Source organism: Emys orbicularis, chromosome 2 (assembly GCF_028017835.1).
Source record: "Emys orbicularis isolate rEmyOrb1 chromosome 2, rEmyOrb1.hap1, whole genome shotgun sequence".
NCBI classification, from domain to species: domain Eukaryota; kingdom Metazoa; phylum Chordata; order Testudines; family Emydidae; genus Emys; species Emys orbicularis.
In genome coordinates, this window is record NC_088684.1 from 221,199,058 (window position 1) to 221,343,236 (window position 144,179).

The window sequence follows — 144,179 nt, forward strand, 5'->3', positions numbered from 1 at the left end:
TAGCCTGGCATGCATTTAAGGATAAAGGCCCAGTTGGTGATTGAACTAGTGGGTCCTGTGGCTCTCTTAATGAAAGCCCCTAAACCAGAAAATTGCCCAGCACAAAATGGGCCCAATCAGCGTTTGCCCACCCATAAACCTACCATGATTTTAGCAGAGCTGAGAATGTTGGAATGGAGATAGTATCATTTTTTTAACTTTTTGTCAACAGGAGATATGAACAGGAGATGTTAAAGTGTAAACATTTCTTTAGCAGCTTTAGACGCACGATAAAATTTTAATCAAAAAGTTAGAAAAATATATTTATCTTAAAGGGGTGTGTTTTATATGCAGGGTAGCTATTCATTAAGAATTGATGTAACAAAGCATTGTATTTATCATGGTTCCTTATGATATTCCTACAGATTTTAAAACCGCTAGCTCTCGTGTGATCAGTGTGTAATTCTTTTTTGGCGTTAAACTTAAGCTGCTGTATAAGTTAAAATTTGTCTGTGATTTTAGCATATGAACATTGTTAAAAAATAATAAGTGAAATACCAAAATTAAATTCTAAACTTTATAGTTATTCAGAATTGCATTATATTTAGACAAATAATTTTGTGAGTGGTCTAGTTTAATTTTTAAATTAAGGTCTAGATAAGCCTATCTATAAAATGATTCTTTCAATCATAAAAACAGAAATCATAAATGTATCTTTCGGTGGGAGTTCTAGCAGTAAATTTAAGGAAATGGCCACATTTTTCACTTCTAACTTGTGACACTAACTTACTTTGATGTTTTATTCTTTGTTCCATAATCTGTCTTTGAGGAAGCACTGACCAATATGAACTTTTTTGTTGTAATGTATCTGTATTGTTGAAAGCTGTCTTTAAATGCAGTGCTGGATGTTTTCATTTCATGTATTGTGGTAGTATCCAGTATTGTAGAACATTCCCGTTTTCAGTCTCCAAGATACCACTGTGGAAAGTTCGCCAGTATCAGTCACACTATCAGAGCAGTAGATGGGAACAAGAGCTTGATAGACCTCTGCAGAGTATACTGGGAATGGATACTTTTGAGCCATGGTACACCATTAATATTATTGGGGAGTTCTTGATAAAAGTCATTGGCATAACATAACCCTTTGGTTTTGCCCTGTAATACTTACTGGTTCACATCATCAAACACTACCTATGATTAAGGCTCCATGTTTGTCACGGAGGTCACGTGACCTCCGTGACTTCTGCAGCAGCTGGTGTGCCTGGCCCGGGGGCTGCCCGAGATGCTCAGGCTGCCCCCGGGCCAGGCGCACTGACGGCTGCTGGGGCAGTCTTGGGCCTCCCCGCCCTCCAGCAGCAGGAGTTTGGCTGCTTACCTGGAGGGGGGAGGGCTGCCCTCCCTCAGCTCCTAGCTCCAGGTGTGCTGCCTCTGCCTGCAGGCACCACCCCCACAGCCCTCATTGGCCATGGTTCCCAGCCAATGGGAGCTGCAGAACCAGGTCTTGGGGCTGAGCGGAGGCAGCAGCATGTGGAGCTCAGGAGCTGGGTAGGGAGCCTGTCCCAGCCCTGCCAATCCTCCCCCATGGCGCCCCCCCCCCCTCGGGCCGCTACTCTCCTCCCCGAGCACCCAAGGCACCCCGCCTGGCTGCACCGCATCCTGAGCACCTTGGGGCTCCCCCTCCCCCAGGCCGTGCCTCCCGCATCACCCCTCGAGCTGCTCCCCCCCCCCCCAAGTTTTAGCCAGGGGTATATAGTAAAAGTCACGGACAGATCACGGGCTGTGAATTTTTGTTTACTGCCTGTGACCTGTCCATGACTTTTACTAAAAATACCCGTGACTAAAACGTAGCCTTACCTTTGACTTCTGGGTATACCAGCCATCATAACATAATTTAAAACCCTGATCCAGCAAAGGACTCAAGTACCTGCTTAAAGTTAAGCACTTGGCAGGTCAGGGCCCAATTGCTGTTCTAGACAGCCACCCTTTCTTGACTGGTGTGCAAAGAACCTAAAGAGCACTGAGTTATCAGAATTGCTTTGCTATTGCTTCTGTAGAGTAACCATTCTCTTTTTTGGCTTAGAAAGAAAAGTGTCAGCATTTTCTGATTCCGGCCCAGATTCTCAGCTGGTAAAAGCCAGCCTAGCTCCATTCACTTGAATAAAGCTGCCCCAGCTTACACCAGCTGACGATTTGGTCCTCTGTGTTTACTACTAGTGAAAAGTGTCACCATGCTATTACATTCATCTTAACAAATTACTGCTTTCCTTTATTTCTAGTGATTGAGACAGTCACAGTACACTTCTGGTTGTCTGTCTGAAATCCCATAGTTCTAATTCTATCATAGTAGTAGCTGTATTTTTAAACAAAAGCCAAACTGAACTTTTTTTGAATGTTTGCACAAAATATTTCTTGGATTTACACTTGCACTGTATTTGCTTTCTTGAAAGGTGAAGGTTAACCTTACAGTATGATGAAATTAACTTTTTGAGCTCTGTATTTTCTCTGTTGCTGTTGGCTCCCTGTAACACCTAAGGGATGTAAGAAGCGGGTCCTGCCTCAGGATTGTAACAGCATTTTCCTATAGTAGCTTATTTAGACGTAATAAATGCAAAATGTCTATTTTTTAGTCAATGATTTGAATAAAAAGTAAAGGAAATGACACTCTTCTAAAGGGAGGCTGTGCTTGTCATTTGTAAATCGAAAAACCAGGAATATAAATGTTGCCTTTAAAGAAGGGCAAAGGGTGAGTGCTCCAGATGGCAGAAGCAGCCTGGGTTTGAGAATGTCAGGTGCGCTCTACCCCTGCTGCAGGCAATGGGTTATTAATATGCGGCGACAAAAGAATACTGCCCAGATTATTTTTGAAAAACACCTGGGATAAGGAAGTATTACAGTTTTACTCCTCTTCTCAGTTAAACTGTCAAATGCAGAAGTTAAACTGTCTTTGCAGCAAGTGGGAGTGTTAATTTTCTGAAATATCCTGGTTGAAAATAAATGGATCACTCAACTCCTCCTCTTCTGGTCAGGGAATTACCATCATTCAGAGCACTGAGCCAGATTCTTCCAATGCACAGATAGAACTCAAGGCAGAATTTGACTCACTGTCTTTGGTTTCCTTTCTAATAATTACTGGTGTCTCAGTAACCAAACGGTTTTAGATGTGTGTCTTTATGATTCACATACGTGGATTTGGTATTATGGTGTTATCTGTCATAAAGGAAGTTCTTAGATTGAGAGTACAATGAGCCAAATTGTACCCTCCCCTATGTGTATGCAGAACATAAGAATGGCCGTACCAGGTCAGACCAAAGGTCCATCTAGCCCAGTATCCTGTCTACCGACAGTGGCCAATGCCAGGTGCCCCAGAGGGAGTGGACCAACAGGCAATGATCAAGTGATCTCTCTCCTGCCATCCCTCTCCATCCTCTGACAAACAGAGGCTAGGGACACCATTCCTTACCCATCCTGGCTAATAGCCATTAATGGACTTAACCACCATGAATTTATCCAGTTCTCTTTTAAACGCTGTTATAGTCCTAGCCTTCACAACCTCCTCAGGTAAGGAGTTCCACAAGTTGACTGTGCGCTGTGTGAAGAAGAACTTCCTTGTATTTGTTTTAAACCTGCTGCCTATTAATTTCATTTGGTGACCCCTAGTTCTTGTGTTATGGGAATAAGTAAATAACTTTTCCTTATCCACTTTCTCCACATCACTCATGATTTTATATACTTCTATCATATCCCCCCTTAGTCTCCTCTTTTCCAAGCTGAAGAGTCCTAGCCTCCTTAATCTCTCCTCATATGTGACCCATTCCAAACCCCTAATCATTTTAGTTGCCCTTTTCTGAACCTTTTCTAGTGCCAGTATATCTTTTTTGAGATGAGGAGACCACATCTGTACGCAGTATTCGAGATGTGGGCGTACCATCGATTTATATAAGGGCAATAATATATTCTCCGTCTTATTCTCTATCCCCTTTTTAATGATCCCTAACATCCTGTTTGCTTTTTTGACCGCCTCTGCACACTGTGCGGACATCTTCAGAGAACTATCCATGATTACTCCAAGATCTTTTTCCTGACTTGTTGTAGCTAAATTAGCCCCCATCATATTGTATGTATAGTTGGGGTTATTTTTTCCAGTGTGCATTACTTTACATTTATCCACATTAAATTTCATTTGCCATTTTGTTGCCCAATCACTTAGTTTTGTGAGATCTTTTTGAAGTTCATCACAGTCTGCTTTGGTCTTAACTATCTTGAGCAGTTTAGTATCATCTGCAAACTTTGCCACCTCACTGTTTACCCCTTTCTCCAGATCATTTATAAATAAGTTGAATAGGATTGGTCCGAGGACTGGCCCTTGGGGAACACCACTAGTTACCCCTCTCCATTCTGAGAATTTACCATTAATTCCTACCCTTTGTTCCCGGTCTTTTAACCAGTTCTCAATCCATGAAAGGACCTTTCCTTTTATCCCATGACAACTTACTTTACTTAAGAGCCTTTGGTGAGGGACCTTGTCAAAGGCTTTCTGGAAATCTAAGTACACGATGTCCACTGGATTCCCCTTGTCCACATGTTTGTTGACCCCTTCAAAGAACTCTAATAGATTAGTAAGACACGATTTCCCCTTACAGAAACCATGTTGACTATTGCTCAACAGTTCGTTTTTCTATGTGTCTGACAATTTTATTCTTAACTATTGTTTCGACTAATTTGCCCGGTACCGACGTTAGACTTACCGGTCTGTAATTGCCGGGCTCACCTCTAGAGCCCTTTTTAAATATTGGCGTTACATTAGCTAACTTCCAGTCATTGGGTACAGAAGCCGATTTAAAGGACAGGTTACAAACCGTAGTTAATAATTCCGCAACTTCACATTAGAGTTCTTTCAGAACTCTTGGGTGAATGCCATCTGGTCCCGGTGACTTGTTAATGTGAAGTTTATCAATTAATTCCAAAATCTCCTCTAGTAACACTTCAATCTGTAACAGTTCCTCAGATTTGTCACCTACAAAAGCCGGCTCAGGTTTGGGAATCTCCCTAACATCCTCAGCCGTGAAGACTGAAGCAAAGAATCCATTTAGTTTCTCCGCAATGACTTTATCGTCTTTAAGCGCTCCTTTTGTATCTCGATCATCAAGGGGCCCCACTGGTTGTTTAGCAGGCTTCCTGCTTCTGATATACTTAAAAAACATTTTGTTATTACCTTTGGAGTTTTTGGCTAGCCGTTTTTCAAACTCCTCTTTGGCTTTTCTTATTACATTCTTGCACTTAATTTGGCAGCGTTTATGCTCCTTTCTATTTGCCTCACTAGGATTTGACTTCCACTTTTTAAAGGAAGTCTTTTTATCTCTCACTGCTTCTTTTACATGGTTGTTAAGCCACGGTGGCTCTTTTTTAGTTCTTTTCTGAGTTTCTTAATTTGGGGTATACATTGAAGTTGGGCCTCTATTATGGTGTCTTTAAAAAGCGCCCATGCAGCTTGCAGGGATTTCACTTCATATTGCAGTAACGTGGAGCATAATTATTTCTTGGGAATTTTGCCTTTCTCTCCATCTGCAGTTTCACACACATCATGCAGTTACAGTGCATGCAGGAGAAATAATCTTGGACTATAGAGATCCTGCTAGTAAGAATTCCTCTATAGGATTGGCGTAGTGTCTGATCCTGCAAGATTTGTATGCATGAAACTCCTGTTTACTTCAGGATAAACGTTGTGTTTGGAGGGCTTGGTGGACTGGGCACTGAATGTCGTAGCCCAAATTTTGGATTTTTATACTACGAAGAAGTTTCTTTGATTTGTCAGTGCTGTAGTACGTGTCTGGATAGAATTTTACAAGCAAAGGATGCATATCCCCCATAAAGCAAAGAAGATTAACTCCGTCTAACCCTAAGAAATGTTATCATACCCTTTCTCATACTGGGTAGCACCATAGTCTACCCTTCCTTCAGTGGGTCTGCTCATGGTGTAATGAGAGTCAGTGGGAATCAGAATCTGGCCCCTAACGTTGCTGGTATATTTAAATGTGCATCTTGCAAATACACAGAAGCTAAACAATCTCCTTGGTCACAGGGTTAAATAATGATTCTTAAAGTATTCATTTAGAAATTTTTGTACTCTGTAAAATTGTTTAATCGCTTTAAGTCTAGCCTGGGTCTTGGTCCTGTCCTGGGGAGGTGATGGAGGTGAGAAAATGCAGATAATAAAGCTCCTTTGTGCTTCAGGAGAATGGATGTCTACTAAGTAGTGTACAGTGTCTAGACATGCCACCCCTTATTTCTGGGTTATTTTAGAAGGGGTTACCTTGGTGAGGACAGAATCTGTCGTGTTCTAGGAAATGGCCATTTTAGAGGCAAGGACTGCTTCTGCTCCTAAAGAAATCACCTGGGAGTGGTTTTGCATGCTATCAAAAACTCTCTTTGGCCTATCTAGGGTGTTTGCTGTGCCCTGTCTCAGTCACTAGCTGTGTACCAGTCAGACTAACTAGGTTTATCTGCCCTGAGTCTTCCTTAAACTTCTCTTTTGAAGGGATTGAGGTTTATCCTTATTGGCGTCACACACAACTGAAGTCTTCTCACTTATAGCCCTAAATGCTGCATGAACATGCTCTCCAAATAGCCTATGACCCTTAAAGGGCAGGGCTATCAGTCTCATTTTACTAATTCAGTAGATCCCCTGCTTCCAAGACGTAAGCCAGAGGGCTTGTCTGTCCAGAACATTAAATGGGATGCCCTGACAAAGAATGGTAAGCAGCTGTAGCCACAACATAAAAATAATCTGCAGCCTAAAGAGTTAGTTTTTCTTTATTTGTTTTTAATGCCGGAGTTTCTAGCCAAGTCTGTCTTGCGCCATGCTAACCTGAATCAAAACTGCTCCAGACAACAGAGGAGTGATGCCAAAATTAAATATTCTATTGTCCCATCTGCCATCATTGGAAATGGAACCTGGGTATCCATATTAGTGGGACTAGTGGAAAAAAATGGATTTGAGGCTCAGTTTGGGTTGCATTGTCACCATGTAGGACTATGTTTGCTGTATAGTACTGATGTTTTCTCAGCTCAGTCAGGAAGTCCCGAATCTACAGCTTCTTCTTTAATATACCCTACCTCCTCCTCCTGCTTCCTGGACTGAGAGGTGTGGTGGCTGGACCTGACAGCATCAGCCTGAGGAGAAGAGATATTGCATGGTGGAGTGGGATTTACTGCAGACAGAAATCTTCCCCTAGTTTCTAGCTTATATGTATTCTAATGATTCCTCCATCCATTTATACCATGTTCGTCCCTCTAATTTCTGAGAGCCTCCTTCCTACAGCCCCAAACCGGATATAGCCCTTTCTCCCCATTCCCTACCCCCATCGACTCAACAAGACACTGGGGTATGATCATTTTGTGAGATGCACAGTCACCTGGCTCCTGGAAATTAGCCTACCTCCAGATATCCTCCACCTGTGAACAGCCCAGTTTCCTATAGGTGAGTTGGTTGATGTTGGTAAAGCACTTTGAAAATATCAGCAATGTATGCAGTAAGGTAAATGCTAAATATTATTATTACAAGCTGAAATAATGCAATTGCACATATTCATTATGTCACAATTGCCCATGCTAATTGCAGGTTGGATGCAATCAAAACAGCTCTGTTGGGTAAATGCACTGTGCATGAGAGATCGTGGTGCAGGGTTTTGTTTTGTTTTTCTTTAAATTGAATCTAACCCTACACAATTATATGTTTTTGCTTCGGATATACAATTAGATGTTGTTACGCTAATTCTGTAACTACACAATAATCAACCAGAAATTACACTGAAAAGCAAAACAAAACAAGGACATTTTGCACAGCAAGAGGTACAATAAAAAGAATGTGAAAGGTTTTGTGACAAACCCGTGAATGGAAATAGTTTCAGGGTGACGGGTAAACCTTCATTTGATGTAATTTTCATTAATGAATTGTTGTGTGTTATGTGACTGTTCTAAAGCACCATTTGAACAATGGAGTTGTGAACTGATAAGTACGCAGCCAATCAAACTGTAAATATTTATGCACCTTGACAAAAAATATAATAGTCTGTTTACTCTGGATGAGCCCTTTGAAAGGAATAATTTTCCTTTGTATTATGGCAATGTTTTACACATATCTCAACATAAAGCTTGTTTTAAAGCATTCAAAGAAAACATGATCTTGGTAACTGGGACCTGATCATAAAATATTATTGAAAATGTGGTCTTGGAAAAAGTCTAATGCCAATAAAGATGTTAAAGCCTTTAATGGAAACCCTGTCACTTGAGTTGGTTGAAATTTTTCAAATATTTTTTCCATCAAAAATTGGCTTTTTTTTTTTTAAAATTGGAAACTCCCCTTTTTTTAACAGTGGTTTTCCCTATGCTTTGATCCTACAAGGATCTCTGTGAAAGGACTCCTGTATCCATAGAGATCCCGCAGTTGGTGAAAATGCAAATATTCCAGAACAGGATTGGATGATTGCTGAGGAGCAGCCAGCAGCAAAGGGAGGTAATTTCCTCTTTACCGCCATCAGAACTGATTCAGTAGTTTAGTTTGTTACATTAGCCATTATGATTACAGCGATTTAGCTTCCTTCAACGAGAGTTGTTTCCCAGGTGCTTCCCCCAGGCACTGGTCAGGTGGCCAGATGCCACTTGAGGGGGGTAACAGCTGCTCTCTTGGGAATTGTAGTCAAATAAATTCTCTTTGCATCCCCAAATTAATCTCTAGATATTCCAACAGGTTTATAACTGGACTAATACAGTATATTTACTACTGTATATTTAGTGCAGCTACAGTCAGGCCCACACCCAAGGGTAAAGGTTTGCAAACATTAGGCCCTAATTTTCTGTAGTACCATAAGTGAGAGTGGCAAAGGGTGAGAGATGTTGCCTGGAAGGTCCAGGGTCTCCTAGCAGTAAGCTCCAATGAGCACTCAGGTCTAGTACACAGCTCAATAGTTCTGTTAAAGTTACACTCTGTGTTTTGGTGAAGTAATTAATTGCCTCAGAGTGGCTTGAGAAGAAATAATTTCTTAGGAATTTGAAAGAAGAGCAGGTGATGACTTCCCAAACAGGGAGTGGGTATGAATTAGCGGTGGTACACAAAACAAAGGGCTTGGCTACACTAAAGAGCGCATTAAAGCAGCCCCAGGTGCCCTAACTCATGACCCGTCCACACTGGCAAGGCACTTAGAGTGCCTGGACTCTGCAGCTGGAGTGCTCCTGGTAATCCACCTCCACGAGAAGCATAACGCTTGCTGCACCTCGGCTGAAACGCCCCAGCGTCAGTGTGAACGAGGGGTTGCATTACTGCGCTGCGATCGGCCTCCAGAAACGTCCCATAATCCCCTTAAGTCAAGTGGCCACTCTTGCCATTGTTTTGGAATCGGCTGCAGCCATGCCGATATGCCCTTTTAAAGCTCCGTTTCTGACAGCTGCCTGCTTATCTGCTCTGGGACAAAGCAACCATTAGTGTGGAATGTTGCTGCTGTGAGTGAAAGAGAGAGAGGCAGGGGGGAGGAGGCACAGAGGTGGGACTTGGAGAATGAAAGGAAAAGGAGCTCAAGGCTGGCACAAAGATGGAGCAATTTTTTGCAGTTTTGCCACCTTGGTCTCTGTGATGTCATCTGTTAGCCTACTAGATTTATGACATATGTTCTGGCAGAGGTTTTAATATAGATAAATAACCAATTTTTAGGCAGAACCATGTAGCCACAAGTGCAGTACTGGAGTAAAGAGCACTGTTATTTACGGTGTCCTTATATTTAATATATTCCATATACAGTAGTTGGAACTGAAATCTTTGTATGAAATATTGTGTGTGTTTATAGGAGGTTTTTGCTTTTTATTTGTTTTATTGGGGGAAGGGTGGTTGACAATTTTTGCTAGTTCCTGATGGGTATAAGAGCTGTGCTAATCTGCACTTCTGTATTATTTTATATTAGTTGTTCTTATGAGAGAAATTAATCATATTGGCCGCAGGAAAAGTGGGCAATTAATTTTACAGCTGAGTGCTTGTGAAGAAAGTGGGTCAGGTGGCTGTGCCCATCTTTGTTTCCTTTCCTTTATGTGCTCCCTAATAGTGGCTTATCACATTCATAATTGGAATGGATTAATTTTATAATGGGCATGACTCCTCTAGCAATCCTAATTACCTTTCCTGATGGAGCCACAAACCTTGGTGAACAACCTGCAAACATTTGGGATTCTGTTTGTATATACTTTATAGTATGAATTGTCAGCCGGTGGCAATCACGATGAAATGACATCGCTTGGGGGTTGCGTGCAGTGCTGTGATCGAGCTGGCAATTTTTGGGGATTTTGTTTGCTCGTTTAACTTTTTGTACTCAGCTATATAGTGAACTGTCCTAACCTATATTAATTACCAGTTCTGGGGGTATTATCCACTACATCTTTAAATATCAGCATCTTCCAGTGACAAACAGATGCATCAAAATAAATACCGGTGGCACTTCTCGTCAGGGAAAGCTCTAGATAACAAAAGGCTGGATTCATACCGGCTTTAACCCCATTGACTTCAGGGGTGATATAGCAGGGATGAATTTGACCGAATACGTGGCACTCAAATAACAATATATGTCTGCTGCCATCTCAGAGCAGCGCTACTGCTTTCAGTCTAAACCCTTAATCCTGCAAGTTCAAGCAGAGCTGTGCAGGCAGAGTGCAGTCGCTGCTCTCCAGATACGCCTCCTCTTAGCGAGGGTTGGGTCCAGCAACACCCCTGGCCAGCCTTACGAGTGAGAGTTACTACCAGCGGCTTCCTCATTATGCAAACTTACTTACTGCAAGCAGCACCATAACGCAGCAAAGAAAGTTCAGGCAGGGTGCATACTAGACTAGTTTAACGTTGAATTTTCTTTATAAAACGAGATTACAGCTGAACAAATAATTTGTGACAGAATTAGTGGTAGCAACACAACCAGTTCTGCAGACAGTTGTACTTAGTTACATGTTGCCTGTTTATCTACTTGTGAACTGAGTAAGCTTTTCTCAAATGTCTTTGTGATACAGGAGGGTGGCGTGTGCTTTCTGGGCATGAGCCTGTGATGGGCCACACACAGCCTCGTCTCAGTCACTTATGCTGAACTTGACATGCGTGAGCAGTTCTGTTGAGCGCTATGGGGAAACTTCAGTTCTCACAGTTGAGCGGGGCCTTAAGCACTTCGTCCTCCCCACCCCCTTAGCTGTCCGTCATGCTAATGAAACTCGCTCACATAAACAAAGGGGCCAGAAAAGGGTCATGAACAAGGCCAAGTGCATTTAGGACCAATGTAGAATGTTTAGTACAGTACTTGTTGTGCTGTAATGCCACCTGCCAGGGAAGCATCCTTAATTATTCTTAAATATGCAGTGTTTTATCAAAACTGAAAGGTCAAAAAGAGGCATGGGGCCAGGACCTCCTTTGCCTGGTCAGTCCTGATGCTGGAACAAACCGCTGGGTCCAGGAGCAGGCTGCTCAGAGTTGTGTTAGGAGCCAGCTTTCTCCCAGGTCTTAGCCACCTTCCCAGCCTACCTCCTGAGCTGCATGAGTACAGCTCAGCTACTCCGTCAGGGGCTGGGCCAGGCATTATTATTTACTACTTGTTGTTTTCTACTAGCCAGAGGAGCCCTAAAAGAGGCTTAAGACCCCCACTGTGCTAGGCACTGTACAAACCAGTAACACAGATGACTGTGTTCAGCAATTGTTTACAACTCTGTATTCCTCAACAGCAAACCAAAGGAACGTGCTTTGGCCTCTAGAGGTGAATTCTGCATGCTTTGTATTTTGGCCTTAAACTGTGATTGCCTGGCTAATTAAGGTTACTAGCAGAAGGGTATTGATGCCAATTTTTAGGATAACACAAGTGTGTGGGAGTTAATTGGCACATATGAAAAGCATAGTGCTTTAGAGCTGAATGTTCCTTGGGGTTTTCCCTGCAAAGGTACTGGATGTGCTTTTTCACACTGGCTTCTGCCACAGGCTTTTTGACTTTAAGCCATTGTAACCAGATGTTACTGGCTGGGCAGCTCTGACACTACAACGCTGATTGGGAGGGGTTTCTAACTGTGACAGGAAGTAGTAATTGTAGGGTTAGAGCAGCCTCCCCGCAGCAGCCTATGACCACCTCTACAGCCCCAGCCACTCCGACAAGTTCCGGACGTCAAACCACTGAGGTGCCACAGCGGGGCTGGAACCGATCTCCTCCCCCCCAGGTACTTTTAATAACTCCTGCCGATCACAGAAAAACTGTGGCACTCGGTGCCATTTTTTCCAGGCTCAGGCCTGTCTTCTACACAAGGGCCATCATTCCTAACTGGGACCAGCAGGTGCTGCTCAAAGGCCTGACCAGTAGCTGCAATGGCATAGCCCAACCTCTAACCTGGTGCTCAGACTCACATCTTTCTAGGTTACTGCACTATCAGACCAAAACTTGACTGTTCTAATTAAGGCCTTGTTTGGACATGGGCTTCAGCCGTCAGTTTGAAACTGGGTTGATCCCACCCACACTGGCAGCAGTTGTGGCTGCGCTATTGGTGTGTGGAGAGGTTAGCAGCTGTGGGGCAGGTTTAAAATTTCCATAGGCTTCCCTCCACCCCCACAAGAGGCCACGACTGGGGCCTGGATTTGTTGGGAGTAGCCATGAGGCCAGCAAAGCAGCTGTGCTCTGAGCTTCACTCTCAGGCACCTGGAGAGAAGGGCTGACTATGAATGATGGCAGCAGAGTTTGTAGGATTGCTTTCTCTGAGGAAACACCTTTCCCCAGCAAGGTTACTTACTCATTCTGGAAAATTTGTCCGGATAAGAAAATCCCAATGAAAAAAAGTCTCTAGTAGTTTTATTTGCTCTAATAAACATTTGATTTATACAAAACAAACACTGTTTAAAATGAAAATAAGTGCATGAAACATTTGATAAAGAAGAGTATATATCCACATTCCTATTTCATACATGATGGACAGGTGAAATACTCCTTAGAAGAATAAAAAATTCCCTTTACATGTAGTAGTAAAAATGTCAGTAGTGTCAGGGACTACTGGCTGTTATTCCTTGGCCTCTACCCTGGAGTGAGGAAAAATACGCCATGATACAATCTTATGCTACTCTCCGGTTTGTGACAATGGCTTGCTTTTCCTCTCCAGGCAGTTACTGGAATGCATTCTCCAAACCCACCACTAGAGGTCAATGGGCCATAGCTCTGCATCGATGATACATCAACACACCAGACAGCATTTATAGTAACAATGTTATTGATGTTTGCAGCACAAAGTAGCTAAGCTGTATTCCTTTTTCCCGTAGCGCCACCATTCAAGCTAAAATAGTCCCCCTATAAAATCCGGCAAAGTATTTTCTGAATCCAGTTTTAGTTGTTGACTTTCTGCACCACTCTTTAAATATCTCTATGTAGTTTATTATAAAAGCAGATACAAAAACATTTTAAATAAAATATTTTCACCATAAATCTTAACTTCTATGTGAATAAACATGTTTCCTATTGATTTATAAAGCAGTCTCCTAGAAAAATATCAATGTCTGTCTGACAAAGGCTTTTATAATTGCACTGGACACACTTCTCTCTCTAGATATTTATTAATGGAGAATTGTTTTAATTTCAATGGCACATTTTATTCCTCTGTGAGAAGAGCACAGATCACAGAAGACACCTGAAGACAAAACTGGTAGGAAATACTGACCGCTGATAGCTTTACTTTAAAGTCCAATATGAGGCAACTTCAAATCTAAACCTCTTGGAGGGCTAAAAGAATGTAAGCAATGTCTGATGGGTGAATTTTGGAATGCACATTTTTTGCTAGTTATACTGAATAGCTGGGAGCAGCTCTAACTGTATATGTGCAGTATGTGACAATCTTATGTTAGAGTGTTCCCACTGCACCCAGATCTGCATAGGAATTCAGAAATGGAGGACACCGACGTTCTTTCCTAGCTTTTGCAAATAAGGCATGAAAGAGTCTGAACTAAGGAAAACTGAAAAAAGAACTGGATAAGTTCATGGAGGATAGGTCCATCAATGGCTATTAGCCAGGATGGGCAGGGATGGTGTCTCTAGCGTCTGTTTGCCAGAAGCTGGGAATGGGCGAGGGGATGGATCACTTGATGATTACCTGTTCTGTTCATTCCCTCTGGGGCACCTGGCATTGGCCACTGCTGGAAGACAGGATACTGGACTAGATGGACCTTTGGTCTGACCTCCCTATAGCTTTTCTTGTGTGTCAAGAAATTAGACATGCTATGTATAAAAAGAGTGTTTTTATATCAATACATGAAGAGTAAAAAAAAAAAAGTACTGCCTTTCATCAGAATGTACAGCAAATGCAAAACATCTGGATTATCATCGGTCTTGCCTGATTTCCTAGGGTCGGGGGAAGGAAACGTGTTCCTCTGATATTTTGCAGCCTGCTAGCATGAAGTGTAAATTCAAAGCAAACATATAAGGGAGAATGACTTTGTATGGAGACACATGTTAAGAGTCGAAAACACAACCCCTCTTTTTTGGAATATTTTGAGGAACATAGTTAAGCCTCTGAGTGCATTGGTGACCCACTGAACATTACATACTAAACCTTTTGAAACTAGCTGCAGAAATGATTGCATAGTTACTGCAGAACTGAAACAGACTCTGAGGCCAAAATCTGTCTATCTGCTGTGAATAAGCTCTCTAAAATACAGAGCAGCAAGGCAACAGCAGCATATGTACAGATATAAGATTTGAAAGCCACCTTTCTATTGCCTATTGTTCCTATGCATTTGGTGAGGTGCCTAGCACGTTGTTGCTGGTATCATGAGAGACTTCTCCCTTTGTTTCCTAAGGAGAACTCTGCCCATTTAGGTACTGGTAGTTTCCTGGAAGCACATTTTACTCTTTCCAGAGTATGGCTGTATATATAAGAATAGCTAATCTGTAGTTATATACAGGCATTAATAAAGTGCAAATATTATTGGCTATTGTCAAATCTTGTTTCCTGAGGAAGTGCTAACACAGCTTAGCCATGACAAGGTCTAAGGCAGCCACGGTATGACACCAACTCCCTATTTTTGGTTCACACAAATTCTTGTCCCTCTGTGGAGACACCACTTAAAAGGAGTGGCAAGATCCTCAGTACTTCAGGAAGCAAGTCCAGGCATTGATCAGGACCTCTTCTTTTTCCAAGCTGCATGAGTTCAGGAGCAACCTCCCTCCTTTATGCAAGCCTAAGCTGGTTGCTACTTGGTGGTGGTCACAGAGCCGTCTTCTGGGATTTTCTCCTCTGAACAACTTCTTCCCGAGAGTCTGTCCTGGTGCTCAAGCTCATTGAAACGCTCAGCCACGCACTGCGCAGTGAGCCGGGCTTCGGGGTCATGATCCCAACACTCAATAAGAGTCTCACACACCATCTGGATACCCTGCAATGGGCACAGAAACACAGCAATGAATTCCTCTACAGGATAGTTAGGTCTCGGGCAATGCAAATACTTGTGTGTGAGTAACTTTGTGCGACTTCTTGGGTGAGCAAAGTTATTGGCGGACGTAAGTGTTTACAGAATTGGTCTCAATCATCTGATGTGAACTATAGTGAGAACTCTATATAAAAATACTGCACTATTTACAGTAGATCACAGCAGAGTTACTACAGGTTTTGGACCATTACTGTAGAGTACAGTAGTATAAAATACAGTGGACCATTACTGCAGAATCCAGCAGTATGTTTTAGAAGTGTGATATGGTACATGAAACCCTCACTATTACTGGTCAGCTGATCATGAAGAGGGTAGTGGGAAATCCAAGTGAAATCTGGAGAAAAACTTAGGCTAGGTCTACACTACCCGCCTGAATCGGCGGGTAGAAATCGACCTCTCGGGGATCGATTTATGGGACGCGACAATCGATCCCCGAATCGATGGTCTTACTCCACCAGCGAAGGTGGGAGTAAGCGCCGTCGACAGGAAGCCGCAGAGGTCGATTTTGCCACCGTCCCTACAGCGGGGTAAGTCGGCTGCGATACGTCGAATTCAGCTACGCTATTCGCATAGCTGAATTTGCGTATCTTAAATCGACCCCCCCCCGTAGTGAAGACGTAGCCTAAGTATCAGGCCCCAGTTCAGGTCCTTGTAGTTTCTTGGATCTACGTAGAAACATTAGCCCTGATCTTGCAGGCACACATTACTCACAGGTATTTGGCTGTAATTGCAATGCTGCTGCACATGTTTATTGGAAATAAAAACAGCTGTGTCTTAGCAATATCTTTATAAACAAGAGATATTTGCCAGGAAATTGTGTGTTTTGCTTTCTGACACTAAAGGCCATTAAGCAGGATTTATATTAAACTTTTTATTGAAAAAATAACACTTCACAATACCACATTAATTATATAATTTCCCTAATTGGTGATGTTGACTGATGTCAATGTTAATAGCAGAACGTTACTGTCTGTATACAAATAACATTCATTTTCTGCTGGCATTGAAATTACAAGCAGTAAATTAAATAAAATATTAAACATTAACTTGGAATCAATAGTGCAACAAGTCTCATTAAGGGGGAAAACATTGCAATATGTAAATCTATTCCAGAATGTTATCACTATGAATAATGGGTTCATTACCAAAACACAACTGCAGAGGAAGAAAATGAATATGGAGGAGCCATTATAGTAAGAGCAACTTAGTACTAATTTTGAAATCAGTAGAACAAATTCTGGGGTAGATTCCCCACCTGGGATAAACTGTGATCACTCCATTGAAGTCAATGCCCTGTTGAATTTTAGGTGGCGCTGCATGAAAAGTTGAGGATTTATAGGGTGGGAACCAAATCTCCTTTTATTAAAGCTCCTTATCAGTGAGATCAAATCCAGTACTGTCAATTTCCCTAAATTATCCTTTTGATTAAACCTCACTTATGGCCAGATTGTGCACAGCCCCTGGAAGTACAGAGACTGTGCTCTTCCCAGTTTGCCATTCTAGGGGGCCTGTTGGGTAAGCACCATAATCTCTCCATAATGGTGTAGTTAGGGAGCAGCAACTATCCTGCCACCTGATTCCACAGGGCAGCAGCTAGTGAGAAGCACTCACCTGTTGCCAGACAAGGGGCAAAGTGTCCTAGGGTTCTCTAGCAATTGCTCTAAGGCTTACGGGGCACCTGTAGCTCATCTAGTAGCGCTGGCAGCAGAACTGGAGTGTTTCCCTGATCCTGTTTCTCTGAGACAATCAGGCTGGTTCCTGCCCTCATTTATTTGGCCCTACTTCGGTAGTGACTGGCGAGTGTGTTCTTCTGTGAGCAGCTGTCAATTTATTTCATTGATGTGATCGACAGGCTCCGGACTGGGTTGTCTGCTTTTGTGGTACCAGCCAGAGCAGGCATTGAGAAATACACAGCCTTGCCTGGTTTTCAGACAGTTTCACTCAGGACTTGTCTGCACAGTGCCACAGTCCCGTCTCCGGGGGGATGAACTGTACAGCGCTCTAACGTGTTGCACTCTCACTGCACTGTGTAGATTCCACTGGCTTAAACGACAAGGTACCTAGTTTGCATTGACATAGTCCAGTTTCAAACGGGACCACGTTAACACACGCTTGGCACCTCTGAGTCTGAGCCAGCAGGGTCTATACAAGGCGGTTGGAGCGCTGCACAATTCACACCCCTGTAGTTCAGACTGTGACAAGCCCCTAGTGAGGTTTTGACTGAGATTAGAGGGCTGTGACTAACCACATGTGAGACGAACCCATGTTCTTCAGGACCGGTTAAGGCCAATAGAGAGGTTCAGAGCCCACAACTGAAGAGGATTGTTAATGCTTCCCTTGCAAAGACCTTAACGAGCTGAAACTGCCCCTCCTCTGTTGCCTTAACCCATCAGATCAGCTGGCATGCTCTTGCTGATGGTCCCTAGGGAAAAATTCTGAGTCTGACAGCAGTTATTTCTCAGCTGAAGGGAGCCTCATATGGAATTTTCTCCCCTTTGACCCTTCAGAGCCTGAACTGGGAGTGCTTTAGGGGGCAATATATTTCACTGAGATTTGGCTGATTGATTTGGGTTTGGTTTCTAGTTAATGTGGATCATTTAGGGTAGAGATTGTGTCTTCTGAGGCCATGGGTGCAGTAGAACTTCATTGCCCTGCACTAATGGGGTGGGGTTGGAAGAGGAAACCCAGTGCAGAATGATGAGGTGTGTGATTTCCTAAGGATGTGAATGGGCAGGAGCACCAGCACCGCAAGCCAATTAAGAAACTCTAGCCCTTTTCTTAACAGATGGTGCAGTCTGTTCAGCCCTCTGCACCCCAGGGCACTGGATGAGGGACTGTGTCTGGACTGTATCACCCCTACTCAGGGCAGTGGCTGATGCTACAGTCTCTTGCACGGCATGTTCTTACCTGATGGTTGAGCCAGGAGCTAGGGATCTCTGGACGCCCTCTATCTCGCAAGACATTGTCCTTCATGCTTTCAACACAAGGGTGCTCTCGTACTTTAGAACCAAATGGGGGCTCGTAGTCTTTCACTTCTGCCAAGGGAATAAGTAAACACAGAGACTCAGATGGGTTTGCCTGTTATAGTGGTGCCAAGAGCCCTTTACAGAAGTAGGATCAGCTGCTTAACTGCCACAGCCCATGGTGTACCAGCTGACCAGCTTCAAATAAAGCCACTCCTGTGGCTTTTTCTAAAATGTAAGTATTTTTTTCCCCCTTTTCCTGGTGGGCTCATTCTATCCTCATTTGCATTATGTCCCAATACTTACTCACATTAACAGCAATCACCGCATCATAGTGACTCTCAACAATTTGGGAGTCTGATCCAGGAGCCCTCATTCAGGCAAGAGCTTTGCCTGAGCAGAAACTGCAGGACTGGCCCCTTTGGGCTGACCTAGTTTGCAAATCCAGGGAAAACACTTTGAGGGTGGACATCCAACTGAAATCTGTTCAGGGTTTACCTATGAATGTGACTGGTCTCTAAAGGAGAACAGTATCAGAGGGGTAGCCGTGTTAGTCTGAATCTGTCAAAAGCAACAGGACCCGCTGTTGCTTTTTAAAGGAGAACAGTTGCTTGAGAAATTCAAAGGTGCAGCTTATTAAGGCAAGAAGCAGTGCTAAAAGCGGGTGTATAGGCCTCCCAGGTCACTACAGAGAAATGATCACTGGAGACAAGAGTGTACTTCCCCCCCGCCCCCAAAAAATATTAATTTAAAAAGGCTGGGGGGGGGGGGGAGGGAAGATAGATTCTGACCTATTGGCACTATGTAGTGGGCCTGGATTCATGACAGGAGTCCTTCCACTCTAATTTTTGTTTGTGTTCTCCATATTTTTGTATGGGTGCACATGAGTGTGTGTGAGAAAAACTAAGCCATCTGGGACCTTTGGAGAAAACTCAAGAAATCTCTGGGAGCGGCAATATTACAGTAAATGCTGACACAATGTAGAAAATGCTGTGGTTTCTTTGGAAACAGATGGAGAAGTTACTCCCAGGGAAAGGCCTAATGACTTACTGGTACTGGATAAAGATTTATGAGGTTGGCCTGTTCTACTGCCTATTGTTTCATTCCAGGAATTAATTGAGGGCCCTTTGAAAATGTGACATATATAAGAAAAACTGAAATGTAATCGACAAGATATTCTAGTGACTGCATTTACATACCTAGAAGATGCACAAGAAGGAATGAGATGAAGGGCAATATTATAACGCTATAGGATAAATCAATGGTACAGCCTCAGCTGGAATACCGTGCAGCACATCTTGCAGGCTATTTCATAATTAAAAATTATTCAGAGAAAGATGACAAGAATGATCCAGGGCCTGGGGAAATTCTTGTATGAAGAGAGATTGAACACATTGGGAATGTTTACTTTAGAAAGGAGACGAATAAGAGGGGACATGATAAAAAGTGCTTCATATAATGAATGGTACAATAGAGAAGGTAGAACAGGAACTTGTGTTATAAGACAGGGAGAACAGAAGAATAGGGGACATTCAATTAAACTGAAGGGTGGCAAATTCACCGGATAAAGGAAATACTTTTTTATACAATGCATAATTAGTCTGTGGAACTCATTGTCACAGGCTGTTGCTGAGACCAGGAATTTAGCAAGATTCAAAGAGGAATTTGATATTTATATGGATACCAAAAATATCCAGAGTTACAACACTTACTGATCATGACAATTTATGAAAGGAATATTAAAGCTCATGCTTCTGAGCTTAAGCCAATCTCTAAATACTGGAGATCAAGATGAGATTGAATGTGGGGGCAGGTTATCCCACATATGCTTATGGTGCAGTGGGGTTCTTACACCTTCCTCTGAAGCGTCTGGTACTGTCCATTGTCTGAATACTAGATCAATTGGACCATAAGTCTGATCCAGTATAGCATCCCTAAATTCTTAGGACTACGTCACTGTCTTTAAGTCTTGAATATAATTAAACAAGCACTCAATTAAGGGCCAGAGTCTTCCAGTCTTGCTCCTGCTGATTAGTACCTTGATCCACAGGTAGTTCCACCAGCAGAGTAAGACTGCTCAACAGGAGTATGGCTAGCAGAATCTAGCCCTTAAAACCAAATGGAAACTGCCATCTTGACAGTCTGATGCCCATGAGTACAATGCAATGCCTGCACAATGAAAAAGCAGATACATCCAGTTTCAAAGTTGTTGCAAGCTTTAACCATTAATAAGCAAATCTAATTAAAATCAATATCAGAACCATGCAATACCTTGGAAAGTGTTCTGTTTTGTCATGAATTCTAACAGGATCGGCGTTCCCTGACTCCTGAGCTATTTGTTACTACTATTGATCATTTGACAATGGCAGTGCCTATGCACCCTGGTCAAAGGATCACGGCCCTATTGCAGTATATACAAACAACAGAGAAGACAGTCCCTTTCCCAAGGAGCTTACAGTCCTAGTCAGTCAGGACATGATAGGAGGATAGAACAGACAAAGGCCGGGGGGAGGGAGGGAAGAGTAGGAGGATGAAACCATTTCCTGCTGGAAAGTATCAATAAAAAGGCAGCCACATTAAGAGACACCAGCACCATCCACTGTTATGGGGGATATAGTGACACAGTTATTTGCAGTGTTGCTGTAGTCATGTTGGTCCCAAGATAGGAGAGAAACAAGGTGGGTGAGGTAATATCTTTTATTGGACCAACTTCTGTTGGCGGAAGGGACAAGCTTTTGAGCTACACAGACGTGGATACTCATGGTTCAGTGCTGGATACTCTTAATTTTTATTATGTTAGAAAATGGCAAATGATGCATTTCTCAGCAGGTGATCAAGAATTTTTTACTTATGATTCAAGTCAAGCTCTATGTGAATGGAAATTCAAATTCAATTAAATATACAAAAACATTTTAACTGTGTTAAAATAAAACTCCCTTAAATGTGCTGGATACACAAGAAAAAAAGTTTCTCACAGACTATCAAAACATGTTTTGCATTTAAAACTAACTTATTTATTAAGCAAAGGAACTATAATAAAGAATTAAAGGAGAGTAATGCAAATCAACCTGGGTTTATGGAAAATACATACTGTCAAACTAACTTGATATCCTTTTTGATGAGATTACAAGTTTGGTTAATGTAATATACCTAGACTTCTGTAAAGTGTTTGACTTATTTCCGCATGACATTTTGATTAAAAACTAGAGCAATATAAAATTAACATGGCAGACATTAAATGGATTACAAAATGTCCAACTGATAGGTCTCAAAATGGGGAATTGTCATCAAGTGGGTGTGTTCCAGTGGGGTCCTGCAGGGATTGGTTCTTGGCCCTATGCTATTTAACATTTTTATCAGTGATTTGGAAGAAAACATGATATTGTCTCTGATAAAGTTTGCTGGTGACACAAATTGGGGGAGTGGTAAATAATGAAGGGGACAGGTCACAAAGAATGTAGGCCATACGTACAGAATGGGGGACTCTATCCTGGAAAACAGTGAGTCTTAAAAAGATTTGGGGGGCATGGTGGATCATCAGCTGACCATGAGCTCCCCATGTAAGTCTGTGATCAAAAGAGCTAATATGATCTTAGGATGCATAAACAGGAGAATCTCAAGTAGGAGCAGAGAGGTTATTTTACTTATATGTTTGGCACTGGTGTGACTGATGCTGCAATACTGTGTCCAGTTCTGGTGCCCACAATTCTAGAAGGATGTTGATAAATTGGAGAAAGTTCAGAGAAGAGCCACGAGAATGATTAAAGAATTAGAAAACATGCCGTATAGTGACAGAGTCTATCTATTGAGCTTAACAAAGAGGTTAAGGGGTGACTTGATTTCAGTCTATAAGTACCGACATGGGGGTACAAAAATTTAATAATGGGTGCTTCAATCCAGGAGAGAAAGATATAATGCAATCGAATGGCTGGAAGTTGAAGCTAGACAAATTCAGACTGTAAATAAGATGTAAATCTATAATAACCATTGGAACAATTTACCAGTGGTCGTGGTGGATTCTCCATGTTTAAATCAAGACTGGATGTTTTTCTAAAAGATCTGCCCTAGGCATTATTTTGGGGAAGTTCTATGGCCTGTGTTATACAGGTCGCCAGACTAAATGATCACAATGCTCCCTTCTGGCCTTCCACGCTATGAATCTGTAAAAGCTTGTCCCTTCCACCAACAGAAGTTGGTCCAATAAAAGATACTGCCTCACCCACCTTGTCTCACTAATAGTGAAACAGTGTCAGGTATTCCTAAAAGCTTGTTTGAATATGTACGTGTCCATCACCCTGCTCATTGTCTGTGCAGATCTCAGAGGAGTCTGGGGCAGGGAAGATGATGCAGTGGAGGTGGTTGATTCCCTCCCTCTTAGCCTGATCAAAAAGTCCATTGGAGTTAATGAAAAGACTCCCATTGGTCTCAATGGGTTTGGGATGAGGACGACTGGGAGTACAGGGTGAGATTGGGTGTGGGGAACCTCCCTGCTGCACAGTGGGATAAATGGGCCCTGTTTGTTTAACTGTCATTCCAGTGTTCTGTTATTAATCACTGCAGTTTTTCTTTAACACTTAAATAAATAAAGCACAGCTCTTACAAAACACTCTTCATCAGTAGATCTCAAAGCACTTTAGAAAGGAGGTCAGCATCATTACCCCCATTTTTCAGCTGTGGAAACCGAGGCACAGGTAGAGCTGGGAATAGAACCCAGATCTTCTGAGTCCAATATCAGTGCTCTATCCACTAGACAACACTGCCTTCTCACAGAGGCTGGCTAGGCTGGTGAGGGAAAAAGCTGATCTACATTCTTCTAATATTTCCCCTGACTGAAATTACTTCTCTAGTATACCCAAATCAAAAGGTTGAATAGACTTTTTTTTAAAGGGGGAAATTTAGGTAAGATGCCTGTTCTCATAACCAACGTTATAAGAACACACTTCTCTTTGTTAAGCTAAACAGCTTGAGCTCCTTGAGTCTATCACTATAAGGCAAGTTTTCTAAAATTCTTATGACTCTTCTCTGAGCCCTCTCCAATTTATCAACACCCATCTTGAATTGTAGACACCAGAACTGGACACAGTATTCCAGCAGTAATCACACCAGTGCCAAACATAGAGGATTGCATTAGCACTTTTGGCCACAGCATCATACTGGGAGCTCATGATAATCTACCCCGACCTGCAAATCTTTTTCAGAATCACTGCTTCTCAGAATAGAGTCCCCCCTCCTGTAAGTATGGCCTGCATGCTTTGTTCCCAGATGTATACATTGATATTTAGCCATACTACTACACATGTTGTTTGCTTGTGCCCAGCTTTCTAAGTGATCCAGATTGTTCTGCATCAGTTACCACGCAGCAGCCTTCTTAGCGCCACGCGGGCACTCAGGTAACCCGCCCGGGGACCTGCTGTGGCCGGGGGAGGGATGCCCCTCCCCCAGCCCCAACCTAGCCCGACCCCCAACCTGTTGCGGCCGGTGCAGCCGGCCAATGGGAGCTGGGGGTGGTGGTGCCTGCGGGCGAGAGCAACAGGACCCGAACCTGCTGGCTGCTTCTGGGGTGCAGCACGGTGCCAGGCAGGGAGGGAACCTGCCTTAGCCCTGCTGCATTGCTGACCAAGAGCCACTCAAGGTAAGCCCACACCCCAACCCCCTACCCCAGTCCTGAGCCACACTCCAAACCCGGAGCCCCCTCCTGCACTCCAAACCCCTCATCGCCAGCCTCACCCCAGAGCCCTCACCCCCTCCTGCATCCCAACCCCCTGCCTCAACCCACAGCCCCCTCCTGCACGCCGAATCCCTCAGCCCAATCCTCCCAGCCAGGACCCACCTCCTATACCCCAAACCCATCATCCCTGGCCCCAGCCCCGAGCCTGCACCCCCTCCTACACCCCAACCCACAGCCCTCTCCCACATTCCAAATCCCTCGGTCCCACCCCATGGCCTGGAGCCCCCTCCTGCACCACATGAATTTTGTTATGTGCACCAATCTGGTCAGATTGGTGCACATAATAAAATTCATTCCACATGGGTGGGAAAAATTAGAGGGAACACAGGTGACCTGTCCTCCTCATTATTTACCCCCTCTCCTCCAATTTTTGCATCATCTGCAATCTTTATCAGTGATGATTTTATATTTTCTTCCAGGTCATTAATAAAAATGTTAAATAGTGTGGTTACTGTAATACAAATAATAAGGATAATTAATATTAACTGAGCATTTCCATTGCTCCATTTTCACCTCATCATTCTGTGGGACATAGTTATGTCTCATGTGGAAGGCCAGTCCCTTTACTGGAACATTGCCTATTGTGTCGCATAGATATGTGAAAAAAGTTTGCCTGAAGATGACAGGCAAAAAAGTGGAGGGTGATGAATTTTCAGATTAACCAAAATAATGTTTGCACACATCTGTGATGATCATCCAGCGTACTAAAATATAATCTCTCTCTGATAGCACAGCTCATCAGAGGCTCTCAAGACACTTTACAAACATTGATGTGTAAACTGAAAGAGTACAAATGTTCAAAACTGGGTATTTCAGGCACCTAAGCTGCAGCTCCTGAGGTGGGGAGGGGAAGAAAGAGAAATCTTACTGAGCTCTAGCTGCTGAGCCATGAGCAACAGAGGCCTACTTGGCTCGACACCTTAGAGTCCTGGGGGTCGGGTTAGCCCCAAAGTGCATGTTAGACTTGTGGGCCCCCTTCCGAAGCCCAGGAAGTGGGGTTAAGATCCATCAAGAAAGAGCAGGGATGTTGGGCCAGGCAGATTCGATACAATGGAGGCTGCATTTCATTGTGTTAAAGCACACATTAGTATTAGTAACCAAAACCTATGGTTGTTTGACTCTTTCCAAAAGCAGCATAGGGTAAATCAGTGCCCTTGTTCACGTAACGTACACTCACCACACATAGTTATATTAAAACCAGGCCTCTGTTTCAACCGAAATTGTGATGCTGCTCCGTAGCCAACCTCCTCCCCAGGCAATGTAATATTTCTTGAGTACCCCAAGCAATGTCAGCCACGCGTTGGGGTCTCTCTCTCCTCCCCACTTCCCCATATTGTATTTGAGAAGAGTTGCACCTGAGCGCGCTCCCCCCCCCCCCCGACCGATGGCAGCTCCATTCCTAAACACAGATGCTTTCAATTTCTTTCAAGAAGGCTGGAAGAGAAACTGCACTTGCCGTTCTCGCGCCAAAGGCAAGTCTTTGGGAGGAAAATTATATTTTTTGCAACATGCAGCATCTGGTGCCCAGCTGTTGTGCTGATTGAAATACCAAGTTAACGGTGGAGTGGGGTACTTGGTTCTTCCAAAAGCAGTGTTGCTGGGTTTCTAAATATGCCCTCTAAGTTATACGCCAGTGAAAAAATCAGACAAACTTTATCTGCGTCTCTGCCTTCCCCCTCTCCCTCTTGTGCTTCTCCATATTTAGCACAACAAAAACAACAACACTGAATAGCATGGCCTTTGCATAAAGCTGAGACCCACCTGCACCACTCTTTACAGTGAGATGCTGCTGCAGCTTCCCAGTACGGACGAAACTGCTGGGTTTAAAAACAAACAAACAAACAAAAAAACAGAGGCTGCCTAGAAAGGATTCACATACTGCAGAGACTGCGTTTGACAAAACTTCTGCAGCGAAAGGCCCTGCCATACAGCACCTCCCACACTAAACAATCCTCCACACCCACAAACACATTCTCCAGAGAAATAGAGAGCTCCCTTTGATAAAGAAACTGCCATTCAACTGTGTCAAGGTACAATACCTATTAGGCCCACCTGCTTCCCCTGCAAGTTGTTAGTATTACTGTTGGGACCTTACACTGATTCCTCCTACTTTTGAAACTCCCACACTTTCCATAGGGATGGGATTACTGACATTGTAATCATGTCTTTGCTGGAGAGAGAGAGAAAGCACTATTTTGGATCTCTAAATTCCACAGGCTCCCCTGGACTTCCCAACTATATTCACCGGCATCAGTCACATCAACCTACCAAGGTCCAAGTGAGGGATACTTCCTCTCTTGTTGGATTGTATATCCCATATATGAGAAAGCGTGTATTCCTCATGCACCAGAGAAGTCATGCTGGTAAGAAAGGAACTAGTTGTGATGGTGGCAGAAGGTATCAGCGAGAGAGATGGGGGGATGATAATCATGAATGCTATCAGGTAATCTGCCAGTCGGGTGCCAGGGTGTCAGATCGCATGAGGCAAGAGATGATCTTTTAGAGACACATGAGAAAACCCAGTCACTATGCTACTGCTCTCTGTGAAGGGGGGCCAGGGAGGGCAGTGGGATAGGAAGGGGAGCGAGGGGAGCTACTGCAACTCAGCGAGTGTAGGGGAAGCCAGCTCCAGGCTGGGAAGGGGTATCCACCTAGGTCCTACTGCCAGTCCTAGGGCAGTTCCTCAGTGGCTGCTGTCCAGTGCCCCATGTTCCAGTCCCCTTGGCAGCTGGTGCAGTGTGTGCTGACAACCCCCTGCCCAGCTGCAGGTGACCTGTCCAGTCCCCCTCACTCCATCTCAGCGGCTGGCATATGTGCTTCTGCCCCTCCCTGGGACCAGATGTCTTTGCTGGGACCCATGGTGGCTGGTCATTAGTGTCATTAGGCCAGAGAGGAAAAGCAAGAATGACTCCACAGTTCAGTGGTTAGGGCCTGGGCGGTAGGAGATCCTGGGTCCAGGCCCCCTGCTCCAATGAGTCTTTCATTATTTATCCACAGTGGAACAGCTTCAATAGGAGAGACTGAGGGGGTCCTCTGCAGGCTATGCCATAGCCTAGTGGTTAGAGCATTCTCCTGAGAGGCAGGAGACCCTGCCCTGTTCCAATGCTTTCTCCTCTTTAGGCGGAGCAGGGAATTGAACCTGGGTCTCCCACATCCTAGGCAAATACTCTGTCCATTTACTAGAAGTAATAAGGTTGGCACCACCAGCAGCTGCTGCTGCCACCTTTGGCATTTTGTGTGGAGTGAGGCAGGCTCCTAACTCCTTGTCACAGGAGACAATTTAGGTGCCTAAGCCATCTGACTCCAAGAGAGGGGTTCCCCATCTCTTCAGCATCTCCTATTGGCTACTTTAGACGGCTCCCCACCTAGCGTGCACTGGTTGTTGTGGATCCCATTCTTAGGCACCTCTCTCCCCCCATGTGTTGGATAGGGACCCTAGGCCCCTAACTCAGGCTTTGTGGATCTCAGAGTGGTGCCAGTTTTCTAGTTGCCTGAAAGGGCTTGCAACAGTCAGTGTCCCAATGTTTAAGTCCCTTTGTGGCTCTGGGCCCAAGTTCTGGGAGTTATATTTCAATTATTAGGACAAAAGCTTAAGGCTTGGCTCTGTCCCTTGTGACTAAAAGGTCACCCCAGATCGGGAACAGTAAAATCTTTATGTCGTGCCATCATGTTGTGGAATTACACTTCCTGGGAAAATGACTGAAATCAGGAAATAAACAAGTTCAAGAAGTTTTTTTTTTTTTTTTTTTTTTTTTTTTTGGAGACAAGCAGTGATTGAGGGGTAGGATGAAAAAAGAAAACCAGGAAGTGGGGTTAAGATCCATCAAGAAAGAGCAGGGATGTTGGGCCAGATAAGCTTTTCCTTTTCCTAACATTTCTTATGTGCTTATTCTAAAGGTTATAATGGGTCACTCTCTTCTAGCTGACAAGCTGATGATTTTTCTTCCTTATGAAACTACACTCATATCCTCTTTTAAGCAGCTGCCTTGTGATCAGAGCTTCAATGAGGCTTGCTTTCACCACAAGCACCATTCCACTGTACTCAGCAAATATCAACAGGAAAGGACCTCAGGCATCAGCAAAAGGATGAAAGATTCCTGAACAAACAGCTCCCACATATATATATATATATATATATATATATATATATATATATATATATATATATATATATATATATATATATCTCAACAGTGAGCTGCTGAAACAAAGTGTTCAAGAGACAGAGCAACGATCCTGTATTTCCACTTTTAAATTTCATCATCGTTGTTTACTAAACACAAATTAAAAAGAGCAAGTGGCATCAATAAATGGCCTGTATTTATAAATGCACAGCACCATACGAGTTAAACTAGGATGGGCTTGTCTTTAAAGATGCAAGCTTGAGGTTAAATTATGGAACCACAAAATGTTTGTCAAGCTCTACTTCCTTGAAATATTTGAATAGTTTTGGGATTTTTTTTTTTTTAATGCTTGTAAATAGCTAGACCCATTGCATATTTGCTTTGCAGGTTTCCTCACACAGTTGTTCCAGGGGTGAATCCATTACCCAGAGCCCGGCCTGCATTGCAGAACTGACTGCTCAGCAGATATATGGAGAGGCTAGAGTGGAGGAATGCTCCTCCAACCACCTCCAACCATGCAGAGACCATTCCAGCTCAATAGTAGAGAAGTCTTCATGGACAAGAGGACCCATGAAGCAGCAGATCTGCAGCCTGATCATGTCTCCCTCCCATTCATTCATCTGCGCATTGCTGTGTAGGAATCCTCACATTGTGAAACTCTGCACCTTGCTAGGTTGCCCCCTCTCTGTGCAGCCCCTTGAAATACTACTGCTCTGGTTCTGCTGGGCAAGGAGACCCCATAGTTTTGGAAGAAGTGACAAAATTTGCTTCCTAATGCACATTTGCCATGATATCTGTCAAAGTTATCTGCAACACCTCTGTTACTCAGTCCTGCTGTGCAAACTGGGCGGTAGCTTTAGGATGGACACAAATGTCCCATAATGCTCTGCACTATGACGACACCAGCAAATTTTACTTGTACCTTGACCAGGAACTAAATTCAGAGGGGAGACAAAACCAAGGCCCTGTGTACGTCATAGCACATTGCATATAAATTCTGTGGCCAGTCTCCTGGTTTCTATACCATACATAGCTTCATACTGGAAATTTTGGGGCAGCTTTAGGCATAATCTCAGAAATGGAGATTTAGTTTTAATGAACTACATCTGAAAATGAGTAACACAGTATTCCTTGTGATATTTATTTTGATGTTACATTCAATTTATTTTACTCTGTCCCTACATCTTCAATATCCCACTGTTTGTTATACTTACAATGTGTTACTGGATTATAGAAGTTGTCAGGGGTGCAGTTGAGCTTTTGGCCCCCCTCTAAGGTATGGGAGAAAGATTAGGACTTAGGGATTTACCCCGGGATGTTTGTGCTAAAATGACCAGTCATAAATAGGTTTCAGAGTTAACACTGCAGGGAGGTAAACGGGGGGGGGGGCAGTTTACAGACCTATTGCTTCAGACTGTATTGTATATAGAATCAGCTCAGAAGAAAAACTATTAAAGAGGCATACAATGCCCAGGGGCTGCTGGATAATTCCTACAACAATTAAAGAGAAAAATTGTAACAGTCATTCAAGCATATTGAGCCAAAACATTCCTTTAATAATAAAACCCCATCGCACGTACCTCCAACACCATTACAACGAGACGTCATTTCCCACAGGACCAAAGCCATAGAATACACATCTGTTTGCTTGAAGGATTCAATGTTGTCCAAATTCATCCTGGATTCCAGGACTTCAGGGGCCATGTATCTCGCTGTGCCAACCTGTAGCCGGGTATAAAAGGAACAGCTCAAGCATGGAAATTGTAGTTCACGTTTTCCATTCTATTGCAGTTTTGCTTCCATTTCAACCACAGCTACGTTATTTGATTTTTAGTAAGGAATATGGACCAAGTTCTTTGTTGCTCAGAGAATTTGGCACTATATAGACCACCAATCTTCTTGCATCCCTGTGAATGAGTGATCTAAGGTTCTAAAAAAATCCCATAGTGGCTTTTCATTGTGAGATTTCACCAATGTCTTTTCCTTTTTGCTCTTTGAATGTTTACAGAGGTAAGCCCGACTACTCAAGAGTTAAAATTTTTTCCATACATCCAGTGCCTTTCTGTGGGTTTCAAATGAATATGAAATATATTACGTTCATTCTCACTGGATGTTATGACGCTAGCTGTTCCCTTTGCTGATGATGGCACAGTTTAAAAAGCAAAGTGTAAAAGTTATGCAAATATTTAATGTAGAATCAGGTATGTGAATCAAAAACAGAACCTGAGACTTTGTTTGAAAACCCCATATCATAAAGTTTATATATGTCTAACAATTTTCTGATTTCTTCAGCTTTGGTATAGCTTGGATTGTGGCCATGGTATGCAGATGGCAAAATATTGATTATAGCTTTTATCAGAGGGGAGGACTTTGGAGGTAATTCTTAGATATCTCAAGAGTTACTTGCAAATTACAAATTCTCCATTGACTAGATACTGTATCTAAAATCTACCCTGAAAAGCCCCGAACACATTAAGACCCTGATCTTGTAAAGACAATCTCCAGTGGGACTACTCACATGCTTAAGCATGCAGGTAAGTATGCAGGATTGGGACCTAAATTAGCTATCTGCAGACTGACATACAGCTATAACTGTACCGTTCAGAGGTGGTGACAGTTTTACATGATACAACCAATCATGAAAACTGTGAAGTGGGGCTGCTCACCATTATTTCAAACACTGATTTAATATAAAACTAGAGTGGACAGAGCATGAGACTGTAATATTGGAGGGCATTACCCCGCACACTGCAGACTTAATTCTCTGTTGCCCTTCAACGTGTGTAGCCATTTATACCACTGCTCTGTGCCATTCTGATCTGGCAGCACTTCACACCCACTTGTCACCGGTGCAAATGACTACACAAGGTTGCATGGCAGTGGAGAATCAGGCCCTATAAACTTAACTGTACCACCTAACATGTAGATGAAATAAAAAATCTTAACTGACATAAAACCAACCACATTTCCTTACTGTTTAACATTTATCCTCCACTCCCTTACCCCACTGTTTACTGTCCTTTGTCTAAATTTCAGTTCTAAGCAATTTGAGTCAGGGACTGTCTTTTTATGTCTGTGGAGCACCTAGTGCACCGTGAGAGCTACTGGAATACAAATAGTAACAAACTCAATCTATTTCCAACCTCTTTATGTAATCCTATATGCCAGTAATGTTTGTTAAAGAACACAAGGAAGGCATGTTGGCAGAGAAAGCAGAAGTGAAGGCAATGGTCGTTAACCAATCACTAAAACTCTCCCTCCTTTGAGGTTGCCTGCCTCCATGACATTCTCTGCCTCAGCCCCAGGAGCTGTGGGACTCTGAAGCTAGCAGCTAGTGGGGCCCTGGCAGGGTTCCAGCGACAGGGGCCCCTGCAAGGTTCCAGCGACAGGTGCCAAACTCCTGAGGGGACCCTCCTCGGGGTTCCAGCGACACACTGGCAGGGGGACGCCTCTGGCGAGCGGCTGGGGGTATCCCGTTTCCAATTTGGGAAATATGCTCACCCTGCAGCTTTCAGCTGCCATGGGCAGAGGGGGAACCCCACAGCTCCAAGCCACCACGGTGGCAGGAGAAACCATGGAGCTGCAGCGGCAAAAGTCATAGACAGGTCACGGCTTCTGGGAATTTTTGCTTACTGCCCGTGACCTGTCCGTGACTTTAACTAAAAATATCCCATGACAAAATCGTAGCCTTACATATAATGAATACACCTTTCTTTTGTGAAAACTGCTTTTCTTTTCAATTCTTTCCTATACCGAACTTCTAAGATGGTGCTGACATTAACACCAGAGGAAGGCTCAGAATCAAAAGAGGTTTACTGACCACACTTGTCTCCAAATATTGCCTACAGATAATAGGTGGACTGAAAACTGAACATAAAGACTACAAATGAGAAAGATGGTTTCTAAGGTCATTTGTATTATAAATATTCAATAATAGTTAAATGCATGCTATACAGCTGGTGGCTGGTTAGATGAGAATTAAATCTGCCGTAGGTTCACCACTCTTACAATGACTTTGCAAAGTACACTTCGCCTCAAACATTACATCCTAGAACTGGTCAGAAAATGGGAAATATTTTCCACAAGAAGTTTAGAAAGAAACAAAAAACTTTCCCTGAATGGAAAATTTTGGCCAACTCTATCACAAACCTTTAAAAATTGGACTTCCTGGTAGGAAAGGTCTGAGTCTATGGATTAAATTCAGAGGCGATATGTCCAGTGGTGTAGTGTCCTTACATTCACATTACCTTACTTTCACTGAGATTCCATTACACTTCCCATACATTGACATATAATGAATACACCTTTCTTTTGTGAAAACTGCTTTGCTTTTCAATTCTTTCCTATGCAGAACTTCTAAGGTGGTGCTGACATTAACACCAGAGGAAGGCTCAGAATCAAGTGTTGTCAGTAAACCACTTTAATATCCACTTTATTGCGGTATAAGGGAGTCTATGTCAAGGAGCAGGAAGAAGTAGGGTGGATCTACTCTATAGTATCTTATACCTTCTCCTCTCATCTCTTCTCAGTGTGTGAATGACACCAACTCAGAGTCCTTTACACATAGGCAGAGTGGAGGTAAGTAGGTCTAAGGGACACAAAGTGTAAGGGGCTCTGAGTCACACCACATTATACATCGCTTCCAAATCTGGCCCTATTGGGTAAATTCTGCTGTCAATTATGCCAGTGTAAAGAGGATATACCACCACTGAAATTCAGTAGACTTACTCTGGATTTACTCTAGTGTAAAAAGGAGTGGAATTTGATTGTGTGTGTAGATTTTTTTGTTTTGAGATCACTCCTCCTAGCTTTGAATAATAATCCCAGTCCTACTGATGAAAATGCTTAAATGACCATTGATATAAATAGGATCAGGACTGTTATACATTGACTTTAAGGGCCAGATCCTCAGCTGGTGTAAAGAAGCCAAACTCCCTTGACTTCTATGGAGCTATGCTGATTGACTCTGAATACTCTCTAGCCAAGAAAGAAAATGGTCCCATACAAAGTAAATTATAGTGTGAATGAGTACACTTGTCCTTTGCCCAAGCATACAACCTGTGGAGCATAAACTGTTGAAAGATACAATTATATGTAGGACCTACATTAGGACCTAATCTATTTGATACACAGAGTCCATTTACAATGAAGGAAAATTCACGATAACAACGGATATTTACAGAAGCACTTGTATAACCTCACCTTCAAAACACTCTACAAACATTAAGTAATCCTCCACCAACCCATGTGAAGTAAATAAGTATTATCCATGTTACACAGTCATAAATAACCATGGAATTATAGCACTTGGGCAATTTCATATTTGCCTGCATTTGGAAAAAGTATCATAATCCTAAAAAGGTTTCTCAACAGTGTTTTAAAGTTATAGCTATCGATTGATCTTTGGGACAGGTTCTGATCTTATTTACACTGGTGTAAATCATAAGTAACTTCACTGAAGTTTCACCACATAAAACTATTTTAAGATCAGAATCAGGAATTGTTGCACAAGATTTCAAGAATTTAAAACACACCTTCCTAATATTTTTTGCAGCAGCCCAAACAGTAGCCAAGTAACCCATATGCACTTCAGTGCAAGTTCACATAGGATGATTGTACTGTATATGCATAAGGTACTTGATCATAACAAAACTGCCATATAGCATTACTCACACTGCTTCCTTTATGTCCAGATTTGAGCCGAGCCTCTTTATTTATAGGTGCTGTCATTTATTTCTAATATTATTTAATAGCTATCATAGCAGTCGTTTTTCCTCCAGTCCCAGGAAGTGACTCAGACTGACACACCAACACACACAATATAAGCTTTTCTTTAACGTTTTAACTCACCTGCCCACTGTTAGCCAGATCATCCACAGACAGAGTAGGATCAAGCCTCAGGGATAACCCAAAGTCACAGAGGCAGCAGGTTAGATCATTTTTCACTAGGATATTGGAGCTCTTTAGGTCTCTGTGCACAATGGGTGTTTTGGGTCGACCACAAGGCGTGTGGTCACTATGCAGGTGGGCAATCCCTCGAGCCAAAGACCCACCTAGCTTCCATAGGTCCTCCCAGCTGATGATGTGCCGTGTGAGATATTCCTGCAAGTTCCCTCTAGCATGGAAGGCGGTGATCAACCAGTATTGTTTCCCTAGCTCTGTCTTACGCTCCTCTGCTGTCAGGAACTGGAGGATGTTCTCGTGCTTGAGGTTTATATCTGAAAAAATGTCTTTCTCCGTCTTCCAGGAGGCATACTCTTCATAGGGGAAGATCTTGACAGCCACGGTTTCAAACTGCTCAGATGTGTTTTGCTTCAGCTTGGCCTTGTACACTTCGGCAAATCGGCCTTTGCCCACGAGGGTGTCTAGCTCGATGGGCAGCAGTTCGGTGTTGTGGTTGATGTTGTTGGCACAGGTGGAGCTGATGTCTGAGCGGTCGTCGTCTATCATAATAGCACAAGCATCACTGCAGTCCTTATGTTTCCTGGGCTTTACATTCTTGTCCCATGCCATGTTGAGCTTCCTTCTCCTATGAATACGGTAGCCATAAAAGATAATGTTCACAGCAATGGTGATCACGAGTAATGGGATGAGACTTTTAAGCATCACTGTAACAGTGTCATCTGTGTCTGGGGGATCTGCTGGAAGAAAAAGAAAATCCTGGTTCAGATTTACATACTAGGAAATAATAGATATGGCACCCGGTAAAGTGCAATTTAAACATACTAAAATGAGAATTTTGTTTTGTTTTGTTTTTAAAAGAGGATAGGTGTGAGGAATTTCCCATTTTTAAATTTAAAATTTCCAAATTCAAAGTTTAGTTGAAATTCCACACTTCAAGAACCACACTTTCAACCAGCTCTAGTTAAAATAAACAATCATTATGGTTTCTGGTGCAAGTTTATGAGGGACCTACCATTTTATTTGTCTACAGAGTACAATGCATAACCTCCTGCACTGTGTAAATAAATAGCAAATTTACTATGTTGCTACACCACAATATTTTTTTTGTAAACAGGGCTCATTTATGAGGGTTCTTTTGTTTTATGAACCACTGTATTTTGGACTGGCACAAAGAAAATATAGTCATTAACAGATCTGTTTTTTAAGAGGTCATTTTTCTTATGCATTTTGGGTGAATCCTGGCCCTGTTGAAGTAAATGGTAAAATTCCCATTGAGGTCAATGAGGCAGAATCTCACCCTTTACCTTTTGGCACCATCTGGCACATTGGAAGCTTATTCTTAATACATCTATCCATTTAGCAAGTAATGACTTTAAAATATTTCTTGTCTTTTTTTAAAAGTGGACAGGCTCGGTCAATGACTGATTTCAGCACCTGTCACTGAAAGGTTGCAGTTCAAATCCAATGGCTATTGGTAGGGCCCTACCAAATTCACGGTCCATTTTGGTAAATTTCAGTCATGGGATTTAAAAAAACTGTAAATATCATGATTGCAACTATTTAAATCTGAAATTTCACGGTGTTGTAATTGTAGGGGTCCTGACCCAAAAAAGAGCTGTGTGTGTGTGTGGGGGGGGGGTGTCACAAGATTATTTGGGAGGGGGTGCGGTACTGCTACCCTTACTTCTACGCTGCTACTGGCAGCAGCACTGCCTTCGGAACTGGGCTACTGGAGAACGGTGGCTGTTGGCCGAGAGCCCAGATCTGAAAGCAGTGTCCCGCCAGCAGCAGCACAGAAGTGAAGGTGGCAATACCATACTATGCCACCCTTACTTTTGCACTGCTGCCTTCAAAGCTGGGCAGCCAGACAGTGATGGTACCATACCATGCCATCTGTGCTGCTGGTGGTGGCGGCTCTGCCTTCAGAGCTGGGCTCCTGGCCAGCAGCTGCTGCTCTCCAGCTGCCCAGCTCTGAAGGCAGTGCCGCTGCCAGCAGCAGCACAGATGACATGGTATGGTATTGCCACCCTTACTTCTGCGCTGCTGCCTGCAGAGCTGGGCCCTCATCAGCAGCCGTCACTGTCTGGCCGCCCAGCTCTGAAGGCAGCAGCGCAGAAGTAAGGGTGGCATGCTAAGCTCCCTGTAAGCTGTGCAGCCATGTGGCCACACAGCAAGCTATCAAGGGCTGCGCAGGTGGGGAGAGGTGCCCCTCCCCCAGCCTAGCCCAGGCCCGCCGGAGCTGCTGGGGAGAGGTACCCCTCCCCCGGGTTGGTCAAGCCCAGCCCTGCTGGAGCTGCCGCGGCTGGGGAGAAGCGCCTCCCACCCAGCCCCAAGCTGCTGCGGCGAGAGTGGGCTGGGGGGAATTCTCTCTCCCCCTGCTACAGCCCCAGGGCAGCCTGCACCCCAGACCCCTCATTCCAGGCCCCACCCCAGAACCCGAACCCCCGCTGCACTCCAACCCTCTGCTCCAGCCTTAAGACCCCTCCCACACCCCTAACCCCTCATCCCCAGCTCCACCCCAGAGCCTTCGCCCCTGGCTGGAGCCCTCACCTCCTGCACCTAACCCTCTGCCCTAGCCCTGAACTCCATCCCATACCCCAAACCACTCATCCCCAGCCCCACCCCAGAGCCCGCATCCCCAGCCAGAGCCATCATCCCCCACACCCCAACCCTCTGCCCTAGCCCTGAGCCTCCTCCCACAGTCCAAACCCTCAGCCCCACCCCACCACACATCACCTCCATATTGATGCACATAACAAAATTAATTGAACGTAAAAAATTAGAGGGAACACTGGATGGTATGGTATTGCCACCGTGACTGAAATTTACCAAAATGGACCGTGAATTTGGTAGGGCCCTACCAATAGCCATTGGATTTGAACTGCAACCTTTCAGTGACAGGTGCTGAAATCAGTCATTGACCGAGCCTACTTCTGTGCTGCTGCTGGGCACCTGGCCAACTCTCTCCAACCGCCCAGCTCTTAAATCATCACAGAAGTAAAGGTGGCAATACCGCAACCCCCCTAAAATAACCTTGGGGGCCCCCTGCTTGCAACTCCCTTTTGGGTCAGGACACCCAATTTGAAACGCTGGTCTCCCCCGTGAAATCTGTACAGTATAGGGTAAAAGTGCACAAAAGACCAGATTTCATGGTCCATGACACATTTTTCATGGCCAGGAATTTGGTAGGGCCCTAGCTATTGGTAGTGACTACATGGGATGGGTTTTTCAGCCAGGCTTCCTCTTGCATAGGCACAAAATTACACATGCATGAACACCCACTTGCGGATGCACATTCAGGTATTTGTTGCTGCATAGTGAGAGTTTATGAATTTCTGGGCACACACATGGAGGTTGGGATTGAAAATGTATTTCTAAATGTCATTACCATCTGCTGGTTGTACAGCAGCCTATATGGAATGAGTGGTGGGGGACTCAGTCCAAATTCCTCAGCTGGTCTAGCCCACATCACAATAACTACCACCACACAACTGGTGCTAATTGATTAGCTTTTTAGCAGTCTCAGCAGATGTGACGAGACTGAGCTGAGCTACCCAAACAGTTGATTTTTTAAATTTAAATTGGATTTCTATTTTATTTAAATTATAATATGTTCTTCTTTTTAAAATTAAACCTGTTTACAATGCAATCTGAATTTAATACAAAATATGTTCAGGCCTAAACATCTTATAATTTAGTTTGTAAATGTGAAACATGTTCTGATTAGAGAAGTTTATGTTTCCAAAACATTTAAGGTTTTGTTTATTAAAAATAAATTGTATATATTGTTTTGTATGTGTGTTTAAATTCCAGTTACCATTCTCATGCAGCTTGACAAAAATCGAGAGGAAAAAAGTTAATTATCTAGTAAATAAGCAATATATTATTCACTATTTTCTAACATACTAAAATGTACAATAAGAATCAAAATATTAAGCTATATAATTGTTTAAATAAATGTATATAGTTATAGTGTACCCTCTTAGGCAGCAAAAAGATATTCCAAATCTAGTATAAAGGCTCCATTTAGTTGTAAATCAACATGTTTTAATGGTTATATCAACCAGTGAGACTGCATTTTTCTTTAGAAAATAAATTAAGTACAAATGGAAAACTTGGGCTTTCCACTAGGTGATTTAAATAGTCTTGATTTAAATCAATCCACCTTGTCCTCTGCCCCCTAGAACTGAGCAGTCTGGTAAGAAAGGAAGCTTGCACAATCAAGCCGCCTGTTATGAATATACGAAAACCACGTCAGTCTCACACCTTTCACAAGCACGCAAAGCACTGTTGAAAAGACTTTAGGGAAGCAAGGCAGCCTTCGTTTTGTTGCATGCCATTGGATTTCTATGCCTGGTTTGGTGCATAGAAATATCTTCTCTTATCTCATTTCTTTCTTTGATAGAGCTCATATGACCGATGTTATCTCACTCACTGATTACAAGAGGCCCTGGGAATCCAATACAAGTGGATGAAGAGAACCCATGAGTGGCTTGCATTGGCAGTGCAACTACCTCAGGTTTTGTATACCACGGTAAATAAATCAGTATGAAAACAGAAACCAGCATAGGCTCTGAGAAAAAGATGTCACTAACTACACAAGATCTAGCTACCTTTTCTCCACTTTCTCCATACAGTGTGATTGATAGAAAAACCTCTCAAAATGACATCCAGCAAAGTGCAAAAAAAGGAGCTGTGTACAGTTAGAATGAGCAGCACATGCAACCCCAAAATCTGACCAAAATTCCCTCCTATATCATGGATATGTATTTAGTAATAAAGCAGACAGGAATCCTCAGCAGTTCACAAGGCAGCGTGTGACAGAAATAAGAGAAGACTTTTAAGAAGAAGAGTAAATTCTCCTGTATTTGGAAGACCTGAATATTAGGCATGGCTCTGTTTGAAAAGTTTATCAATCACGTGTAAACTGAGTAAATCAATCCTGGATTGTCTGACAGGGTTTCAAGTCAGAGGAAGCTTATTTCTGTCTAATATTGACATTCTCAGCTATCAAAAGTCACTAGTGCATTATTACAACATGTACATTTATTAAAAGATAAGAATCTCCTTTTGTATTTGCAATGGGTTCTTCTATCCCATGAGCAGGTCCAAGAAAAAATAAAGAAAAACTAACATAGGGACAACAGAATCAATTACTATGAAATTCATTCCCTCAACAAAAAATATTGTCAGTATGTCTCTATACTGAGAACGCATTGCACATTGCGTTCTTCTGCTTCTCAACATACTGCAGAGAAAACTGGAATTTGTTATGGAATTTATTGAAGAAGTACATGTAGACACTGCCATCCCACTGTCAGTAAACAGAATTTCCACATTGCCCATTCCCTTGTGTGTTCTGTGCTCTTAGAAAACCTACCATGTAAAGATTTAGGGTTTTGCTACACCCAGCCGCTAGTTCGGCGGCTGGCAATCGAAGTTCTGGGTTCGACTTATCGCGTCTTGTCTGGACGCGATAAGTCGAACCAGGAAGTGCTCGCCGTCGACTGCGGTACTCCAGCTAGACGAGAGGAGTACCGCGGAGTCGACGGGGGAGCCTGCCTGCCGCGTGTGGACCGAGGTAAGATCGAACTAAGGTACTTCGAACTTCAGCTACGTTATTAACGTAGCTGAAGTTGCGTACCTTAGTTCGATTTGGGGGGTGAGTGTAGACCAAGCCTTAGGGAAATCACTCAGTAGGGATAACTGAACTATTCATTGGAATGATTTACTTCTTGGATTTGGCCACAAACAGACCATGATTCTACAAATACTTTGTTATTTGTAATTATCAAATAGTTTTAATGAACAGATTTGGGCTTACATTTTTTTTTCCTGACTGTTGATAGTGAGTATTCACTATTTGGACTTTGCTATTTGAGCTGTGAGATGAGCCACTTAAGTAATATGCTATGGTTTCCATAGAGCCAGAAATATGCAGGCGGAGGACATTTTAGGAGACTAAACCTTTCCTGTCCACTTTTGAACAGGAAAAAGGATTACGCTGGGCTATAGCTGTAGTCCCTCGATGTTAAAATATGGGTTCCACCTTGGCTGAGGGAGTCAAGTCAGATTTATTGGCTGTCTATATTGCCAAATTTCTCACCATATCCATGAAAGTAACTGAGTACCCACACAGTTCTAGTTGTGAAGGCTGTGGCTTGATTTCTTCCCTGGCTCATCTAACTTCCTGAGTGTCAAAGGCTACCTATCTAAAGGGCTTGTATTGCTATCCATCACCATATCTCAATATTGCCATCTACATAAGTTAGACTGGCAATGGAGAAGTCTCTAGTAGATGTCACGGAGACCTTGGCTTTTCTCCATTTGGGGGTTGTAGAAAGTCCTATCCTGCAGTGGTTTATGGGTACATACATATATGGTGGCTAGCAATCATTTCCAGCATGCATACAGGTATTTGAAAAGCCCATTTGCTTGTGAATAATTATCTGTGAATCAAAACCCATATATAAACCCCACAAATAAAAGCCCCTTCTTCCCTATGAGTATGAATAAAACCCAGTCACACAAATGTTTGTGGAAGAGTGCAAGGATGGTTAGATAAAACAGCCATTCAGATTTCACTAACATGTTCTCAAATAATTTCCCCCAGTTGAACAATTTCACTCAGCACTATGACTCAGTGAGATCAGTATTTCTCAAGCATCAAAAGAGCCTATTCACATAACAGTAGAAAATGCTAGCTAAAAGGAAGCTTCCTGTATGTGGCTTAAGATAAGCATAAGCCATCACCACAGCTCTTGATACTACCTTAAACTTCAGGCTATTGCAAATGTCATTCTGGTGCCAGGGAAAATGGAAAAATTGCAGCAGCCTGTGTTAACAGTCAAGAATCTTCAAAAACCCTAATTTGTTTGACAGGGGCAAATTTTGTGTCTTTTACAGTGCACCACCAGCACTTAACTACTAAGGGACAAAGTAATACCATAACATTAGGATCTCTGCTTTAATGTACACAAGAGAAGAGATTCGCGGTAGTGGGGAAAGAACTGGCTCAACGCTGATATCTGTTCCCGATATTTATAAAGCTGCTCACATATTTTCTGATGGTGATGCCAATCCATGCAATAGGACAAGGGAATACTCTGGATTGTCACACCTCAAAGAATAATCAATCTAAAGCCCACTATTGCTGGAAAATGGAACTTGCCCATTTCTCAAAGGCATGTCTTCCAAAAAGAGGCCATTTGCAAAATACAGACCAGGTCCTTGGCCCTGCTCTAGCTGTCTTGCACTGCTCCAGCAACACAAAGCAGCATTAACCCATTTTAACTGGTCCCTCGAGGATTCCATATGCACAGGGGAATCCTCAGATGGTCTGGAGCTATTGTAGTGGCGCCTATAACATTTCCCTCACCACCTATTGGCATGGGGCACAAAGTCAGAGATATTTAAGGCCAGAGGGACCATTATGCTCATGTAGTCCAACCTCCACTATGAAGAAGTCCATAGGATTTAACTCAGTAATTCCGGCAATTGAGAGAATTATTCTTCCCTACTACTTAAGTGAAAGTGGTTGAGACCAATAATCTACAGTTGAACTACAGCATCTCTTTTTGTCTAGGGAAAGGTGGTGTTCCCAGGGCATCCCTATGCCTGGTAATCCCAGATACTGAAATGGCCCTTTGGGGGCTCTGGCAGCCAGCATAAGTTAGTGTGACTAACTGGTAGTCAGATGGCCCCAGGACTGGAAGGAGGGGCAAAATGATTACTTAAATCCACCTTTGCAACCTACCCCATAAACTGCCAAGCATTGCACCTTAAAATCTGGGCCCATATTAGGCTTGTCCAAGTGTGAGGAAACTCGCTCTCAACCTTTTGTTTATTTACCTGCCTAAATGCTTGTCTGTCCAAAATTTCATTATATAACTGATAAATTGTAGAATCATAGAATCAGAGGACTGGCAGGGACTAAGTATTATCTAGAACATCCCTGACAGGTGTTTGTCAAACCTGCTCTTAGAAATCTCCACTGATGGAGATTCCACAACCTCCCTAGGCAATTGATTCCAGTGCTTAACTACCCTGACAGTTAAGACTTTTCCTAATGTTCAACCTAAACCTCACTTGCTACAATTTAAGCCCATTGCTTCTTGTCCCATCTTCAAAGGTTAAGGAGAACAATTTTTCTCCATCCTCCTTGTAACAACCTTTTATGTACTTGAAAACTGTTATGTCCCCTCTCAGTCTTCTCTTCTCCAGACTCAACAAACCCAATTTTTTCAATCTTCCCTCATAGGTCATGTTTTCTAGACCTTTAATCATTTTTGTTGCTCTTCTCAGGACTTTCTCCAATTTGTCCACATATTTCCTGAAATGTAGCACCCAGAACTGGACACAATACTCCAGCTGAGGCCTAATCAGCATGGAGTAGAGGAGAAGAATTACTTTGTGTCCTGCTTATAACACTAATACATCCTAGAATGATGTTTGCTTTTTTTGCAACAGTGTTACACTATTGACTCATATTTAGTTTATGATCCAATATGACCCTCAGAATTCTGCTAGGGGGAAGTCAGGGGCGCAGGTGCAGAGACATGCCTGGGAAAGGCACCAGCAGTTAGCGATCCCGCTGATCCATACGAACTGGCACCTAGAGTGGGGAAGTGAGACTAGGCTGTCAGCCCAGCTCTCTGCCAGAGGGGATGTGGGGAAGCAGTTCTGTCCCGCAGCCACAATTACCTGCTCAGGTACACATCTGGGCTAGCCTGCCTGAGTGCCACTGCCTGGGGTGAGCAAAGGGAGCTTGGGGAGTCGGAGCAATGGGAACAGAGGAAGGGGGTCCCGAGGGTACTGGGGATGGGATGAGGGACTAAGGAAGGCAGCAGGGGCCAGGGGTGGGCAGCAGGGGCCAGAAGCCATGGGGATAGGTGGAGGGGCCAGGGGGCTTATGTGGGGAGCTGAGGGAGGCAGCAGGAGACATGGGGGGGATTATGTGGGGGGCCAGGGGAGGGTGTCTGGGGAAGGCAGCAGGGGCCAGGAGCCATGGGGATGGGTGGGGGGCTGAGGGAATCAATGGGAGCCGGCAAGGGGCAGAAGGGTGGGCCTCTCAGGAGGCAGCAGGGCCAGGGGGACATCTGGGGGAGGCAGTAGGAACATGGGTGGAAGGGTGGGGGACTGGGGGAGGCAGTGGAAGCCAGGGGAGATGGGAGGTAGGTGGGGAGCCACTGGGGCAATGGGGGACCAGAGGGATATGTTAGGGGCTGGGGAAGGCAGTGGGTGTCAGGAGTGGACATCTTGGGGAGGCAGTGGGGCCATGGGGTGGATGGGTGGGGTCCTAGGGAGGCAGCAGTGAGCCATAGGGGCAATGGGGGATGGGAGGAGGCAACGGGGGCCAGGGGCAATGGGGGATGGGCGGGGAGGCAGGGGGACCCGTCCCCTTAATAATTGTTCTCACGTGACTAACTTTTATAGTCAGCGTGGCATTTGCGAATGTGTTCATTAGGCCTAGGAATTTTATTATACTTTTTTCCTAGTTTTCCTGAAAAGTGGTTTGAGGACAATCTATATTTAAACTGATTTAATTTAATAATGTTCCCAGTATTAGCTTTGCAAAATGGCGAAAAGACAATTAAGTTTGGAATTTTTTTACGTGAAGAAAGCTAAAATCACCCCCCCCCCCCAAGTATATCAGGAACTGAACCTGACTCTTCTGGAGTTCAGAATTATGTTTACAGCAGTAACGAGTGTTACAATGAGACTCTGGATTCCAATTCAAATACTCAGAGACTAGTGCACCTTTCCATAAAAGAGACCCTTGCTTTGGAATGGATGCAGCTTTAGAATATATTGAAGAAGGCCCATATCAGCCTGTAATTGATTTTCCAGCCAGTGCCCGTGGGAACAAAACCAGAAAATTCAGAAAAGTGTGGTATAATGAATATAAACGGCTTGAATACAGTGTCCGTGATGACAAAGCTTTCTGCTTTTATTGTTGAACATTTGGCAATGGGCCAGAGTGTGAACCAGCTTTTCGAATTACTCGTTTTAAAACATGGGGGAAAAAAACAAATGAAAAATTTTGCAGACATTTAAAGTGTGAATCCCAGCTAGAAGCTGTTGCTAAATGGAAGGGTAGGCTGCAGTCCTGTAAAACAGGGTGTGTTGCATCCCAGCTTGACAATCAAAAAAACAGAAGTAGTGGAGGACAACTGAGCATATTTAGAAACTGTAATAGGGAGTACTTTATTTTGTGCTTGTCAGGGTATACCTTTGAGGGGTCAGGATGAGGGAATGGATTCCACAAATCAAGGCAATTTGTGAGAACTGATGAATCTGTGTAGTACAGACAATGAACTGATTCAATGATTTATGGTTAACTAACAGAAATACTTCACCTATCTACAAGACTTGCGACAGAATGAAATAATGGAGATTATGGCTTCACAAGTGCTAGATTCAATCGTAACTGAAGTCAAAGAAGTTGGAGTGTTTTCCATCATTGCAGATGAAACAATGGATCTGTCAAACATGAACAAGTTGTGCTCATAGTGTGTTACGTCAACCAGACATTTGAAATACAAGAGCAGTTTATTGGCTTCTACAAGACGCTGCAGACGGATGGTGCTTCACTTGCCACGCTGATCAAGAGTACCTTATCAGCTATGGGACTTGATATTTCAGCTCTAAGAGACCATGCTATGATGGAACTGCCAGCATGAGAGGATCCTATAAAGGTGTGGCCACCTTAGTAAGATACTTAGTAAGCTAGAGGATTTTCGCTATGTTCACTGCTATGCTCATATATTAAATCTGTGTGTAGTGGACATGGTTTCCTGCATTCCAGTTGTCCGAAATGCTTTCAGAATTCTCCAGGCTCTACGAACTTTCATTGAAGTAAGTGCAAAAATGATTTCAGAAAATATTTTTTAGAGTGGGGCCAACAACTCTTAAAATCACTCAGTGACACTCATTAGAACTGTCGAGTTGAGGCTATCAGAGCTGTTTTGGAAAATTTCGATTAAATAGTTCAAGCTCTGAACGAAATCGCACATGGGGGTTCAAAAGCTGAACTTGAAACTTATACATTTCTCAGAAATGTTCAAGACTTCAATTTTCTGTACTGCATGTTTTTTATGCAGACAGTTTGCTAATGCAAACAAACCACCTATCCAAACTTCTTCATTCAAAAGACTTTACATATACAGCTATAGTGATAGCTAAATCCACAGTGTCTGTACTCAGGGAAATGATAGGTGATGACTCTGCATCTCGAACCTTTAATCACATTAATGAACTGTGCCAGAAAAAAATGTTATCCTGGCCCCTATGTGCCTCACAAAGGGGTTATTCCCACAAAACTGGGAGGTGGTGAAAAGTTCTCTTTTGGGAAACCCCAGGACTATTCTAGGAGTGAAATATTGTACCAAACTCTGGATATCCTTATTAAGGAGGCAGAAGACTGCTTTTCTGAGAATGACTTGTTCATTTAAGTTCCTTGCAGACATTCTCTCTTCCGAGAGCCCCTCAGATGAAAGTGTAGGTGCTATTTCCACCACTTACAGTATTGATCAAGATGATCTGAACTCTGAAATCAATTTTTTTTCCCGGCTGCTCAAAGATGGCAATACTGACAAGAGTAATGAGGAAGAAGAGCCTACCCAGCTCAAAAAAGAGACTACGATTCTTTCGTGAAATGGCACTGTGTGACACCCTCCCAAATCTGTTGAAACTCTACGTTCCTTACTTAACTATCCCAGTGACTACAGCATCGGCTGAGAGAAGCTTTTCTTCCTTGCAGGAACTGAAAACTTACCTGAGGACTACAATGGTAGATGCTTGTGTTTTTAACTTGGCAATATTACAGATCAAAAGAGGACAAGTTATTAACGTGAATGACGGTACTACGAGGTTCGCAAGCAGAAAGGACCCACACCTACAATTCTTTTGACAAGATAAGGTCATTACTTTTTAAAGCATTTATATTTGTTATTGCTTAATGGTTAGTTGTCACAAAAGTCTGATCATGCATGGATATGCATGTATGATTCATACACGCATTAAAAAACTTAAGAAAGTTGTCCTAATATATGGTTAAGTATTAAGGCCTGGTGTGAAAAATAGCTGGATTTCGGTCCTGTTCGCTAACAATAATAATTAAAAAAAAACATTGTTTATGGTTTAAATTTCAGTCCTTTTTTGAGTACACCACTCACAAAAATAAAGATATAATAGGATTAGGGCACATTTTTGTTAAAGCATTCCATATTGGAAGTTGCAAGGTGGCATATATTTATTATGAATGTAAAGTTAGCACCTGACAACCCTGAAACAGGAAGTTGCTCTGTTTTCTTTTAGATTAAGAACACCAGTTAGTCGTCTCAACAATACTGTAGTGCAGTCATCGTAGTGTGTTATTTTTTGTAAAAGCTCGCTATGTTGTTAAACTACAATATTAATAATAAAACTGTTTCAACAATGTCTAAATTACACTTGCCAGCAATATGCGGTAACAACTGCATTTTTATATTTTATCTGAAGTCATTTATCTAATAATTTATACCCGAGAGATTCAGGTACTTAAAACCCAACGGGTACCTGTGCCAACCTCTACACAAAACATGTTGTATTTTTTTTTTGTTTAGTATGGGAAATAAATGCAATTCTGCAAACAGTTACTTCGCTCCAAACAATGTTTTTATTAAAATAAAGATGGATTATTTTTCGATCAAAACCTCACTTGGTTTGGTTGTAATAATAAAGCTGTATGCAGTTGTGTTGGGAATGATATTTATTCACTTTATTCAAAGGTAGCAGGTGGCACTTTATTCTAAGGTAGCAGTGAGCACACCAAAGAAGGAAATGACAGAATGCATAAGAATTTTTCTGAGTGCTCTTTTTAAAAAAAAAAAAAAAAAAAAGACTCTCAGTTTGCGTATGAATTGGCCTTAATACTTAACCATATATTAGGACAACTTTCTTAAGATTTTTAATGCGTGTATGAATCATACAAAAATCGTTTTCTTCATGTGTAATTCTGTTTTAGAACTGCTCCATCTGCTATTACACATCATAAAACATGACATCAAAAGTAGCTCTAGAAACCAAAACTCCTTTGTCTCTTGAGTACCTGCCTTGAACCCTGCTGCAAACCATAACCTTTAAATTGTGCCCCCCATTATCAGCAGTTACCAGTTGCCTGTTTGTCCTTATTGAACTTCATCCTATTTACTTCAGATCATTTCTCCAGTTTGTCCAGATCATTTTGAATTTTAATCCTATCCTCCAAAGCACTTGCCACCTCTCCCGGCTTGGTATCGTCTGCAAACTTTATGAGTGTACTCTCTATGCCATTATCTAAATCACTGATGAAGATACTGAACAAAACCGGACCCAGAACTGATCCCTATGGGATCCCACTCAATAGGCCCTTCCAGATTGACTGTGAACCACTGGTAACTACTCTCTGGGAACAGTTTTCCAACCAGTTATTCACTCACCTTATAGGAGTTCCATCTAGGCTGTATTTCCAAGTTTGTTTATGAGAAAGTCATGCAAGACAGTATCAAAAGCCTTACTAAAGTCAAAATATATCACATCTACTGCTTCCCCCCCATCTATAAGGCTTGTTACCCTGTCAAAGAAAGCTACTAGGTTGGTCTGACACGATTTGTTCTTGACAAATGCATGCTGAAATTGATTGCTTAATTATTTGCTCCGAGTATTGAAGTATTAGCTATTGTAAGCAGAATTTCCATTTTTAAATTGAGTGCCAAGTATTCTATTATCGCTCAGGAGGTTTAAGAAACTCAACGTCAAAGAACACATTTGCTTTTTCTTATTATTCCTGGCAGAAAAGTGTCATTCCTATATACTCTGACATAGCAAACAATCTTTTAGAAAAATCTTACCTCCGATCTTCCTTCCTATTTATCCCCTCCTTTTCCAACTCTTGCTCTGATTATGTGTGCGTGCACACATTTCCCTCTGACATCAATGTTCACAGCAGAGCCTTCTTACACTGTTATGAAAAATAATACTCTCCCACTTACGTGGCTTATCCTGGAGTCTATTATGAATGCTTCAGTTACACAACTCAGTGTCTGTTGCTGTTTGATATGTTCAATAAAATCACTAGCAATCTCTGTCACTTCAATATGTTCCAGCAGATGCCACACATAAAACACTTTTTTTATTTTAAGCCCTAGTTTCACACTGCCAAACTATCAAAATATTGGTATTGCTAGTGTTAGTTAGTGTATTTCTGTCTGTAATTATTAAAATCTCTTCCATGACAACCTGATAAAAGGTTGGCCACATTCCTACACTATTCAGCTTTTAAGTGATGCAAATGGTAACAAATATGCCAACCAGGACCATCATACCTGCCTATTTTGACTTTACAAAAATCAGTAACTGAGCTCTGCATAGTTATTTTTCTAAAGAGCAAATAATGGTTTTAATGAAACAGAACTCCTCTTTACTTCTGTTGCTTCTACCCATTCCAGTTTCCTTCCTATCCCTTTAAGTGATTCAGACATTCAGTGTTATGGAGGCTTTTCTTTGATTACATACAGCTGCAGTCCCTGGTTAGGTCACTGTTGCTGCAAATGCCTAAGAGAAAACATTGAGAACAATGCCAATACATGAGTGGTGAGAGGTTCTATGCAATGTTATGCACTGCAACTGACCTCTTTTATGGTAGAGCTTGAACACAATTACTTTCTGAATGAGTTAGTTGAATAGGAAAATAGATTCATGTTCGCTAAATTCCTCTGGGGGGATGCAATTCAACTGTAATTATGTCCCTTTTGTTGTTCTTTGTACATAACCAGTCATATAAATGTTTGTGGAGTGGCTGCTATTTGTTCGAACACAGGTATTCATGTATTGCATAAGCATATTTGCATGATCACTTTGTACACAAAAAATATGTTATTGTGACTAATTCTAAATCTGAGGCCTACCTACGAAGCCAGATATAATCACTGGGGCATTGAATCTACCAAGGAGAGGGGGAATTGGAAAGGGAAGAGGGCAGCACTTTAGAGATCAGAGAGAGATACCAGGCTTAGAAAACATTAGAACTTTTTCAATCCTTTCCTGTGCTCTCTGCATAAGACAGAACAGCTTCTGTTTATATAGGTTAGGTCATCCAAACAGGAAACAAACAATACCATGTCACCTAGGTGACCAACTGTACACAATGAGTAATCATAGCACTTAATACTCAGATAATCCATAGGTTGTAATTTGCTTAAACAATACAAACAGCTATGATTAATGAACAAATATGGAGAAATTATCAATTTGTATATAGTTTGCAAAAGAAAAAGAATGCTACATTAACCTAAAAAATTGTTTCTTTACAAATAGTTTCCCAGCTCTGATACTGAAGTTTTGAACTCCATTTCAAAGCAACAGTTCTGATGAGTCAGTCTAAAATGTAAAAAAGCTAAGTATACTTATGGTTGGTACTAAAGGTTTCTTCCACGTTATGATGACATACATATGGAATGTCCAAAACAATGATCTAATCTTGCAGCATACAATGGAAAAATTTCCAGTTGTTCACAGTAAAGGTACAATACTCAATACACCCACTGAAGCCTGAACACTGTAAGATGGTGAACTTCACAAATGTTCAGACAGGGTAGGTGATGTTTTCAGGATGGTGAAGTAAGAGAAATGATCCAAACATAAAACCAAAATTAAATACACAGAAGAAACTGAGCTAGTGATGTGGTACAAATTAGTGATCTGTTACCAAGCCTCTGCATTTTTACTCTAGCTCAGATTTGAGGCCCATGATTATACCTGCATTTATTAAGATAGTAACATGCAACAAGATGCCACTTAAAGGCTCAAATTTTTCAGATGCAGTCTCTAATATTCTGAGTACCATTACAGGCATTCAAACCAACGAGGCTGCAGGTCAGGAAAGGGGAGATTGTCCTCCCCATGGACTGCATGCCGATCTCCCACTTCCTTTGCAGAAGTGAGAGAAACCAGTCACCTCTGCATCACCTGCACAGGGAGGACAGGTTAGGCCTGAGGCTGGAGGGAGGAGTGCACATTATGCTCCCATAGTGGGCAACCAATGAGGAATCTGTGCAAAAGGTAAGGTTCAGGGATCTTTTAAGATTGAACTTCAGCCAGCCACTCTAGCTTAGGGCTCTGGCATAGCATCTTCTTCAACGAGGTAGAACGCTCCCACTCGTAAATTGCTTGACAGGGTTATGGAGACTGGGAGGTGGCATAGCGAAGGGAGAGTAGGGAAAACGTAGAAAAGAAATTGGCAAAATAATGAAAGAAACCTGGATTTGTCCAAATTCTTAGCAGTAGTTTGGTTTCTTCAGAATAGTTTAAGTTGTGGGAGGGGAAGTGCAACATTTTAATGAATAATTCTGGAATGAACTATTGTGATGTGTGGGGCCATTATATCTCACCAGGGCAAAACCCTCAGCACCCAATCTTGCTCCCATTGAACTCAACTGTAAAACATCCAATCTCTTTCATGACAACAACACTGAACATCTGGCAAACCTTTTTCCGAGCCGACTGTTTTGGGGCAAGTCTTTTCCAATGTTTTTGCTCCTGAGGATTGCTTCTGGTAACATTGAAATTAGACATTTAAATAAATAATAATTAAAATAGCCTGGCATGGAGTTTTGCTTTCAGGAGCAATTTTCCACCACAAACCTCTGGTTCAAAATTCCAATTGGTGTGTGGTGTTTGCCAGTCAGCCACAATTTTGTTTGGCAAAAAAGAATGTGAGCAGAATAAACCGAAGAGTTTCATAGTGGTTAACTTGTTCCTTTGATCTTTTTTCCCCACCGAGCTATGCGATATTGTTTTATATGATCATGCGCATAAAAATGTTATTCTTCAGACTGATTCCTCAAATATTAATTGAAATGGCAATAGCCAAAAGCAAAACACAGCAGCAAAATTACATCTGTGTAGTTAGACGCATATCTGGTTTCAGTGTGTTTGTTTATTCTACAACTTGGCAATTTAAAATTAAAATCCACAAAAGAAACAGACATTTGATTTGGTTTTACCCATTTCAAATACTTGCAAAGCCATGACTGAGTGAGTCACAATACCTACCACTATCCACAATTTTTTGATTTTCGTGTCTTAATATGGTGCATTACTCAGAGGTTGGGGCTGGGAGGCTAGCCATTCACCACAAGAGACTGATAAAGGACAACAATTCCATAAACTGATTTGACTACAACATAGAGCTGCTTAGCTGTGATTTGTTGGAGCCTAGTAACCAACCTCTTTATGGAAATTAGAGCCTGCTGCTACATCCAGTTTTCTGTCTCCTACCTCAGGCACATATTTTTAGTAGACAAGTAACTGTATCTGGTTTGCCTTTTAAATCTTGCATGTATACCAAGCAGGAAGAAGAGGTTGGGAGCTGATCACTTTCAGCAGTAGGTACACAGCACAGATATTGATTATCAGCTGTAAGATTATGATTTTTTTTATTATCTAAATTTTATGGCTGCTACTAATGAAGAGAGTGCTCTGGAGACCTGAGCCAAAGTTCACTGAAGTCAATTCAATCAGCTTTTAGATCAGGCCATAGAAGGAGACCCTGCCTCATTCTCTCTCTCTCTCTCTCTCTCTCTCTCAAAAAAAAAGAGATATGCAAAGGAATAGCAAAATACATATACTACTGTACAAGTAAAAGTAGTATTCAAAAGACAGGAGCAATGTACAGAATGGAGCTGGATGACAGTCATTCCAAAGGCAAAATTATTATAGGCTATTATCTAGTTGTCTGGAGGAGCAGTGGACCAGCTGGCTGTGATGTTCTGCTCAAAGTTAAACACAGACAGGAAACCGCATGTCTGATACTGTAAAAATCGTTTGTCTTCCTTCCATGGCTAACCAGGCAAGCAATCCAGCTGGGCTGTTTTCATTTAAAAGAAACACTAACCCACAAGAATAAAAAAGGAATGACAAAGCCTCATTTTTTTCCCCTTGGAGTTGTTTGTGTTTGTGAAAGGACTGGAAATGTTACAAACTGAAATTTTGTATTATTTTATTTTTCATCTGAACTACTCACAGACTACGGGCAATTGCTGCATATAGCTTTCACAATTATATACTTACAATGGGACCCTACCCACAGGGAAAGTTCTGAATCTACTTACTTCTAAGAATGAAAGAAATTAGAGTAATAAGTTCAGATTCTCATGTGCACTAAGGCCCTTTTACACTACTCTTGCAACATAATGGGGCTGTAGTGTAAATGAGAATAAGGTATTCAACGCTGGATTTATGGAATGGTTAGCATTATAACCATTAACAGAGAAGACATGTTTGATACCCAAATTGCATTTAATTATATAACCCCAGGAGAAACAGTTTTAACATGACTAATTTATAACAAGTTAGCCAAAATCCATAGGGGTGTATCGAAATCCTAGTCAACTAACAGATGGTAAGACGGTTGTTACCTTTTCACTGGGAACACATTCACTTCTCATCTAAATAAAATCAAGACACCGATTAGTATTGGGGTCTGATTCTGCATTCTCTGTTCACATGAGTGGTATCATTTACTTCAATTACTATATTACTTGTGTGAGTAAGAATTACTCACATAATAAAGCATAGAAGGAGTGGATCCTTATTGGGTAAATGTAGACATTTCAGAAAAACCAAGGACCTTCTTTAATGCATATATTTGAGCAACACATGTACGTGCACAGCAGGGCCGGCTCCAGGGTTTTGGCCGCCCCAAGCAGCCAAAACAAAACAAAAACAAAAACAAAAAAAAAGCCGCGATCGCGATCACGATCTGCGGCGGCAATTCGCTCCCAGGCGGAGTGAGGGACCGTCCGCCGAATTGCCGCCGAATACCTGGACGTGCTGCCCCTCTCCTGAGCGGCCGCCCCAAGCACCTGCTTGACAAGCTGGTGCCTGGAGCCGGCCCTGGTGCACAGCATGCAGTATTCACATGGAAAATGTATGCACAAAGCAAGTCTCAAGTGCACCTGTAAGACTCCAGATTGTGTTTGAGGCTTGACAGTAAGTGAAATAATCATGGGACCTGATCATTTTCTGTGGGAGAAATTAAATAGAGGTGTGTGTGTGTGTGTGTGTGTGTGTGTGTGTGTGTGTGTGTGTGTGTGTGTGTGTGTGTGTGTGTGTGTGTGTGTGTGTGTGTGTGTGTGTGTATGTTTATGTTTATGTTTCCAGGAACTGGTACAGTACCTGTAGAATCAACTGCTGCCATCCATGATGAAAACTTTGTTGCCATGCAGTCTGAGACCTTGTCTACCCACAAACTTGCACCAATTTAATTAAACTGGTTTAGTTCAACTGGTACAAAACCTGTGTGGACACTCCTATTTTCGTTTAAGAGTGCTTGCTTTTGGTTCAGTTTAAATTGGTTCCTACTTGACTTCAGCTAAACCAAAATATGCATAAACAGGGGAACGATGAGTAGGAGTAGGGTGGTTATATTCTGTATTTAGCTCTGGTGCAGCCACTGCTGGAATACTATGTCCACTTCAGGTGTCCACAATTCAAGAAAGATGCTGATAAATTGGACAGGGTTCAGAGAAGAGCCACGAGAATGATTAAAAGACTGGAAAATCTGTCTTATAGTAAGAGTCTCAAGGAGCTCAATCTACTTAGCTTAGTAATGAGAAAGTTAAGGGGGTGACTTGATCACAGTCTATAAAGGGCCAGATTTTTTAAAGGTATTTAGGTGCCTAGTGGGCTTTTCAAAAGCATCTAGGAGCCTAACACCCACTGAAATCAATGAGTTTAAGGTGCCTATTTGCTTTTGAAAATGCCTCAAGGTGCCTAAAGAGCTTTAAAAATCTGGGTCTATATACGTACCTAGACAAATTCAGACTGGAAATATTATGTAAATTTTTAACAGTGAGGGTAATTGACCATTACAACAATTTACCAAGGGTTGTGGTAGATTCTCCGCTATTGGCTATTTAAAAATCAAGATGGGATGCTTTTCTAAATGATATGCTCTCTAATTCAAACAGGAATTATTTTGGAGAAGTTCTATGGCCTGTGTTACACAGGAGATCAGACTAGGTGTTCACAGTGGGGCTCTTAAAATTGACTTCTGTACTCCTCCCCAGCAAGGGGAGTAGCGCTAAAAATCGACCTTGCTGGGTCGAATTTGGGGTAGTGTGGATGCAAATCGACGGTATTGGCCTCTGGGAGCTATCCCAGAGTGCTCCATTGTGACCACTCTGGACAGCACTTTGAACTCTGATGCACTAGCCAGGTACACAGGAAAAGCCCAGGGAACTTTTGAATTTAATTTCCTGTTTGGTCAGCGTGGCGAACTCAGCAGCACAGGTGACCATGCAGTCCCCCCTGAATCTTAGAGCATAGAATGTTTCTACGCTCCCCCTATCATCTCCGTCCCTGAGGTTATCACAAATTAAAAGGTGAAATAAAACACACTCGCGATGACATGTTTTCTGAGCTCATGCAATCCTCCTGAACTGAGAGGGCACAGCTTAATGCATGGAGGGATTCAGTGGCAGAGGCCAGGAAAGAATTAAGTGAGCACGAAGAGCGGAGGCAGGACGCAATGCTGAGGCTAATGGGGGAAGCAAACGGACATGATGAAGCATCTGTTGGAGCTGCAGGAAAGCCAACAAGAGCAGACCCCCACTGCATCCAGTGTATAACCGCCTACCCTCTGTGACGTTGTGCAGTCTATATGGTTTTATAAAAACTTGATAATAAGTCAATATAATGTAACTGGGATAGTTTTATAAAAAATTAATAATAAGTGACTATAATGCAAATGGGATATGCTTCGTGCAAAAGGTCTCTTGTAAGGTATCATTACAAAGCTTATAATCTACCGAGTGTGATCATCCTATTTGTAGAAATGTACCACTCTTGTATCTAAAACTAGAAATATAAAACATAACTCTGAGGGCCTATTGTAATTATGTAAAGTGTGGACCATTAATGATGGTCTGGAATCTTGATGACTCCCATTAACAGGACCATTATCCGCAGATGACTGTGTTTACCTGTGAGTCTTCCTGTATATGTGTGTGCTGGCAAGTGAGTAATAAAGTCTTGCAGTGACATGTGATCATGTCACCTGAACTGGAATCCATCTTTAACCTGGTGCTTTTCCAGTGGGGGGGTGGAAACCCAGAGGGACAAAGGGTTCCCGCCTTATGCAAAAGATATATAAAGGGGTGGAAGAGAACAGAGAGGGAGAGGAGCCATCATGGAGAATCCCCTAGCTAACACCTAAGCTGGAACAAAAGCTGTACCAGGGGAAAGAATTGTGCCCAGGCCCGGAAGGTGTCCAGTCTGAGAAAAACTTACTGAAGCATCTCTGAGGGTGAGATTATCTGTATTTAGTTTGATTAGGCATAGATTTGCGCATTTTATTTTATTTTGCTTGTGACTTACTTTGTTCTGTCTGTTACTACTTTGAACCACTTAAATCCTACTGTCTGTATTTAATAAAATCACTTTTTATTTAGTAATTTACTCAGAGTATGTATTAATACCTGGGGGAGCAAACAACTGTGCATATCTCTCTATCAGTGTTATAGAGGGCGAACAATTTATGAGTTTGCCCTGCATAAGCTTTATGCAGGGTAAAACGGATTTATCTGGGTTTAGACCCCATTGGGAGTTGGGCATCTGAGTGCTAAAGACAAGCACACTCCTGTGAGCTGGTTTCAGGTAAACTTGCAGCTTTGGGACAAGTGATTCAGACCCTGAGTCTTTGTTAGAGCAGACTGGAGTGTCTGGCTCAGCAAAACAGGGTGCTGGAGTCCTGAGCTGGCAGGGAAAACAGAAGCAGGGGTAGTCTTTGCACATTAGGTGGCAGCTCCCAAGGGGGTTTCTGGATCCAACCCGTCACACCCTCCTCCCCATGTTCCATAGCCTCCTCACCCAACTGCCCAAGAACGCAGGGGGGGTGAGAGGCTCTGGGCACCCAGCCGCTCCACTCCAGAGGACGGCCCAAACAGAAGGCTGTCATTCAAACAGTTTGATTTTTAGTGTGGCTACAATAAGCAACGTGGCCTTATCCTTCCCTCCTCCCCCACCCCACCCGGGCTACCTTATCCGTTATCTCTCTTTTTTTTTTAAATTAATAAAGAAAGAATGCATGGTTTCAAAACAATAGTTACTTTATTTCAAAGCGGGGAGGGTGGTTGGCTTACAGGGAATTAAAATCAACAAAGGGGGTGGGTTTGCGTCATGGAGCAACACACACAACTATCACACCGAAGCTTGGCCAGTCATGAAACTGGTTTTCAAAGCCTCTCTGATGTGCAGCATGCCTTGCTGTGCTCTTCTAATCGCCCTCGTGTCTGGCTGCTCAAAATCGGATGCCAAGCGATTTGCCACAACCTCCCACCCCGCCATAAACATCTCCCCCTTACTCTCACAGATATTATGGAGCACACAGCAAGCAGCAATAACAATGGGAATGTTGGCTGCGCTGAGGTCTGACCAACAGTGCCAGCGAGCTTTTAAACGTCCAAAGGCACATTCTACCACCATTCTGCACTTGCTCATGCTTGCCGTGGTATGGCGTCTGCACGGGTAACCCAGGAAAAAAGCCGCGAAACGACTGTCTGCCGTTGCTTTCAGAGGGAGGGGCGACTGACGACATGTACCCAAAACCACCCGCGACAATGTTTTTGCCCCATCAGGCACTGGGAGCTTAACCCAAAATTCCAATGGGCGGCGGAGACTGCGGGAACTATGGGATAGCTACCCACAGTGCACCGCTCTGGAAGTCGATGCTTGCCACGGTAGTGAGGACGCACTCCGCCGACTTAATGCGCTTAGTGTGGACATACACAATCGACTGTATAAAATCGATTTCTAAAAATCGACTTCTATAAAATCAACCTAATTTCGTAGTGTAGACATACCCTTAGACTGGTACCATTACTCCTTTTCCTGTATACGAATAGCTATACTGGTATAAAGCACCTATATACTGATATAACTGTGTCTACACTTAACAGCTGACTAATCACTCTACTCAACAACAAAGGAAAACGATCTAAACACCACTAATGCTCTTGCTTAGCAAGACCAGGTGCTGCAACCAACCTTCACGGTCAGTAAGAAGGAACTGAGAGGGTGTAGGGCTGGTGGCGCCTGATATACCGCCGCATGAACGAGGTGCTCCAGAGGGCACCACAGCCAGCCCTACAGGAACTGTTAATGCAAAAACCCCCAACAACTGTACATGTGAGCACGCACACACCTAAAATGGAATCGACATGAGCAAGCACTCAAAGAAGAACTGTGTCTACAGTAGGAGAGCTTTAGTACCCTGGGGAACTTGGGGAGGGATAGTGCCTTTAAGATGGTGGAGCCTGGACTCTGTGGTGTGGCTAATCTGCACTGCAAGGGGTTTGATGCAATGGAGCCATGGCCCCCTTCCTCCTTTGGAAATATCCCCCCCTTGGGCGTGTACATAGGGAGAAACCCTCGTGTTCCCTGAATGCAGGAACTTTAATTACTCATGGTTGTAGAGTTTGTCCCTAGGATGGAACATGCATGCAAGAATGACTCCTTGTGAGCTCTCCCCTCAGACCCTGCCTAAGAACTAGGTGGTATACAGCCAACTTTCTCCATCTCCAACTCTGTCTCTGCCTGCAAAACTAAAGCAGAACTCATCCAAGCCCAAGGATCTGGCTCCAGATTTCTCACTATATGGCATGGCATACAACTGAAATTTGGGATTTTAAATACCAAGTATGCAAAATTCTCCTCTCCACAAAAAAAATTTGGAACAACTTTGAATAGCAAATAAATGAGAGGAAAATTACAAGCTCTTCAGACATTGCACAAATAGACAAAAAGGTAAAATTAGCTGAAAATATTATTGGTTATGGATTGATTATCTCCATGCATGAAATGGAATGTAAACTTAACAGAGAGTGACTTTTAGAAGAAAACCAACCATATAATTAAGGAATGAAGTTACGGAATTAAGGAATCCACAATGTAAGATTTCCCACTGGATGCGGTAGGGTTGAACCTGAAAGCACTCTGGCTCAGGCATTGGGTGCAACCGTCAGGGAGCCACAAATTCAGTGTAATGAAATTTATGGAACTGCATTGCTCCTTTGGATTCTCCTCAGTGGCTGAGGAGGCAGGATTTGCCCCACCAGGAGGTTCTAGACCACAGGAAAGTCCTAGAAAACAACCCATGTTGCCTGGCAGCAGGAGGGACGGGAGAAGAGAAATTAAACTGACCTTTTGAAAAGATGATCTCATCATTGCATTCTTCCTCTTTGCAAGAGCACATGAACAGCAGTCCACCAACTTCTTTCTTCTCTTTCATCACACATTGTTTTGAGCCAGGCTCCTCCAATTTCTGTCCAGAGACTGGCAGAGCAGGATCATGACATATTGTTTCTAAAGTTGTGTTTGCATCATTCTGTCTCCTAAAAATGAAAAGGAGAATTAAAAACCAAAACCAAAAGGAGACAATCCTATCAAGGGAATTATTAGGACTCTTTCTGGGTTAAATTCACCCTGTTGTGAAAGTTAAGTTTATATAGTCTTACTGTAGCTTCTTTGCACAGGGATGAATTTTACCTTCTGTGGGCTTGTCTACATTGGGGATTTGTGCACTGCAGCAGCTACCTCAGTATATAACCAGTGGACTTTGATGGGAGCAGAGTTAGGCCAGCGCTGAATGCTTTTCAAAAACAACACCCTTGCAATTCAAACTAAAGTTAAACTGAACTGCTTTGAAACTCAGAACAGACTTGGTTCAAATTTGAGGCAAAGGTAAATCATCCTTTCATCTGAACTGGTTCAGTGCTGTATCTTGTTTTTGTCTAGTTCCTGTTCCTTGAACTTCCACTGTCATCAAGTAAAACGTGCTAAGCATTGGATCCTCTCTGCAGTCTCAAGATGAAGAGATCCCTTTAAAAAAAATTCACCCACCCCTCAACATTTTGTTTCTGTGGTTATCAGCAAAGATAGCAAAAATCTTTGGAAAATTTTAATTAAAAAAATTAATGATCTCTGCAAAATCTGTGGAATTTCAGGGTGTTTTTTCCCCTAAGATAGTTTCGGCAGTGAGTGAGTATGTGCGAGTATGTATTTTAAAAATATAGGGCTATTACAAACCAAGATAGCTCCACTGACTTCAACGAAAGTGACACCAATTTACACCAGCTGAGAATCTGGCCCATACTTTTGATGATTTTTTGGTCCACCTCTAACATTTCATTATACAACATAAGAGATGGGACTAGGACAGCTCAAATGTATGTATTGACTCATTAAACTGGCTTGCCTTTGCTGTTTCTAAACACAGTTGCATTAACAATCCAGAGAATCTCAAACTGCATTGCAGCCACTTTGTACCACACAGAACATTTATTTTACTCTTCAGACACAGAAAAAATATTTAATAGAACATTGCACTATTTCTACATTTGACGTGTCTATGTTCATTCATGCTGGACACCTTTTCAAGTGAATGGATGTAACAAAGCCATGAGCCTCATGGGATATTTCTGATGATTAATCAGGTTTTCACCTAGATGTTCCTAATTAGGCTTCAGCATTAACATTCAATGACATATACGGAAGGTTTGCAAGTTGTCTGTGCTGTTGCTTCTGCCTGGTTGTGAACTGAAAAAAGACAAGAATGTTTTGGTTTTCATTGTCAAGGCTGGTTTCATGACTAGAAGGGCAAGAACCATTTAATTCTAAACATCAACAGAAAGTTTAGATTCATCAAACACTCAGGAAAGCTTCACACGTCATTGAATTTTACATGCCCACGGTTTCTTTTGTTTCAGGTATAGTTAAATAATCTCCAAGAGTCACTATATTTAAACAGGAGATAGAAAAAAGGATTCCTTTATGTATGCACTATTATACAGGTAAAGCACTTCTGCCCATACACTGTATATAAAGCTCCTGTGATAGGCACATATAATCTAAATGATAGCGTCAGTTTGTTGTTTAATGGTTTGACTTGAAATGTTGCTTTCCTCCATTCACATCAGATAACACAACCATGATCTGCTCTTAAGAGTCACAAATCTGTTTCTACTTTCAGCGTGCTGTGGGTGGATGCAGTTTAATGGGCTGAGGAAAAACATGACTCTTTTTCAACAGCAGCAGAAGTTGGAACAGAACTGTTTTTTAAAAAAAAACCAACCCCTACACATTTCATATCCGAATTTCTGTTAACCTCAAGCAATTCTAGCACAGAGAAGAGTCAGAGCCAAGAGAATACAGTCTGTCATGGTGGCAGCACTTAGAGCGAATGTTCCAGAAGAAAGTTTTGAATGTCTTGACAGTAAGAGCAACTTCTAAATGAAGTTTAGACCTTCTCCTAACCCATAAAAAAGAATGAACTTACCATACTGCTACACAGACTTCATTCTTACTCTCACAGATGGAAGTGCGGTTGCAGTTGCTTTTGCAGTGACCTTGGTGTGTGCAGGTTGTCACCTCCACATCACAGAATTTACACAGCGCATGCTGTTTGTATTCATTTTCCTTCATTTGTTCTATAGGCGAGAGACCATCAGCTGGAGGAGAGAGAGAAATAAAACACTGTAGTAACATCAGCATATCAGACTGCATTACAGTTAATCACAATAGACAGTAGCAAACAGCCCCCCACCCCCACCCCATAAGTCAGGGATCTCTCAAATTTGCCCAACTGGAAGATCACTCCAGCAATTGGTGTTCTCTCAAATCCTGGTTTCCCTCAATTCCTGTTTACTTCAATGGAACTGAAGGCGCTCTGTGCCAGGAAGGACTGAGCCCAGTTTGAGTTTCATTTGCACAAAAGAAGAAAGTTGCATCTACTCTTATTTTTAATACAGGGGTGAGCCAACATGCAATATGTTGCAACTTTGTTCTGAGCAGCCTGGCAACGGAGGATGACATAAGCATGGTTGGGAAAGGAGTGTACTTGGGAGACACCATCATAACTCTAACCCAGGGTGGACAATGTGGGCTTGTCTTCATTGCACTGTTAGCTTGAGGTATAACTTGAGTGTTGTCCCTACCCTGATTCCTGTCCACACACAAAAATCCCTAGCTCGAGTTAAGTGGTGCTTTCAACTTGAACCAGCTAGCTCTTTGGGGGCATAGGTTGAAGCATGAGTACTGATGATATTGGTGCTAGTAATGCAGGGAGGACCCATCTACTTTGTGCTGCTAATCCAATCATCTTGAGCCAACTTGAGCGAACTCTGCAGTGAAAACACTCTGTAAAACTCTAAATTCCAATTGATGCATGGGCTGAACTTTTGGCTACTGCTCCTTTACACAGTCACTGTTGGGATGGGTAGCAGTAAAGGAAGATGAGACAATTCATCCCATTGAGGCCCCAAGTATGATTTTCAGGAAGCATATTTTTAGTTCAAATACTATTTTGAGATCCCAACACGACTGCAAGGAACAGAAAATGCCTATGTAGAGGCATATTTACTTAAAATAATATGCAACTATCTGAGATGGCGAAGACTTTGACTATAATAGTTTCCATACAATTCACCCATAAAAGTATGTAGAGCCAATTCAAGCAGATATCAGGCTTTATTGATTACAATGCTTTCATTGTAGCCACCTGTAGATGAAAACTATATTAATTTGATGCTATATGTCCAAATGGTGTTAGTCAACATACAATAGGAGATTGGAGGTTCATAAAATTCCCCTCTCCTCCACAAGCACTACAATCAATATTGCCCCCTAGAATTTGAAAATATTTACCATGTTTAGAAACACTTTTCAATAAGAATTAAATATACGTGGCTGGATGCCAGAAGAAAAAAGCAAGGATGCTAAAATTTTCAGGGGATCTTTCCACCATTGTAAGAGGGTCAGAGAAAGGGGTCCCTCACTCTTCCCTCCCTCAGCCAAGCAATGCCTGCTTCCTAAACACGCTGTGGATTTGACCCTATGGCTCTGGTCCTACTGTCATTAAGACCAATGGCAAAACTCCCACTGATTTTTAATGGTGCAAGAGAAAGCCCTATGTGCAAGGGGGAGGATGGCATAAGCGGACTGGGAGTTTTCACTGGGGGGAGCATGCTGGCAATAGGTTACAAACTGGCTAGAGTTTAGGCCTTAGATAAACATTCATCTTATTAATTACTTGTGTTGCAATAACTCCTAAAGCTTGCAATTAGGATCAAAGCCCCATTGGGCTGGGTGCTATACAAACACAAAGGAACAGTTTTCAGCAGGGCCAGCTCCAGGCACCAGCAAAGAAAGCAGGTGCTTGTGGCGGCCAATGGAAAGGGGCAGCACGTCTGGGTCTTCGGCGGCAGGTCCCTCACTCCCTCTCGGAGGGAAGGAGCCGCCGCTGAATTATGAAGCGGCGCGTTACAGCTGCCGCCGAAGTGCCGCCGATCGCGGCTTTACTTCCCCCCCCCCCCCCCCCCCCGCTTCGCCGCTTGGGGCGGCAAAAAAGCTGGAGCCGGCCCTGGTCTTCAGGAGCTCATAATCTAATGTAGTATAATACATCAAATCTATTAAAATTAGTCATTACAAATTTTTTATTAATCTCTGTGTGTGACAGTGCATCTCACTTAAAAATGCAAGGTACCTTATTGGCACTATTTATTAGCTGGATTAGAGTAGCTCCTAGATATCCCAACTAAGATCAGAGCTCCCTTTTCTACTAGGGGCTGTACATACACTAAAAGATACTCCATGACTCTAAAAGCCTATGATTTAAATAGGCAAGACCAAAAGGGTGGGAGAAAGGAGGTATCACTATCTCCATTTTACAGATAAGGAACTCAAGCACAGAGAGCTTAGGCTCACATTTTTAAAGGTATTTCAATGGGAGTTAGGTGCCTAAATACCTTTAAAAATCTGGCCCTAAGATGACTTGCCTAAAATCTTACAGGAAGTCTGTGGCAGAAACAGGAACTGGACGCTCTGTCAAGTCCAAGCCTTCACTGCAAGGCCATCCTTCCTCACACACAATACAAAAATGCAACTCCAGAGCTCACATTTTAGGGCTTGTCTCACATTCACATGGCAAATGTGAAAAATCAGGACAGGGGATTTGGGTGTAATTGGTGCCTATATAAGAAAAAGCCCCAAATATCAGGACTGTCCCTATAAAATTGGGACATCTGGTCACCCTAGTCTCATTGTACTGTTGTTTTGAGGTATAACTTCAGCATTGCCCCTAAACTGACTTCTGTTCACACGCAAAAGCTCTAGCTTGAGTTAAGTGGTGCATTAAAGTTGAGCCAGCTGGCCCATCAGGGAGCGTGGGTTAAAATCTTGAGTGTTGCTGATGCTGGAGCTAGGAATGCAGTGCTGACGCAGCTACCCTGTACTGCTATTACACACACTCTGTGCTGCATGAGTGTTGTTCTCTCACTTCAGCTGGGCTAACTTGGATTGTAGATAGAGCTAACACTGCAGTGAAGACAAGCCTTTAGATAAGCTGTTTGAAATACAGTGTTTGGTGACAGACAGGGCCAGATTCAGCCAAGCTTCTGCCAAGACTCACCCACTGTAACAAACCAGTGACAATGTCTCTGGATTCACCCCAAGAAGGGAATCTCCATTCCAAGCCACTTGATTTAAAAAAAAATTCAGTTTGGGGAAGCAGCCCATTTTAAAGTACAGTACATAGCAAGGGCACAAATCTAAAACAAGAGAGTCCTAGGCTATGATTCAATTGTTAGCGAGGAGTCAAAGAAAGAATTCTGGATAGTCACGGTCAGCTTAATTTTTAACAGGATTCAATTCAGGAGCAAAAAAAAAAGGGGGGGGGGGGGAGGGGGGGAGTTAGGACCTCCAGTCTGACTTCACTTTGAATTTTCCTTGAAAAGGATGGCCGTAGAGCCTAGGTGTTCAGTACCTAAGTCACTACTCCCCATACCATTCCACTCAGATGCAATGGGAACAGATGGGGCAAGGGGCAGACATATTCCTATTCAAGTAGAGGCTGGTTTGAAGAGTTGGCCCTTAAAGATGAACTATGTTTTTCTTGATATTGTTATACAGCTCTAGCAGGTGTCTATGTGCCATCCATTCCTTTAGCTCTGCTTTGGCTACCCTGAAGGCTCAGATGACTGTTTCATTCAAAGTTAGTTAAAATGAAGTTTGACTTTCCCCCAATCGAGCATTTATTGATATGTTGAAATCAAATCGGTGACTTTTAAACTGTGCAAAGGGACATGAACCAAAAATCTACATCCAGATGCAAACTTGGCCTCTAGCACGCCTCCCTCTCTCCTGTTAACAGGCCATACCAAACCCCTGGATATGAATACACCCAAAACTCCAGAAAAATTCAGATCTGCTTCCAAGCTATGTAGCTCAGGGCTGTCTCCAACAAGTTTACACACAGGTTGTAGGATGAAACATTGGTAGGGGTCTCCTCGATGGGAATGCATTGATCCCTCTCTCCCTGCTGTACATCACTAGACTTACTTGACTGCACCATTCCCAGGTTCTTGCTGTTACAGTCAACACCCTAGGGCTTTCTTGTATAAAGTTGAGCAAACAAGATCATTTGGCCTTTTTAAAGCAGAAACGGCCTCAAATTTTGCATGAATATAACTCCCCATGTAACTAACATTTGCACATGTAAACTAGTATTTCCGCACACAAAATTAGAGACTATGCTGAAGCCATTCTAAAACTTGTTTTCAAGGCAAGTATAATCTCATATGGTCCTGTAATGTTTCTCTTATTTAGACTCACAGATTTATAGGGCCAGATTTTAGCTCTCCCTTGTATTTTTGCCCTCCAAATAGGTCCAAAACAAGGGATAGTGTTTACTTGGCCTCCTGTATTCTGGTTGTCCATGGGTCTTTCAACAGATCCAATACAGCACCGATCACTCATGCCAGAAGCACATGGCTATAGGTAGAGACGGAAATTCAGATTAAAATACATGGACCATACCTATTGATCCCTAGGTCTGACCTGGGACAATCCCTTCACAGCTCAAGGCCTTAGAAATATCAGTGCTGTGTGTTTTGGGGAGCAAGAATCGTGGAACAACAATTTTATCCCATGGCTCACTTCCCAGCTGTGGCTTTCCAGGCACACATACACAGTACACCTCGCCCAAAGTCTATTCGCTGTTTGCTTTGTGTCTCTCCTGTGTGTCTAACTTTCACTGAGACCTCAAGCTATAGTTTATGTTCCTCTTATTTGCTGAGTATTGTGAGCTAATAGTAGGACTGTGAAAAGCCCACAAAATGTAAACAAAACTAAAACTAACATGCTTTCTTTTTTTGGGATATCTACATTGAAAACTTCACCCAGGCCTCAGGGAAGACTTTTAAAGCATTGGCAAACTCATCCTGCTCATAACTCGTGAAGTATAATTGCTGCCATTTCTCTTCTCTCATTCTTTATTACTTAGGATTTATGCACAAAATAGTAGCTGTGAGCTGGACTTCCTCGCTTTAGAAAAGCCTGCTGGGAGAGTGAAGGGGAAGCCAGCAAAACTCTGTGAGGTTTAATGCTTGTGGAACTATCCTGCCTGCTAGAAGAAGCATGAATTTGGGACCACAGCCTCTCCCAGCCCCACAGACCTTGGGAATTTGCAGGAAGGAAGACACCTTTATCAAAGAGACAGGAGATATTATGTAGAGAGAGGTGCATGTCTCTCTCCTTCCTGGCAGCACAGTTCCAGCAGGGACTGGGTCCCTTTGCAGCTGCACACCAGCTGCTATAGAGGAGATCCAAGCTCTTTTGCCTCATGCCTGGATGTGGGCATGGAAATCTCCAGGCTTTGCCGGGGACCGTGCTGCAGAGAGCATCTTCCCTGCTCTGCCCTCTCCTCTCCACCACCCTACCCTTCCTCACAGCAGAGCTCCATTTGGGCTGAGTGCTACAGCATCCACATTGTGCAAGTGAAGGGATCATGGTGCCAGGGAGGTAATACTCTTTCCTTTCTAGGCAGGCCTTCCAAGCACTGAGGAGCCCTGGGTGGGGGAAGGGATGATTCCAGCATTTATGCTGAATAGTGAAAACATCATAAGCTATTTCAAAAAAAAAAGTTGGGTTCTTTTTATTTGCTTTCTGGTTCGGGGTCTTTAAGGTGTACTTGAATCACTTTTTCAAGCTTTTCTCTCTACATTCCTTAGTTAGAAACTTAGCGTTTTTAATAAATGAAAACAGAGTCCCATGCAATCACAGGACTCCAGGAGCTGGGGCTTTAAGAAAAACACCAAATATTGTAAGACTTCTGATAAAATCATGGGAGTTGGCAACACTGCACCAATGCTTGATGCTAGAGCTAGCACTGAGTCACAATGTGATGTCACTGTGAGCCAGGACATGGGAGCCCAATGGGCTGTAAATCACCATTTAAACAAAATATTTATATCTTAAATAGTAAACATTTGAATTGTACTCTTGTTCATTAGGAATCGGTTATATTCTTCTCCATTTAGCTCCTATACTGTGTGCTACAAATTTGTGTCACATTTGACACTAAACTTCATTCACCAGTAGGCTCAGAAGTGCCAATTGGGATTAAAAATGTCTTTTAAAAATAATTCGGAGTTTACTCTTCATGAGAAGTGCTCCTTAGATTGTGAGATTTCAAAATGCGGGAGTGAGCAAAATGGTGCAGCTATCCTCAGTGTTAGCTCCCTATGTGTGACATCACAATTAGCTGCTTTTGAGATCATAATGAGAGCATGATGACTTCAGGTGGGAAATAGGCAGCAGGAGCAGATCAGCTCTGAATTAGATTCTCTTTTCATGCAACTATTTCTAGTTGTGCAATAAAAAGGGAAGTAACACCTCCCTTCCCCCCAGAATCTATGACATAAGCAGAGCTGTTACAACGAAACAGTCTTCAACATTTCCCATGAGGCATCATTGGCTTTTTAAAAGGTTTCAGCAGTAATATTTAGATATGCATGTACTCAAGAACTGTGGATCTGTGGTTTGATATATGCAAGCGGCTTGATCAAGCAAAGTGCAGGTGTAGAATGTTGTGCATATAGGCACAGACCGTTTGATTCTGCACCAATGAAGTTAATGGGACTTCTAAGTGATGAGCAGGAGAGGGAGGGCAGGAGAACCTGCACTGAACTCAGTGTTTAAATGTTTTGCGGGATCATGGCCAGAAGGCTCAAGACCTTGCAAGAGCAACGTCTTAATTAGAGCACTGCTGTGCTGCCAAGCTACTCTTGCTAATAGTAGAAGAAAGGTCAAGGAAGGGAGCATGTAGTTAAGTGCCTCGTTTGTAACCTGAGCATAGTGCCTCACACTATGTCTCCTCAGACACAACCATTCCTTTTCTTCCACTGCTTTTGAGAGTGCGGGAGCACAACACACAATGGACTTCCACTCAATGAGGAAGACTGTGCTTAGCCTCACAGTTACAGGGCTAACAACACTTCCTGGTCTCCCCAAGCACATCCTGTCAGGTCAAGGACCAGGGCCGGCCCACAACATTTTGGCACCTGAGGCAGGGAGCTCAAATGATGCCCCCATGCCCCCTCGCTTGGGCCAAAACTTTGAAAGGTCTCAATTCTGCCTTCTTCCTGTTCTTCTACTCTCAGGGTACTGCTCTGCTACCTACCCAATAAAGGAGAACTAACAACTTAAAATGTCTTGTTCAAAAATTTTAAGTAACACTTAACTTTCAAACGCCTGAACAGCAAATGTAACTTTTCTTGTCTGTATAGTAAACACTGGCATTTTTATCTGTTTGAATAATCAAAGTGGTGCTTTCCATGCCTTCTTGGTTGCAAAGATTTGAACTGCTTCCTGAAGGTCCACAGTCTGGGCCAGATCATGCTCTATTGAGATGGTTGCAAAGTCGACCAGCCTGTGTCATTGTGGAGCGTAAATGTGTTTTTATCAACTTCAGCTTGGAGAAGCTGCGTTCTCCACTGGCAACTGTTACAGGAAGTGTTAGATGTATGCGCAGAGCAACAAAAGCATTTGGAAAGAGGGTGGTCATCTTATTTGTGCACATACACCGCTACCTCGATATAACGCCACCCGATATGACACAAATTTGGATATACCGCGGTAAAGCAGTGCTCCAGGGGCAGGGCTGCACTGCGCACTCCGGTGGATCAAAGCAAGTTCAATATAACACAGTTTCACCTATAACGCTGTAAGATTTTTTGGCTCCCAAGGACAGCATTATATCGAGGTAGAGGTATATATTCCAGAACAGCCTTTGGAGTTGATCCTGCTGAAATGTACCTTGAAAGGGCTTTCAGTTCATCACCTAAATCACTCGCATCAATATCGCACATGTCATCATGTGTCAACACTGTCTCTAGTGCCCTGCATTGCTGGTGTTGGTCTTCTTCAGGTATAGTGAGGAGTTTTGGAATATCATACAACATCCCAAATATACTGCTGTGTTCCTTGAGCTGCATGAAACGTTCCTCAACTGACTGTATTGCACAATCTAGCACCTGGTTAAAGAATTCAACTTTGAATTGTTGTTTGGGATCTCTTATGGGATTATCCCGTGCCTCATAATCAAAATGTCTTCTTCTTTGGTGACTCTTGTATTCTTGAATGGGTGGGAAAATAGCTTCAGTGTGAAGTTCCTCTGCCAACTTCTGTGCACTCTTCAGAATGTTTTGAAATCCCTCATCTGACCAGTAAGACTGTAGATATGACTTTGCTTTGTCCAGTTGTTCCATTGCTCCAGATATATCAAGGTCAACACCTTGGAGTCTCTTGCTTACAACATTTATTTCAAACAGTATGTCATGCCACAACACTAAGCCACACAGAAATTTGAAATTATGTATGTTTCTGGTTTCAGTATCAGAGAGGATGTTCAGGCTCCTGGGGGTGCTAGAGAGGTACGTAAGAGGCTCCTCCTCCTCCTCCTCTCTCCCTGCAGCTCCTGCTGCTTTCTGTTATTCCCTCTCACCTTTTCTCCTGCCTGCCTGTTATGTCTCTTGTGCCCTCCTTCCTCCAGCACAGCACTCCACCATCTCTGTGCATCTAGAGCAGAGAGAATACATAGGCACCAGCAGCAGACACAATTTTCTACACTCTGGGTCCTAGTGGTGCCCCCCATCCCCACCCCACAGTCTGGCACCTGAGGCAGCCGCCTCAGTTTCCCTCATGGTAAGGCCAGCCCTGTCAAGGACTCTTAGCCATCTCCGGTCTCTTAAGGTGGAATAACACATTCTCAGACCAGGCCCCGGGTTGCAGTCTCCCATGTGTCAATCATGGTTTACTTTAGCAGGTCTGACCTAGGCAAGTATTGTTCCCTTCAGGAGCCATGAGAGTGGTTAATGCAGTGACCAAATAGCCTCCTTAAAGCAAAGTATCATTTAGGGTATGTCTACACTGCCGCGCTAGTTCGGCGGCTGGGGATCGAAGTTCCGGGTTCGATTTATCGCGCCTGGTGTGGACGCGATAAATCGAACCAGGAAGTGCTCGCCGTCGACTGCGGTACTCCAGCTAGACGAGAGGAGTACCGCGGAGTCGACGGGGGAGCCTGCCTGCCGCGTATGGACCGCGTCTGAACCGCGGTAAGTTCGAAGTAAGGTATGTCGAATTCAGCTACGTTATTCACGTAGCTGAATTTGCGTACCTTACTTCGACTTGGGGGGTAAGTGTAGACCAAGCCTTAGTGTTAGAACATAAGCATTTAAGAGAAAACTTCTTAAAAACAATAAAATTGACTATGTATGTCTAGCTTACCAGAGGTTTAGCCATCTTCCCTGCAAGGACCCTGGAGTGACCAACTCCTTATAGAGCTCTTCCGCAGAGCCTCTCTCTGTGTCAGTTTGTCTCTCTGTCAGAGCTGACAACTCCCTAGACAGCCCTTGCAACCGCATCCTCTTCTTTTCCTCAGAAGGCTTTTTAACTGTTCAGGGTTCTTTTGATCTCCAGGCTCCCAGCCTCACAAAACAGCTGTCTCCCTTCAGCCGAAAGCCTGGAAGCATGCCACTGTCTTGTAATTGCCCCTGACGTTGGCAGAGAGGTTGCTTATTCAGGACCACTGCCTTTCTTTTTATTCTTCCCACCGCCCCTCTTAAGCTAGACAAATACATTCATACAGGAGAGTCTTATAACCTCAATGTACAATAACTTCACTTCAACAACCAGGTCACATACCATGTTCATAAAATGGTTTCCTCTCAGAGCTCATAACATTTGTGCTGCAAATCAGCTGTGTGTCTGTCACACTTAGTGCTTATCCTCCATAGATAATTTTTAAAACTTGCACCTATGTGTAACCTCTCATTCTCCTGCTGGAGCACAACATTGCATGCCCTGAACCACACTGCACAAGGAACAAGGCTACAAGCAGAATGATATCTTCAAAATGGGAAGGCACTCAGCAGCATTGAGACAGACTGACAATATCCTGGGCCAACCTTATGGAATTAAGATAAACTTTACTGAATTAAGTTAAACCTTATTGAATTAGGTTTAAAATCTTTGGGGTCCATTGCATTAAAAATGCAATTGTGTATGTGTTATTGTGTGTAACTCTTCTAGTAGGAGGGGGATGCTAATGTACTTCCTCCATTAGCAGCCCCTTGAAGCTACCCCTGGAGAGGTGTGCAGATACTAGTTCAGACTAGATTCTCCAGGGACCAACAGACAAAGAGAGGGTTTTTGGATAATAGCCTGGTTTCAAACTGGCTCAGGACCTCCTTCATCATCCAGCAAACAGACAAGACTCCTGGTCCATGGAGGGCCCCAGTCCTTAGGAAAGATTGGTAGGATTGACTGGGCTGATGGAGGCCCCATAAAACTATGCACTTGTTTGGAGCTAAAGCTGTGATGAACTCAAAACCACAAGGAAACCCGTTGGGTGTTGAAGAGCTGCTCCTGCAAGAGCCCACATTAGGGTTGGGGTGACCTCTGGGAAGCTTAGTAACGTGTGGGTAGATTCTTTTATTGTTTTCTCTGTAGTGGTTTTACCTTAAGAATAAAATAGGGTTGCATAGGGAGTGCTGCGTGGTACCATATAACTGTGGGCAGTCACACCGTTAATGGTGACGGAAGGTAAACGAAGCCAGCGTGCATGGGCAGCCTGTCTATTTAACCTGGAGATACCCGGTCAGAAGGGAGAGAGAGATGTGTTTCCACCTAAGAGAGCTGATGGCCAGGGGAGTTGGACACCTGAGAGTGGGTGCCCTTGCTGCACCAGAAGGAGGGGAAATACAGGTGGACATGCCATGAACAGTGACAAGCATATTAAATAGTCAGCACTGTAATGTGTGGAAAGCTGCTGTTTCCAAAGGCGTGGAACAATAATACATGCAGAAGGAAAACAGAAAAGAGTATGGAACAAGGAGTCAGAAATCTCAGTTAACTATTGCATGCAATGGAAGAATCTCTCTATTTTAACAGCATATAGAAGTGCTGAAATTTTAGTTAGGGCTTACTACAAGCACAGATACTTAGAAGCAGAACCAAGTATGACAGGAGTGAGTGGGAGGGAAAGAACTGGGCTATAATGGTTCCCAAGGGAAAGTGTGCAGACTAAGGGTACATCTACACTGCAATAAACAACCCACATAACCGAGTCTCAGAGCCTGGGTCAATTCACTTGGGCGCACAGAGCTTGGCGTGTAGGGCTAAAAATAACCATGTAGACGTTTGAGCTCAGTCTGGAACCCGGGTTCTGAGACCCACCCCTTGCGGGGTTTCATCCCAAACCCAAATATCTACACTTCTATTTTTAGCCCTGCAAGCCTGAGTCAGCTAATCTGGACCAACTGCAGCTGTGCCGCAGGTCTTTTACTGCAGTGTACATGTACCTTAAGAGCACTAAATACATATTTAGCTGGATAAACAATATGCCTTTCACAAATGCTTGACAGAGTATTTTACAAATGGTTAATCTAGCCCAGATTATATCTACACAGGATTAAATACTGCTTATTTAAGAGACTAAAAGAGACCACCTCTGGTCTCACAAACAAACAATATGCATTTTATGACCTTTCTTAAAAGTTAAGCATAGGAAATTAAGCACAAACTCCTATATTCTACATTAAGGCTGTGATAAAGCACAACAAAAGACAGGAAATTCAAAGCTACGGCTGACACCCCATCCTCAATAGGGCTGGGTTGCTTTGTGAATGAAAGGGAAAGCATCAGTCTTATCTTTGAATTTCCTGGGTTTTTTTTTTGTTTTGAGTCATATACCCATAATGTTATTGAAGCAAAGTTTCTCTGCAGCCTTTGGCAGAAATATGCCCATGCAGATCTCACTGGTGTATGTTACACGTCAAGCTACATGATACACAGTGGTTTCAGTCTGAAGCCTGTCCTGCAGTTGTACTCATTCTATGGGTACAGTACAGTTTTTGAAGACTGGTACTCGGTACAATTTTCCATGCACTGCGAGCACTCGTACCTTTGTGGCTCCCACTACAGAAACTCTCTCTCTCTCTCTCTCTCACACACACACACACACACACACACACACACACACACACTTACTGATAGTGAATTATAAAAAAAAAAAAATATTCCTGTTTGATTGTAGGAAATTGCATATTGTGAGAAAAATTAAACATTTCCCCGGTGTCCCTCTTAGGAAGCGCTCATTGGCTCATTTCTCAGATATTCCAGAAAGAGCTCACTCAGCATAGAGGAGAGGAAGGATGTTCTTGTGGTTAAGGCACAGGACTGGGAGTCTGGTGTTTGAGGTTCTGTTCTCATCTCTACCACGGACTTCCTGTGGGACCTGGAGCAAATCACTTTAGCCAACATTTTTAAGAGACTTCACTAATTTTGGATGCAACAATTTTTGGATAACTATCTTGAGAATCTGGACCTAAGTGCCTCAAGAGATACCTAAACTCCCTAAATACTTTTGAGGATCAGGGCCTTAGGGCTTGATTTTCAGAGACGGTAAAGAGCTGCAGGTCTTATTTACTTCCATGGCAGCTGCAATTGCTAAGCACTCTGGAAAAAATCAGACCCAAAGTGTCTCAAGTTGGTCAACCAAAATTACTGGATGCATTTGAAAATTTTGACCTGAATGTCTCTGTGTCACAGTTTCCTCGACTGTAAGTGGGAATAATAGATTTCCCTACCTCGCAGGGATTTGGAGAGAGGCTAGTGCATCAATGTTGGTAAAATGTACTGTATTTTCTTGATGAGAAGGTATAATCTAAGAGAAAAGTACTGTGTTATTAAGCGGATCTATTTCTCCCTTCCAAGTGTTTTGGCTAGGGCTGCCAACCCTCCAGAATTGGCCTGGAATCTCCCAGAATTGCCACTGATCTCACAATGACTATTGAAAGCAATGGAATAGCTTCAGCCAGAGTTGGCAACCCTAGTTTTGGTTTGGGTGAGATGCACCCCATGAGTTTGGGGTGCACATGTGATGTCAACACAAAAGAGACAAGGTGGGTGAGTTACCCCTCTAATATCCTGGGATCAACAAAGCTACAACAACACTGCAAACAACATATAAACACGAAGTAATTTTCAACCAAACCACCAGTTCTGCCTTGCTTTAGGGGAAAAACCTTGTGAAACTTGGTGGGGCATTGGGTGAAAACTGCAGAGCCATAAGGGTTTGCTTGAAACTTGCCTGGCCAAACAGTCGGTGAACTTTGGTAAACCTTGCCTGAGTTTCGGTTTTTGTTATGAATATTTTTCACAGTTCTAGTTCCAGTTTGGTGAAATTAAAGGGCCTGATTCTGATTTCACTTACACCCTAATACTTTGGGAGTAAGTTCACTGATTTAAATGAGAGCATTATCAGGCCCAAAAGACTGGATGTTAGATTTTTTAAAAAGAAATCAAAAGAACTCCTAAAATATAACCCTGAGTGGGCTGCATCTGTTCCCATAAAACTTAAAGTGTCACATTCCTGCACTGATAATACTTCATAATTATGAAGCACCAGATGCATAAATGGCATAAGTAAGACCTAAAAAGATTTTGGCTCAGATTATGTGGTTTAGAGTAAGAAAATTATAGTGCTGCTGTTTAACTTTTTTTTTTTTTTTACTCTGTTAGAAGAGTGCATACTAATGTTCCTAGATTTTTTTCAAACCATGATTCCCCACTGAGCGCCTTCAAAAATGCACCCCAGTCTCTGTGGTGCCAGTTTTTGCAGCACTTCAAAGGAGGTACAAGAGTCAGTACCTAGATTTATGGGGTGCTTCATGAATCTGAGGACTAGTTTATTCTTTCAGTCTGATGTAATCAATCTAGCCATCTATGATTGGAAGTGACCGAGCAAATTTACTTCAGCAAAAGGAATGGGGGGGGGGGGGGTGATGTGATTCACATGTTGAGAATCTCCACTATTCCCATACGAGACAGATGTATACGCACATGCATATCATTGACTAACCAGCCTGAAACTTTTATAAAATTTTCCATAAATATCCAGCATATCCATGGAACTCGTATTTATCAGTTACACAAATCACTGTGTTGTAAAGACCCACAGGTGCCCATGAAAAATGAGTATTTTAATGCATTAACCAGGCAATTGTGCTTCTAACCTGGCAGTAGTTATGCACACGTGCATATGCACTGATTTATACACATGTGCAGATACTTACTTTCCATATGCAATGAGTGCATTTGTATTTTTGTGGGTGCACTGTTACCATATTTAAAAATCTGATCCTCCCATACTTAAAAAAAAAGTGGGCTCCCACTACAAAATTTGGATTCAGAGTTCAAGCACTAAAATTCAGGGGTGCTTATTTCAGGGGGGTTGTTTCAGCTAGCTATAAACATAGGGACATTTGCAAAATTTGGTCCTTTCCTTAGATTTTGAACTTCTCCAAATTTCAGCAGTAGTGGGGGGAGGTGAGATCTAGAATTATATTTTGAACACATCGCTAAAAACATTCTTATAAGGTACTACAGCACTGGTCTGCAATAAAATGAATTATTTTAATATTATAGAATTCTATACAATTTATTTTCTAAAGGCTGTATTGTACCTCTTTTCCTGATCCATCCTAGTTAATCTAACTTGGAAAATTAATTGTAGTGGAATAAAAAGACTTATTTTACCAAAAAGGAAATTCTCTGTCAATCGCTGATGGGTCAACAAGCTTTTGTGGCAGCTCTGTTCAGATCTTGTTGACTGTAAGGCGAAATTTCCCTGTGAAAAGACTCTCTGCAAACAGCTTTGTTGATGCACAGTAATGTTTGAATGACAGATCCGACAGGAATAGCATGAGAAAGAAATTACTCACGTTCATAATCCATCAGCTCAGTTAAAATAGTAAATCGCTCTCCTCAAAGTAAAGTTAGACAGAAACTTAATTCTTTGGGAGCAAAATCACTTTGAATGGATTTGTGGGGGGAAAATACACAACCTTCTCAAATTCAGCAGCATGGATGGCTATATTTGTCTCTGTTAGGTCACATGTGAGAAAGAGAGTAGCAGAATGTTATAACCTTGGGGGTAGGTTCTCTTGATGGATGCATCTAATTCCCACCAACATGAATGGAAATTATATACAATGCATTGAGAAGAGGACATAGCTCATAAAAACAAGCCAATCTTAGAAATGTTTTCATTCTGAGACTTCAACTTAGGAGTCCTAATGTCCCTTATGTTATGCCTTAGGTCTAAAGGGAAAAGTTGATTCAAGCTACGCAATTTGAGTTACATGAATAGATCTGCTTACCGCGAGGTCCACACTACGCGACGTCGATGGGAGATGCTCTCCCATCTACTCCTCTTACTCTTCTCAATCAGGTGGAGTACAGGCATCAATGGGAGAGCCATCGGCAGTCGATTTAGCAGGTCTTCACTAAACCCGCTAAAATCGACCACTGATGCATCGATTGCCGCAGCGTCGATCCTCCAGTAAGTGTAGACAAGCCCATAGTGCCACGGTATACCAGATTTTTTGAGAGAGGTGTATGGGGACAGCCCCTTATCTACCCCAGATTGGTTGGTTAGCATGCCTCACTGCCTTATCTACCCCAGATTGGTTGGTTGGCATGCCTCACTGCCTTATCTACCCCAGATTGGTTGGTTGGCATGCCTCACTGATCATCTATTCCTTTTAATATGTTTACAAATGGATTCCTTGAGTAACCTCACTGTAGCCGAATCAGCAGCTTGTAGTCCATTCTTAAAAAAGAAAAAGAAAAAGTATGTGGGGAAAGGGGGCAAATGAGGCTGTTCACAAATTTCTCTTCACTGTAGGGAGTGTTACCAGGTTTAAAGTAAAAATTCATGGGTGAAATCCAGACCCTACTGAAGAAAATGGGTATTTTACCATAACTTCAGTGGGACCTGGATTTCACTCCATAACCAAACCAAAGGTCCCTGTCACTACCATTGTCTCTAGAACACGAATGCAAGGAAGTTACATTTGTACACTGTGTTGTAAATCAGCTTTCTTCTAGGGTACATTCTCACATAGATGCCTGTGGAATCCAGCATACATGACACTCACGTTTAAAGGCTAGCATCACTCTGACACTAACAAATATGCATATGTGCATACAAGAAAAAACACTTCTTACTGCCTGCAGTGGATTCTTTTAGTCACTGCACAATGTGCTTCAGTTGTCTGCACCAAAAGGCCTGGCATTACAGCACGAGGCAAGGATATTCTCAAAGAAAGAGACAGCTCAGTGTGAAGGAACTTGCCAGGCTAAAATGTTTAGTCTACCTGTCTGAAGGTGTGAGAGAGAAAGCAGGCTGTTCTAGCTTGGTTATGAAGTACAATACTGGATGTTTAGGCAGAATAACTTTGTAATTAAGCTCATACAGTTAACTGTATGGATAGAGTTGATTTTTAAAAAAAAACATATCTACCTGCGTGGAAATACTTAATGAAAAAGCAGTCTTTTATGATGGTCACTGTTTCCATAACCCACTGTCTCCAGCATGCCCCAAGCTTAAGATAATGGCCATCTCCTAGATACTCTTAAGACTACTTGAACAGTTCTTTCTCAATAGCCCAACAGTTCTTAAAGTCAGCAGGTGCGTTTTTCAGATGTCTTTTTTAAAAGAAAAATTCCAATCAGAAGTGCAAGGGAAAACCAACCAAAAGTCTGCAAAACAATTACTTCTGTAAAAGGAGGTGCTGTGAGGAGAAAGGAGGATGGGTGTAAGACTGAGAAACACACACTTGCTCAGGTGTATCAGGAAAACCTTTCTTGGAAGAACTCAGAATCAGACACGCCTTCCTCTGACTCATAATTTTTGTTCAAATCTCTTTTCCTTATAACAATTAAAAAATTTTAAAAGTAAAATGTGATTACATTTCATGAGTTTTTACATGGTATAGTTCAGCTAGAGACATGATATAGTACGGTACCAGCATATGGAAGGTACCTACTTTCTGTGGTCTCTTAGAAAAGATTAATAGGACTAGATCTTCAGCTGGTGTGAATCAGTGTAGCTCTACTGACTCCCATGGTGCTACGCCAAGTTACACTAGTTCAGGATCTGGACCAATACATCTATTTGAGGGTAACTGGATGGTTCCAGAGACTGGTCATTGCACATCTTAATCCTTCATTTGTAGGTCACTGATTCAAATCCAGCTGTGGTAAAGTAGCAATTGGTGGTGGAGTAACATTATATATTAATGATAAGGTAGACTGTAAAGAAATTAGAAGTGATAGAATGGATAAAACAGAGTCTGTTTGGGCCAAAATCACTTTGGGGGAGAAAACTACTAGAAGTTCCCCTGGGATAGTGCTTCCCCCAGGATCAATTTGGATATGGATAGAGACCTCTTTAACATTTTTAATTAAATAAATACTACTGGGAATTGTGTGATTATTGGAGACTATATTCTTAGATACAGATTGGAGGATAAGTGCTACTAATAATAGTAGGGCCCAGATTTTCCTGGAGATCATAGCTGACAGATTTCTTCAAACAGTTGCCAAACCAACAAGAGGTGATGCCATTTTAGATTTGGTATTGGTGAATAGTAAGGACTTCATGTAAGAATTAGTTGTAGGGGACAAGCTTGGTTTGAGTGACCATGAGCTAATTCAGTTTAAACTAAATGAAAGGATTAAAAAAAATAGATCTGCAACTAGGGTCCTTAATTTCAAAAGGGCAAACTATTAAAAAAAAAAAAAAAGGGAATTAGTTAGGGAAGTGGACTGGATTGAAGAACTCAATGTAATTCCAAGCCTCCTCCACATTCAGATCCTTAAGTCAAAGTTGCAGAAACTATCTGAAGCCTGAATCCCAAGCAAGAGGAAAAATATTGTGGGGAAGGGTTGCAGATCAAGCTGGGTGAGCAACCATCTCAAACAGATGATTAAGCAGAAAGCCTACAAGGAATGGAAGATGGGATAGATTAATAAAGAAAGCTACCTCTTGTAGGTCAGAAAGTGCAGGAGGAAAGTGAGAACTGCCAAAAGCCAAGCAGTGTTGGACCTTGCAAAGGAAATTAAAACCAACAGTAAAAGGTTCTATAGCCATATAAATAAAAAGAAAACAAGGAAAGAAGAAGTGGGACCACTAAACACTGAAGATGGAGTGGAGATTAAAGATAATCTGGGCATTGCCCAACACCTAAACAAATACTTTGCCTCAGGTTTTAATAAGGCTAATGAAGAGCTTAGGGGTAATGGCAGAGTGGCTAATGAGAATGAGGATATGGGAGTAGTAATTACCACATCCAAGGTAGAAGTCAAACTCAAACAGCTTCATGGGATTAATTCCGGGGGCCTGGTTAATCCCCATCCAAGAATATTAAAGGAACTGGCACATGAAATTGAAAGTCTAATAGCAAGGATTTTTAATGAACCTGTAAACTCGGGGGGGGGTCATACTCTATGACTGGAGAATTGCTAATATAGTTCCTATTTTTAAGAAAGGGAAAAAAGTGATCTGGGAATGCATTTAGGGACTAACAACAAGAACTGACAATGTGATGCAGCCATGAAAAAGACCAATGAAGTCCTAGGATGCATCAGTAGAGATAGAGAGAAGTGTTAGCACCATTATACAAGGCACTGGTGAGACATCTGGAATACTGTGTGCAATTCTGGTCTCCCATGTTTAAGAGAGATTAATTCAAACTGGAACAGTGCAGAGAATGGCTACTAGTATGATCCGAGGAATGGAAAACCTACCTTATGAGAGGAAACTCAAAGAGCTTGGCTTGTTTAGCCTAACCAAAAAAAGAAGGCTGATGGAAGATACGATTGCTCTCTACAAATACATCAGAGGTATAAATACTAGGGAGAGAGAAGAGTTATTTAAGTTAAGTGCCAATGTGGACAAAAGAATAAATGGATATAAACTGGCCCTCATTAAGTTTAGGCTTGAAATTAGATGAAGGTTTCTAACCATAAGAGGGGTGAAGCTCTGGAACAGCCTTCCAAGGGGAGCTGTGAGGAAAAAAACCTAACTGGCTTCAAGTCTGAGCTTGACAAGTTTATGGAGGTGATGGTATGACAGACTGCCTACAATGGCATGTAGCCAATCTGCAACTGCTAGCAGCAAATATCTCCAATGGCCAGCGATGAGACACTAGATGGGGAGGGCTTGCAGTTACTACAGAGAATTATTTCCCAGGTGTCTGGCTGGTGGGTCTTGCCAACATGATCAAGGTCTAACTGATCGCCATATGCGGAGTCAGGAAGGAATTTCCCCCTGGGTCAGATTAGCAAAGACCCGGGGAGGAGCGGGGGGTTCACCTTCATCTGCAACATGGGGCATGGGTCACTTGCTGGTTTAAACTAGTGTAAATGGTGGCTTCTCTGTAACTTGAAGTCTTTAAATCATGATTTGAGGACTTCAGTAACTCAGCCAGAGGTTATAGTTCTATTACAGGAGAGGCTGGGGGAGGTTCTGTGGCCTACAATGTGCAAGAAGTCAGACTAGATGATCATGATGGTCCTTTCTGGACTTAAAGTCTATGAGTCTATGAGAAACCGAGAACTTTTTCTAAGCTGTTTGGTGGCCTACGTGAAATTACTTGACTGTCTCCATAAAGTTCATAGTGGACTAATGATACGATCACAGAAACACCATCTCAACTGATAGCCATAGGGGAGGGAGGCATTAAATGGACACGAAAGCTGAAAAACCTGTTTAATGTCAGGGCAAATCACAATGTGGGGAAACATGCTCTGATATTACTGCCTATACTGTATGTGTACAGTAACAATAGGAGTTGACTCTCTGGAGCTGTCAATCTGGCACTTTTCACAAACACTACATTCACTTAGAACATCCATTTAACAGAATGTTTTTAAAAACAACGAATGTCTAAGCTTTCCAAATTCAACAACATGATAATTTAAACAAAAAGAAACTTTCCATGGGAAAGGATACATTTTTAAAATTCCATGGATGCAAAATTGTATAGCCCATACATGTATGAAATGTCCTTTCAAGGGGTTAGTCAGCAGAGTGACTTAACTCTTTGTTGCTTCTGGAGACACGAATCCAAATTCTGATTTAGGACACAAGTAAAACCAGTTTTTGGTGCTAAACAAATACCTGATGATTCACAGGATGTAAGGCCCGAAAGGATCATTGATCTAGTCTGACCTCCGGTATAACTCAGGATAGGAGTTCACCCAGCAGTTTCTGCATCAAGGCCAAAACTTCTGTTTGAGCCATTGTTTATGTTTTAAGAAGATAACCAGTCTTGATTTAAAGATTTCAAATGATGGAAAATCTATCAAGTCTCTAGATAGGTTGTTCTAACGGTTAATTACCTTCACTGTTTAAAAAAAAAAAAAAAAAAATTTGCATATTTCTATTCTGAATTCATCTAGCTACAGCTTCCAATCATTGGAACGGCTGCTTGTCCACTTCAGTGATTCTCTACACAATCCATATTGAGTGTCAGTCTAATGCTACTCTGCTACTGGCCCTGTGCCCAGTGCCCACCCCCAGCCTTTGCCCCCTCACCCCTGTCCGGGCCCAGCCCCCCCTCCAAGAGACACGGCACTGCTCCCAGACCCAGCTGGGGGGAGGGGCGTGGACAGCGGTAAGGGGGCTGGCTTTCAGCACCTCCACTATTTAAAGGGTTCCAGCGCCACTGGGGGTATGCACTGTTCCTTCCTAGTCCAAGTTATCTGTTCCTCCACTTAATGAGCACAAAATGCACAATTTTTTAAAATAAAGTTCACATTTTATGGGAAGGAAGACAGTTATCTTGGGGGGTACGGTCCATGCCAGACTACAGCTGTGGGGGGATGGGGAGGGAAATGTAAATGCCAGTTTCTTCTACCTTGATGCATGTGGTGAGTGGTAATAGTAGAGATGTATCAACATTAGCTTTGAAGGTTAAGATACTTTATAATGATTGCAAATGAACAATCGTCTGCTTATAGCATTCACCCCCAACCTTCACCAACCAGGACAGAGACCAGGGTTTCCAATTTGACACCACTGGTAAGCACATGTGACAAAACACACTGCACTTCACACGTACAAAAATAGCAAACTTAGAGGAAGTACAACTCAGCTTGCACAATACAATATCCATCAAAACAGCCATGATAGAAAAGAGCTAGACCATAAAACAGTCAAGTAACACAAGACGGGGCCACCTTGCACCATCACTGCTCCCTGATGGCTCATAACACATGGAAGCTCTTAACTGGGGAAACAGATTTGTCCTGTGTCTTGTTTAACTTGGCACACTATAGGAGAGGAGAAACAATGCAAGACTGACTGGGCTTGCTGATGGCCTTGAGGCTCTCATCCAGAAATTCTGTTGAAGAATTACTTTGCTCAAGACCCTCTTTGAACCCAAACTGACACACATGGAGGGGCCATCCAGCCACATACATCACCCCATTTCCTTGGGGAAGTAGGAGAATGTCACTGCCATGGCACCATCCTTCCCTCCCTTGGCCAACAGGGACGCCTCCCATCAGAGATCCACACTGATGGAGTTCCTTAGGGTTGAAGGGGTGGAGGAGGAAGGAGTTGCTGCAGGGCAGGCGCTGTGCTCCATAGCACTGTCCCCTGCAGAGCTTTGGATTTCCTTGTGGAAATATGAAGAGGAGGGAATTTCTGTTGGCTTGGGCTGTGAACCAACCAATGGGAGGTAAACAAGACAGTGGAGTAGCAGCCACCTCTGCATGACAGCTCTTCTCCATCCTCATGTATTACGGTATTCCTGATCAATGCGGTTGATGAAGCTGTGGCCTCCAAAATCCACAGTCCACCGTATCCCTCCCATAGAGGGGATGGTTCAAGAAAAATCCACAAGGTAAATCTCAAAGATTTCCTTCTCTGATCATGGACCCATCCTATGGGGTTTTCAGCAGGCAGCGGGGTGTCTGGCATCAAGACACCTACAGCCATGCTGCAAGATAGTTTATCTTTAAGATTTCCGTGGAGCCAAGTTGGGAATAAGGGCTTTTATAATATGTTCCCAGAGAAAAAGGGGGCCAATTTCAATGTAATCACTGAAAACAAAGAAGAAACATGTTCTTGAATTTTGTATATTTTTATAATGCTGCACATTTTGGGCCAATTAAAAAAGAAGTCGCCCTGTAGTTGTGTAATGCCTTACTCAAAACAACAGAGAAGTGCTACTCTGGGCTAATTACTAACTCCAGAATGAATGGAAGCAAAATTACCGTACTTTGAACCTGTCAACATCAGCCTTAAAATTGCAAACTTGGAGCAATTTCTGTCCACCCAAGGAATATTATAAGAGACTGGGCAATTTGAGAAAAAACAAAGTGAAAAAGTACTAACTATACCATATCATATTTCCCTCTCCATACATCTATTTTTTTAAAACGCAAATAAAATACATAGACATACCAACAAGCATTTCAAGATCTAAGGGGGGGAAAGTGCTAAGCATTATTATTATGATGGCTTCAGATGTACTCCAAACCCAAAACTCACAAACAAATACTGTGGAAGTTGGTGGATAGAGATTTCTCTTTCACAGGCATAAAAAAAAATATAAGGGCCAGTCTTGCTAGGCATTAAGTGATTTCAGCTCCTGCTGAAGTCCATGAGTATGACTACATGGCAGCTGGGAAAGAGCCTCCAACCCCTGGTAGATATATTTCAGTTGTGAGGTTTGCGCTAGTGCACTAAAAATAGCAGCCTGACCACTGCCACATCAGGTGAGGCTCAAGCTAGTCACCTGAGTTCAAGTTCACCCTACTCCGGGGTTCTGAGCTCAGGTGGCTTGCCTGAGCCTCTCCCAGTGCGGCAACATCTGTACAGCTAATATTTAGCACGCTAGCGCAAGCCCCACTAGCACAAGTCTATCTACCTGGGCTGGGCAGCTCACTCCCAGCTGCAGTATAGACAGGCCCTAAGAGGAATGAAAGGCATTATATTAATGTAAAATACTATTAAAGTATTTTGCTTCGCACAGCTCCCTTTCTGCCTATTCCCCTTTCTCCCCTTGGTTCTGCCCAAGTTAAAAGCCTTAATCATACCTTTGATCATGTCCCAGCATTCTGGAATTCTGGAAATTCCCTCTTCCCATAGCCTCCTGAAATCATTACTCTCTAGGCTCCAGGGAGTCCCAAACGCTGCAGCCAAATTACTTTCTTGTTCTGGGAAAGAGGACCATATCATTTTGGCTCTTGTAAGATATGATATCACAAAGGTCTGCTCAAGGGAATTAGAGCCTCATAACTCACAGTTGCCAGTTATTAATTCTGTGGGGCAGATCCTCAGTTGATATAAATCAGTGTAGCTTCATTGCCTTCAATAGAGTTATGCTGATTTATGCCAGATGAGGACCTGGCCCTAGATGTACTTTGCTTGCACAAAGGCTAGTTTTCCAAGGTATCTATTAATGTGCCCTATGCACGTAAGAGCCATACTGTGTCTTTACTTGGCAAGTTGCTTTGAAAAATGACACCTTCCTACTTAACAGACCTGGTCTCTGGGTGTATTCTGTCAAATTCACTCGCTTTTCTAACAAAAATAAATATATCTTCCTTTTTACTCCTTGGAAGAGGCAATACAGTCATGGGAGAGTGAGATGGATTTTATTTTGGCACCTGCATCAACAGAATTTTTAATTCAGTTCAATTGCAGAGCCAAATTATGCCTTCAGTTACAACAGAACAATGCCTCAGTGGGGTTGTACAGGTGTAATAGGGCAGAAATTATCTTTCAGAACCTCTATCTCTGGTGACAATGCATAAGCTAGAAAGAGCACAGCTTGACTTACAAATTACAGGTTGAACTTGTGGCAGTGGCTGTTATATATATATATATATATATAAAATAAATAAGCATATCTATACACACACACACACACACACACACACACACAGAGCACAAATTTGATCTGGAATTTGCTGAGAGTCAATAAAACAGTTATACTACAATGTCATGTTTACAGTTACTTTTCAAATTAGGATCACACTTTAACTTCTCAATGTCTCAGTTTCCCCCTCTTTAAAAAAAATCAGGATATTGGTGCTTAACTACTTTTATAAAAACATTTTGAAATGTACAGAGGAAAAGCATTCTAGAAGTGCAAAGCATATATTAATAGAACATAGTGCTCTGGTGCTTTAAAATATTTCTCTTCACTACAGCAATACAAATAATAAATTATACTAGTATATTAGGGTCACACAATGCAAAGGCTCTGAAAGGACTGATACGTTGTATTATTTGATGTCAGTGTACACTTAGAATATCTGTTTGGGGGCAGGGACCATCCCTTACTATGTGGTTGTACAATGCCTAGAATAATGGGGCGCCACTCTCAGTTGGGGTCTCAAGCTGTTGCTGTAACACAGAGTAATAATAAAAAAATAATAATCTTGGAGCCATTATGATCACACACAATATCCATGTTAAAAATCAATTGAACGCCAGATATTATCATGTAAGTCCTAACAAAAAATGTGTGCAGATACCCCCCACCCCATCCCAGCTAATATAAGTATTTACATGACTTTACAAACATGATGGGCCTGATTCACCACCAGCTGGTACCTTATGTAGTCATTTGCACCTGTGAAAAGTGAGCATTCTACTCTCAATCATGCTCATAATGTAACACACAGTGCAGTAAAGGTAGATGAGAGCTGCTGGGTGTGTTGTCTCAAGGATGTGGTGCTTCTGGGAAGGGCAAAAGAGAGAGTCCTTTGATAAAAGCGGAATGTCTGCGGGGGAGATAGCGTTCTAATACCTATAGTTTCAAGTTAGCTTGTGAGTTAAATGCAAAATATTAACCCTTGGTGTGGAAGGTTTAAAATAAAAAATGCTTTAAATACCAGGAGTCAGATGCTCCTGTGAGTTACAGAGGTGCATCTACCCTTGCACTCAACCCATCCGGCTGCAGCTGTGGAGGACTGAGCCCAATTCTCCTCTCACACACACCAGTATCACATTAGAATGACTCCATTATTTCAATGGAGTTGCTCTTGACCTACTCTCAGTCAAGTGTGTGAAGAACTGGACTCATGAACACTGGGGACTAGTTCTAAATAACTATGGTTTATTATATACAATATAACAGTTTATTTTTATTATGATATGAAACAGACTAGAAACTCCATTCATTCTTAATGATGCCACTCATCCAAAAAAGAGAAGAGGAACGAATGAAAGAAGACCATTCTAATCAAAGTAACTTAGCCTTTCCTGCTGGCATCCATCCCTAACTGCCAGCTGTTTGGGCAAAAGAATTTTCCTCAACAATCATTCCAGGGGCGAAATTGGCTCTAATATCAATATAAAGGGAGGAGCTGGGATGTTACAGAAAACTCAGATAAAATTATAACAACAAACTGCAATTACAAGGAGACAAAGATGAAGGAACGGGGATCGTTAAAAAACACACAGACAGAAGTAAAAAAAAAATAAAAAAATCCCTAGCAATTAGTCTTTTTCCTTCAAATGCCACCGTTGCTTGCAATTTAGGACTGTAGCTAAACTTTGTTGTACTGTAACCAAAGTAATATTAGGCCTGACTCAGGAAAGCATCTGAACTGAGACTTCACTTTAAACCCATGCTTAACTTTAAGGATTGCTAAATCCTACCGAAGTTAATAGGATTTAAGCACAATTAAAAACTATCACAAATAGAGATGGAATTAAGCGCACACACAATGGCCCCTAATTAGAAAAAAATGTTTCATTGTTCTACTATGTTTGAAATAGTCTGTTTTTCTGTATCTAGCTTTTTGTCAGACCTAAATTTCATGTATTACTTACAGTTGCACAATTTCAGACAGTGGGTGATAAGAGGGTGCTACATTTAACTGATATCAGTTCTGTTGTCCTGTCTATGTACCGGAAAATACACCCAAGAAAAATACTCATTGAAAATTTTGTTTTCGCCACTTAGAGCCCACTCATGCAAACATTTAGTATGGAGTGTCTCATTCACTACAACAAATAGTCCCTTTGCACTCTGACATAGCTGCAACACCCATCTCACCTAAGCAGGAACTTCAACCAGACTATTCACATAACAAACAAAATGCTCAGAAGTAAATTGTTTGCAGGATTGGGCCCTTAATTTCTTAAAGTAACTCTTAATCCCATTGACCTGGTAATGAAGCTGAAAGTCAAAAGGGACTAGCTGAATAACCTATAGATAAAAACATTATTTCTAATTTATTTTGGACTATTTTCATCCTCTAGGATTAGGCTTGTTCAAGTAAACACCATCCACTTTTAATTTTTATTCTTGCTTACAAGAACTTGTCAATTCTCCTTCTGCTGTCTAGTAGAATTTACACTATACCCCTGACCAGATTTGAGGCCTAAAACTTATTAAGCAACCTAGATGAAAGCCAAGGGCACTGACTCTTCCAAGGCAGGGCTTAAACAGATTTTCTATTTCACCACAGAGGGACTGATTCTCCACTGCTTTGCATTAAAAATGCCATGTTGTCATTTACAGCTGTACAAATCAAGCCAGATACGCAGCTGCATCCCACCTGATCTGCACTGCTATAGAGGCGCAAAGCTGCTGACACCATGGGATCTGCTCAGTTGAGGATTCCCCTAGTGTGGAGGAACCCCTGGGTGGTGAGAGCTAACACAGAGCTGGCTATGCTGCCTTTATGGTCCTGGCCCTCTCTGTAGGAGTTGTTCCTGGGAAAAGGTAATATTCTCAACATGCGTCTCCATTCCAGTGATCTGCAGTTGCCAGAATGGCCCCCAAAATGGGGATAACTGAAGTGTAACCTAAAGAATACCCTAAATTATGCTAGATGCCAAGAAGAGCTCCAGATGGGCCCAAGAGTTGCAAAGCTTTTGACCAGGGCCAGCTCCAGGCACCAGCTTAGCAAGCAGGTGCTTGGGGCGGCCACTCCGGAGAGGGGTGGCACGTCCAGGTATTCGGCGGCAATTCGGCCGGGGGTCCCTCACTCCCGCTCGAAGTGAAGGACCTCCTGCCGAAGTGCCGCAGATCGCGATCGCGGCTTTTGGGGGGGGGGGGCTGCTTGGGGCGGCAAAAACCCTGGAGCCGGCCCTGCTTTTGACTCCACAGACTCCGCTGAGTTGAGAGTGCCTTGGCTACAGATCAGAATCAAGCCCATTTTACACCCACTTTGCATAGGTGCAAATGGCTACACTAGGTGCAAGGCAGTGAAGAATCAGGCAGGAGTTAGTTCTGCTCATTTACACCAGTGTCAGTTGATCATAACACCACAGTCGTCAATGGAATTGGAGTGGTGTAAAACAATTAGAATAGGCTAGTAGAATTTGACTAGAAGCTCAAGAAAAATTTTGCTACTGGCTTTAATAGGAGCAGGATTGTTTTTATAATATTTGAGTGTACTATACACAGGTTTCCCTACAATACAAAAAAAAAATAGGTTTCATTAATATGTTCTAGAGCCTAATCCTCTAGACACTTACAGATGTAACTTTACACATGTGAGTAGTCCTGGTGAGATCTCACGGGGATAAGTGTTTGTGGGATTAGATCCCCAGTTTGCAAGTTTTTCAGACCAGGGAACCTTGTTTTCACATAAGTTTGCAAGGCACTTTGCTCTCTCTTTGCACAATATACATAGATATATTAATAGTAGTAATATGAGCCATGGCTTTAAAAATAACCAGGGATGTACAGTGCAATTAAGAATTCCCAACACAGGGATGTGAAGTGTAATGAAAAACCAAACAAGCCAGGAATTAACTTTTAGGAATGCTTTGACTACTGAAAGAATGCCTGAAGTTTCAGAGAGTTTAAGGCCAAAAAGGTCCATCAGTTCATCTGGTCTGATCTCTTGTACATCACAGACCATTAAATTTCACTCAGATACCCCTATATTAAGACCAAAGCACTTCAGTCCTCAGAAGACTAAACTGTGTGTGCACATGCAGAGTACAGGAGAGACCAAGGTGCCACCAATGCCCAAGGCCCCTGCAATGGCAGGAAATTAATTAAATGAGAGTTCTCGGTGCGACTGCTCGCAACCAGTGCTTAATTCTCAGTTAAATGCAGTGACTGTACAAAAAAAAAAAAAAAAACCAATAACTTTTAAGACACTGCTGCAAGATCAGTTTACATAGAGCTAGACCCATGGCAAGGCCCAGGTGTGGGACAGGGAGCAAATCAGGGATACACACACAGAGACAAATAATACTCTGGGGACCTTAATAGGATCTAAGATTAAGTCATTTAGTTTGAGTGCCACTTTCTGAATCCCCTTTACCTGCATCCCAAGTGTCAGGTTCCTAGAACAACAATGCCGCCTCGGGCTCAGAGGAGCGCTTTTCATCCCCAGAGGGCAGCACACAGGTGAGCGGGTTAATCCTAATTAAAACTAACAACTGCCACACACAGTCCGAGAAGCAAGATGGGGGGGGGGGGCGCTTTGCTCCTGCGAAGAGGGCCCCCAGCCCCCTTTGCTGAGGCAGAGCGGAGGGGCACCAGCACCCGGATCTCACCATGGGGCCAGGTGCGGAGGCTGCTGCAGCTGCACGCCGGGGCAGCTGCGCCCTGCCCGCTAACCCCAGGACAGGCAGTAGCCAACTTCCGAACTACGCTTTCCACGGGGCCCGGGCTAGGCTCGCCTCAGAGCAACCCCCCGCGCGCTTCCTGCCAGCTCCTCGGTTGAGCCCCGACCCGCCCAGCCTCTCCAGCGAGCCCCTTTCCAGCGGGCACCCGAACTTCGCAGCCCCAGCCGGCGCCCGTGGGCTCGCAGCGCCGCTCCCCTGCTGCCTGCAGCTGTCAAGCGAACGACATCGCCCCTTGCACAGCCGCCTGGAGGGGGGGGGACCCCTCTGCCGCCGCCCCGACAAAGAAGGGGAAGGGGGGACGAGACCGCGACTTACCTGAGCCCCGCGCCTGAGGGGGGATGGTGCTGCCTACGAGCGCCCAACACGAGCAAGCGTGCAGCAGCCACAGGCTCCGGAGGCGATCCCGGCTCATGGTCTAGCCCGCTCCGCATAGGAAGCCGAAGCAAGAAGTCGGGCTCCTCTGCTGACCGGGGGGGTGAGGGCTGCACCCCGGGCCGGCCGGGGAGAGAGGCGAGGCCGCGGCGGCAGCTGTGCCTGGGCTGGCTGCTCCGGGACTCCGCGCGGCCGGGCTGACTCACTCCGCTTCGCTTCAGCGCCGCGAGGGAAACAGGAAATCTTAAAACTTCGCAAACAGCTGGGCAGGACTTGCTCGCTCCGACACGAGTTCCTTCGCCCCCTCGCTCCCCGCCCTGCCCCCTTTCTTAGCCGCCTGTCACTCAGCTGCCCTGGGCCAGCCCCTCGCAGGTCTCTGAGCCACCGCAAACACCCACCAGCCAGCCGCAGTGCCTCGCCTGCATGGCTGTGTGCAGAACAGTCGTTGCCCTGCCTAGGAAGCAAAGCGGGGAGAGTCTGGGTCGGCCCAGAACAGTTTGGCACATGAGGCGGGGAGCTCAAATGATGCCCCCCCCCGCTTGGGCCAAAACTTTGAAAGTTCTCAATTCTGCCTTCTTCCTGGTCTACTCCTCTCATGGTACTGCTCTGCTACCTACCCCAATAAAGGAGAACTAACAACTTAAAATGGCTTCTTCAAAAATTTTAAGTAACACTTAACTTTCAAACTCCTGAACAGCAAATGTAACTTTTCTTGTCTGCATAGTAAACACTGGCATTTTTATCTGTTTGAATAATCAAAGTGGTGCTTTCCGTGCCTTCTTGGTTGCAAAGATTTGAACTGCTTCCTGAAGGACCACAGTCTGGGCCAGCTCATGTTCTATTAGGGTGACCAGACGTCCCAATTTTATCGGGACTGTCCCGATATTTGCTTGTTTGTCCCGCGTCCTGACCAATGTTAGGTCGGGACACTGGACAAACAAGCAAAGGCTCCGGAGCCCGGAAGGGCTCCCTCCCCCATTGGCTCCCTCCCCAAATCCCCGCCTCTTCCCCAAGCACGCCATTCCTCCTCCCTCCACAAGCGCTGGAGGGAGGCCCTGGAGAGGCAGGGGGAGCGCGAGGCCGGGGTGAGTGAGAGTCCGGCCTGGCCCCGAGCGCAGGCAGGACTCAGTCGGGCGGTACCTGGAGGGAGAGTAGGGGGGCGGCCCGTGGGGCAGGCGGCGGCTGTTCTCCCCACCTGGGCAGCGGGACTCGGGAGCAGCCGCTGCTGCAGCTCCCACTGCCGCGGGGGGGAGGAAACGACCATGGCGCTCGGTGGCTACGGCTCTTGCACCCGGGCCCGAACCCCCCGAGCCCGGGCCTGTTGCGGGGACCCAGCAGCGCGCACGCTGCGCCCAGCCCCTGGCCAGTCGCGTCTGGGCTGGCTACCCAGCTGGTGCAATCCCGCGGCGGCCCCGGGGCGGAGGCATCGCCAGCCCGGCCCCGGGGCGGAGGCATCGCCAGCCCAGCCCCGTTCGTTCCCCTGCGGGACCCGAGCGGGACGGGGGGGCTGGGGCCTGCTGCCCCCACTCCGGGGCCGCCCGCGGGATTGCACCAGCTGGGCAGCAGCCCAGACACGACTGGCCAGGGGCTGGGTGCAGCGTGCGCGCTGCTGGGTCCCCGCAGCAGGCCCAGGCTCGGGGGGTTCGCGGGCGCCAGAGCCGCAGCTGCCGAGCTTGGCCAGCGGCTGCTTCCTCCCCCCGCGGCAGTGGGAGCTGCAGCAGCGGCTGCTCCCGAGTCCCGCTGCCCAGGTGGGGAGAACAGCCGCCGCCTGCCCCGCGGGCCGCCCCCCTACTCTTCCTCCAGGTACCGCCCGACTGAGTCCTGCCTGCGCTCGGGGCCAGGCCGGACTCTCGCTCACCCCGGCCCCGCGCTCCCCCTGTCTCTCCAGGGCCTCCCTCCAGCGCTTGCGGAGGGAGGAGGAAGGGGGGGGTTGTTTTTTTTGCTCTGCCGCCTTTTTTTTTTTTTTTTGCTCCGCCCCCCCCCCCCCCCCGCATCCCGATATTTGACCTGAGTGATCTGGTCACCCTATGTTCTATTGAGATGGTTGCAAGGTTGGAGAAGCTGCGTTTTCTACTGGCAACTGTTACAGGAAGTGTTAGAAGTATGCGCAGAGCAACAAAAGCATTTGGAAAGAGGGTGGTCATCTTATTTGTGCACATATATTCCAGAACTGCCTTTGGAGTTGATCCTGCTGAAATGTACCTTGAAAGGGCTTTCAGTTCATCACCTAAATCACTCGCATCAATATCGCGCATGTCATCATGTGTCAACGCTGTCTCTAGTGCCCTGCATTGCTGGTGTAGGTCTTCTTCAGGTGTAGTGAGGAGTTTTGGAATATCATACAACATCCCAAATATACTGCTGTGTTCCTTGAGCTTCATGAAATGTTCTTCAACTGACTGTATTGCACAATCTAGCACCTGGTTAAAGAATTCAACTTTAAATTGTTGTTTGGGGTCTCTTATGGGATTATCCCATGCCTCGTAATCAAAATGTCGTCTTCTTTGGTGATTCTTGTATTCTTGAATGGGTGGGAAAATAGCTTCAGAGTTGAAGTTCCTCTGCCAACTTCTGTGCACTCTTCAGAACGTTTTGAAATCCCTCATCTGACCGGTAAGACTGTAGCTATGACTTTATTTTGTCCAGTTGTTCCATTGCTCCAGATATATCAAGGTCAACACCTTGGAGTCTCTTGCTTACAACATTTATTTCAAACAGTATGTCATGCCACAACACTAAGCCCCACAGAAATTATGTATGTTTCTGGTGATTCCATTTCCCTCTGCCACTGTTCTCCCATGAACAGTTCCTGTCATAGCATTATCCTCCATAATGGCAACTATGGCATCATCTATCTTCCCAGTTTGGTGTTTGATAGGCTTTATCGCCTCCACTTGACTTTCCCATCATGTGGCACTCAGTGGTTTCACTGTCAGAGAGGATGTTTCCAGAGGTTGCTTCAAAATTTGCCATCAATGAGTTGATGCAGAGAAAAATACATAGATGCTTTCAATTACATTAAAAAAATTCAGCAGCCTCACTAGAAGCTGATGCTGCATCACTGACCACCAAGTTCAATGAATGAGAACTGCATGGGACAAAAAAAGCTTAAGGGTTTAACTCTCGGATCCGTGTCTGCACTCCTCTGTTCTTTCCTCTCACGTTGGCTGTTGGCACCATTATCGTAGCCCTGACCTCTCATGTCAGCTATCGCAATTCCCGTTTCTTCCAGCTTTTTAAGAAGCACATTTGTCATACCAGCTCCTGTAGTATCATCAATGTCAATAAATTCTAGAAAATGCTGACAGTCACCATTTTCACTAGGTTCTGTTGTTACAAAATGCACCATTAAAGTCATTTGTTCCATATGGCTGATGTCAGGTGTGCAGTCCAGAATAACAGAGTAACATCTTGCTGACCTCAGATCTGCCACAATCTTCTGTTTGACTTTTGTTGACAGTATCTGTATGATCTCATTTTGAAATGTTTTTCCAAGGTAGTGGTGTGTGTACATTTCTTGGAAGGTGACTCTTCTTAGATGCTCTTGGAGTACAGAATCAAATTCAGCCATCAGCTCCACAATTTTAAGGAAGTTTCCATTGGCACATACAGCTGATCTGAAGTGCCACGCAGTGCTAGGTTTTGGGTAGCAAGCATTCTCACAATGGCAATGAGCCTTTTCAGAACATTTTGCCAGTGAAGAGACTCTGATGTAATTTTCTCTTGATGCTGATCATCTATGGTGGCCTTTAACCTTAGTCTAATCTCAAGCTCTTTCCACCTGTGGAATGCTCTCTGCTGATTTGCTGCGTTCTCATGGCATGCCAGATTTCTAGCCAGATTTTTCCAGTCCTTTGTTCCTGTAGAACCCAATGTGGCCGGAACATTAGACTGGCAACAGAAACAGTATGCAGCATTCTGGGTTTTTGAGTACATAAGCCATGGCCTCTCCACTGTGTCACCATTGGGGATTTAACGCCAGTAATGTGTTGGATGGAAACTTCTATTTTCATTGTCTTTGGGGAACATGAAATTTTTCACTTGCTGTGGCCCATGCAGTATAAGGAAGTCCCTCAGGCTACTGCTCAAGTGGGTCCACTGTCCTGGATCATCTAGACTTAAGGAACTAAACTCAGCAGCAGCTGTTTCTTGCACCTCTACCACACTCTTCTCTGATCTACACTTTTCTTCAGGAATGTGCATGGTTACATACATTTGAGATGGAGATATGGATGCTAATGAAGCTGCCAGGTCACCTGCACTCTGACTAACTGGGAGATCAGGCATCTCCTCACCACTCACATCCTCACTGGGGCTGGAAGGCTCACCGTGAACATTTGTGTCTATGTATCTCAGGAGAGCTCCTCCCTGCTTAGATAGAAAAGCTTCCTTTGCTTGCTTTCTTTTTCTGAATGCTGCCCCAGAGGGGCGTTTTCTTCTTTCACTCATGACTGCTGTTCTGTGCCAGCTGTAGTGGCTCTCAACGCTCATTTGAAGGGGACAAATAAGCAGGCTGGTAGTAGGGCCTGAGTGAGGGAACATATCAGTGTCTTAAGGGCCTAACTGGCTCCTACTACTTCAGTTGACTGCCTGCAGGGCCGGCTCCAGGGTTTTGGCTGCCCCAAGCAGCCAAAAAAAAAAAAAAAGCCGCAATCGTGATCTGCGGCGGCAATTCGGCGGGAGGTCCTTCGCTCCGAGCGGGAGTGAGGGACCGTCCGCCGAACTGCCGCCGAATACCTGGACGTGCCGCCCCTTTCCGGAGCGGCCGCCCCAAGCACCTGCTTGCCAGGCTGGTGCCTGGAGCTGGCCCTGACTGCCTGTTCTCCTCAAGTGGATTCAGGGAAGCAGCAGGAAAAAGGAAGCTCCCTGAGAAGCTGGTGTTAATCAGTCTAGGCTCCTGGGGGTGCTAGAGAGGTACATAAGAGGCTCCTCCTCCTCTCTCTCCTTGCAGCTCCTGCTTTCTGTTATTCCCTCTCACCTTTTCTCCTGCCTGCCTGTTATGTCTCTTGTGCCCTCCTTCCTCCAGCACAACACTCCACCATCTCTGTGCATCTAAAGCAGAGAGCATACATATGCACCAGCAGCAGACACAATTTTCTACACTCTGGGTCCTAGTGGTGCCCCTCCCCCCGACCCCCAGTCTGGCACCTGAGGCGGCCGCCTCAGTTCATAGATTCATAGACTCTAGGACTGGAAGGGACCTCGAGAGGTCATCGAGTCCAGTCCCCTGCCCTCATGGCAGGACCAAATACTGTCTAGACCATCCCTGATAGACATTTATCTAACCTACTCTTAAATATCTCCAGAGATGGAGATTCCACAACCTCCCTAGGCAATTTATTCCAGTGTTTAACCACCCTGACAGTTAGGAACTTTTTCCTAATGTCCAACCTAAACCTCCCTTGCTGCAGTTTAAGCCCATTACTTCTTGTTCTATCCTTAGAGGCTAAGATGAACAAGTTTTCTCCCACCTCCTTATGACACCCTTTTAGATACCTGAAGACTGCTATCATGTCCCCTCTCAGTCTTCTCTTTTCCAAACTAAACAAACCCAATTCTTTCAGCCTTCCTTCATAGGTCATGTTCTCTAGACCTTTAATCATTCTTGTTGCTCTTCTCTGGACCCTCTCCAATTTCTCCACATCTTTCTTGAAATGCAGTGCCCAGAACTGGACACAATACTCCAGTTGAGGCCTAACCAGCGCAGAGTAAGAATAACTTCTCGTGTCTTGCTCACAACACACCTGTTAATGCATCCCAGAATCACGTTTGCTTTTTTTGCAACAGCATCACACTGTTGACTCATATTTAGCTTGTGGTCCACTATAACCTCTAGATCCCTTTCTGCCATACTCTTTCCTAGACAGTCTCTTCCCATTCTGTATGTATGAAACTGATTGTTCCTTCCTAAGTGAAGTACTTTGCATTTGTCTTTATTAAACTTCATCCTGTTTACCTCAGACCATTTCTCCAATTTGTCCAGATCATTTTGAATTTTGACCCTATCCTCCTATCGCCTCATGGTAAGGCCAGCCCTGGGGAGAGTTTCCCCCCAGCCATATGATCAAGGCTTGCAATAGAAGCCTATTATTGGGAGCGCCTATAGGCAGCTGCTAGTTTGGGGTCCCTTATGCTGGGCGCTGTACAAACAGTAAATGGGCCCAGCCCTGACGAGCTTAAAAGCTAGGATCCAGATCCTGCAATGTGTTCCAGGTGGGCAGACTGCTCCCCTGCACATAGGCCTGCTTGTTGATTCCACTAGGTCTCCCCTGGTGGCATTTCACCTGTGTCATGTATTTCACATTGCTGAGTCAGGGCCTGAAAGAGAAGACATAGCAGGCAGGTGACATAAACAAGGGGACAGGAAAGTTGAAGTGACATAACAGGAAATGTTAGTACAGACTAGCTTGTGCTCAATTTTTAAAAGTAAGACAGTGGGTAGCAGCAATCACAGTCATAACAGTTTGTCACCTGCCTCTCATGCATTTTGTTCCAGAATTGAAAATAGGCTGCATGTTTTGCAGAAAAAATTGTCAAAAGGAAATGAATGGAAATTTGCCTGCACAAGAGGTCACATTGCTAGTGAAATTAAAGCATTTTTTTAAAAAGCAAAGCTGGGGTTTGCAATGAAAACAAGGAGAAATTCACATTGTTGTATCTTTTCGATGCAAAAATCTACATGCACAGGTGCAAAATCACCTGAAAGAAAATTGTGAACATTTTCACAAATATGTTCATGAAAATTTTTTCAAAATGTGGCACTACCCTAAAACATACACACACTAAAATATGATTGATGAAGCAGTGACTACCAGCTGCAATGTATGTGTTGGGTGGGTAGCTTTAAGATGTGTTGATGTGCTTATATGTGTGCACTCGCACACATACTGTTCTTTAACAGTCTCAGGAACCAACTACATCAGTAAGGGGACATGACTTTGAGATGTTTTACATCCATTGTGGATATAGAAGGTGGGTAAAACTCATCAGCTTCCTTCCTTCACCAAGCCCAAGTAACCAGGCTTTTTTGCAGGAACCAGTGTGAGCAGAACATAACATTCTAGGGATGGAATCGATGCAATGGAATGATTCTGCACTGCCTATATAGCAACTGCAAACCATGAGGTCTACTGGAAGTTTGCACTGAATAGGCACTGCAGGTCACTAAAAATGCTGCCATGGGATATGGAGTAACTTTTTTTAGTATATTCAGTTTTAGTACATGGGCTGTTGACATTACAGTAGATCCTCAGAGTTACAAATACCTCGGGAATGGAGGTATTCGTAACTCTGAACGAAACATTATGGTTGTTCTTTCAAAAGTTTACGACTGAACATTGACTTAATACAGCTTTGAAACTTTACTATGCAGAAAAAAATATTTTTTTAGTAGCTTACGTTTAACGCAGTACTGTACTGGCTTTTATTTAATTTATTAGTTTATTTATTTTGGTTTCTGCTGCTGCCTGATTGTGTACTTCCAGTTCCAAATGAGGTGTGTGGTTCCCTGGTGAGTTTGTAACTCTGGTGTTCATAACTCTGAGGTCCTACTGTACTCTCCTCTCACATATACAGCTGTGTGGACTGGAAAATAAACAGCTGCACATAGAGATAATTTGAGAGTCTTTGTTGTGATTTTGGTGATTCAGCTGAGTCTTGATTACAGCATTTGATATGGATGCAGAGCCAGGTATTTCAAAGATGGGGACTGAGCCCTCAGGGAGCGTGTGTGTGTGTGTGTGTGTGTGTGTGTGTGTGTGTGTGTGTGTGTGTGTGTGTGTGTGTGTGTGCAAAATACACCATGTCAACCATTTATGAATTTTGAAGGGTTTACACAATGTATTTAATTGGTGAATAACTTAGGCTTCAAAAATCTCATGTTTTTATGTAACTTTTGTTTTAAAAATATATTTGCACAGTGCACTCACAGTTTATGTTGTGAATTCTCAGACTTCTCTAAGAGGTTTTTCATTTCTTCTTTTTGCTTTGTTCACTCAAGATTCCCTCAGACACAACTGCCCTCTTGAAGTTGGGGGAAAATTTGCCTCAGTAACACTTGAGTATAGATGTGGGGTATTTTTATCAATTAGTAGCATAACATCACTGCTGCAAACTGGACATATTTTAGTCACTTAGCTACATATTATGTTTAACACCTTTTATTATATATTATAGCAATGCAGTTCTCTAACTGTGGATCACAGAGCTCTTGCTGGTGGACTGGAAAGTTGGTTAGTCACATGGCATAGGCTCTTGTCTATTTCCCTGTGCTAACTTGCATTATTACAAGAAACTATAAATTCATTAAATACATTCCTAATGTTACTTTTCCATGTAAGCAATTGCTATAGTTGCCAAAGGAATGTTGTATGGTTATGAATAGGGGACGGGAAGAATGGTTGTAGTTCAGGTGGCCCATGAGACTTTTTTTGTTTTGTTTTTAAAGATGGGGGCAACTCTTTGATAAAGCTTGTGGATCCCTGTCATAACATAATGAAGTCTTGTTTGGATCTCTCTAAAGGAAAAGTAACTAACTGGACTAAAACTGATACAGCTTTCATAGGAGGTGAAGCAAAAAACAAGTGCAATTCACAGTTGTACTTTCACAAAGATGTACCTGAGTTGTGGTATACTTACACACAAAGGTCCTGTTCCTGTATTTCTTGAGCACCCAAAGCTCCCATGCTTGGGCCCAAATTCAGTTTAGTCAGGATTTCCTGGACAACTGAAAAGAAATAAAACAGTGCTAAAGCTGGTTACTTCGTTCCAGTTCCTTCTTAACAGTTTCCATTTCCTTATTCACAGACTAAAGTTGCCTATTTATTTTTAAACCAAAACTGTGAATAATTAATTTCAGCCGGATATAGGTGAGGGAGACCAAATAATACAAACCTCAGATGAAGTTAGAAGAGAAGCGCAAGACGTTTTCATAATTATCTCTGTTCAATGGTCACAGCTGTTGTTTTCTGCAACCATTGTATATACAGTGCTATATGGCACAGGAAAAATGCCATTACTCAATATTTTTTTTAATGTTGTACTTTATAAATTGTTAATGTATCTGTATGTTGTTTTGGGGGAAGTAGGTTATAATATGTAATGAAGTCTGAGATCCTCTTAAAGGAAAACTGCAGTGACTCTTTGATACCTTAGATAGCAACATCAATATGTACTAATTAAGAATAAGTACAGTATATTATGAAATCTGTACAGTTTGCTGTGACAGGATCTGTCACTACAAGTGGAAATATGGCTTGTGGGCTGATGGGTTGTTAAAACATTATAAAAACAACGAGGAGTCCTTGTGGCACCTTAGAGACTAACAAAATTATTTGGGCATAAGCTTTCATGGGCTAAAACCCACTTCATCAGATGCATGGAGTGAAAAATACAGTAAGCAGTATATATATACAGCACATGAAAAGATGGGCGTTGCCTTACCAAGTGGGGGGGGGGGGGGGTCAGTGCTAACGAGGTCAATTCAATTAAGGTGGAAGTGGCCTATTCTCAACAGTTGACAAGAACGGTGAATATCAAGAGAGGGAAAATTACTTTTGTCGTGCTAACGAGGCCAATGCATCAAGGTGGATGTCGGCCATTTCCAACAGTTGACCAGAAGGTGTGAGTATCAGCAGAGGGAAAATTACTTTTTGTAGTGACCCAGCCACTCCCAGTCTTTATTCAGGCCTATTTTGATGGTGCCATCTTAGCCAGTATGGATGTAGAAGCTCTCTACACCAACATTCCACACAAAGATGGATTACAAGCTGTCAGGAACAGTATCCCCAATAATGTCATGGCAAACCTGGTAGCTGAACTTTGTGACTTTGTCCTCACCCACAACTGTTTCAGATTTGGGGACAATTTATACCTTCAAGTCAGTGGCACGGCTATGGGTACCCACATGGCCCCACAGTATGCCAACATTTTTATGGCTGACTTAGAACAACACTTCCAGAGTTCTCATCCCCTAATGCCCCTACTCTACTTGCGCTACATTGATGACATCATCCTCTGGGCCCATGGGAAGGAGGAATTCCACCAGGAATTCAACAATTTCCATCCCACTATCAACCTCAGTCTGGACCAGTCCACACAAGAGATCCACTTCCTGGACACTACAGTGCAAATAAGCGATGGTCACATAAACACCACCCTATACCGGAAACCTACTGACCGCTATACTTACTTACATGCCTCCAGCTTTCATCCAGACCACAGCACATGATCCATTGTCTACAGCCAAGCCCTAAGATACAACCGCATTTGTACCAATACCTCAGACAGAGACAAACACCTACAGTATCTCTATCAAGCGTTCTTAAAACTACAATACCCACCGGGTGAAGAAACAGATTGACAGAGCCAGAAGGGTACCCAGAGGTCACCTACTACAGGACAGGCCCAACAAAGAAAGTAACAGAACGCCAAAGGCCGTCACCTTCAGCCCCTAATTAAAACGTCTCCAGCGCATCATCAAGGATCTACAACCTATCCTGAAGGACGATTCCTCACTCTCACAGACCTTGGGAGACAGGCCAGTCCTCGCTTACAGACAGTCCCCCAACCTGAAGCAAATAACACTGGCCTACAATTTTTGAGAAGTCGTCTGCTTCAGAGATAAAATGTGCTATTTATTATGTATTTTGATGTGCTGAATTCAAATATGACAATTAAAACAACTGATTGGCTACTGTTTCTAAGATATTTAAGTTTTTACATTTTATGTCTATGTATATTGTGTAGATAGTAGAGTTTTAATCATAAATTGTAAACCTAGGTCTTTTCATGTGTTTATGGTTGCTTTACATGATAATATTTCACCTGTCCTGTTTATGTAACACTTTAAAAATCAGCAAAAGGGTTATATAAATAAAATTTATTATGAAACAAAAGGCAAAAAACTATTATGTACATAGTTTAGTCCTATTCAGTGTCTACTCGGCGCTTCTTGGCTTGTCTCTTGTATTCATTAAATGGAGCATCTCTTGTCACTGTCCAGCAATAGTCTGCAAGCATTGATGGGCTCCATTTGCTCTGATAGCGTTTCTCCATTGTTGCAATGTCCTGGTGAAATCGCTCACCGTGCTCGTCGCTCACTGCTCCGCAGTTCGGTGGAAAAAAATCTAGATGAGAGTGCAAAAAATGTATCTTTAGTGACATGTTGCAACCAAGGCTTTTGTATGCCTTGAGGAGGTTTTCCACCAACAACCTGTAGTTGTCTGCCTTGTTGTTTCCGAGAAAATTTATTGCCACTAACTGGAAGGCTTTCCATGCCGTCTTTTCCTTGCCACGCAGTGCATGGTCAAATGCATCATCTCGAAGAAGTTCACGAATCTGAGGACCAACAAAGACACCTTCCTTTATCTTAGCTTCACTTAAGCTTGGAAATTTTCCACGGAGGTATTTGAAAGCTGCTTGTGTTTTGTCAATGGCCTTGACAAAGTTCTTCATCAGACCCAGCTTGATGTGTAAGGGTGGTAACAAAATCTTCCTTGATTCAACAAGTGGTGGATGCTGAACACTTTTCCTCCCAGGCTCCAATGACTGTCGGAGTGGCCAATCTTTCTTGATGTAGTGGGAATCTCTTGCACGACTATCCCATTCGCAGAGAAAACAGCAGTACTTTGTGTATCCAGTCTGCAGACCAAGCAAGAGAGCAACAACCTTCAAATCGCCACAAAGCTGCCACTGATGTTGGTCATAGTTTATGCACCTCAAAAGTTGTTTCATGTTGTCATAGGTTTCCTTCATATGGACTGCATAACCAACGGGAATTGATGGCAAAACATTGCCATTATGCAGTAAAACAGCTTTAAGACTCGTCTTCGATGAATCAGTGAACAGTCTCCACTCATCTGGATCGTGAACGATGTTGAGGGCTGCCATCACACTATCGATGTTGTTGCAGGCTACAAGATCACCTTCCATGAAGAAGAATGGGACAAGATCCTTTTGACGGTCACGGAACATGGAAACCCTAACATCACCTGCCAGGAGATTCCACTGCTGTAGTCTGGAGCCCAACAGCTCTGCCTTACTCTTGGGTAGTTCCAAATCCCTGACAAGGTCATTCAGTTCACCTTGTGTTATGAGGTGTGGTTCAGAGGAGGAGGATGGGAGAAAATGTGGATCCTGTGACACTGATGGTTCAGGACCAGAAGTTTCATCCTCTTCCTCTTCCTCGTCTGACTCAAGTGAGAATGATTCTGGTGCATCAGGAACCGGCAGTCCTTCTCCGTGGGGTACTGGGCGTATAGCTGATGGAATGTTTGGATAATGCACAGTCCACTTTTTCTTCTTTGACACACCTTTCCCAACTGGAGGCACCATGCAGAAGTAACAATTGCTGGTATGATCTGTTGGCTCTCTCCAAATCATTGGCACTGCAAAAGGCATAGATTTCCTTTTCCTGTTCAACCACTGGCGAAGATTTGTTGCACAAGTGTTGCAGCATATGTGTGGGGCCCACCTCTTGTCCTGATCTCCAATTTTGCAGCCAAAATAAAGGTGATAGGCTTTCTTAACCATAGTGGTTATACTGCGCTTTTGTGATGCAAAAGTGACTTCACCACAAACATAGCAGAAGTTATCTGCAGAAGTTCTGCTCACTTTGGCTAAACAGAAATGTGTCCCTTTGCAAAATCAAACACTGACAAATAAGAGAGCATGACACTGTATGATTTCTAGAGCTGATATAGGGCAATTTGTTCAGCAGAGTGATGTAAGCTTCGTTATGATTGCATCATCCATGACTTCTAGGAATAACATGATGCAATTCATATCATGTATGACGCAATACCAGCTTCAGATTGCATCATTCATTGTTTTGCCTAAAAAGCAAGTACTGTCCAAACCCAGTCATAGATTTATTCATAGATCCAGTCAAAGATGTATTTTAGTCATTTCTGGTTTAAATTGAGATCCCTTCCCTTTATAACTCACTTATCCTCCGCCATTCCCAAGTCAAGGGTCATATCTACTGACCCAATAGCATATCTTGAAAACTAGAGCCAATCAACAATTTTAAGCATCATTTTCATTCTCAGTGACCCAGAATTAGTAAAGTTTGACTACATTTATTTCAGAAGCATTTTGGCTGTAGAGCAGTGTAATCACCAGCAACTACACACCACACAACAAAAACACTAACCCAGGAACCAATCCCTGCAACAAACCCCATGGCCAACTCTGTCCGCATATCTATTCAAGGGACACCATCAGAGGACCTAACCACATCAGCCACACCATCAGGAGCGCGTTGACCTGCACATCTACCAATGTGATATGTGCCAGCAATGCCCCTCTGCCATGTACATTGGCCAAACTGGACAGTCTCTACGCAAAATAATAAATGGACACAAATCAGACATCAAGAATTGTAACATTCAAAAATCAGTAGGAGAGCATTTCAATCTCCCTTCTTCAATTCTTCAACAAAAAAAACTTCAAAAACAGACTTCAACGAGAAACTGCAGAACTGGAATTAATTTGCAAACTGGACACTGTCAAATTAGGCCTGGGAGTGGCTGGGTCACTACAAAAAGTAATTTTCCCTCTGCTGATACTCACACCTTCTTGTCAACTGTTGGAAATGGCCAACATCCACCTTGATGCATTGGCCTCGTTAGCACTACAAAACTAATTTTGTCTCTCTTGATATTCACCCCTTCTTGTCAACTGTTGAGAATAGGCCTCTTCCACTTTAATTTAATTGTCATCATTAGCACTGACCCCCCATTTGGTAAGGCAACTCCCATCTTTGCATGTGCTGTGTATATATACTGCTTACTGTATTTTTCACTCCATGCATCTGATGAAGTGGGTTTTAGCCCACAAAAGCTTATGCCCAAATAAATTTGTTAGTCTCTAAGGTGCCACAAAGACTCCTCATTGTTTTTGCTGATACAGACTAACACAGCTACACATTATAGTCTCTTTTTTACTCTCTAGTAGTGTCAGGACCACACAAGATCAGGGGTGACCACGTGAGGTCACTGCCTAGCACGCTGACCAATATTGTCTCATTGTTTCCTTTTATTCCCCTGTCAGTTTGTTGTTTTCTCATTTGTTGTCTTTTCTTATATGTAAATTGTAAACTCTTTGGGGGTAGGGACTGTCTTTTTGTTCTGTGTTTGTACGGAGCCTAGCACCATGGGGTCCTGGTTTAAGACTAGGCAGAATGGTAATTCAAATGAGTAAATAATAATAATAATAATTAATAAACATTGAACCCAGATATTTGAGACCAATTTTTTCCTTAGCCTTAATCCAAATAGACACCCAAAATACAAATAAACTTAATGCCTCACATCACTCGGGCCCTTCTATTAAAACAAAACAAAACATAAACAATTACTAGTACTCCAGGAAAATCTCTTACTGCAATGTAGGCTGAAACTTTATATAATTTTAAGAGTCCAAGTAAAAACCACATAGGACAAAGGGTTTTTCTCCTCTAGCCCAACCCTCTTATACCATTTTATTCTTATCACATGCCAACGAAACTGCTACACAAATCTCACTCAAAGAAAGTTTTTCTAGCATCCCCATTCCTCACGTTTTAACAAGAAACCACATCAATGTTACAACTGTATAGTGCTGTGAGACTTTTAGCCCAAACTCATCCCATCCACACCGATGAGCTGCTAAATTACCCAGCTAACCCACTATTTTTATTAGCTTTTTGGTAGGAATAGCTCCGCTGAGGTCCAGAATCCTGTTACAATAAGTTAACCAGATCCACTGATGCAAAAATGATGTCTGTACAACTGCACCTACACAAGACACTGTTTGTGCTGAGGTAGTGTTGGCAAAAGCGTCAAAGATGAAACTTCCTAAAATCTGTGTGTGTTGTACAATCTAAGATCTATGACATTTTCTTGACTGATAGATCTCAAAAAGATCAATAGCACAAACATGATCTTAGTTTGGTGTGACACAGGGGCTCAGGCATAGAACTGGTTGGAGAAAGTTCAACAGAACTATATTCCATCTCAATATGTGGTTCAGTCAAAATAGGTTGATTTTTGCCAGAATTTCATTTCAGAAGAAAACTGGGTAAAAAATCCTGACAATGTCAAAAGGTCCTGTTTTGACATTGTCAGAATGAAACATTTTGATATTTTCATTTTGAACCAACTTCTTTTGTTGAAAATTTTTAATTTAGTACTACAAATTAAATTACAACATTTAAAAAGGTCTTTAATGATATTTTTTTCCAGAATTCTCCTTCATAGATCATTTTGAAATTTTCAGTTTTCATACCAATTTGAAACAAAGTCAAATTTTGAAATCTCAAAATCCTTTGTGAAATGGAACGTCCATCCTCCACACAGCTCTAATCAGGAATCCAGGCTGATACCAGCCTGCTAACTTTCAGACTCTAAAGCCTGAGCATGTAACAATGGCCACTCAGCACACTTAAAGATCTCTTTCTTACAACTCTGCCTGTCTGCTCCATCACTTGCTACTAGTGAAACACACATGGGCCATATGTGGCACTAAAACTTATTATGGATGCCTGTCATTGTAACACTAAGCACCCCTGTATTCACATCCTATCCACCATTGTAATCATGTCTGTGCAAAACATGCCTTTTGAGGTATCACTTGAACACTAATAACTTGATCACCTTAATCGATCGGTCCATCAGCCCTCAGAGAGAGAGCACTGATCACAACATGTCATTTGTATTGTTCTATCCATTTCTTCAGCCACCCGCTGGTCAGTGGTTCCAGACACCCAATTGGCATAGCGCACTGTAGCCCAGAACCCATGAGCGATCCCCCAGCCTCAGGCTAGGTCTACACTGGGGGACGGGGGTCGACCTAAGATGCGCAACTTCAGCTACGCGAATAGCGTAGCTGAAGTCGGCGTATCTTAGGTCGATTTACCTGGTCATGAGGATGGCGGCGAGTCAACTGCTGCCGCTCCCCCGTTGACTCCGCTTCTGCCTCTCACCGCGGTGGAGTTCCGGAGTCGACGGCAGAGTGATCGGGGATCGATTTGATCGCGTCTACACTAGACACAATAAATCGATCCCCGATAGATAGATCACTACCCGCCGATCCAGCGGGTAGTGTAGACATACCCTCAGTCTCTGAAGTAGCTGGGATTACAGGCATGCACCATCGCATCTGATACTAATAACTTACTGATCATTAATATTCTTATGTGATGTATGTACGTGGTGGGTATTAAGAGTTATGGGTATATGCTAGAATTATAACTAAAGTGTGTTTAAACTAGGTATGTCAGAGGGAGTTGGTAAACAGGTCTGCCCCCAGACTAAGGAGTATGTTTTCCCCACTTGGGAGTTACGTCCAAACTACTTTGAAAGACAATGAGAATGTATTTTCATATTGTGTAAACAGACCCATCAAGCTAACAAAGACTGGAGGCAAAACTCATACTAACAAGTGGGGGAGAAGACAGCATGGCATCTACATCCAGCAGGAGAGGGAAGTTTGGTCTTGTATTTTTCATCCTGCCTCTTGAAACAAAGTTATTGAACTCTGGAACATATAAACAAAGACAGAAGCCATCTTGGGCATCCATCACTGGACAGACATAAGAGGCCAGAGCTCTTGCAAACTGAGAAAGATGGTGATATGGGGTGGGGGTTTGTGTTTAGAGGAACAAATGAACCACATTATTTCTCTGAATAATAGGAGAAGGCCAGACATTGCAAAGCACACAGTTTGGGGAAAATTTGGGACTGGGAGTGTGTTGGGATGACCCTGTAAGTATCAGCATAGGCTGTGGATGCCACAATGGGGCTGTAGACATGCTGCTGGGGTCAGAGCTGCTGAAATAGGGCCATTTAGCACACAGACACTCAGGGGGTGATCAGCATGCGAGTAGACTGTTTGTGATTGTCCCAGGTTGGGAGCTTCAGCAGCAAAGCATTGTGAAGCACCCAAGGTTACAGAGCAGGCAGTGACACAATCCCTCTCTGGTCTGGATTGTATCCCACATCGTCACAATCATGCTACCTTTCTTGAAGTTATCAGGGGGTGCAGAGTTTTAGGCCCTATTAAAATGCAAGCTTTTTTCCTTTGCATAATCATCTCTGCTAGTGTGGACTTGTTTCTAATAATTCATACATCACTGCAAAAACATGCATCCTCGAGCAATGGCATTTACAAAAGGTTACACTAATTGCAAAGTTTTATGAAGGACTAATTCAAAGTGTTTGTACTTCTCATAGCATTATGCTTATCTCCCAGATATAATCACATTAAAACATCTGCTGTGTGTAATCATCCATCACAAGGAGGTGATCAGTGTGTTATCAATCCCTGAATAAATCAGAGGAAACAACAATTACATTATCTTCAAGATTTATCTTACTGATACTATCTGTACACAGACAAAACTCCTGAAAGTCACTTTGCTAAATAAAGTTTTGAAATGTTATTAAAATTAACATTACACTTTTAAGCACTGATGCTTCTATAATCCCTATGTAACTTTCATCCAAACTCAAGCCAAACCTAATTGAGGTTCATTGAGTTTCTTTCTCTTTTTTAAAATATTTCCATATTAGGATCCCTAATAGTGAAAACAGAAGTGTTGAAATACCAGAAGATTACTTTTGCAGTATTTCTGGCAGGACCAGAAGCAGGAAGTACCAATAATTTTACAATAAAGCCTATTCGATGAAGAATCCAATCCAGAGGCGGATTTACAATAAAACACAGGGTGCCCTGGCACGGGGCCCCCAGGACCGGGCAGCTGCGGGGGCAGAAGCTTGTTCCTGCTGGCTCCTGCAGCTCCCGCTGCAGGCTCCGCCCACCCCCACTGGCAGCCAAGGTTTCCCCTCCCCCACCTCCTTCTCTCTCAAGCATGCCGCATCCCCGCCCCACTCCCTCCCTCCCAGCGCTTCCCCCAGCACCAAACAGGTGCTTGCCGGTGCTCTGGGCACTCCAGGAGGGAGAGTGGGAGGGAAGGGGTGGAGCAGGGCCACAGCCCACTCGGGGGAGGAGGCGGGGAAGAGGTGGCGCAGGGGCAGGGACTTGCAATTGCAGGGGATGCAATTTTAGATTTGGTGCTGGTTAGTAGTGAGGACCTCGTTGAGGAAATGGTTGTAGGGGACAACCTTGGCTCGAGTGACCATGAGCTAATTCGGTTTAAACTAAATGGAAGGATTAACAGAAATAAAACTGTGACTAAGGTTTACGATTTCAAAAAGGCCAACTTTAATAAATTAAGGCAACTACTTAGGGAAGTGCATTGGGCTAACATACTTAGGGATCTAAAGGCAGATGACGCCTGGGATTATTTCAAGTTGAAGATGCACGAGCTGTCCGAGGCCTGTATCCCAAGAAAGGGAAAACGGTTAGTAGGCAGGAGATTTAGACCTAGCTGGATGAGCGGGCGTCTCAAAGGGGCGATTAAGAAAAAACAGAAAGCGTACAAAGAATGGAAGAGGGGAGGGATCAGCAAGGAAACCTACCTTATTGAGGTCAGAGCATGTAGGGATGCAGTGAGAAAGGCCAAAAGCCGTGTAGAGTTGGACCTTGCGAGGGGAATTAAATCCAATAGTAAGAGGTTTTATAGCCATATAAATAGGAAGAAAACAAAGAAAGAGGAAGTGGGACCGCTGAAGAATGTAGATGGAGTGGAGATTAAGGATAATCTAGGCATGGCACAATATCTAAATGAATATTTTGCGTCGGTCTTTAATAAGGCTAATGAAGGGCTTAGAAATAGAGTGAGCAGGACAGAGGGAAATAAAGGAGGGGGGATTGACATTACAGCATCAGAGGTGGAAGCCAAACTTGACCAGCTAAACGGGACTAAATCGGGTGGACCGGATGATCTTCATCCTAGAATATTGAAAGAACTGGCACGAGAAATTGCAAGCCCCTTAACGATAATTTTTAATGAATCTGTAAACTCGGGGGTGGTACCGTTGGACTGGAAAATAGCTAATGTGGTTCCTATTTTCAAGAAGGGGAAAAAAAGTGACCCGGGTAACTACAGACCTGTTAGTTTAACATCTGTAGTATGCAAGGTCTTGGAAAAAATTTTGAAGGAGAAAGTAGTTAAGGACCTTGAGGCGAATGGCAATTGGGACAAATTACAACATGGATTTACGAAAGGCAGATCGTGCCAAACCAACCTGATCTCCTTCTTTGAGAAAGTAACAGACCTTCTAGATAAAGGAAATGCGGTGGATCTAATATACCTCGATTTTAGTAAAGCGTTTGATACTGTGCCGCATGAGGAATTATTGGTTAAATTGGAAAAGATGGGGATCGATATGAAAATCCAGAGGTGGATAAAGAACTGGTTAAAGGGTAGACTGCAGCGGGTAGTACTGAAAGGTGAACTGTCAGGTTGGAGGGAGGTCACCAGTGGGGTTCCTCAAGGTTCGGTTTTGGGTCCAATTTTATTTAATCTATTTATTACTGACCTCGGAACCGAATGTAGGAGTGGGCTGATAAAGTTTGCGGATGACACAAAGTTGGGAGGTATTGCCAATTCGGAGAAGGATCGGGATATTCTGCAGGGAGACTTGGATGACCTTGTAAATTGGAGTAATAATAATAGGATGAGATTTAATAGTGAGAAGTGTAAAGTGATGCATTTAGGGATGACTAACAAGAATTTTAGTTATAAGCTGGGGACGCATAGGTTGGAAGTGACGGAGGAGGAGAAGGACCTCGGAGTCCTGGTTGATCGCAGGATGATTATGAGTCGGCAATGTGACGTGGCTGTGAAAAAAGCTAATGCGATCTTGGGATGCGTTAGGCGAGGTATTTCTAGTAGGGACAAGGAGGTGCTGCTTCCGTTATACAAGGCGCTGGTGAGACCTCATTTGGAGTACTGTGTGCAGTTCTGGTCTCCTATGTTTAAAAAGGACGAACTCAAACTGGAACGGGTACAGAGAAGGGCCACTAGGATGATCCGAGGAATGGAAAACCTTTCCTATGAAAGGAGACTCGAGGAGCTCGGTTTGTTTAGCCTAACCAAAAGAAGGCTGAGGGGGGATATGATTGCTCTCTTTAAATATATCAGAGGGATAAATACCAGGGAGGGAGAGGAATTATTTCAGCTCAGTACTAATGTGGACACGAGAACAAATGGATATAAACTGGCCGTGGGGAAGTTTAGGCTTGAAATTAGACGAAGGTTTCTAACCGTCAGAGGGGTGAAATTTTGGAACAGCCTTCCGAGGGAAATGGTGGGGGCGAAAGACCTCCCTGGCTTCAAGATTAGGCTAGATAAGTTCATGGAGGGAATGGTTTGATGGGATAACGTGATTTTAGTCAATTAGGCAATAACGTGCCATCGCTGGTAAAATGAGGGTCCGGCTGTAGAATCTTGCCTGTATGCTCGGGGTTCTACTGATCGCCATATTTGGGGTCGGGAAGGAATTTTCCTCCAGGGTAGATTGGCAGAGGCCCTGGAGGTTTTTCGCCTTCCTCCGCAGCATAGGGCAGGGGTCGCAAGCTGGAGGATTCTCTGCGACTTGAAGTCTTTAAATCACGATCTGGAGACTTCAACAGCTGAGTTAAGGGAAAGTGGGTGGGTCAGCTTTTGTGGCCTGCATCATGCGGGAGGTCAGACTAGATGACCACAATGGTCCCTTCTGACCTTAAAATCTATGAGTCTATGACTTGGGGAAAGGGGTGGATTCGGGGCAGGGCAGAGCAGAGGCGGGGCCCCCGCATTCCCCCTACACAACTCGCCCCCCCCCCCCAGCCTCCTGACCTAAGCTGCTCAGGGTTACCACACCCAGCCCCCTGCCCTCCCTGACTCCTTCAGCCCCCTCATACACACTCAGCCCCCTGCCCTTGCTGACTACTGCACCCCCTCGCACACCCAGCCCCCTGCCCTCCCTGACTCCTGCACCCCCTCACACACATCCAGCCCCCCGCCCTCCCTGATTCCTGCACCCCCTCGCACACCCAGCCCCCTGCCCTCCCTGACTCCTGCACCCCCCTCGCACTCCCAGCCCCCTGCCCAGGGTCAGATTAACTTTTTGTGGGGCCCCCCCGGGAATGATTGTAAAAGGGGCTGGAGGCAAAAGCACAGTGAGGCGGGAGCTAGGGTTGGTCCCTGGAGCAAGGGAGGGGCCAGGGGTAAACTGCAAGCGCAGCAGGGCTGGGGAGGGGGTAAACAGGATACCCCCTGTCATGGAGTTTGGGGGAGACAAAGCCCTGCACCCCCCGGCTTCCTGCGATTCACCGTAACTCTCAGCCAGACAGTAAAACAGGTTTATTAGACAACAGGAACACAGTCCAAACCAGAGCTTGTAGGCATAAACAGGACCCCTTAGTCAGGTCCTTCTGGGGGGTAGCGATCTTAGACCCCAGCCTTGGGGTTCCATCCAATTCCCCAGCCAGCCCAAAACTGAAACTCCACTGCAGCCGTCTCACTCCCCCTCCCCCCGGCTCCTCCCCCAGCCTTTGTCCAGTTTCCCCGGCAAAGGTGTCACCTGTGTCCAACCCCCTCCCAGCTCAGGTTACAGGCTCAGGTATCATCCCTCAAGTGAAGTCATCCCCTGCTATCCCATCCCCCATGCAGACAGTCCCAGCAAAACTAGACGACATTCCCAGGTCAATCCGCCCCACTCCCTACTGCGTCACACCCCCCTGCCCACATAGAGCAGGTACCTACCTGGTTCTAGCCCATTCTCTTCCTCTCTCTCTGCACTGAGCTGCCCCTCCTCCCGCAGCAGCAGGACAGGTTCTCTTCCAGCTCTCTGGGGTGGGTGTTGGGAGTGGGAGGAGCGGAGGCTAATGTGGTTACTCCTGTAACAGGACATTTAGTTTCCAGTCAGCACTGCTAACCGGACACGCAGGTCCCATTTTCTACTGGAGTTTCCAGTCTAAAACTGGATACCTGGCAACAGGGATGCCAGAAAAGCCTGAGGGAGGGATGGGGAAGGGGCAAGCAATCATTTTTAAAAGTGAGAGGGCTAAGCCTTAAGGTGGGGAGGGGAAGCAAGTGGTGGGTAGACTAGGGAGTGGGGAGGAGCTAGTGGGCAGGGCCATGTCTGCTGTACTGCCCAGGTAGGTTGGAGACTATGGGGGTCATCTGACACAGTATCCCCAGCCCAGGTGAGGTGACAGCCAGTGGTGGATTTAGAGTTAGTGCTCCGCCCCCCCCCCCCCCCGGCCCTGTGCTCAGCTTCATTTTTGGGGCCCCTCCTTGGGACCCAGCCAAGAAAAAGAACATTCTCTCTTATCTCCCCCCACCCCCGTTTTTCATACCTTTTTTCTTCATCCTCCTCCTATAAGTGATAGCAAGTAAATGAAAATAAAGTGAGGTACCTTGATTGTTCTTGTAGTCTAACTTATTTTGCCACAGACCACTTGAAAATCGCGGAGGGTCTCGATGGACCACTTAATGATCTTTCCAAATATTGTAAAAAAAGTTGGGGTGCGGGGTCTGGCCAGGAGCTAGGATGAAGTAGGGGGCTCAGGGTTGGGGCAGGAGGTGGGGGTATGGAGCGCTTACCTGGGGCAGCTCCTGTTTGGTGTGAGGTGTACAGGTGGGAATGAGGGGGATGCAGGAGTTCCCATTTGGTGCTCAGGATGGGGGTGGGGATGTGGGGAGGTGTAGGAGTCAGGGCATGGGGTGTGGGGGGGCTGGGTAGTGCATGGGGGGTGCAGGAGTCAGGGCAGGGGGCTGGGGAGGTGTGATGGGGTGCAGGGGTCAGGGCAGGGGGGCTCAGGAGGTGTGAGGGGGTGCAGGGTGATGGGGGTGTGTTAGGGGGGTGCAGGGTCAGGGTGGGTTGAGGGTATGGGCTGGGGTCATGGGGATGCTCACAATAGGGGGCTGAAAGGGGTATGCCCCGATTCCAGCCCCTTCCCCAAGACCCTGCCCCTGCCTCTTCGCCTCCTCCTCGGAGCAGTGAGCGTGCTGAGGCTCCGCTCTTCCCCATCCCTCCTGCTGGCAAACAGCTGATCAGCGGCAGGGAGAGGGGGAGGGGAGGGAACGCAGCATGCTGGGGAAAAGGCAGGGGAGGAGCTTGGCTGCTGGCAAGAGCCTGCCCTGCTGCAGCAGGAGCCGGCAGCATCAAGCTTCTGCCCCCACAGGGGAGAACGGGAGGGGGGAAAGGGGGGTGGAGAAGAACGGACTGGGCCAGGGCCCTTTTGGACCGTGGGCCCGGTGCCATGGTGCCAGTGACACCATGAATCATAGAATCATAGAATATCAGGGTAGGAAGGGACCTCAGGAGGTCATCTAGTTCAACCCCCTGCTCAAAGCAGGACCAATTCCCAACTAAATCATCCCAGCCAGGGCTTTGTCAAGCCTGACCTTAAAAACCTCTAAGAAAGGAGATTCCACCACCTCCCTAGGTAACCCATTCCAGTGCTTCACCACCCTCCTAGTGAAAAAGTTTTTCCTAATATACAACCTAAACCTCCCCCACTGCAACTTGAGACCATTACTCCTTGTTCTGTCATCTGGTACCACTGAGAACAGTCTATATCCATCCTCTTTGGAACCCCCTTTCAGGTAGTTGAAAGCAGCTATCAAATCCCCCCCCGCCCCCCATTCTTCTCTTCTGCAGACTAAACAATCCCAGTTCCCTCAGCCTCTCCTCATAAGTCATGTGCTCCAGCCCCCTAATCATTTTTGTTGCCCTCCGCTGGACTCTTTCCAATTTTCCCACATCCTTTTTGTAGTGTGGGGCCCAAAACTGGACACAGTACTCCAGATGCGGCCTCACCAATGTCGAATAGAGGGGAATGATCACGTCGCTCAATCTGCTGGCAATGCTCCTACTTATACAGCCCAAAATGCCGTTAGCCTTCTTGGCAACAAGGGCACACTATTAACTCATATCCAGCTTCTCGTCCACTGTAACCCCTAGGTCCTTTTCTGCAGAACTGCTGCCTAGCCATTCGGTCCCTAGTCTGTAGCAGTGCATGGGATTCTTCCGTCCTAAGTGCAGGACTCTGCACTTGTCCTTGTTGAACCTCATTAGGTTTCTTTTGGCCCAATCCTCTAATTTGTCTAGGTCCCTCTGTATCTTATCCCTACCCTCCAGCGTATCTACCACTCCTCCCGGTTTAGTGTCATCTGCAAACTTGCTGAGAGTGCAGGCCATGCCATCCTCCAGATCATCAATGAAGATATTGAACAAAATCGGCCCCAGGACCGACCCTTGGGGCACTCCGCTTGATACTGGCTGCCAACTAGACATGGAGCCATTGATCACTACCCGTTGAGCCTGATGATCTAGACAGCTTTCTATCCACCTTATAGTCCATTCAGCCAGCCCATACTTTTTTAATTTTCCGGCAAGAATACTGTGGGAGACCGTATCAAAAGCTTTGCTAAAGTCAAGGAATAACACATTCACTGCTTTCCCCTCATCCACAGACCCAGTTATCTCCTCATAGAAGGCAATTAGGTTAGTCAGGCATGACTTGCCCTTGGTGAATCCATGCTGACTGTTCCGGATCACTTTCCTCTCCTCTAAGTGCTTCAGAATCGATTCCTTGAGGACCTGCTCCATGATTTTTCCAGGGACTGAGTTGAGGCTGACTGGCATGTAGTTCCCCGGATCCTCCTTCTTCCTTTTTTTAAAGATGGGCACTACATTAGCCTTTTTCCAGTCATCCAGGACCTCCCCCGATTGCCATGAGTTTTCAAAGATAACACTGCTCTACAGCCAAAATGCTTCTGAAATAAATGTAGTCAAACTTTACTAATTCTGGGTCACTGAGAATGAAAATGACGCTTAAAATTGTTGATTGGCTCTAGTTTTCAAGATATGCTATTGGGTCAGTATATACGACCCTTGACTTGGGAATGGCGGAGGATAAGTGAGTTATAAAGGGAAGGGATCTCAATTTAAACCAGAAATGACTAAAATACATCTTTGACTGGATCTATGAATAAATCTATGACTGGGTTTGGACAGTACTTGCTTTTTAGGCAAAACAATAAATGATGCAATCTGAAGCTGGTATTGCGTTATACATGATATGAATTGCATCATGTTATTCCTAGAAGTCATGGATGATGCAATCATAACGAAGCTTACATCACTCTGCTGAACAAATTGCCCTATATCAGCTCTAGAAATCATTCAGTGTCATGCTCTCTTATTTGTCAGTGTTTGATTTTGCAAAGGGACACATTTCTGTTTAGCCAAAGTGAGCAGAACTTCTGCAGATAACTTCTGCTATGTTTGTGGTGAAGTGACTTTTGCATCACAAAAGCGCAGTATAACCACTATGGTTAAGAAAGCCTATAACCTTTATTTTGGCTGCAAAATTGGAGATCAGGACAAGAGGTGGGCCCCACACATATGCTGCAACACTTGTGCAACAAATCTTCGCCAGTGGTTGAACAGGAAAAGGAAATCTATGCCTTTTGCAGTGCCAATGATTTGGAGAGAGCCAACAGATCATACCAGCAATTGTTACTTCTGCATGGTGCCTCCAGTTGGGAAAGGTGTGTCAAAGAAGAAAAAGTGGACTGTGCATTATCCAAACATTTCATCAGCTGTACGCCCAGTACCCACAGAGAAGGACTGCCGGTTCCTGATGCACCAGAATCATTCTCACTTGAGTCAGACGAGGAAGAGGAAGAGGATGAAACTTCTGGTCCTGAACCATCAATGTCACAGGACCCACATTTTCTCCCATCCTCCTCCTCTGAACCACACCTCATAACACAAGGTGAACTGAATGACCTTGTCAGGGATTTGGAACTACCCAAGAGTAAGGCAGAGCTGTTGGGCTCCAGACTACAGCAGTGGAATCTCCTGGCAGGTGATGTTAGGGTTTCCATGTTCCGTGACTGTCAAAAGGATCTTGTCCCATTCTTCTTCATGGAAGGTGATCTTGTAGCCTGCAACAACATCGATAGTGTGATGGCAGCCCTCAACATCGTTCACGATCCAGATGAGTGGAGACTGTTCATTGATTCATCGAAGACGAGTCTTAAAGCTGTTTTACTGCATAATGGCAATGTTTTGCCATCAATTCCCGTTGGTTATGCAGTCCATATGAAGGAAACCTATGACAACATGAAACAACTTTTGAGGTGCATAAACTATGACCAACATCAGTGGCAGCTTTGTGGCGATTTGAAGTTGTTGCTCTCTTGCTTGGTCTGCAGACTGGATACACAAAGTACTGCTGTTTTCTCTGCGAATGGGATAGTCGTGCAAGAGATTCCCACTACATCAAGAAAGATTGGCCACTCCGACAGTCATTGGAGCCTGGGAGGAAAAGTGTTCAGCATCCACCACTTGTTGAATCAAGGAAGATTTTGTTACCACCCTTACACATCAAGCTGGGTCTGATGAAGAACTTTGTCAAGGCCATTGACAAAACACAAGCCGCTTTCAAGTACCTCCATGGAAAATTTCCAAGCTTAAGTGAAGCTAAGATAAAGGAAGGTGTCTTTGTTGGTCCTCAGATTCGTGAACTTCTTCGAGATGATGCATTTGACCATGCACTGCGTGGCAAGGAAAAGACGGCATGGAAAGCCTTTCAGTTAGTGGCAATACATTTTCTCGGAAACAACAAGGCAGACAACTACAGGTTGTTGGTGGAAAACCTCCTCAAGGCATACAAAAGCCTTGGTTGCAACATGTCACTAAAGATACATTTTTTGCACTCTCATCTAGATTTTTTTCCACCGAACTGCGGAGCAGTGAGCGACGAGCACGGCGAGCGATTTCACCAGGACATTGCAACAATGGAGAAACGCTATCAGGGAAAATGGAGCCCATCAATGCTTGCAGACTATTGCTGGACAGTGACAAGAGATGCTCCATTTAATGAATACAAGAGACAAGCCAAGAAGCGCCGAGTAGACACTGAATAGGACTAAACTATGTACAGAATAGTTTTTTGCCTTTTGTTTCATAATAAATTTTATTTATATAACCCTTTTGCTGATTTTTTAAAGTGTTACATAAACAGGACAGGTGAAATATTATCATGTAAAGCAACCATAAACACATGAAAAGACCTAGGTTTACAATTTATGATTAAAACTCTACTATCTACACAATATACATAGACATAAAATGTAAAAACTTAAATATCTTAGAAACAGTAGCCAATTAGTTGTTTTAATTGTCATATTTGAATTCAGCACATCAAAATACATAATAAATAGCACATTTTATCTCTGAAGCAGACGACTTCTCAAAAATTGTAGACCAGTGTAATGGCCAATATCTCTGCAATCACATCCGCCAACTCCTTTAGCACCCTCGGATGCAGCGCATCCGCCCCCATGGATTTGTGCTCATCCAGCTTTTCTAAATAGTCCCGAACCACTTCTTTCTCCACAGAGGGCTGCAGGTTCGGCTGATCGCGGCTCCCACTGGCTGCTGTTCGCCGCTCAGGCCAGTAGGAGCTGCGGGAAGCAGCAGCCAGCACATCCCTCAGCCTGCGCCGCTTCCCGCAGCCCCCATTGGCTTGGAGTGGCAGACAGCGGCCAGTGGGAGCCGCGATCGGCTGAACCTGTGGACACGGCAGGTAAACAAACCTGCCCAGCCCGCCAAGGTGCTTACCCTGGCGGGCCACGTGCCAAAGGTTGCCGATCCCTGCCCCACAACATTCCCACCTGCACCTCTCGCACCAAATGGGAGCTGCCACATCTGAACCTCCTGCCCCAGCCCTGAGCCCCCTGCTGCACCCTAACTCCTGGCTAGATCCCAGACCCCAGCCCGCTCCTGCACCCTAACTCCTGGCCAGACCCTGCACCCCAGTTTTTTTACATTTTTTTTATAAAGTGCTCTTATCCGAAGCATTTTACAATAGTTAGCTAATGGTACAAACAATATTTGAAAAGATCATTAAATGGTCTGCTGAGACCCTCAGCAATTTTCAAGTGGTCTGTGAAAAAAAAATTAGACTACAAAAACAATCAAGGTACCTCACTTTATTTTCATCTACTTCCTATTACTGATAAGAGGAGGATGAAGAAAAAAAGAATGAAAAATGGTGTGTGTGTGTGTGGGTGTGTGTGTGTGTGTGTGTGTGTGTGTGTGTGTGTGTGTGTGTGTGTGTGTGTGTGTGAAAAATAAGAGAGAATGTTCTTGTTTCTTCACTGAGTTCCGAGAGGGGGGCCCCAAAAATGAAGCTGAGCACATGGCTCCACTAACTCTAAATCCGCCACTGATCCAATCCAAATTTGCAGCAACAAAGAGTTTAGAGAATTCTCTTCTATTCTCTTCAGGCTCTTGTATTGCACCCATCATTATGGTATCTGAGTTTGGGTAAAATCCTGAACCTTTTGGGAATCTTTTAACAGCACTAGCTAAAAATGTTTATATATTTCTTCTTTATAGTCCACTGCTTTGCATTTGTACAAGGGGCCAGCAAAACAGTAAGCCTAGTTTAAGTGATTAAAAAATATTGAACCAAATTATTCTGGAAAATTTAGGAGTATTTTAAGGTGGATGCTCAAAATTTGTAGTTGCCCAGTGGCTCCAAGGGCACAAGTTGTCTGTTATTGTAGGTTTCTAATTAGAAGTAAGTTGAATGTTGATTGCAGAGTCTCTGCAGCCCTCCACAACAATCAGAGGATCTAAGCATATTCTAACACAACATGCAATGATTTTCCTGTTCTGTCACCACTGAAACTAATGGAAGCTGTGAGGATATGGGGATTGATAGTGTATATCCCTAAATCTAATCTGAAAGTGTCTCAATACTTTGACTTTGACTGTGAAGTGCTGATCTTTAGAAACTAGCCTCTCAACCCCCATTACTATTATGGAGAGAGAAGTTATGTCTTGCCCAATGCTCATTCAGGAATGTAGCACACAGCGATGATGTTATATTGACTCATCTGACCAGGATCTCAGAGAAACTGATGTCATCTCATGGTAGAGGGCTTTTAAAGACATATTTACAATAGCACAGCTGTTCATCTCTAAAAGGAAGTGCATACTTCTTCCTAAGTCCTATAAGTACTTCAAGATCTGTGGTAACTGCACATGGTTAATGAGCTTTGATGGTCTGAAGCATTCTGTGTGACAGTTAAAAAAACTTAGGAATTGGAAGCAGTTGTGACTGGAATTGGAGTATGAACCAGGAATGAAGCTGTAGCTTGTAAATAATTGTCCCGAGAGTCATGTTTTGCCATTGTCTTTTCTTGTTGTTGATATCCTCATCCATTTCATCACTGGGCCTGAATCTTAGGCCTCTTTACACCACTGACAATATAAAGAGCCATTAAAGTAGGGATGAATGTAATTTATACCCCTTTTATGGTCTTTTTACAACGCCACAGTGGTATAATGGGCCTCAGTGTTACTTGTAAATAATTAAGAAGGCACGATTGGTTTAATTAAATATAGAGAAATAACACTATCAATTTTCTATTAAGAGGCATTTCTGGGCTGTAGCTTCATAAGGTCAGTCTTCTTCTGTGTCCATGGATTGAATGTGACTAGGAAACAAATGACCTGTGCTTCTTTCAGCAATGACTATCTCCTACTCAATTAGTGTTCCATATACAGGTGTACAAAATCTCACCCTGGGTTGCCCCATTGACTCCAGATGGCTAAAAGGTCTCCCCTGGGTGGTTTGCTGGGATAGCTCTACTGGTGTACTGGCAAACTCTTTCAAGTGTAGACAAGGCCTACATCTCCATACAATCTGATCTCTTCAAACCGTGCATGGTTCTGGGCCCTAGTTGAGGCATTATGCCACACCTGATACCACAAAACTGCATAACCTTTGAGGAGTCTGAGTGCCATCAGTGAGATAGCCCAAAGTCTTAGTAGGTAAGAAAGCTTGAGAAGAGAAGAAAAGAGGTGTTGTCCAGGAACGGGGATGGGATGTTCATGAGGGAGTCAAGTGAGCCTGTTGAAATCATAGTGAAGGAGAAACTTCAATAATTCCTTAACTTGAGCTTTCACGGTGAGGCAGAGTCCCAGTGTGATACTAGTTTTTTCTTTCTTTTTCTTTTCTAAAAAAAACTCCTTTACCTTTTTATGATTTCTGATCTGCCTTAAAATCTGACACTGCTAGAAAGATGAACAAGCTGCTTTTACTGTAATGGTTGTGTGTGAATCATTCATTCAGAAATTTTAGATTGTTAACTTGGAATAAACCACAACAACAGTTTATTTATTGTAAATCCATTCTGGTTTAGATTGTGGCATTTAGTCACACCCGGAGTAAGGGGCACAGTGGAGACGCGCTGACCCTGGAGGCCCATGGTAGGCACAATAGCTTCTAGAGCTCTCTTTTTTGAACTGCAGAGAGCACACACTGTGAAACTCCTTTAAGGCATTCAGTACGGTTCCACTCATGCAGCTGACCAGTTCTGCTAGCCACTCTGTAAGGTGGGTAATGGGTATAGCCACAGCTCCATTTAAGTCTTGCCCCTTCCTGCCCCCTTTCAAGAGCACTGCTCCCAGGGAAGTAGGTAGCATCTTGGCAGCAGATCCTATGCTTTGCAAAAACAACCCTACCCCCTGAAAACCAGGGACTACAATTATGGCTAGCCCTTACATGGGCCTTTCAAAGGGGGAAGGCTCCTTACCTTCCCTCACCCTCTATTAAGTGGTTGCATACGAGTCAGTCATAATCCAGCACTATATAAATATATACAGTAGTACTGGCACAGTGAACTTGCCAAGGTCCCAATGTGAGACACAATGAGTGGGAGAGACCTAAAATGAGCGATGCAAGAATATTTTTTATATGGCAAACAAACTGACAGAAGATTAATCCCTTTAGGGTGACTCTTTATGTAACCTATGTTTCATGTTACCATATTTATGATGTCAATCATTGTCAAACATAAAAATGAGGAGACTGAGGGGCAGGTGAGAGGTCTGACACTGAGACAGAATAGACAATCTGCACAACATATTTTTGATGAACTATAAAAGCGAGAGAGGGATGGGAGTGCTAAGAAAGCCACATGTAAGAAAAGCCACTTTTTACACCAGTTTAACAGATACACGGGGGGATGTGCGGGGAGGGACTAGGGGAGTTACAGATGCAACTACAACAGGGCAAGTCTTCACTGCAGAGTTAACCTGGGCTCTTATTTAACTATTGCTCCTAATCCCCTTCAGTTCCCCGCCCCCCCCAAAAAAATCCTCTCACCCAAGTTTAGCTTTCAACCCAGGCTAGCTGGCGCAGTGGGGGGCCTGGGTCAGAGCTTGAGTTCCACTTTCATTCAGACTGGTAACCTGCCCATTTGGCAGTGAGGAGACAGGCTAAATCACTCAAGTGCTGACAGTCCTTCAGTGTCCACCCACAATTGCCTGTGTGTACCCAGGAAGACAGCTACATTCTCCCACAATTCACTGGGAAAGAATCATTCAATGGTTCAGCTCACTGGCGCACAAAGAACCATGGGATATACCCCCCAAAGTCCTAGTGACACACACAAGGAGTGCAGCACGAGTGAACACACACTAACTCAGATATGATTTTACAGTGCAGCTGCTCACTGTTAAACCCCCAGTTAGCCCTTGGCCTAGTCATTATTATGTTACTGCTATTAAAGTATTTTCAAATGAATAAAGAAAAAAGCCACAATATGAAGTGGCCATTGGATCACTGTTTACTTTCTTTCTCTAGCTTCGTTGCAATGTTACCTGTCACAAACACTGCAATTAAAATACTTTTGGTGCCACAACCAGGTAATCATTATCAGAAGCCCTTTCATCTACACCTTTCTGCAGAAAAAAAATACAGACTAAGTGCCCTCTTCAGAACTTGGAATTCTAGCAGTTGACTATTGAATGGTGTTGATTTCACCCACCCCCCTCCGCTGGGGGAATAATAAGGGACTAGCAGAGAGTGTGAGCAAATTCACAGAGACCGTCTGTTATGTATAGTTAAACAGAATGAAAAAGGAACATAAAGTTATATGAATGAGAGAGATCGACTAAACAGGGTGAAGTATCAGAGAGAAAAAGGGTCAAGCTGGATATATTTTCTAATATTGTTATTTAAAGATATTGTTTTGTTTCCCTTACCTCTTATACCTTTGTCTGTAAATTGTCTGCATTTAGGACTAGAATGTATAACCCTTTTGCATGTTGGTGAGCATTTACTCACAGGAGTAGCCCCGTGAAGTCATGTGTAAGTGCTCTGCAATCTGACTAAGGGTTGCCACAATATTCTAGTCCATCATTTGTAGGCTTGTTCAGAAAAGGACCTGTCTCCCTTGCAGGTCTATGAGTAAGACTACATTTTAGTCACAGGTATTTTTAGTAAAAGTCATGGACAGGTCACAGGCAGTAAACAAAAATTCATGGTCCATGACCTGTCCATGACCTGTATTATATACCCCTGACTAAATCTTGGGGGAAGGGGTGGCGCTGGGGGCACCGTGGATGCTCATGGGGGGTAGCTTGGGGGGCACCGTGGGTACTCAGGGGGGGGACGGCTTGGGACCACCGCTGGTGCTGGAGGGAGGAAGAGTTGGCGGAGCTGGCAGGCTCCCTTCCCAGCTCCCAAAAGTGGCAACATGTCCCTCCCTCAGCTCCTATGCGGAGGTGTGGCCAGACGGCTTCAGAAGCTGCCTCTGCCCCGAGCGTCGGCTCTGCAGCTCCCATTGGCTGGGAACCACGGCCAGTGGGAGCTGCAGGGGCGGTGCCTGAAGGTGTAGAAAGTGCGCGGAGCCGTCTGGCCACGCCTCTGCCTAGGAGCTGAGGGAAAGACATGTCACCGCTTCCGGGAAACCCCCGAGGTAAGCACTGCCCAGAGCCGTCATTCCCTCCTGCGCCCCAGCGTAAATCATATTAAATGCAAAACACACAGGAACAGTTAAATACTGTTGAGAGAACCCATGGAGAACCCATGGAGAGAACCCATGGAGTCGAAGCCTATGCCAACAGATGCCAATTATAGACTGCCAATTTAATCTGTCAGGCGCGAAAGGACTGATGAGAGAAAAGAACTGGCAAGAGCCAACAGGGTGTGTAGCAAACACTAGATAAGCAGGAGCCAGTCCGAGAGTGAAGTACAACTCTGAAAACTAACTTTGCAGAAGCTGCTCAGGAGGTGCTACTTCATTTCCAGCCCTAGACAGGAGTTACAGGTGGTTTTGCAGTAGCTGCAGAATATCCCTGTGCTATGGCACCATAAAGAATGTGTGGTATCTTCTGCTATTGCAAAAGAGGCAGCTCACCACAAACATTTCCTCACGGGCTCCATTGTAATGCCTACTTCTGCTGCACAACACCACAGGGTAAGGACGATTCTCACTTGGGCTCCAAGTGTTTGATAGAAATAAAGTTAAACAAGCATAAGATTTTAAAATAGATGCTCTAATGAAGCAGCCGCTGTATGAGGAGTCCTGCACTGCTGGCCTGACTTGCATGGTACATAGAGCTGTTTGGGGAACTCACTAATACCATATCTGCTTTTACAATCAGTATTTTCTGGCCGTTGTCTAAGTCTTTTTAGAGGGGGGCCCCAAGCTGTAAAGTTTGGCTCTGGATCCAAAGGCAATTTTCCCCCAAAGTTCAGAGGAATTTGCATCCAAAGTCTGGCTCAGTCCATTTGGATCAAATGCCAGCAGCAAATCTACTCCTCCAATCAAAACGTTTCCATAATTTTAGGATTTGGAGCCAAGGTTTCAGTTCTGGCTCATCTCTAAACTTTTTCAAAAGCATTGTACCTTTAAAATTCCAGGCCAGAGCCTTCTCCCATTGAAGTCAATGGGAGTCTTATTTTCTTGCCATTGACGTCATAAAGAGCAGGACTAGATTTTTAGGGTAACATTTTCTAAGCTATTTAGGGGACTAAAGATAGGTGTCTGGTGGGATTTGCCTAACTCATTTGGAAGTTGGGCACTTAGACACTTTTGAAAATACTACTAGGCACCCACCTACACCTTTAGGCATCTAAATACCTTTAAAAAGCTGGCCCTTGGTTTATAATTATTAACTATTAACTCACCTAAACACTTCAGAAAGAAGTACCCATTTAGTACGGTGCTGCACAATTAGACAGTGCCCTCTAGGGGTTCTGCACCTTCCTCTGATAAATTCGACACTGGTCACAGTCAGAGACTAGATACCAGACTGGATCATTGGTCCATTCCAGTATGACAATTCTTATGTTCTTGTTACTTTGCAAAGACAGAGCCTGATCCTACCAGGTGAAGTCTGAAGGTATTCTGCACCTTGTAGAAGGCACTCAACACCTCAAAGGATCATAAATTTGAGAGACTGAAGAGATAGGAATTGGCATAGCAGGCAGAGTTTCTTGTAGAGCACTCCCCATTCTCTCATAGTGGATTTTAGCATGGCTCTTGGATGTAGCTCTATCTTGGAATGGGTTCAGGAAATACACTTGCTTTAAGAGATTTTTTTTTTTAGAAAAAACATATATTATTAATTACCTTTTTTGGACTGAATTAAATTGAGCAGGTTGCCCCTGCTGAGTGGTGTGGAAGCAGCAATCTGCTCCAAACAAATTGAACTTGTTCTGCCCCAGACACCCTTTGGGCAACTTCCTGTGTTTTAAGGAATGTGATAAAGGTTATTTATAAGAAAACAGATATTTTCAAAATGTTAGAAAGTACCTGAAGCCCTAAGAGGCCATGTTCACATCTCTGTTCACTGCTCTCAAAACTCCCCTTGTTCAATGTCCTGAGAACAGAGAAAATTAGGGACCCTAGAATTCTCACCAAACATGTTGGATGTTGACCTGATGTGTGTCAACCTGGCTTCCATTTGTTGAGTGCTAATCACAAGTGGTTTTAATTTTGTGCAGTATAATTTCTGCACACACAAATTACACATGCAAAAGTACATTTATGCTCAATTTGTACATGCAGAAGTGTGTTTGCAGTAAATTCTAATTGTGTGTACAACTGGCACCAAGTCTATAACGATCTCTGATTTTTATGATTTTCTGAACATCTGTTAAGGTGAAATTTACCAATGTCTGTCTTGTTTGGTGTCATCTAAACTCTCATGTGTTAGATGAGTGCCACAAAAATGTGTCTAACACTTGTGTGTGAAGTAAGTCTGCAGTTGAGCTAGTACTGTCATGTCCCATCTATACTGGCCTTACAACAAAGTTTAAATTGTCAAATGAGGTTCCTGTACTAGTAAGCTTTAGCTGGCCAGAGAGGATCGGATTAAATTGTATAAAGCATGTGTACAAACCAGTGCTCAGGCTTGGGACAAGACTGCTCTAACTGTGCACCCAGGAGCTGGGACATGCCAGGGGTTTCTGTTCAGTGAATAAGATGTTCTACGATATGCTGTGAGAGATAAAACTTTGGATAGCTGTAATTTAATTTCTGTGCCCTAAAACACTGTATCCACTGACTGCTGGTTTTATAAGTTTTGAAAAAGTCATAAAGGCAAAAAGTCGACCTTTGAGATCTGAACCCATGCACAGGAGATATTTATGGATGTGGCAGCACAATCCATCAGTAAAATTAAATTTCCACTGGATTTATCTTTGTCTGTAAATGGAGGGAGGATGATCTTGTGGTTAAGGCATTGGATTGTGACTCAGGAAACCTGAGTTCTGTTTTCAGTTCTGTCACAGACTTCCTGTGTATCCATAGGCAACTCACTTAAGGTACATCTACACTGCAAAAAAAAATTAACCCCGGCAATGAGTCTCAGAGCCCAGGTCACCTGACTCGGGCTCACACTATGGGGCTAAAAATAAACATTCCTGCTAGGGATGGGCTTTGAGACCAAACCCCTTGTTGGGTTTCAATAAATGAAGGCAATTAATTAAAGTTCTTTCAACCACTAGAACTTTAAACCAAATGCATTTATAATTTAAAAGTTTTGTGAGCCTTCAGAGACCTTGGGAACCATCTGATATTTGGAGATCATTTTCCTCTCAACAACCACACGTCATTGCTCTTCACATTTAACCTATTTTCTTTCCATTGTCCAAATGTTCCTTGAAACTCTTAGTACATATTATTTACTTGAGCCAATGTGACTGAGAGAAAATAATACATAATGGAATTGTTTTCATAAGTGAGGGGATTGCTGAAGAGACCTGCAAAGCAACTGGAAAAATAATCTTTCATCATGCAAAGATGTTTTTATAGAGTTAAATTATGAGATTTCATAGTGTAATGTTTTGGCACATTGTAATATTTTGTTTAATTGCATGGGCAAAACCTATACGCAGCAGCCATACCTAAATATGTTGCTTAGAGAAATTAAAGCAGGGAAAACAATCTTTATTGGTGATAAACTAAAAGGAAATGCCCCACAGCTGACAATAAGCATGTCTTCAAGCATGAACAGCTTATACATTCTGATCAACAGAACTAATAAGCAAGTCTGTAATTGCACCATCTGGCAAGTCTCTATATTATGACACAACCCTTCTTACCGAAGAAGAAAATGTATCAAGTTTACTGTAACCATAAACTCAAGATTTACTCAAAGCAAAATTTCAGAAATGCATTGTTTAAATTTATGAATATTTTTAGTGCAATTAGTATTTCAACTGTTCAGGTGATCAGCAGAGATAAAATACTATGTGCCTTGGTTTTTCTGTGGACTCTGCCAACAAATGTATAGGTATGTTTAAAAGTATTTTAGTCCTTTTTGTTGAACAAAACTGGTATCTGGCCAGAAATGGAACTTCTTGAGTGACAATCAAGACCAACTGGATTAATTTTGTGTGATTTAAATCCTGTATCTTATGTCCAAATTTTCCTGCACTCCCTGACTGCAACAAATTGGAACTCTGAGTTTTTGCCAGAAGCTGGGAATGAGCAACAGGGGATGGATCACTTGATGATTACCTGTTCTGTTCATTCCCTTTGGGGCACCTGGCATTGGCCACTGTCAGAAGACAGGATACTGGGCTAGATGGACCTTTGGTCTGACCCAGTATGGCCGTTCTTATGTTCTTATGAGTTTAATCTGGCTTTCCAAGTGCCAAACTGCAGTTTACCATCAAGATTTTATGCGCACACAGTCTTTACTTTCTGGACAAGAGTTAAGGCTTTCGTGTTCCTTTTCTAATATTTGGACCAGTCAGCCTGTTCTTCATTGTGTCTTTAATACCAAGACATAACAGCAAATCTCTTGCCCTGTACTTGCACTTTTCTACTCCATGTACAGCACGGTGACATTTTTCAGCCAAATCTTCAGCAAAAAATATAGATTTGGCAACATTGAACCATTTTGTGAATGTGTGTTGGTTTCAGCAAATTATTTCCATTCAGAAAGAAATCCTAAAAATATTCCAAAAAATCAAAATATTTCATTTTGACATTTCTGAAATGAAACATTTTGATTTTTTGGTTCAAAGTAACTCTTCATTTGAAAATTCCTTTTAACGTTATTTAAAAAAACAATTAAAAGTTTAAAAGCAGTAAAAATAAAAACAAAATATTTCTATTTTGTCACCATGAAACTTTGTTCAAACCAAAATTATTTTATTTCTACATTTTGATTTGCTGAATTTTTTTTTAGAAAAATTGGTTCTTGGTTTGACCCAAGACAAGTTTTTTTTCAGAATTGCTGGCAAACTGAAAAATCCATTATTTGCGCAGCTCCTCTCAGGTGTTCTGAACAATCTTGTAATTTCTGATCTTTGTCACCTTAGAACAACAAATCTTTCACCTTTAAAAAAATCAAATAATCCATAACTATTAGATCTTCACAGAATATCATGAATTCTCTCACTCGTAGCTTAAACCAGTGGTTCTCAACCTTTCCAGACTACTGTACCCCTTTCAGGAGTCTGATTTGTCTTGCAGATCCCACTTTTCACCTCACTTAAAAGTTACTTGCTTACAAAATCAGACATAAAAATACAAAAGTATCAGTGCACACTATTACTGAAAAAATGTTTCCTTTCTCATTTTTACCATATAATTATAAAATAAATTGATTGGAATATAAATATTGTACTTATATTTCAGTGTGATACTTGGGCCTGTTTTTCACTTGTGAGCCTTGTCTGAAGCCTGAGCCCCAGGCAGTGAGGCTGAAACATGTAGCGTGGGGGCCGTGGGCAGTTGCCCTGCTTGCCACCCCTTAATGCTGACCCTGCACTTGAGATCCCTCATAACCTGTACCGTGACCTCCCAGGGACTGCAACCCCCAGGTTGAGAATCACTGATCTAGATGAGTTGAGCATCCCCTGGAAGACCTCTTTTTAACCCTCACCCTGGGGTACGTGTACCCCTGGTTGAGAATCACAGACTTAAACAACATTTTCAGACTTTTTCTTTTGACCAACCAGCAATGATATTGCCAGCACTGCGGGTCACTTGGAATCTTGCTTAGTTGCAACCATTAGTTCTGTAATTTTCTTGTCTGCCACATGTGACAAATGACTTCCCCATATTGTCATGCCAGCCAGAAAGTATCTATTCAGGGGAACAGCAACTGCAATATCTTTTCCTGATCTGTGTTTAGCCACATTGTATTTCTGCAGGCGCAATTTCATTCTTTGTAAAGCTGGCGGTGCAGCTGCAAGGGGTAGGTTTTTGTCCACAATTGTCTCCAAAAGTTACTGGTCAGACTCTCCTGTAACCTTCCACATACCTAAATACACATTGAAAGTGCTCACAGCCAAACCCAACTGCATACATCTCTTTTTGGATCCACAGACAAATTATTTCTATGGTGTGCGAATCCTGGTGCATGAAGAACTGGCTTCTCTTTCGTCAGTTAAGAGCCTCAAGTCCTCATTTGGATGCATCCATCTGAACTGCTGCTACTTTATTTCTGTCCTAGTGTACCAATGTATCTGCATCAGCAGTTGAGCACTTCATATGGGTGAAGGCTGCATCTTGCCAGTCTTCCTTTAGATTTCTTAGTGGTGCTGACATTTCTGCAAGGTGTGGTAGAAATTTGGCAAGATAAATCACCATCCCCCAATATCTTTTCTACTTCAGCATGATACCCTGGTGCCCTCATGGGAGTGAGTGTGGCCAAGTGGCTAGAGCACCGGACTGGGACTCAGGAGAACAATTCCAAGGCCAGAAGGGATCATGGTAACCACGTAGTCTGACCTACTGTATAACACAGGCCATAGAACTTCTCCAAAATAATACCCAGAGCTTATCTTTTAGAAAAAAATCCAATCTTGATATAAAAATGGCCCATGATGGAAAATCCATCATGACCCCTGGTAAATTGTTCCAATGGTTAATTACTCTCATGGTTAAATATTTACACATTATTTCTAGTCAGAATTTGTCTAGCTTCAACTTCCAGCCACTGGATTGTGTTATACCTTTATCTGCTAGATAGAACAGCCCATTACTAAATATTTGTTCCCCATGTAGATACTTATAGACTGTAATCAAGTCACCCCTTCACCTTCTCTTTGTTAAACCAAGTAGATTGAGCTCTTTGAGTCTATCACAATAAGGCAGATTTTCTAATCCTTTTATCATTCTCATGGCTCTTCTCTGGACCCTCTCCAATTTTTCAACATACTTCTTGAGTTATGGACACCAGAACTGGACACAGTATTCCAGCAGCAGTCACACCTGTGCCAAATATAGAGGAAAAATAACCTTTCTACTCCTACTCAAGATTCCCCTGTTTATGCATCCGAGGACCTCATTAGCACTTTTGGCCACAGCCTCACACTGGGAGCTCATGTTCAGCTAATTATCCACCATGACCCCAAATCTTTTTCAGAATCACTGCTTCCCAGGATAGCGTCCCCATCCGTAAATATAGCCTCCATTCTTTGTTTCTAGAGGTACACATTTACATGTAGCCATACTGAAATGCATATTGTTTGCTCGGTAAACTGGGCACAAGCAATCCAGATCGCTCTGTATCAATGTCCTTTTCCTTATTTACCACTCGACTGATTTTTGTGTCATCTGAAAAATTTATCTGTGATGATTTTATGTTTTCTTCCAGGTCACTGGCTTCAGTGATTGCTGATACTTTTGCAGGGCTACGTTTGACCTCCTTTGATAAAGGAATGTTCCAAATACTTCAGCAGCTCAGATGATGCATGCTCTGGATTTAACTTGGCCTCTGTTTTCTAGAGTTTGGCACGTGGTGTGTAGTTCTTTAGGTTCCGCCATAGTAGCTCCTAACACTAATATGTCGTTCACAAAACCATGCATTGGTCTCATCCTTACTTTTGAAGAATTTTTTGGGTTGAATGAACACCAAACAGTGAGTGGAGACTCTTCCTTTCCCTTGAGGGGCATTACACGTGGTTAGCAATGAACTCTCTTTGTCCTGTTATTTCTGCTTATATCTAGATCGGGCATACAGGACACTGAAAAATTGGGCATCAGCTAATTAACTCATGACATCAAAAAACATGAGGATCTAGTAAGGGTCTTAACTGGTTGCTTCCTTCATGTCTTGGGTGTCTGTGACGGTGGCTAGCTCACCTATGTGAGGTTTCTCCTCTGCCCTATTGAAGTTTAACTGCTCCGTATGAATATCTTCCTCGATAATTACCCTCCATTTTCCAAATTCAAAATCACTATATCTAACTGGACTTTCAACAGAACTGTGCTTTTTCATGGAAAGTGTATTATAGGATCTATTGTGCTAACCAGTTTAGTCTTGTATTCCTTGAGAAATTCTCCTAATCTATTAAATTAGAGCAGGTTGAAAACTGGTAAAGATTTTTTTGTGAACAATTTCAGAATCATTTCCATTTTGCTTGTTTTGAAAGGGAACAATGTCTCATTTACTCAAATTTTTCATTAAAAATTTCTCTTGAAAATTTCAGTCTAGATAATTATCAGTTTTTCCTTTCCTCTTTTCCTCCAGCCCACCTTTTTTCTTTTTCCATTTTGCTACTGAAAAGGTAGAGTGGGGAGGGAAAGGAAAGAGGGAAAACGAGAAAAACAAAAATGTTTCATGTTCAGATTTTCCTGGGGAAAAAAATTGAAAAAAGGAAATTCTGATTAAAATGTTCAAAATGAGATTTTTTCAACAAAAATACAATTTTATAGTCTTTCATTCAATTATTTGGCTTAGTAAGTCTTAGGCCATGCCTACTCTTCAGCAATTACAGCGGTATAACTACATCGGCATAACCATGTTATGTAGATGCAGCCTACAGTGATGGAAGGGTTTTTTTCCTTTGCTTTAGGAACACAACCTCCCCATGGTTCAATGATTCTATGTGATGGTAGCTAGGTCTTCCATTGACCTAGCTGTATCTACACCAGACATTAGCATAGCTATGGATTTTTCACACCCCTGAGCACTGTAGCTATGTCAACCTTAATTTTAAGTGTAGATCAGGCCTTAGTAGCACTTGCAATGTGTGGAACCAGGGCTGGCTCCAGGCACCAGCTGAGCAAGCAGGTGCTTGGGGCGGCCAAGTGGAAGGGGCGGCACGTCGGGGCTCTTCGGCGGCGGGTCCCTCGGTCCCTCTCGGAGGGAAGGACCTGCCCCCGAATTGCCGCCGAAGAAGAAAGCAACGCGGTGGAGCTGTCGCCGATCGCGATCGTGGCTTTTTTTTTTTTTTTTTTTTTCTCCCGCCTCTTGGGGCTGCAAAAACCCTGGAGCCGGCCCTGTGTGGAACTTTAAGAACTATGGTGACTTTTTTTGTGTGGCAGAGTTCAAAAGACTTGTCAGTTAGAAATAGTTGTAATTGGAATTAAAGTTGGAGACTAAATCAAAGAATCAAGTGGGGCTACATATAGTTGTAAATAACAGACCCCTTTGCCAGGTTAACTTGATTGCTTTGTTCATTTTTTTCTTGTTAATGTTGTTCAGATCCAATTAAAGTAACAGCATTCAATTTTAAAAGGCATGGTTAGCTGATTGGATGTGGGGAGATAAACACAGCACTGGAGCTGGGATGTTTCCCACTGTCATTGGCAATTTGATCCATTTAAGATCTATGCTCTGAGACCAAACAGTAGCTGTGTTTCTTTGTTTACAATGTAGACTTTTTACCAATTATAATTACTTGTATTATAGTAGAACATAGACAGCCAAACTCAGATCAGGCCCATTGTGGTAGGTGCTGTACAGACACATACAGAAAGGCAATTCCTGTCCTGAAAAGATTACAGGCTAAAAGACAGGATAAAGGGTGAGGGGGAAACAGAGGCGGTGAGAGGAGTGACTCGCCCATGGACACACATCAGGTATTATGTATTGTTTGTATGGCAGTAGCATCTAGAGTCCCCCAATCAAGAAGCAGGGCCTACATGTGCTAGACAACACACAAAACTTGGATCTGTTTAATTAAAATCACTTTCACAATTGATTTAGCCAAACCAATACAACCCCCTAAGTAGGCACTCTGAAATAGGCTAATGCCAAGCTTAAGCCCAACTAACAAGTCACCACAGGAATGTGACTGAGAAGAAAGCAAATTTAGAGGTGAACTGATTACAATGTGTAAGTAAATACAACATGTAAGCACAACGTGGGGAGAAAATACCAGGTACTAAAAGGCTCTTTCATCTAGCAGAGAAAGACATAACAAGAACCAATGGCTGGAAGCTGAAGCCAGGCAAATTCAGATTAGAAATTAGGCACACATTTTTAACAGGGAGGGTAACTGACCATTGGCACAAACTACCAACAGAAGTGGGAGATTCTCCATCTCGATCTCTTCAGATCAAGACTGGATGCTATTTTGTAGGACATGCTTTAACCAAACACAAACTATGCTTTAGTCAAACACAATCTATTGGGCTCAGAACAATAGTAACTGGGTGAAATTCATGGCTCGTAATAGACACGAGGTCAGACTAGATGATCTTCTGTCCTTAAACTCCATGACTCTGTTAAAGTGAGTGAGAGGAGCAGCAGAGTGAAACTGACAATTATGGTCATAAAAATGGCTGAAATGTAAGGCTCTCCTATTTCTTTCATTATTATTACTATTACTATTATGTATTTGTATGACCGTAGTGCCTAGGAACCTTAGTCATGGGCCAAGGCCACATTGTGCTAGATGCTGGATAAAACTTATCCAGCATCTAGTGGATGTTCTGCGGTGGAATGCTCTTCCCTCATTAGCTCATGCATGCTGGAAAGGAGAGGTTCCTTTGGCCATTCCTCTTGGCTTATTTCCCCTCTTTTTTTAGCCCCACCCCTTCACTGTGCTTCCTTGTCTCTCTCATTTTCACAAATTTTGCTCTCTCCCTCCAGCTGAAGCAAAGAGAAATGGACAGGATTACAGCCTTGTAGGACTGAGATCGTAAGCTCCCTTGGGTGGGGACTGTCTCATTGTTCTAGCTTACACAACACCTAGCACACTACGGTAGTACAAATAGTAAATAATAATAATACTTACTCAGGAAGTGCAGGGACTGGGTAGATCCAGTTGTTTACTGTCATTTCAGTGTGGTGGGTATGAAGGATTTTGTAGTAATACAATTTTCTGAACCATTACATTGACTTAAACCCCAGTACCCAATCTGACCATTCTCCCCAACTGTAACCCCTGTGAACAGCTGGTCATATTGCTGAACTGAAAACTGTCCTTTCCATGCGTTACTTCTTACAGGACACAAAGATGTAGGGCCTAATGCAGTGAGAGTCTGAGTATCCTCATTTCCCATTGGCCTCCCTGGATTCTACTGCACACACTTTATATTATGTTTTTCCAAAGAATAATGTGCATGTTTGATAGTATATCCTTGTATGTCAGGGTTTTTTAGACACATTCTTTGCTACCATATGAATACCCCACTTTTTACAGTGGTTTGACCTATTCTCCCTTGGATTTAGTTACTTGTCAAAATAACCCTAACTATTAAGCTTTCAACATTTTAAAATGCAAGCTGGAAGGAAAGCAAGGAGTGAGAGAATCAGAATAAGGACAATGGACTTCAAAACAGCAGACTTTAACAAACTCAGAGAACTGGTAGGTAAGGTCCCACAGGAAAAAAAATCAAGCGATAAAGGAATTCAGAAGAGAATTTCTCAAAGAGACAATATTCAAGGCACAACTGTAAACTATCCCAATATGAAGGAAAGATAGGAAGGCAAGTAGGAGGCCAATATGGCTCCACCATGAGCTCTTTAATAATTTGAAAATCAAAAGTGAATCCTACAAAAATTGGAAACATGGATAAATTGCTAAGGATGAGTACAAAAGGCTAGCAGAAGCATGTATGGACAAAATCAGAAAGGCGAAGGCACAAAATGAATTACAATTAGTAAGGGACATAAAGGTAAGATGCTTTAAATACATTAGAAGCAAGAGAAAGATGAAGGAAAGTGTAGGTCCTCTTCTTAGCAGGGAAGGAGAGCTAGTAACTATGACATCAAGTAGATTGAGATAATTAATGACTATTTTATATCAGTCTTGAATAGAAAGGTTAATGGTGACCAGACACAACATAATTAATATTAACATCAACAGAGAAGGAACACAAGCCAAAATAGGGAAAGAAGAGGTTAAAGAATACTTAGATAAGTTAGCTGTATTCAGTTGGAAGTACCTGATAAAATTCATCTTAGGTTACTTACAGAACTAGCTGAAGCATTCTTGGAACCATTAGCATTATCTTTGAGAAGTCATGGCGGACAGGTGAGGTCCCAGAAAACTGGAGAAGGGCAAACATAGTACCTATTGTTAAAAAGGAGAACAAAGAGGGTCCAGGGAATTATAGGCCAATCTGCCTAACTTTCATATCTGCAAAGATACTGGAACAAATTATTAAACAATAAATGTGTAGGCACCTAGAGAATAGTAGGATTACGGATAAGAACCAGTGTAGATTTTTCCAGAAGAAATCATGGCAAACCACCCTAATTTCCTTCTTTGATAAGGTTGCTGGTCTAGTGGATAGGGCAGGGGTAGGCAACCTATGGTACGTGTGCCGAAGGCGGCACGCGAGTTGATTTTCAGTGGCACTCACACTGCCCGGGTCCAGGGGGGCTCTGCATTTTAATTTAATTTTAAATGAAGCTTCTTAAACATTTTAAAAACCTTATTTACTTTACATACAACAATAGTTTAGTTATATATTATAGACTTATAGAGAGAGACCTTCTAAAAATGTTAAAATGTATTACTGGCACGCGAAACCTTAAATTAAAGTGAATAAATGAAGACTCGGCACACCACTTCTGAAAGGTTGCCGACCCCTGGGGGAAGCAGTAGACATGATATCTCTTGATTTTAATCAGGCTTTTGACAGAGTTCCACATGGCATTCTCATAAGAAACCTAGGGTCTAGATGAAATTACTATAAGGTGGGTGCACAACTGGTTGAAAGACCATACTCAGAAGAGTAGTTATCAATGGTTCTCTGTCAAACTGGGAGGACATATCAAGTGGGGTCCTATAGGGGTCAGTCATGGGTCCAGTACTATTCAATATTTTCATTAATGTGTTGGATAATGGAGTGAAGAATATGCTTATAAAATCTGCAGATGACATCAAGCTGGGAGGGTTTGCAGGCACTTTGAATGACAGAATTAGAATTCAAAATGATGTTGACAAATTGGAGAATTGGTCTGAAATCAATAAGATGTAATTCAATAAACACAAGTGTAAAGCACTACACTTGGGAAGGAAAAATTAAATGCGCAACTACAAAATGAGAAGTAATTGGCTAGGTCATAGTACTGCTGATAAGGATCTTGGGGTTAAAGTGAATCACAAATTGTCAACAGTGTGACACAATTGCAAAATAGCCTAATATTCTGGGTATATTAACAGGAGTGATCCATATAAGAGATGGGAGGTAATTCTCTTGTTCTACTCGGCACTGGTGAGGCCTCAGCTGGAGCACTGTGTCCAATTCTGGCTGCCACACTTTAGGAAAGATGTGGATAACTTGGAGAGAGTCCAGAGAAGAGCAACAAAAATGATAAAGGTTTTAGATGAAGGGTTTAGAAAACCTGATCTAGGAGGAAAGGTTTTAAAAAAAAATTGGCACATTTAGTCTTGAGAAAAGACAACTGAAGGACCGTTATAAAGAGGACTGTGATCAATTGCTTTCCATGTCCACTGAAGGCAGGACAAGAAGAAATGGGTTTAATCTACAGCAAGGGAGATTTAGGTTACATACTAGGAAAAACTTTCTAATTATAAAGGTGGAGGAATAGGCTTCCAAGGGAGAATGTGGAATCCACATAGTTGGAGGTTTTTAAGAACAGGTTGGACAAACACCTGTCAGGAAGGTCTAGGTTTACTTGGTCCTGCCTCAACACAGGGGACTGGACTTGATTTTCCAAGGTCCCTTCCAGCCCTACATTTCTATGATTCCCTCCCTCTTCCATGATGCCCTTCAATGTTTTCATTTTTAACATTTTCAAATCAAAATAGTTACCTTTCCCTGACCAATTCAAACAATTTTGCTGTCACATCCAAAATATAACATAACAGATGCCATAATAATTGCAAACTTAAGGGGCAAAATAAGTTTGTGTTAAAACAATTTAATATTGTTTGAGATCCAGCACAAATAACAATAGGAATAAATCTATAGCTCCCTGCGCTGACTGAGAATTAGCAGTCATGAAAAGCATTGCCTGGATTATAATTACAGCAGTATTCATAAAAGCTTTGTCATCATGACACTTCACTGAAAGAGGAATTAGTTAAAGAATCGGCATCGGCAGCCCAGGCCCATTCGTTCCCCTGTGGGACCCGAGCGGGACGGGGGGGCTGGGGCCTGCTGCCCCCACTTCAGGGCCGCCGTGGGATAGCACCAGCTGGGCAGCAGCCCAGACACGACTGGCCAGGGGCTGGGTGCAGCGTGCGCGCTGCTGGGTCCCCGCAGCAGGCCCGGGCTCGGGGGGTTCGGGCCTGGGTGCCAGAGCCGCAGCCGCCGAGCTTGGCCATCGGCCGCTTCCTCCCCCCGCGGCAGTGGGAGCTGCAGCAGCGGCTGCTCCCGAGTCCTGCTGCCCAGGGGGGGAGAACAGCCGCCGCCTGGCCCCGCGGGCCGCCCCCCTCCTCTCCCTACCGCCTGACTGAGTCCTGCCTGCTCGGGGCCAGGCCGGACTCTCACTCACCCTGGCCCCACGCTTCCCCTGCGTCTCCCGGGCCTCCCTCCAGCGCTTGTGGAGGAAGGGTGTTTTTTTTTTCTTTTTGCTCCCCCTCCCGCCACGCCTCCCCCCTCTCCCCCCCCCCCCCCCCCGGCGTCCCGATATTTGACTTGGGTGATCTGGTCACCCTAGAGGGAGGTACCTGCCTCCACTCAGGATTCACAGCTGTGAACCCTCTCCTGGAGTTAGGTGCCTAAACCAGGTCAGCCCTATCTCACAACACAGTCACTCTCATTCTCTTTGTATAAATAATTCAATATTTGTTGGGCCAAAGTGGAACAACTTCCACAGGACAGATTGAGAAAGTCCCACTACAGAATAGCCTGTAGCCCAGTGGTTAGGATGCTCACATGGGAGGCGGGAGACCTGGGTTCCAGGTCCTGTTCCAAATCAAGCAAAGTAGAGCTCTCTCACAAGTGCTCTACCACTGGGCTGTTAAGCTTAAGGGGGAACCTTCTCCTCAGCAGCCTTTTGTGCACGTTAGGTGAGCTCAAAGCACATCTACCAGATCTGGCCCCACAAGTGGTGCCTAAATGTTGGATTTAGGCCCCTAAATTCCCTTTTCAATCAAGCCCCTGATGTCTTTTGGGTTCTTAATTTAGCACCTAAACCAGAGCTGGGAAATCCACCATATAAAGATGAAAAAACCCTCAATTTTCTAAATGCCGGGAAACTTATACTGGACACTAGAGATACGTAGTCTCCGTAATTTTTTTAATGTTTCAACATGCGTAGGCACAAGAGAGAGAAAGGACAGATGATGGGGAGCTGAAAATACTCCTGTTACATTTCCAAAATTCCTTTCTCAGTAATTCTTTGAAATTGCACAGCTGCTGCCCTTTCTGTTTTATGACTCCTTCTCCAGCTGTGCAAAATGCTGCAAACCACTTTGTGACCTGACGTTTAAAATATTTTCAATTAATGGACAACAATGGCACAGAGATTTCTTTACTGCATTATATTACCCAGCACTTTAGCGGGTGCAGATGAAGAGATGGAGGCGATTCTTAACCATTATCAGTGGAACTGAGGAACCTGCTCTAAAAAAGAGAGAAAGCTGTTTTATAGTTTATCCCGTAAAGGAATTTTGAGAGTTCAGAGGCTGGTTTCAAAAACTGTCTATAGGAATCAAAGCAACAGTGAGATTTTTTCCCACTGTAGTCTGTTTCTCTGTTTTCATCAGAATATTGTTTTCTAGCCTCAGCAGTCTTTGTCTGATCCATGGTGATTTGTTATAGTTTGTTCAAAGAAAATTCTTTCAACCTCCTCATATTTGCCTTTCACTAGAAGACAATATATATCAAGGAATAAGGAGTATAGCACTGAGCTTGAACCAAATATATATTACTGGCCTTTAAAATATCTGATGAAGAGTGATAAGCCGCTTTCCCACCCCCAACCCCTCCCAAAAAAAGAAGTTTGATTTCATGTCCCCACTGGAGAGCTTTTGCTTTTTAATGTCTCATAATACCTCAACAAGAGGTCAAACAATGAAACAAATAACATGAAATGCTGCTTTACTGAGGCATGTTGTCAGCCTGTTAAATTCATTCATTTCCACAGGAGGTCTTTGCATTAAATACTGTGGCTAGATTTTGAATAGAGCTGGATAATTGTATTACCAAAAATAACTTTAGTTATGCACACTAAGATATCAAATCATATGCTTCAGGGTGTAAGCTGATCAATGCAGGAATCAGGAAGGAATTCGCTCTCACATACAACACATGTACATTTGGCTAAATGCATTCTGAAGGATTTTGCCTTCATTTGCAGCATCAAATATTGGCCAAGGTAGAATGTTAGGCTAAAATGGGTAGATACCCGTTTGAAATTTGGCAATTCTGCTGCTGCTAGCAAACAGCCACAAATTTCCCAGGCTGACTGTAAAACGATGTTGACAAGAGGCAGAAAACTTGGCAAGAGAAACTATTGCTTAATAAATTCCTTTCCATTTTAATTATCACTTTCTTTAAACAGCACAGTTCACCACATTTACAGAAATTCTTATTGGTGTCAGATTTTTACTTCCCATGGGGAAAGGTCACCAAGCATCTGTTATTTTAAGGGGGAAACTATTATTTCCAGACATACTCTCCATTTCAGAAAATACCAGTACGCCATTAAAACTCTGTATCTGAAAGGCATGGCCTTTAGAGATATTTAATCTGAGCGAGATTCACATTCCGCTATCTGACACTGTATTACAAATTACAATGGGATTCAGTGAATGAACAGTCACAGTACAGTAATCCTGTGACAGGAATAACAGGATAATACTGTCAAGTATCAGAGGGGTAGCCGTGTTAGTCTGAATCTGTAAAAAGCAACAGAGGGTCCTGTGGCACCTTTAAGACTAACAGAAGTATAATAAGACTACCAGGATAATACTGGTACACTATATCCTTATTATCCCTCACAAGCAGCTCCCCTTGGCACACTTTGTTGCCAACACAGGCATGACTGGAGCTTTAAAAAAGAAGCCCCATTTATTCTCGTTAATACCAGAGGCCACTCAAGGCAATCTGCTGCTGTAGGCAACACTTCCGTAGGCCGCCTCCCATACCACTTCAATTTGGCCCAGCCTCCCCTCTGTTGTGATGGATGGACAGCGAGGCCAAACCTGAGTGAGTGATGTTGTGACATGGCACAGGGGATCACAATGCCACTCAGGTTTAGCCCAGTTTGTGGGCCAAATCTGCCACTCTAGGCAGCTGCCTCGCTTGCCTATAAGTAGAGTTGCCTCTGATTAACACTCCTGATTCTTCTGTTCAGCTCACTCAATCAGCTTTTCTAGCAAAATATTAAAGATTGTTTATCTCCTAGAAAATCAAATCTGGAAATAAAGCCAGGTAGTCTGCGAAATAAAACAAAGTGTAGCAACCCGCCTGGGGAAGTGTGAACTCTCTCAAACCTGGCAGATTCAAAATCCCTCAACAATTTAAATTCTGTTCATCTTTGTCTCTTTAGGATAGGCCGGAGAAGGGGAGGGATGAGTAAAAATTATAGTGAAGGGAACCGATATATAATGGAATCTTCTTATGCCTTTTTCCCTCCCCTCCTCATGAAAATTGTCACTGGAGGTACAATGCAGAGAGCCAGAACAAGTCCTGTGCACCACTTTGGGCCTCAGCCTTGTAGATGGCCTTTTCACAGGGCTGAATTTCACCCTGCAAGCAGAATGTCACTGTAACAGTAGAAGGCCTATGTAGTAAAAGATCTCCGTCCCGCACTGCAGGAGTGGTGGCACGTCTTCAGTGTAGTGGCAGAGGGAGTTGGCAGCTCTGGTACAGCCTCTGGGAGGCCCTACTTTCACTTTCAAGGTGAAACAGGAGTAGCAAGACTGGCCTGACACCTCTGTCTTCCCTGCTGGATCATCTACAGCAAAAATCACAATGCAAGGGTTGCTCCTTGATCTTCCTCTCCCAGGACTGAGGCGATTTCTCTTCTCTTTCCCCTCCATTACTGCTGTATTCCTTGGGGGCGGAGAGCTGTGATCAGTAAAGAAGAGGACTGAAAGTCGCCTGAAAGAATTCTCTACTTTCTCTCCACTGAGGCAATATCCTCTCCTAGCTGCTCAGCCAGGCATTGGAGAACTCCATGGTGTTGGGGGAAGGAATCTTCCACTACAAGCCATGAAGCAACAGCAGCCTCACTCTACAGTGGCCAGTCCAGCCCAATGTCTGGAGCAGCCTCCACAGCCCTACCACCTCATCAGGCAAACAGATCTTCTTTTGCCCTCTCCTCCCCTCCCCCCCCCCCCCCCCCCGTTCCTCACTCATCCTTGCACAAGCAGGTAGGGAATCCCCGTAAACCTGGGCTCCATGCCATTCTGGGTTCTGCACATCCTGTGAAGTCATCCAAAATCTCCCTCTCTCTGCTGCAGGAGGGTAGCAGGATTTACTTTTGCCCTTGTGGGCAGAGTTTAACTGTAACTGAGTTTGAGCGAAATAGATGGTCTATATGGTGTGACTGCAAGGGTGTGAATTGCAGCATGCATTAGCCTGCTGTTCTGTAACTCCCCCTTGTGGTCACCGCTTGTGTAAACGAAAAGTACCCAGGTTGCAGTAACATAGTCCTCCTTTTTAAAAGTTGTCTGAGATTTGAGAAACCATGAATTTCTTTGTCACCTCCACACCACACAATCCTATTCCCAAAGACCGAAATTAAAATGACATGGGACAATGTAGACGTGTCCTTTAAGAGAGAGAGGAGCAAACAAAGACAGAATCACCCCCACCCCTGCATTTTAGCATTATTTTCTCCAAAACAGTTCAATAGGCCAAATTCTGACATGAGTTACCCCCATGAAGAGACTAGAGTTACAACAGGTTTAATTTAGGACACACTGGGGCCTGTTGCCTCTAATCTCATGTTGGTTTCCACTATTCTTATACCTTGTTTGCAGTGTTGTTGTAGCTATGTTGGTCCCAGGATATGAGAGAGACAAGGTTGGTGAGGTAATATCTTTTACTAGACCATCTTCTAGTACACAGAGCTGACAGACATGAAGAAGAACTCTGTGAAGCTTGAAACTTGTACTTGTCACCAACAGAAGATGGTCCAATGAAGTTATTACCTCACCTACCTTGTCTCTCTCATTTATAAACCTTTTCATTATTGTTTTAAAGCTTACTGGAACAAGCCTGAGCAGCTGTGAGGCTATCTTGATGATGTGGGTTAGGAAATACTAGCATTTGAACTGATTAAAGCCAAGCATCCCATTTGTCTTTATCTCATTAAAATGTAACAGAGTGTTCAGTATAAACAAGAAAACCACCTAAATCACACGCTTACTTTAAGGAGACTAATACTTGACAACTAGAGACACCAGTTCACCAACAGTCACCTGGGATTAATTCCCATATAGCACAATACATATGGGTTTCATAAACCTAATAAAACTAGGATTAAGATTTCAACCCTATATTAAGGTACCTGGCATATTTCCAGCATGGAAGAGTGAAAAAACGGGGCCTAATGGGAAAATGAAATTTACGATGCAAGATAATTATATCTGGACTGTGGATCCAGCATGATATTTTGCCAAGAACTGTATATTATTGTAGCTCCAATATTCCTGGTGGTACTATTATTCAGAATATTTTTTTAATATGTACTGTATGTTTCTTATGTGCAGGATAGAAAGAGACAGACATCCAACCTACCCTTTACCTCTTACGTTGTCTTTTCTGTGGTTCACTGAAGGTAAAAGCCGGAGGGACTAGACCAGCAGCATGATCTGGTCAGATATTTAAAATCTTTGTTAAAGCTAACCCCCCGTCCCCCACCCCAGGCTGGAAGTTATACAGAAATGCTGCCTTGGTGAAAAAATATGTTAAGAGAATGACTGACTGAGCAAATATGCCTGACCAAATGTATGCCAGCATATATTCCAGTGAAACACACGGAAACAACGAAGGTCTAATTTCACAATGTCAGACTAGTATGTAGGTCTGCCTATGCACTCTCTCTCTCTCCCCACACTTGGATTGCGCCCACTGTCATAGCATCTAGACACCTTACAACTCTTAAAACCACAAGACATTTCTGAGTCAGCCCAGTGGTTAACTTAATAATATTTTTGCCCGCAGCTAGCACTGGCCACTAGTGTATATATGCTTGTCATACTTCAGTTAAACAAATTGGTCCAATCAGGATTTTCTTCATAATGCCACTATATAAATCCATGCCCACACCTTGAAGACTGAGTGCAGTTCTGGTCACCCCATCTCAAAAAAGATATATTACAACTCGAAAAAGTACAGAGAGGGGCAGCAAAAATGATTAAAGGTATGGAACAGCTTCCGTATGAGAAGAGATGAAGAAGACTGGGACTGTTCAGTTTAGAAAAGAGATGAGCAAGGGGGTGAGTCGGTCCCCATGCATGCTACAGGCTGGGGACCAACTGGCTAAGCGGGAGTTCCGCAGAAAAGGACCTGGGGATTACAGTGGACGGGAAGCTGGATATGAGTCAACAGTCTGCCCTTGTTGTCAAGAAGGCTAACAGCATATTGGGCTGCATTAGTAGGAGCATTAGTAGGGAGCAGATCGAGGGAGGTGATTATTCCCCTCTATTCGGCACTGGTGAGGCCACATCTGGAGTATTGCGTCCAGTTTTGGGCCCCCCACTACAGAAAGGATGTGGACAAATTGGAGAGAGTCCAGTGAAGGGCAACTAACATGATTGGGGGGTGGGGCACATGACTTGTTAGGAGAGGCTGAGGGAACTGCATTTATTTAGTCTGCAGAAGAGAAGAGTGAGGGGGGATTTGATAGCAGCCTTCAACTACCTGAAAGGGGGTTCCAAAAAAGACGGCGCTTGGCTGTTCTCAGTGGTGGCAGATGACCGAACAAGGAGCAATGATCTCAAGTTGCAGTGGGGGAGGTCTAGGTTGGATATTAGGAAAAACTTTTTCACTAGGAGGGTGGTGAAGCACTGGAATGGGTTACCTAGGGAGGTGGTGGAATCTCCATCCTTAGAGGTTTTTAAGGTCAGGCTTGACAAAGCCCTGGCTGGGATGATTTAGTTGGGGTTGGTCCTGCTTTGAGCAGGGGGTTGGACTAGATGACCTCCTAAGGTCTCTTCCAACCTTAATCTTCTATGATTCTATGATGAGAGAGAAGAATGGTGCAGAGAAAAAGTGTTATTTACCCCTTCATGTAACACAAGAACCAGGCATCACCCAATGAAATTAATAGGCGGCACGATTAAAAGAAACATAAGGAAGTACTTCTTCACACAACACGCAGTCAACCTGTGGAACTCCTTGCCAGAGAATGTTGTGAAGACCAACTGGGTTCAAAAAAGAATTAGATAAATTCATGGAGGTTAGGTAGATCAATGGTTTTTAGCCAATAAGGCCAGGGTCACAACCCCATGCTCTGCGTTTCCTTAAACCTCTGACTGCCAGAAGCTGGGACTGGATGACAGGAGATGGATCACTTGATAAATTGCCCTGTTCTGTTCATTCCCTCTGAAGCATCTGGCACTGGCCACTGTCCAAAGATAGGACACTGGGCTAGATGGATCACTGCTCTGACCCAGTATAGCCATTCTTATGTTCTTTTTCACTAAAGCAAGGTGGCTCGTGCCTGTTGTGAGAAGTGATATTATTGATTCATCTATTTGGCTGACTCAGCTATTGCTTGTTGGTCATAAGGAATCGTAAGGAGCTTACATGCCATGATACCAGGCACAACATAAGGGTGCAGAAAGATAGAGCACTCCCCAAACAGACGGCTAGCACTGCTTTAAGTCTGCTTTGTATCATTCAGGGCCAGGACAATGGCTAAAATTTCAGATCACTTTAACATGGTCTCAAAATTTGGGCATACAATTACGTGTGTATACAAACTGGGTCCTAGGGTCTTATCTACTTAAATGTTCATTTCTAGGCCTGGGAGGGCTATAACTGCTGACTCACATTTTGGAATTTATTTTTTGTGATAGCTAGTCATGAGAGCCAACAGGGATCAAGAGAACAAGAGACACAGAGAGAATAACTGTTTTGTTTCTCAGTCATATCATAAACTCGTGTCACATGCACATTTCTGCCAATAACAGCAAAAGGGTGAAGAATGTGTAGGCGAAAAGGTGGGGAGACAGAATTTAGAAGAGTACATTAACATTTAGATAGTCCACAGAAGCTATAAGGGACTTGGCATGCTGTATTATATCACCATTTTATAAGAGCACCCAAAATACACTTATTTTCCATTTCAGGAGAAATTGGTTATACCACCTACTGGAGATGCGATGGTTAAAAACATTTTTGTTATGGTGGAAAGAAAAGGGGAGGTTTACTGCAGATGTTACTGCTTTTTTCATGGCACCATGGCTTTTATTTGACTGGTTGACTTACAGCCTTTTGTTCTGACAACCACACACAACCAAAAAACCCCAAATATATGGCTAATGGATTAGGTGA

At 43.3% G+C, this 144,179-nt stretch overlaps 1 protein-coding gene across 1 annotated transcript; it reads right to left on the reverse strand.

Moving 5' to 3' along the window:
- Positions 1-15,205: 15,205 nt before the first annotated feature.
- On the reverse strand, positions 15,206-89,393 carry TGFBR2 (transforming growth factor beta receptor 2). Its single transcript, XM_065399310.1, has 8 exons — positions 89,297-89,393; positions 83,470-83,589; positions 60,515-60,686; positions 58,381-58,571; positions 34,105-34,895; positions 29,835-29,976; positions 18,347-18,474; positions 15,206-15,385 (listed from the first exon to the last, which is right to left on the reverse strand). The coding sequence occupies exons 1-8, from the start codon at positions 89,391-89,393 to the stop codon at positions 15,206-15,208; spliced, it is 1,821 nt and encodes a 606-aa protein (XP_065255382.1).
- Between the last annotated feature and the right edge of the window lie 54,786 nt (positions 89,394-144,179).

Excerpts from the sequence above, each read along its gene's own strand:
- TGFBR2 (XM_065399310.1), bottom strand. The coding sequence starts at position 89,393 with ATGAGCCGGGATCGCCTCCGGAGCCTGTGGCTGCTGCACGCTTGCTCG. Across the intron at positions 18,475-29,834 it reads TCGTTGTAATGGTGTTGGAG|AAGTGAAAGACTACGAGCCC; the intron begins GTACGTGCGATG and ends TTCCCTTGGCAG. Across the intron at positions 15,386-18,346 it reads GCTCCTGGCTCAACCATCAG|GGTATCCAGATGGTGTGTGA; the intron begins GTAAGAACATGC and ends TGCCCATTGCAG.